The following is a 121,896-nucleotide window of genomic DNA, read 5'->3' as shown; positions in this document are numbered from 1 at the left end:
TGCATTTGGGCTTCCACTTCTAAATAGGGTAATCAAGGAGACCCTCATATTTGAGTGAAGACCCCAAACTCGAGTGCTGGCGGCCATGTAGGAGGGACGGCAGGGCGGGAGAACGAGCGTCGCGTTAGCAGAATTTACAGTACAATGTGGACCAACGGATGCCCAGGAAGGGGAAATTCCTGCAAGTTAAACGCACTTCTAACGCAAAACTTAACCAGGACCCTTTCCAACTATTTAGTCCGCCAACTTCAGCTTAAGTCTCTTCTGCCCCACGCCACTCCCAGATGAAAGGAAGACACGCCCCGTTGGCCTCCAGCGCTCTGCGGCCGGTGGGCGGACCTCTCATAGCTCCGCCCCATGACCCGCACGCTTGCGGCGGGGAGGTCAAAGGTCAGAGGTAAAGAAGTCATGGCGGCTCTGTGTCGGACCCGTGCTGTGGCTGCCGAGAGCCATTTTCTGCGAGTGTTTCTCTTCCCCAGGCCCTTTCGGGGCGTAGGCACTGAGAGTGGATCCGAAAGTGGTAGTTCCAATGCCAAGGAGCCTAAGACGCGCGTAGGCGGTTTCGCGAGCGCGTTGGAGCGGCACTCGGAGCTTCTGCAGAAGGTGGAGCCCGGGCGGGTGAGAGGGAGTCGCGGGAATTACGCCAACGACGCGATGGGCGGGGTCGGGAATAGGGGCGGAGCCTGGCTTAGGAAAGGGAGCCGAGGTGCGGGGCGGGTTTTCCGGAGTTGCGGTGCGTTGTGGTTCAGCCCTCGGCCGCTAGAATCTGTGCTTGGTGTTTTTCTTCCCTTCGTTGTCCTTTTGTGTGGCATTTGCGTACTGGACCGGGTCTGTCCACACTGCGCGCGTTTTCCTGGGATTGAATGCTGCTGGGAGGGTAACCAGCGGGGAGCGCTGCTGGGGAGGCGATCTAGGGCGATTCCTGGGACGCTGAGGAGAATGGGGCTCACATGGAGAGGCAGGGCTCTGCTGGGTCTTGTTCTGAACAGTAGCTCTAGCATGGAGCTTGCTCTCTGGAGTAGAAGGCCCTTCATAAACATTTGTTAATTTAATGACTGGGTGATGAATCACTTTCTGAACTTGGGCAAGTGATTTAACTTGTCAGCGCTTCACCTCTCTTTTGTAAATGTCTTCTTTTTTTAAAACGTTAAATAAAATCTTCATTTGTCTCAGCCAGTACTTTTGTAAAATACCATAAAGTTATAGATAAATGAAATGGAAGAAATAAAATTACAAGCCTAAGTTTTTAATAATTAAACTCAGCAGACATGAAATTGGATTATATACAAATAAACTCTCAATTTCTATATTTTTCTTCCTAGGGAGTAGTATCAAACAGTTCACAAGACTGGCAGTGTCCTGGGTTATAGGGTCATCTTAGTAGCAATTACTGATGTCAAAATTTTTCTGAAATCCAAGGACTAGAAGAAGCCAGTATATTAGTTTATTATTTTCTGTTGTAACAAATTACTACAAATTTAGTGGTGTAAAACACCATAAGTGTGTTGGGCTGTGAGAAGTCAGATGGGGTCGCACTGGTCTAAAATCAAGGTATTGGTGAAGTTGTGTTCTTTTCTGTAGCTTCTAGGAGAATCTCTTCCTGGCCTGTTAACGTCTTTTCTTCCTCTGTCTTCTACTTTTTTGTTTTTTGGATTTTTTTGTTTGTTTTGTTGTTTTTTGAGACAGGGTCTCGCTCTGTCACCCACGCTGGAGTGTGGTGGCATGATCTCAGTTCACTGAAGACTAAACCCCCTGGGCTCAAGTGATCCTCGTGCTGCATAGCTGGGACTACAGGTGTGCACCACCACTCTCGGCTAATTTTTTTTTTTTTTTTGTAGAGATGGGGTTTTTCCGTGTTGCCCAGGCTGGTCTTGAACTCCTGGGCTCAAGTGATCCTCCTGCGTTGGCCTCCCAAAGTGCTGGGATTACAGATGTGAGCCACCTGGCCTGGTCGACGCCCCCCCCCCCCCACCGCCCCTCCCGCCCCGTCTTCTGCTTTTGAGATCCCTGTGATTACATTGGCCTCCCCAGATAATCTAAAATAGATTATTTTGGATTATCTAGCCTCCCCAGATAATCCAAAATAATCTATTTTAAGATCAGCTGATTAGCAATCTTAATTCCACCTGCAAAGTTAATTCTCCTTTGCCACGGAAGGTAACATATTCACAAATTCTAGAGATTAGGATGTGGATGTCTTTGTAGGCGGAGGGGGCATTATTCTTTCTACCATATATGGAGAAGTCATAAAATACTAGCAGAATAGCGATGACTGACCTGAAGCCACCTAAGGGATGGATTTTAGATCCATCCTTAAGGTAAGGCCATAAGAGTTAAGTGCAGTAAGGTTGGAAACATAGAGTTCAGTGCTCCCTTCCAAATATTTGTATAGGAAAGGAGTTTTTCTATTTCTTACCTAATATTTCTCACTCATGCTTCGCTCCCATTCACACCACATTCTAAGCCCCTTCGGAAACTCCCATAAAATAATTCTCAATTGCTGAGTTAATTGTGGTAAGAGTGAAAATTGTAGCATCACATGTATAGTAAGTTAAGTGTTTGAAACTAAAAATGTACTGTTTATTTAATGAAGGAAACAACCAAGGTGTTTTAGAGTCCCCAGAATTCCCTTTGTCCTGTCCTGTTCTGTCCTGTTCTGTCCTGTCCTCTCCTGTCCTCCCCTCCCCTCCCGTCCTGTCCCGTCCCGTCCCCTTTCCTTTCCTTTCCAAGGCAGTTCTAATTGGGCTGTTCAGTTTTTCCAGGAGGAGGCTGGAGTGTTTCCTGGCAGTCCCAGCACATCCGTTAGATTTTCTCAGTCCAGCTCAGGCTCAGCAGCATCTCTCTGCACCCTGCGTGGTTGTTCTCCATCTAACACGGTTTAGAAAACATTATTCTACTAGATGATGGGTAAATGTGTTTGGTTGTGATGTACAGTTCACCAATTTCTTATTCACAAGTCTTTGACATCTTGGTTTAATGGAAATAAAATTCCCTGGGGAGGAGGGTAGCAGGAGGCTGTGTTGTAGTCTCCGTTCAGCAAGTTCTTAGGTTTGAAGCATTTGAAGTTACGTGGACCCCTTTACTCCTTAATTGATACCACTGACTTCAGTTGCTCCCTGATTCAGGTCATTACACACACTGTGGACCAAGTTATCTTCCTAAAGTTGGGCACTATAATCAGACTTAATGAAGTTATTTATTTATTGCTGTCCTTGAGAATCTTCTAAACCTCCATGCACACTGCCTACAAGATTAAATATACAATGGTACATCTCTCTACTATGGCTTCAGAGGCCTACCGCTATTCAAGACCCTGCTTGGGTTAAAAGCTTCGGTTCAGTTCAGGCTTCCAGTTTCTGCCATCTTTCAACTGAGTGACTTTGGGCAACTTACTTAGCCTGTCTAAGTTTGCTGTCTTATCTCAAAGTGGAGATAATGCTTCAACTGGAGTTACTGGGAAGTTTATGTGAAATAATACATTTAACGTGCTCTCAGTATATTGACTGGTACAGAGTAAGCTTTATTCAGTGCATTTTAGCTTTTATGTAGTCCCAGCCGTTTCTTCTCCAGCCTTCTGCCTTCCTGAGAATAGTTTCACAAAGATGCTTCCACAATTGTACAGTTCTTTGAAGTCCCATTGTTTTCTTAATAATAAACTTTAATTTATCAAACCATGTAGATTCATCTCTTGTAACAGATGTACCGCTCTGGTGGGGGATATTGATAGTGGGGGAAGCTTTGTGTGTGTCAGCACAGGAGGGGTATGGGATATGTCTGTACTGTACTCTCAATTTTGCTGTAAACCTAAAAGTGCTCTAAAAAATAATTTTTTTTGTTAATGAACGAATATAAAATGCTATTTTAAAAATAAGGCGGTGTATGCTCTAACTAGAGGTTGAGCTGTGTCATTCAAAGAGACAATAAAATTAAGTTTTTCATGGCAAAAAGCCCAAAACCAAACAAAAAACACCAGAAAACCATGCACATGCCATTTTATTTACTCCCAAATGTAAGGACATTCGTCATCACTAATATGTTAACTTGTGGTGCCAGAGTAACACGTGACACATCAGAATAAAATTTTTCCTAACTTTTTTCCCAGTAGAATATGTTTCAGGAGGTCAGAGACCTTGTCTTTCTTGTTCTGTTGTATTCCCAGTGCCTAGCACAGTCCTTGACCCATAGTGGGCACTCAGTAAATATTTGCCAAATGTGTGAATGAATGAATAGTACATGTAGTGCATATTTGAACTTCAGTTCCACCTGGACTGTCGTTGAATTGTAATATATGTGTGACTGTTCACAAACAGTTGTACAAGTAAGAATAGGACAGCCTTGAGCATGTCAGTTGAATGTGCCTGTCCAGAATAATTGAGTAAAAATAATTTTAAGAGTAGTAAGAAATTGAAAATACCACATTAGTTTTAGTTTTAGTATTTACTGGAAGTTTTCAGTGTTTTTCTAACATATTTATGGTAAGGAATATGAGGAGTTGTTGGATATTGATAGGAATTCAACTTGTGAAAAAACTTACCTCTTTTGAAGTTACTGGACTTATTTAATTGAACAGTATCCTGAGATTACAAGATGAATAAACGCCAATTGTGTATTCAGGGTTTTTGAAAAAAATATTGTTTACGAATTTTATAAAAGTAATATTTGGTTACTTAAGAAAGAAAATTTAAATAGCCCTGAAGGTTATTATGTGAAATGTAAAAGTCCCTTTTTCTTACTTTCTCAAGGCTGGAGAGTGTGTTTTTTATGCATAGCTGCAGAGTTTTATATTACACACATATAAGTATAAGCTAAGTATTGCTATATATATTTAAAAACATTAATTGGTTCGTAGTATGAATACTGTTTTAAGCTATATTACAGTTAAAGAGTGTAAATTCTGCAGTCACGCAATCTTGGTTTAAATTCTGGTTCCTCTACCATTTACTAGTTGTGTTGCCTTGGAAAATTACTTAATATCTGTGTATCTCCTCTTCCCCCTATGTCATGAGATGAGATTTTTATGAGATTAAATGAATTCATTATTTAAAACACTTAACACAAGTGCCTGATACTTAATAAGCACTTAGTATGTTTTAGTTGCTGCTGCTGAAGCAATTTTTATCTAAGTATGACTATTTTTCCTTATCATTACATAATATTTGCTTGGTATTCCATGGTGTGGATGTAGCATAATTTATTTAAGCAGGAAGGCCTTCATTATTGAACTTTTAGGTTGTTTCTGTTTGTTTTTGTTTTCTAACACAGTGTTGCAGTGAACATTTGCATTTTTTGCATACTTAACGAGAGTGTATTTATAGGTTATATGTTGGGTAAAAGTGTACACACAATTTAAGTTACAGCCTGTTTGTACTGAACTCCCACTTACAGTACATGACAATGTCTGTTTCCTCACCCCCTTATCAACACATGGGGTGTAATAGGTGGATTTTCTTGATATTCTACAATTAAAGCAAAATATAGAAATTGGAAACTGGGGTTATCATCTTTTATTCCTGGTTTCAGTTTTTGATTTTTATCATTATAACTTCATGTTGACAGTTTTTAACTTCATAGTAAGTGCTATCAATTTGAACTCATAAAATGCACTTAAAATAACAAAATACTACATTTACACTATATATATTGGGATTGTATGTAAGATTTCATTTGTAAAATGGTTTCTGCTTAAAATACTCTTTTTGAAGATGAATTTTGCTGTTCCCTAAACAAATCATTATTTCTTTACCTTTTACCCTGGAATTAGCTTCCCTGCTGCAAATTCTGTTGTAAAAATCACCTCCTCTCTTAGACCTTTGTGATCTCACCAAACAGATCAAACTGTTTTTGAATGTTCTGGAGTTTTGTGTTTTACTGCCTTTATGGTATACCCACAGCTCTCATAGTAAAGTCATTTACAAACCTGTTTTATCCTGTTTTCTAGCTGTAGTTCCTGAAGAACAAGGGGCCATTTTCAATCCACCCTGTTGATCCTTTGCATAATGCTTTACACTTAAGTAGGGATTGAATATATATTTGCTGGTTTAAGTTGGAATGAAATTTAAACAGTTTGATGGTTGAATAATTACAAATGAAAAATAGCATCTCAGATGGCCTATTGTTAGACTTAAAAATATGTATATGATGAAAGTCCGAGTTGTACCTATTGATTTAGTTCTTATCGTCGTTAAAGTGTAGACTTACTTATATGTGGACCTCAGAAATAAGCCCATGCACATTATCCTTACAAAGGACTTTCCCTTGCAGCCAGGAATTTAATCAAGGGCAATGCATCATGAAGTTCTTATCCTATTACACACTTGGGTTACTAGTTAAAGGGAACCAAAGTTAAATGGCATTAAGTGTAATGCCATTGTTCTGTATGGAGGTTGTAGGTTCCATACTCATCCCATGCTCACTTACCTACTTTTCTTTTACTTTGCCTCATTAGCTTTAATATTGGTTTATGCATCTTTCCCTTCAACTAATTTTGTTTTGTTTTTAGAGCAGCAACCAAATCTTTTTTTTTTTTTTTTTTTTTTTTCAGACAGGGTCTTGCTCTGTTGCTGAGGCTGGGGTACAGTGGTGCAAACTTGGCTCACTGCAACCTCTGTCCCTCGGCTCAGGTGATTCTCCCACTTCAGCCTCCTGAGAAGCTGGGACCATAGGTGTGCGTCACCATGCCTGGCTGATTTTTGTATTTTTTTGTAGAGATGGGGTTTTGCCATATTGTCCAGGCTGCTCTCGCACTTCTGGGCTCAAGCAATTTGCCTGCCCTAGCCTCCCAAAATCCTGGGATTACAGGTGTGAGCCACCACACCAGGCCGTCCCATTCAGTTTTATAATCATTTAAGTCAGGTACCATTTTCCCTCCATTTTTAAAATCTTATGTCACTTAGACAATATAAATTTGTAGAATCTGTTAAGGCAATTGGGAGCTGTGCTATGGCATATAACTCATCTCGTAGCCACAAGGTGGCAATAGTTGAGCAAAGAATTGGTTTTTCTGCTTTGTGACTCTTACTCCTTCTTAGCAGTAGAGGGTGGCATGCTACTTTTCAGAACATTGGAAAAAATGTTTTTCAGAGAGTTTTGGGGCTGCACAGTAAAAATTTTACTCAAATTTTAAATTTATTTAAAATACTGATGTTACATGGCAGTTTATAGTTTTACCTTATTTTAGCAATATATTAGATTTCATGCGAATATTTTTAAATGTAATTTTTTACTTTTTTGTGAATATTTTTATTAGTTTTTTTATTTCAAAATACTCGAATATTCCAGAAGACAGAATATCTAAAATCAGATGTTCAATCCTTTCAGAATACTGGAAAAATAAAAACATATAGATTTAAAGGGCTTATTTCAATATAATAGGGAAATTAATTTATTTTTAGTATAATTTTTAAGTCCACTAAATTCACATACTGTAATAGTAAAATTATATAGTTTTACTTAACCCTTTGTTTTCTTATCAGTTTCACTGACAACTTTAAAAATTATACCAGTGTTTTAAAAACTATTTGATATGTAAAGGAATGATGGAAAATATTTCTAGTTTAACCATGGTGCCAACCTGTTTTTACATTATAGAATTGTAGGAGGATTACCTCTGAGTAACAAAAATCTTTTGAAATGTTGTATGTCTCACATTTTCAAAGCATGTTTAGAGGAAATGACCAGTTAATATAAAAACAATGAAATAGTGAAGAAATACATAGAATTCTCTGGGGAAAGTAGGTTTTTGTTAACACCTGTAACATGCTTATAAGCAGTACTATACATTTCTTAAAAGAAAAGATGTATATGTTCTGTATGTATTTTGTTTTTGGGTGGTCATATGATCTGATCATACCCAATCAGACTCATGACTTCCCAAGCCAACCTTAGTTTTTTCACTATTTGGAGATTGTAACCCTCATTTTTACTCAGAAATTTGACTTCCATCTTTTAATGTGTCTAAGTTTGCTTCTAAGGCTACACTTAAATTTTTCTCTTTTAATCACTTCAATTTTTGTAACCTGATTATGGCCCTTAAGTTTTTTATCTATTGGCATTAAATATCAGGAAATAAGAGCAATTAAGCACATTCAAGTGGAGCCTGGTTTGTTGAGATTTGGGAATAAAACTAAATAGTCTTGATTCAGTTTGGGTTTTGCCTACCTTTTTAAAGCTTTGGGGATTCCATTGTTGACAACTGCCAGGAAATGAGTGGTGGACTCAGTCCAGGAGTTGGCAGCTGAACAAGTTGCCTGACCTCTGGCCAGCTACCCAAATTGAGATGGTTGGGTTATCTCAAGGGGCATAAATGCACACTGAGAACTGGGTATCACTGGGACATACAGTATTTATCCCAAAGAAATGAAATGTTCATAACAGCTTCGTTTGTAATAGCCAAAAACTGAAAGCAGCCTGGATGTCCTTCAACTGTTTAATGGTTAAACAAACTGTGGTACATCCTTACCGTGGAATACTACTTAGCAGTAAAAAGTAATGAGTGATTGGTACACAAAATAATTTGAATGACTCAAAGGAATTATGCTGAGTGAAAAAAAAAAAAGCCAGTCCCAATAAGTTACATATGGTGTGATTTCATTTATACAACATTTTTGAAATGACAGAATTATAGAGATGGAGAACAGATCAGTGCTTACTAAGAGTTAGGAAGGAGGGAGGTAAAAGGGATATGTGGAGTTACAAAAGGACAACACAAGGAATCCTTGTGGTGATGGACTTGTTCTGCATTTTGACTGTGATGGCCAGTATAGAACCTTTACATGTAATAAAATTGCATTGATGATTACGTGTATAACTGGTGAAATCTGAATATTGGTGGATTGTGTCAATGTCAATTTCCTAGTTGTGATATCATACTATAGTCTTCTAAAATGTTACCATTGGGAGCACTGGGTAAAGATGCAGGGGCTCTCTATGTGTTCTTGGTTACAACTGCGTGTGAATCTACAATGATTTTTAAATAGAAAGTTAATTTTTTTTAAAGAGAGCATTTCACTGGTCTGTTGGGCCCAGCACTGATAAGACCATTGAATTCCATAAACGTGACAATTATCCCACATTATTTCCTGTAAGGTAATTTTTTGTTGTTAGAAGCAATGCAGTGTAGAATACCAGAAAAATCCAAGAATAGTTAGAAGTAAAGTTCCATATGCCTACCTGCATACCTTAGCCTTTAGTCAGACAACTTCTGTCTTACTAGAAACCTTAAAAGCATCCCTTGGTCCCAGTCTATGCATCTGTCAGCATCTGGCTCCCAGCTCTACCCATAAAATGAGAGAGAGACTGACTATCCAGTCTCCTTTTGTAACTGTTTTTCCCTATCTAGCATAATGTTTCTCCTGCTCCCACGATATACCACTATTACAGAGATTTCTAAGCTTTTTTGATCATGTCCCTTCATTAATAAATTTTTGAGCACATGTTCCAGTATTTACTTAAAAATACATTCGTGGCTGGGCGCAGTGGCTCACACCTGTAATCCCAGCGCTTTGGGAGGCCGAGGTGGGTGGATCATGAGGTCAAGAGATCAAGACCATCCTGACCAACATGGTGAAACCCTGTCTTTACTAAAAATACAAAAATTAGCCGGTCATGGTGGCTCATGCCTGTAGTCCCAGCTACTCGGGAGGCTAAGGCGGGAGAATTGCTTGAACCCAGGAGGCGGAGGTTGCAGTGAGCCGAGATTGTGCCACTGCACTCCAGCCTCGCGACAGAGTGAGACCCCGTCTCAAAAAAAAAAAAAAAACTGTTTGTGTACGAGTATATACATTTGTACTGTAGTTTCTTTTGTTACATACATTTTAAAGCGTTTACACATAAAAACATTTTGAAGGTGAAGTTAAAAAACAAATAGAAATTCCAGAGTTTTCTTCTTCTATCCTATGGGTTATGAGAGAGATCACTATTCTTTGTTACAACCTGACCTTTTTCCTTCAGGCCTGCTCTGTAAATGTGTGTTCGTTGGCCACAAATTTCCTATGTCTTTTTACGAACAATCTCCCCTTTAACCTTCTCTACAAGTATTTCTTGCTTGCTTTCTTGGTTTCCCTTGATAACACTGCTTCCCTTCTGGTCTTCCCTAGTATAGATTGCAATGGGTCTCAAGACTAGGAGAAGAAAATGACTCATCCTGGTTCTCGTTTCTCAGTACCATTTCAGACTACTGTTCTATTAAAAATACTTTAAAAAGGCTCCTTGACAAAAATCTTTTCAATTCTTTCAATTTTTCATCAGCATCTGGCTCACAGGTTTTCTCTTTTCTTCATACTTACCATCTTCATTGACCAGCATTTACATTTGTAAACCAAAAATAAAATTCTAAAGCCCCCCCAACCATCTGAATGGACCCCTCCTGTAAGCCAAGGGCATTCCAAAGTTAACCTGAAAAACTAGTGCAGGCCATGATGGGAAGGGGGAGCCAGACATGCCTCATTATACCTCCCTCCTTTCAGAATTAGTGATAGAAATGACTCTTTAGTAAGAAACATTTACAGTCTGTTTTCTCTGAAGCCTGCTACCTGGATGCTTCATCTGCATGATAAAACCATAGTCTCCACAATGCCTTATGGTCACCCAGACATTCCTTTCTATTGATAATAATAACCCTTTCAACCAGTTGCCAATCAGAAAATCTTTAAATCTACCTATGACCTGGAAGCCACCCTCGCAACCTGCTTCTAGTTCTCCTGCCTTTCTGAACTGAACCAGTGTAACTAGTGTACATCTTACACGTATTGATTGATGTCTCATGTCTCCTTGAAATGTATAAAACCAAGCTGTGCCCTGACTTCTTTGGGTATGTGTCTCAGGACCTCCTGAAGGCTGTATCACGGGCGTGTCCTTAACCTTGGCAAAATAAACTTTCCAAATTGATTTAGACCTGTCTCATACTCTTGGTTTACACATTAATAACTACCAATACTTTGGCCACATAGTTGTTTGTATATTAACCTTATATTGTATAACGTTGCTGTAATTACTTATTCCAGGAGGTCTTTTTCTTGTTGATTGTTTTTGATTTTCTACATAGATCATCATGCCATCCATGATAAAACACAGTTTTATTTCTTCCTTCCCAATCTGTATACTTTTATTTTTTCTTTTTTTCTTATTGCATTAGCTAGGACTTCTAGTACAATGTTGAAAAGCAGTGATGAGAGGGGACATCCTTGCCTTCTTCCTGTGCTTAGTAGGAAAAGTTTCAAGTTTCTTACCATTACATATGTAGGTTTTTTGTAGATATTCTTTAGGAAGTTGAAGCTTTCCTCTAGTTTTCTGAGAGTTACTATTATGAATGGGTATTGGGTTTTGTCAAATGCTTTTCCATTTGACGAAATGAAATATGACCATGTGATTTTTCTTCTTTAGCCAGTTGATGTGATGGATTACATTTTTTTTCTATTTTTAATTTTTGTGGGTACATAGTAGGTGTATATGCTTAGGGGGCACACGAGATACTTTGATACAGGCATATAACATGTAATAATCACATCATAGTAAATAGAGTATCCATTCCGTCAAGCATTTACTCTTTGTGTTAACAATCAAATTATACTCTTAGTTATTTTTAAATATACAATTAAATATTGCTTATCACCCTGTTGTGCTCTCAAACACTAGGTCTTATTCATTCTTTCTAACTACTTTTTGTACCCATTAACCATCCCTACCCTCTTATATACTATAAGTATACTATATCACATATAAGGGAGTAGGGATGGTTAATAGGTACAAACCCCCAATACCCTTCCCAGCCTCTGGGTAACCATCCTTCTACGCTATCTCTATGAGTTCAATTGTTTAAATTTTTAACTCCCACAAATAATAACATGTAAAGTTTGTCTTTCTGTGCCTGGCTTATTTCACATAACGTAATGACCTCTGGTTCTATCCATGTTGTTGCAAGTGACAGGATCTCATTCTTTTTTATGACTGAATAGTAGTACTGCATTGTGTATATGTATCACATTTTCTTTATCCATTCATCTGTTGATGGGCACTTAGGTTGCTTTCAAATTTTGGCTGTTGTGAACAGAGCTACAGCAAACATGGGAAATGTCTCTTCAGTATACTGATTTCCTTTCTTTGGGGTATAAAACCAGCAGTGGGATTGCTGGATCATATGGTGGCTCTGTTTTTAGTTTTGGTTATTTGTTTTTTGTGGAACCTCCAAACTGTTCTTCAGAGTGGTTGTACTAATTTACATTCCCATTAACAGTATATGATGGTTCCCTTTTCTCCACATCCTCGTCAGCATTTATTACTGCTGGTCTTTTGGATAAAAGCCATTTTAACTGGGGTGAGATGATATCTCATTGTAGGTTTGATTTGCATTTCTCTGATGATAATGATGTTGAGCACTTTTTCATATGCCTGTTTGCCATTTGTATGTCTTCTTTCGAGAAATGTCCGTTCAGATTGTCTTTTTTTTTTTTTTTTTTTTTGAGACGGAGTCTTGCTCTGTCTCCCAGGCTGGAGTGCAGTGGCACGATCTTGGCTCACTGCGAGCTCTGCCTCCTTCCGGGTTCATGCCATTCTCCCGCCTCAGCCTCCCCAGTAGCTGGGACTACAGGCTCCTGCCACCACGCCCTGCTAATTTTGTTTTTGTATTTTTAGTAGAGATAGGGTTTCACCATGTTAGCCAGGATGGTCTTGATATCCTGACCTTGTGATCTGCCCGCCTCGGCCTCCCAAAGTGCGGGGATTATAGACGTGAGATTATTTGCCTATTTTAAAGTTGGATTATTAGAATTTTTTTCCTATGGAGTTGTTTGAACTCCTTATATATCCTGGTTATTAATCCTTTGTCTACATTTTGATTTTTGCATGTTAAACCTGGCATAAGTCTCAGTTGTGGTATATAATTTTTATATGTTGTTGGATTTGATTTGCTAATATTCTGTTGGGGATTTTTGCATCTACATGCATGGGAAATATTGGTCTGTAGTTTTCTTGTAATGTCTTTGTATGGTTTTGATATTAAGATATTGCTGTCCTCATAGGATAAGTTCCACTCCTGTCTTCTGAAAGAGATTGTAGATAATTGGTTTGATTTCTTCTTTAAATGTTTGGTAGAACTCACCAGTGAACCCATATGGACCTGGGGCTTTCTGTTTTGGAAGTATATTAATTACTGATTTAATGTCTTTAATAGACATAGGCCTATTCAGATTATCTGTCTCTTCTTACTTGAATTTTTGCAGACTTTGTCTTTCAAGGAATTAATCCATTTAATCTAGGTTATCAAATCTGTGCATATAGAGTTGTTTATAGTATTTCTTTAATGTCCATGGGGTATGTAGTGATGTCCTCTCTTTCATTTCTATTATTAATAATTTGTGTCCTCTCTTTTTGTTTTTCTTAGCCTGGCTAGAAGCTTACCTCAAAGAACCAGCTTTTGCTTTCATTGATTCTATTGATTTCCTGTTTTCAGTTTCATTGCTTTCTGTGCTAATTTTTATTTTAGATAAGTTGTGTTTTCATTTTCATTTAGTTCTAAGTATTTTTAAATTTCTCTTGAGATTTGTTTGACTCATGTGTTATTTAGAAATGTATTTGTTTACTCTCTAAGAATTTTGGGATTTTCAAGCTATCTTTCTATTCCTGATTTCTAATTAAATTCCATTGTGGTCTGAAAGCAGACATTGCATGATTTCTATTCCTTCAAATTTGTTGAGGTGTGTTTTATGGTCCAGAATGTGGTCTGTTATGGTGGCTGTTTCATGTGGCATGAGAAGAATATATATTCTGCTGTTGCTGGATGAAATTGTCTACAGATGGCCATCATATCCAGTTGATTTACGATGTTGTTGAGTTCAGCTGTATCCTGAGTGATTTTCTCCCTGCTGGATCTGTCCTTTTCTGATAGAGGGACATTGAAGTCTCCAACTGTAATGATTCATCTATTTTTCCTTGCAGTTTTGTCAGTTTTTGCCTCATGGTTTTTGACTATTCTTAGGCATGTACACATTAAGGATTATTCCGACTTCTTCAGATAATTAACCCTTTTATTATTAGCGAGTTGTTTAACATGAACAAACTGTTACTTGTTAGATCAATTAATAATTAAAAACTTAAAGTTTTAATTTTACCTTCACATATTCCTTCTCTGTGTTCTGCCTTTATGTAGTGTAGATCTGAGTTTTTGACTTTTATAATTTTCTTCTTTCTAAAGAATTTCTTTAAACATTTCTTGCAAGGCAGGTCTACTTGCAACAAATTCCCTCAATTTTTATTTGTCTGAGAAAGTCTTTAATTCTCCTTCATTTTTGAAGGATAACTTCTCAGGGTACAGATTTCTAGGTTGGTATTTTTTTTGTTTCCTCTTAACACTTTAGATATCTCACTCCACTGTTTTCTTGCTTGCATGATTAATGAGGAGAAGCTGGATATAATTTTTATCTTTTCTCCTCTGTAGGAAAGCTGTTTTCCCCCCAGGCTCCTTTTAGAATTTTTTCTTCATCTTTGATTTTTCTATATTTTGAAAATGATACTATATGCCTAGATGTAGTGTTTTTGGTGTTTATTCTGGTTGATGTCCTCTGAGCTTCCTGGATCTGTAGTTTGGTGTCTGATATTAATTTGAAGGAAAGTCTTAGTCATTATTGTTTCAGATATTTCTGCTGTGTTTGTCTTTCTTCTCCTTCTAGAATTCCCATTAGTTTACACCTTTTGTAGTTGTCCCAAAGTTCTTGAATATTCTGTTCTGTTTTTCCCTCAATCTTTTTTCTCTGTGCTTTTCAGTTTTAGCAGTTTTTATTGAGGTTTCTTCAGAGTCACAGATTTTTTTTTCCCTCAGCCGTGTCATCTACCTGTGAGCCCATCAAAAGCATTCTTCATTTTTGTTACAGGGCTTTTGATCTCTAGCATTTCTTTTAGATTCTTATTTAAAATTTCCATCTTTCTGCGTACGTTGCCTATCTGTTCTTACATCCTGTCTATTTCATCCATTGGAGCCCTTAAGGTGTCTTAATCATAGTTGTATTAGATGCCTGGACTGATAATTTCAGTATCCCTGCTGTGTCTGAATCTGGTTCTGATGCTTGCTCTGTCTCTTCAAACTATGTTTTTTGCCTTTTTGTCTATCCTGTAATTTCTTCTTGATAGCTGGACATGATGTATTGGGTAAAAGGAATGGCTGTCAATTGGCCTTTAGTAATGTGGTGATAGGGTGTGTGGGGAGGGAAAGTGTTCTATAGTCTTATGAGTGGGTCTCAGTCTTCTAGTGAGCCTCTGCCTCTGGACTGTGAACTTCACATTTGCTTCTCAGTGTTTCCCTCTCTTTTGGTAGGACAGGATGACTAGTGCCAGTTAGAGTTGGTTATTTCCCTTCCTCCAGGACACTTAGGCTCTGACAAAACCCCAGCAATTTAGGCTCTGGTTGAAGAGTTTCTCTTGAGGACACACCTCATATGCATGATAGTTATATATATACTTAATGTATATTAAAAAGACAACACCTGTTTGATGAATGAATTGTTGAATAGGAGAGAGTGCTCTGATGTATTTCAAAATAGTTCTATTCCCCACAGAACTTGCTGTCTGAAGTACAAAGGGATTTTTCTGCTATATTCACTGTAAGAACCAGGTTGAGCTCCTGGAGATAAAACTCACAAAAGTGTGAGAGTCCCCAGTAACTGAGTCTCTCTGGAGTTTTTAACTTTCAGACTTGTCCACACTGAGCCTCCACCAATTCACCAGTTACAGCTCGGGTTTCCCTACCTCTGCACTGGTTCCCACAGAGGTTTCTTCTTGGAGGCTTCTTTTCAGTAGTTCTCTGCATTCACTTGTTTCTCCATGTTTGGGAACAGCAGTTTTCCCTGTGAGCCCCACCTTTCAGATGGATCTAAGAAGAGTTGTTGATTTTTCAGTCATGACAATCAAACACATCTCCAGACATTGCCAAATGTCCCCTGGAGTGGGGGTGGCGGGGGGGAAATCATCTTGGTTGAGAAATACTAGATTAGTCAATAAAACTTGATGGTGGTGACTGAGTCTTTAAGAAATTAATTTTAAAAAAAGCTAAAGTTTTTGACAGGGGGCTGTTTACCTTCAGACACTATTTGAGTGCTTTACATATGGCCACACATTTATTCCTTACAACAATCTTGTAAAATAGATATAATTACAAACCCCATTTTATAAGATGAGTAAACAGCAGCACAGAGATTCTAAGTGCATAGACCTGTCCCCAGAGCTGGTAAGTGGTAGAGCCAAGGTTCGAGCCATGTGGCCAGACTTTCCAGCCTTCCTTTGGGAGCCCTCGTATTTGAGTCATCACAGATTGTTCATATGCTTGCTGTACAGCTGTCATTTGGAGTCTTTTCTTTGCTGCTTCTATAGGTTATAGAAACAGTATAAGTTACTGCTGCATAACAAACCATCCCAAACTTGGCTCTCCTCTATATAATTTGTTTGATTTTTTTAAGGGAAGAGAAAAAATATATTTATTTTTGACAGGATAATACATGCCTATTACCAGATATTATGCACTTGGGGAATTTTGTGCTTGACAGAATATTGACTGCCCTGCCTCTGTTGTTTTTAGTTATTCTCCTTGTTTTCAGCTTGTCTTCTCACTGCAGCCTGGCATAACTGAGCTCCAATACCTTTATGGAATTGTTCAGGATAGAATAGCTTTTTTTTTTCACAGCTTCTTCTTCTTGAATTTCACTCTGCTTCATTAATTATCACTCTTCCACATGCTTTCTGTCCACTAGAAAGTGTGTTTGTATACTTTTGTTCTCCATCTGTTCTCTTCAATATTGAGGGTTTATAATTTTTATAATTTTTTAATTTATTATTTTACCATCATTTAATGGGATTTCAGGAGGGAGAGAGATAAATGTAAGTACCTTATCACCTTGAGCCACTAATACGTTTATTTCAATAAAAGAACTTTGTTGTGAGCGTAACATTTATTGGTTGGTGTTAAAGAAACAAAAGTTATTATAGCACAATTAATAGAAGTGAGTCATTTTTGGAGATGCATGTTGAAATTTTCTTCTTGCTAACCAGTATGAAGTAGTTAAAGTATATATACCATTTCATTACTTTTATTGTTAATTGTTTTTTTTCTTTTTTCTTTTTTTTTTGAGATGGAGTCTTGCTCTTTTTGCCCAGGCTGGAGTGCAGTGGCGCAATCTCAGCTCACCGTAACTTCCACCTCCTGGGTTCAAGTGATTCTCCTGCCTCAGCCTCCTGAGTAGCTAGGATTATAGGCATGCACCACCTCACCCGGCTAATTTTGTATTTTTAGTAGAGACAGGGTTTCCCCATGTTGGTCAGGCTGTTCTCGAATTCCGGGCCTCAGGTGATCCACCTACCTCAGCCTCCCAAATTGCTGGGATTACAGAGTGAGCCACTGCACCCAGCTGGTGTCATTGTCTACATTAAAAGAGGTAACTGGGTAGGATGTTGTCTCCCATTTCTAATTTGTATTGCTTTATAAAATCCTTTATATATTTTAAAATATTTAAGAATTCCTACTACCTTCTAGAGTTGGAAGAAAATTTATAGTTATCCAGTCCTTTAATTTACAAATGAGAAAACAGATCTAGAGAAGTTAAATGACTTATTCAGGATTTTTTTTAGCTGTTTATTGGCTGAGTTGGTCATAGAAGTCAGGTTTCATAAGTTATTTGTTATTCTTCTGTAGTTTTCTTTTAAGTTTGCTATGATGTTTTTATCTATTTTCTATCTTCCGCAGCAAGTTTTATTTAAGAACCACCGTTCAGCATCCCATGTAACTTTGAATAGCATGTATGGTACTCATGTATAACATGAGGTAGTTGGATTAGTTGATGTCTCATATTTCTTTTAGCACTAGTTGCCCCTGATTCCAAGCTGTATATTAAATGGTCCTCATATGCTTAATGTATATTAAAAAGGCAACACATGTTTGATGAATGAATGAATGAATGAATGATTGAATAAATGAAAGTGATACTGTTCCATATGTCTGTAATTCCTTTACCTTCCTCCTTTCTACCTTGATGGTCCTATCAACTTTCAGGCTTCAAAGGAGAAAATAGTACAGCAGAATAGCAGGAGATCTGATCTCTATGACCAACTGTTAAAGGAAGTAGTCAACTCCAAGTTAGTACCTGTGACAGCTCAGTTAGTGAGCTTTATTGTAACATTTTCCAGGGTTAGGCACTGAGCTCTATGATACATAGCCAGCGGTGACAGTATGCTTCCAGTCTCTGCAGTCTATATCAGCATGAGAGGAGCTATCAATGTTAGTTTAGAGACTTTATAAACAGGACTCCCTGTAATGAACATGGATTGTGGGAGTTGCTGCATTTAGTGTTTTTAGAAGTCATTTGACAAGTAAATGAGTACATTTTGGCATAAGCCCTAGGATTCGGAGATGGTTCTAGACTATGATTTTTGAAGCAAGGGTTTGTCTGATTGTTTGATGTAGCTTCCCAAAATCAATGATGCAATATCAAAAATCAAATGAAATAATGAGCTACAATTTAAAAGCAAATTCAGGTGTTAATCAGTGTTCTTATGCTTGTGGTAAAATTGTTTCACTCACCGAAAACACACTGACTTCCTTGCAAAATGTAATAGAGGCAAAAAATAATGGAAGAGAAATGTTTCCACTTGATTTTAAAGTTACCTATAAAAAATAACTATAACTTTATAAAGTTTATAATGTAATAAATATTTAACTACAGACTTACTAAAAATCTCAGAGTATTTTTAAACAGTTGAGAGCACTCAATAATTTTCTAAAACCAAGGGGAAAATACCACTTACTATTATACTAATCTTAGCTCAAACATCTCTTCACAATTGAAAAAGGACATTGTGTTATTTTAGGAACAGGTCCTAGTGATGGCTGAATTATCTCCAGTAAAAATTTAACTACTGGATCTACTACTACTGTATCTTCGTGTCATCTAGTTTTTTGTTTTGTTTTGTTTTGTTTTGTTTTTTTGAGAGTCTCACTCTGTCGCCCAGGCTAGAGTGCAGTTGTGCCATCTCGGCTCACTGCAACCTCCGCCTCCTGGGTTCAAGTGATTCTCCTGGCTCAGCTTCTTGAGTAGCTGGGATTACAGGCACATGCCACCATGCCCTACTAATTTTTGTATTTTAGTAGAGATGGGGTTCCACCATGGTGGCCAGGCTGGTCTTGAACTCCTGACCTCAAGTGATCCACCCACCTTGGCCTCCCATAGTGCTGGGATCACAGGTGTGAGCCACAATGCCTAGCCCGTGTCATTTAGTTTTAATTGGACTATGGCTTCAATTGAAAGTCAGCCAATTGAAAAAAAAAAATAGCCAAAGTGAAAAAAGAAGAAAAAGAAGAGAGGAACTCTGGTAGATATAAACCATAAAAGTGGAGTAATGGGAAGGCAGATCATAGGGAAAGTGGGCAGGACCTGCCCTGGTTACAAGCAGAGACCCCCAAGTTGATACCGTTTGCTCTTCTCTTGAGCACTGCTATTCTCAGCTGCTTTGGTGGCAGCTGCTATGGATGGAATAATGGCTCCCAGCAAAGGATTATGTAGCTGCTCTTGTCAAGAATGGCTTACTTAGAATTACTCTTTTACACTACCTCTAAAGGGCAAGTCAGCTGTGTCTGTGTTACCTCTGTAGGATTTATCTCTGGCTCTGCAAGAAAGAACTATTTTTTCAAAGTGCTTGTTTAAGGACCTTTAATGTATTTTATGGATTTATAAAACTAGTGTGATTGCTCATGGCATGCATTCCTGGTTACCTTTTCAGCTCTAGTTGGCCTCTAGGCCTACTGACTTGTCTTTAGTTTAGATTGACCCTTTTGTGCTACGGACTTTTTCCCAGTTTGTTTCAGTTCACACCCTCCCTCTAGCACATGAGGGACTTGGCATAAGCCAAATGTCTTGACTTTCTTTTTCCTGAAGCAGAGGTCATAAACTTGTGGTTCGTGGGCCAAATTCAACACCTGGATGTGTTTTGCCAGGTTTGTAAAATGGAAAACTTTTTCCCCCTGCATATAAGTATTTAAAAATTGGAAAATTTACATTAATATGTGGATTTCTGGCTTTTCTTGGAAAATTAAAACATGGGGACTTGAATTGCAGCTGCAGCTGGAGCTGAGTAGTGTCTACACCTTTTAAACTTGGGCACATATCCTGATTATCAAGCCCTCACCTGGCCTGGCATTTGAGTTTGTAATCTCTCAAGTAGTACATGCATTAAACTTAAGTCACAAATATAGTTGTGTAGCTTTAAAAGTAAATGCGCTTTACTATTGAACTTTTAGTAGTTCTCCCCTGAATAACACATGTAAAACTCATTCCAAATACAGCATGTAGGTCGTCAGATCAAATTGTTAATATTCTTCCGTGATTTGCTCTCACAGATAGAAACTTAGCACTTCCTTTAGTTTGTACCAAATTGCACACACCACTCCACACACAAAAATGAGTAGAAGGCACAAATCTGTGTTCACGGATTTGGAAAAAATGTGTTTGGAAAAAATTTTTGTAAGAAAAAAAGAATAATTAGTCATACCTCAAGTGAATTCAATATGTAAAAAGATTCCCAGAAAGTGAATAGCACAAAACAAGCTATTTTTCTTTTGGAATTTACTTTAGGAAAAAGAAAAGTATAACAAATTCAAGTTGTTTAAAAAGAATTATATATCAGGAATTCATGTTCAGACATCATTGTGATGAAAGGCTCTTAATTGTTTTTATCTTAATGTAATTTACATTTGTATTAAAAGAATAGTCACTTTCACTAAACTTGATTTAGAAGGCATTTTTTTACAGATGGTCAGTGCTAGGAATAAAGTCAATTGCTTCTTGGATGCCCTCCTCACGTGCTCATACTCTGACCACTAACGACCCCCCACCCCATTCTCAGAGACTTGATATACAGGCACTCTTCTACTCTCCCTACCCTGCCTGGGCTCTTGAGACCTCACCCTGGACTGTCACATCTCTGTCATCCTCTGCCAAGTATAGATGCCTAATTTCTTTCTTTTTCTTCTTTCTTTTTTTTTTTTTTTTTTGAGACAGTTTCGCTCTTGTTGCCCAGGCTGGAGTGCAATGGCATGATCTCGACTCACCGTAACCTCTGCCTCCTGGGTTCAAGTGATTCTCCTTCCTCAGCCTCCTGAGTAGCTGGGATTATAGGCATGCATCATGATGCCTGGCTTATTTTGTATTTTTTTAAAATTTTATTTATTTATTTTTTATTATACTTTAGGTTCTAGGGTACATGTGCACAATGTGCAGGTTTGTTACATATGTATACATGTGCCGTGTTGGTGTGCTGCACCCATTAACTCTTCATTTACATTAGGTATTTCTCCTAATGCTATCCCTCCCCCCTACCCCCACCCCATGACAGGCCGCGGTGTGTGATGTTCCCCTTCCTGTGTCCATGTGTTCTCATTGTTCAATTCCCACCTATGAGTGAGAACATGCGGTGTTTGTTTTTTTTCTCCTTGCAATAGTTTGCTGAGAATGATTGGTTTCCAGCTTCATCCATGTCCCTACAAAGGACATGAACTCATCATTTTTTATGGCTGCATAGTATTCCATGGTGTATATGTGCCACATTTTCTTAATCTAGTCTATCATTGATGGACATTTGGGTTGGTTCCAAGTCTTTGCTGTTGTGAATAGTGCCACAGTAAACATATGTGTGCATGTGTCTTTATAGCAGCATGATTTATAATCTTTTGGGTATATACCCAGTAATGGGATGGCTGGGTCAAATGGTATTTCTAGTTCTAGATCCCTGAGGAGTTGCCACACTGTCTTCCACAATGGTTGAACTAGTTTACAGTCCCACCAACAGTGTAAAACTGTTCCTTTTTCTCCACATCCTCTCCAGCACCTGTTGTTTCCTGACTTTTTAATGATTGCCATTCTAACTGGTGTGAGATGGTATCTCATTGTGATTTTGATTTGCATTTCTCTGATGGCCAGTGATGATGAGCATTTTTTCGTATATCTGTTGGCTGCATAAATGTCTTCTTTTGAGAAGTGTCTGTTCATATCCTTCACCCACTTTTTGATGGGGTTTATTTTTTCTTGTAAATTTGTTTGAGTTCTTTGTAGGTTCTGGATATTAGCCCTTTGTCAGATGAGTAGATTGCAAAAATTTTCTCCCATTCTGTAGGTTGCCTGTTCACTCTGATGGTAGTTTCTTTGGCTGTGCAGAAGCTCTTTAGTTTAATTAGATCCCATTTGTCAATTTTGGCTTTTGTTGCCATTGCTTTTGGTGTTTTAGACATGAAGTTCTTGCCCATGCCTATGTCCTGGATGGTATTGCCTAGGTTTTCTTCTAGGGTTTTTATGATTTTAGGTCTAACATGTAAGTCTTTAATCCATCTTGAATTAATTTTTGTATAAGGTGTAACGAAGGGATCCAGTTTCAGCTTTCTACATATGGCTAGCCAGTTTTCCCAGCACCATTTATTAAATAGGGAATCCTTTCCCCATTTCTTGTTTTTATCAGGTTTGTCAAAGATCAGATGGCTGTAGATATGTGGTATTATTTCTGAGGGCTCTGCTCTGTTCCATTGGTCTATATCTCTGTTTTGGTACCAGTACCATGCTGTTTTGGTTACTGTAGCCTTGTAGTATAGTTTGAAGTCAGATAGCATAATGCCTCCAGCTTTGTTCTTTTTGCTTAGGATTGTCTTGGCAATGTGGGCTCTTTTTTGGTTCCATATGAACTTTAAAGTAGTTTTTTCCAATTCTGTGAAAAAAGTCATTGGTAGCTTGATGGAGATGACATTGAATCTATAAATTACCTTGGGCAGTATGGCCATTTTCACGATATTGATTCTTCCTATTCATGAGCATGGAATGTTCTTCCATTTGTTTGTGTCCTCTTTGATTTCATTGAGCAGTGGTTTGTAGTTCTCCTTGAAGAGGTCCTTCACATCCCTCGTAAGTTGGATTCGTAGGAATTTTATTCTCTTTGAAGCAATTGTGAATGGGAGTTCACTTATGATTTGGCTCTCTGTTTGTCTGTTATTGGTGTATAAGAATGCTTGTGATTTTTGCACATTGATTTTGTATTCTGAGACTTTGTGAAGTTGCTTATCAGCTTAAGGAGATTTTGGGCTGAGATAATGGGGTTTTCTAGATATACAATCATGTCATCTGCAAACAGGGACAATTTGACTTCCTCTTTTCCTAATTGAATACCCTTTATTTCTTTCTCCTGCCTGATTGCCCTGGCCAGAACTTCCAACACTATGTTGAATAGGAGTGGTGAGAGAGGGCATCCCTGTGTTGCACCAGTTTTTAAAGGGAATGCTTCCAGTTTTTGCCCATTCAGTATGATATTGGCTGTGAGTTTGTCATAAATAGCTCTTATTATTTTCAGATATGACCCATCAATACCTAATTTATTGAGAGATTTTAGCATGAAGGGTTGTTGAATTTTGTCAAAGGCCTTTTCTGCATCTATTGCGATAATCATGTGGTTTTTGTCTTTGGTTCTGTTTATATGCTGGATTACATTTATTGATTTGCATATGTTGAACCAGTCTTGCATCCCAGGAATGAAGCCCACTTGATCATGGTGGATAAGCTTTTTGATGTGCTGCTGGATTTGGTTTACCAGTATTTTATTGAGGATTTTTGCATCGATGTTCATCAGGGATATTGGTCTAAAATTCTCTTTTTTTGTTGTATCTCTGTCAGGCTTTGGTATCAGGATGATGCTGTCCTCATAAAATGAGTTAGGGAGGATTCCCTCTTTTTCTATTGATTGGAATAGTTTCAGAAGGAATGGTACCAGCTCCTCCTTGTACCTCTGGTAGAATTCGGCGGTGAATCCATCTGGTCCTGGACTTTTTTTGGTTGGTAGGCTATTAATTATTGCCTCAATTTCAGAGTCTGTTATTGATCTATTCAGGGATTCAACTTCTTCCTGGTTTAGTCTTGGGAGGGTGTATGTGTCCAGGAATTTATCCATTTCTTCTAGATTTTCTAGTTTATTTGCGTAGAGGCGTTTATAGTATTCTCTGATGGTAGTTTGTATTTCTGTGGGATTGGTGGTGATATCCCCTTTATCATTTTTTATTGCTTCTATGTGATTCTTCTCTCTTTTCTTCTTTATTAGTCTTGCTAGCGGTCTATCAATTTTGTTGATCTTTTCAAAAAACCAGCTCCTGGATTCATTGATTATTTGAAGGTTTTTTTGTGTCTCTATCTCCTTCAGTTCTGCCCTGATCTTAGTTATTTCTGCCTTCATTTCGTTATGTACCCAGTAGTCATTCAGGAGCAGGTTGTTCAGTTTCCATGTAGTTGAGCGGTTTTGAGTGAGTTTCTTAATCCTGAGTTCTAGTTTGATTGCACTGTGGTCTGAGAGACAGTTTGTTATCATTCCTGTTCTTTTTCATTTGCTGAGGAGTGCTTTACTTCCAATTATATGGTCAATTTTGGAATAAATGCGAAGTGGTGTGGAGAAGAATGTATATTCTGTTGATTTGGGGTGGAGAGTTCTGTAGATGTCTATGAGATATGCTTGGTGCAGAGCTGAGTTCAATTCCTGGATATCCTTGTTAACTTTCTGTCTCATTGATCTGTCTAATGTTGACTGTGGGGTGTTAAAATCTCCCATAATTATTATGTGGGAGTCTAAGTCTCTTTGTAGGTCTCTAAGGACTTGCTTTATGAATCTGGGTGCTCTTCTATTGGGTGCATGTATATTTAGGATAGTTAGCTCTTCTTGTTGAATTGATCCCTTTACCATTAAGTAGTGGCCATCTTTGTCTCTTTTGATCTTTGTTGGTTTAAAGTCTGTTTTATCAGAGACTAGGATTGCAACCCCTGCCTTTTTTTGTTTTCCATTTGCTTGGTAGATCTTCCTCCATCCCTTTATTTTGAGCCTGTGTGTGTCTCTGCACGTGAGATGGGTCTCCTGAATACAGCACACTGATGGGTCTTGACTCTTTATCCAATTAGCCAGTCTGTGTCTTTTAATTGGAGCATTTAGCCCATTTACATTTAAGGTTAATATTGTTATGTGTGAATTTGATCCTGTCATTATGATGTTTGCTGGTTATTTTGCTCGTTAGTTGACGCAGTTTCTTCCTAGCATCGATGGTTTACAATTTGTCATGTTTTTGCAGTGGCTGGTACTGGTTGTTCCTTTCCATGTTTAGTACTTCCTTCAGGAGCTCTTTTAGGGCAGACCCAGTGGTGACAAAATCTCTCAGCATTTGCTTGTCTGTAAAGGATTTTATTTCTCCTTCACTAATGAAGCTTAGTTTGGCTGGATATGAAATTCTGGGTTGAAAATTCTTTTCTTTAAGAATGTTGAATATCGGCCCCCACTCTCTTCTGGCTTGTAGAGTTTCTGCTGAGAGATCAGCTGTTAGTCTGATGGGCTTCCCTTTGTGGGTAACCCGACCTTTCTCTCTGGCCGCCCTTAACATTTTTTCCTTCATTTCAACTTTGGTGAATCTGACAATTATGTGTCTTGGAGTTGCTCTTCTCGAGGAGTATCTTTGTGGCATTCTTTGTATTTCCTGAATTTGAATGCTGGCCTGCCTTGCATTCAAGGGGAAGTTCTCCTGGATAATATCCTGCAGAGTGTTTTCCAACTTGGTTCCATTCTCCCCATCTCTTTATCAGGTATACCAGTCAGATGTAGATTTGGTCTTTTCACATAGTCCCATATTTCTTGGAGGCTTTTTTCATTTCTTTTTACTCTTTTTCCTCTAAACTTCTCTTCTCGCTTCATTTCATTAATTTGATCTTCAATCACTGATACCCTTTCCTCCAGTTGATCGAATCAGCTACTGAAGCTTGTGTATTTGTCGCGTAGTTCTCGTGCCATGGTTTTCAGCTCCATCAGGTCATTTAAGGACTTCTCTACACTGGTTATTCTAGTTAGCCATTTGTCTAATCTTTTTTCAAGGTTTTCAGCTTCTTTGCGATGGGTTCAAACTTCCTCCTTTAGCTTAGAGAAGTTTGATCGTCTGAAGCCTTCTTCTCTCAACTCATCAAAGTCATTCTCTGTCCAGCTTTGTTCCATTGCTGGCAAGGAGCTGCATTTCTTTGGACGGGGAGAGGCACTCAGATTTTTAGAATTTTCAGCTTTTCTGCTCTATTTTTTCACCATCTGTGTGGTTTTATCTACCTTTGGTCTTTGATGTTGGTGACGTACAGATGGAGTTTTGGTGTGGATGTCCTTTCTGTTTGTTAGTTTTCTTTCTAACAGTCAGGACCCTCACCTGCAGGTCTGTTGGAGTTTGCTGGAGGTTCACTGCAGACCCTGTTTGCCTGGGTATCAGCAGCAGAGGCTGCAGAACAGCGAATATTGATGAACAGCAAATGTTGCTGCCTGATTGTTCCTCTGGAAGCTTCGTCTCAGAGGGGTGCCCGGCCGTGTGAAGTGTCAGTCTGCCCCTACTGGGGGGTGCCTCCCAGTTAGGCTACTCGGGGTCAGGGACCCACTTGAGGAGGCAGTCTGTCCGTTCTCAGATCTCAAACTCCTTGCTGGGAGAACCGCTACTCTCTTCAAAGCTGTCAGACGGGGACATTTATGTCTACAGAGGTTTCTGCTGCCTTTTGTTTGGCTATGCCCTGCCCCCAGAGGTGGAATCTACAGAGGCAGGCAGGCCTCCTTGAGCTTTAGTGGGCTCCACTCAGTTGGAGCTTCCTGGCTGCTTTGTTTACCTACTCAAGCCTTGGCAATGGCGGGCGCCCCTCCCCTAGCCTCATTGCTGCCTTGCAGTTCAATCTCAGACTGCTGTGCTAGCAATGAGCGAGGCTCCGTGGGCATGGGACCCTCCAAGCCAGGCGTGGGATATAATCTCCTGGTGTGCCGTTGGCGAAGACCGTTGGAAAAGCGCAGTATTAAGGTGGGAGTGACCTGATTTTCCAGGTGCCATCTATCACAGCTTGGCTAGGAAAGGGAATTCCCTGACCCCTTGTGCTTCCTGGGTGAGGCCCTGCTTTGGCTCACACTTGGTGGGCTGCACCCACTGTCCTGCACCCGCTGTCCGACAAGCACCAGTGAAATGAACCCGGTACCTCAGTTGGAAATGCAGAAATCACCCATCTTCTGTGTTGCTCACGCTGGGAGCTGTAGACTGGACCTGTTCCTATTTGGCCATCTTGGAATCCCTAATTTTGTATTTTTAGTAGAGACAGGGTTTCTCTATGTTGGTCAGGCTTAGAACTGCCGACCTCAGGTGATCCACCTGCCTCGGCCTCCCAAAGTGCTGGGATAACAGGCGTGAGCCACTGCGCTCCACCTCGATTCCTACTTTCTTTAGCTCCTCTTCAGGAAGGAAAGGATGAAAGAGGAAGTTGAAGAGCATAACTGGCATTTTAAAGCAAAATTCCACATATATTTTAAAATTATTGCTACAACAATTGACTTTAAGAAAATTTCTTTAAGACTTTATTATACCTTCATGTTGAGTTATATGTATATAAATATCTCTTTTCATATTTAGGGTTCTCCAAAAAATGTGGAATCCTTTGCATCTATGCTGAGACGTTCTCCTCTTACACAGATGGGACCTGCAAAGGATAAACTGGTCATTGGACGGATCTTTCATATTGTGGGGAATGATCTTTACATAGATTTTGGTGGAAAGTTTCATTGTGTATGTAGAAGACCAGAAGTGGATGGAGAGTAAGTAGAATCATTTCCAAGTACCTTAAGAGTATTCATAAAAGTCTTGATAGCGCAAAAGTATTGTTGAATGAAAGGTGATTTTTTGAAAAGACTAAAAACATATTTATTTGTCTTGATAATGCTGAAGTAAAGTGAAGTGCTTTAAAAATACTTGTTGGTCGTGTTAGGCCAGACTCATGTCTTCTCAAAGCAGTGAGAGCAGTTGTTGGGAAGACTTGAATGTTCATCCTGATAATAAGCCATTCCACACCATAAACTTAAAACCAACTTTGTAATAATGCATGTTGCTTAGGCTATTTTGCCTGGAACCATTTTTTTGTCCCTTCTCTGTTCCATAGTCTCTTTCCACTTCTCCTTTCTTTTTTTTCTTTCTTTTCTTATTATATTACATCTATTTTTAGGATTATTTTTCCTAATAAATAGAGTTCATTCTGTTGTAGTTTATGTAGGTAAAGATATTTATGAATATAAATAGGCGCTGGAGAAAGCACTAAGGTGGGAGATCTAGGAGTGGAATATCAAGAGTCAAGGAGAGGTCGAACTAAGATTCTGAGATGGGAAAACAATAGAACAATAGTAAACAAGATAGAAGTGATTTTTTTCCCCATCGATTTCTAATGTGCATTTTTTAGTTTTCACTATCTTTGATATCAGGATGCATGTTACAGTTGACAGTATATTAAATTAACTGGCAGTGTTTTTTTTTTCTTCATCATGTATAAAACAATAGTGAATCTAATAATCAGTGGTATTTTAGATAGGATGAATTACAGTGTTTAAGAAGTTTTTGGCATATAAAAATTGGTCATATTGTGGAAATGAAAGGCGAAGAGTCTACTCTAGACCTAGGAGAGCAATTATGAGAATGAGTTGCCTCTCTTCTGAGAGCTGGATATCTAAAGATGCTGTTGATAATTGGTCTTACCCAATTTAGAGACATAAGCTTGTTCCACCTGAATCTGAATAGGGTCTGACAAACTTAACAGAATACACATTTCCTCAGATTAATGATATATGAGTAAATATTTAACAACTAGCTGATTAAAAAAAAAAAAGCCCCAATTTCTGTAATGTAAAATACTCCCAGCATGGCCAATGTCAAGTCACCAACATGATGTCACCGAATGCAGAGTTGGGAAGATGTGTGCACAGTGCTTCTCACAAGCTGGTATTAGCTGGCTGCAGCACACCTCTACCTTAGATAACCAGAAGCTGAACAGTGTTTTAACAAGATGAGTGGTATAAACCAGGTGTCAACTGAAAAACTGTGCTCCCTGGCATGAGAGGTATGGCTTGAGCATGACTTGAATTGGTATATCAAATATCATACAACCTTAGTTCAAAAGTAGGGAGACTCAAAGAAATTTCTAAGTAGGATGTGTCTGTCAATCCAGATTTTAATACTGTAATCAGTATCTGTTATGTAAACAGCTACTGAAGGAATTCAATTAGTTATTGTGTCTAAAAATTTAGAAAAGTGATTGGCATATGGTAAACAAATGCTACTATTGTTATTGTTATTTTCATTGCATTGTTATTACTAAAATCCTGGTGACCTAATGATGACATCCTTCAAGAATTCCTTTTGAGGAGGGTTTATGAAGGAGGCAAGTAAGAAGATATGTGATACAAAAGTTACCCTTTAAGAGAGGTATCCTCAGCTCTTAGGTACCATCAGCAGAAGCTGTAGCAGATCATTTTTTCATTAGTAGAAAATATACAGTAATTATAAAATAAAGTGCTGTTTTATTTTACACAAAGAAATCCTTAGTCCCCTCCTTACAACTGATCATCTACCATGGATGCTGTCCAGTCGCAGTGCCTGTCTTATTCTTACAAGCTGACCTAACATGCAACCGGAGAATCAGGTATTGACTTTATAAAAAGATCTATTTTATGACAACTCTGCTAAGATATTTCTCAGCAGATATTCAACTGCTTAGTCAAGTTTATTATAAATCACAAATACTAGTCATATACTTTTTTTATATGTGAGGATGGAATTCTGTTAATCATATCTCTTTCATGGATATTTATTTCTTTGGGGATATTCTTTTGTCTGCACTGTTCTTTTTTCTCATTGAATTAAAAACTTAAAACATCACTTTTGTGATTATGTCATATTCTTGAACATAATATATTCAGAATGCCTTAGAGATCTAGAATTAAATTGCCCCAGCTGGACTTGAACTCCTGGGTTCAAGCAATCCTCCCACCTCAGCCTCCTGAGTAGCAGGGACTTACAGACATGTACCACCATACTTGGCTTTCCAAGTCACAGATTTTTAAGTATCAGATTTGCAATTAGTTTTCTAATGAGTAGTATAGTCTGATTTGAATTTGTTTTATGTGTAGTATAGCTTTAAATGGTTAAATACTGGCATCTATTACAACATTTATTAAATCTTAATTTTTTATTTAAAACTAAATATGTACCACATATGCACACATTCTGTTATATAAATTATTTTCTTGAAACCTCCATCTCTGTCTGTTCTCCCCCCAATGAAGCAGTCATAAAAGCTTTTTGAGGGGGAGAGGGGTTGGCTCTTAGTAATTTTGCAAGTAAATTCTCTAATCTTTGGAGCAGTCACTATATTAGAGTCTTTTTAAAGATACTTAGGAGAGTTATATGCCTACATCTCTTTGTTCTGTAGTTATCTGTAGTAATTTCTCTATTCCTGCTTCTGTGAAACCACTTGCTTAGTATCCAGTTACTCTGACCAGAAATACCCATTTAAACTTCAGAGGAGTCACAAAATAAATGCATTCATGAATGAGGATCATCAAGAAGGAGGAGCCAAAGTGCTACAGGAGTTGATTTGTTCATTCATTCATTCATTCACTCATTCATTCGACAAATACTAGACCTCTTCAATTTGCCAGGTACTGTTGTAAAGACTGGTAAACCAGACAGACTAGTTCTCTGCTCTCTTGAAGTGCATATGCAAATGGAGGAAGGAGGCATAGATAGTAAACAAGTATATGAATCAATTTAAAATATTGGTAATTACGTAAGTAAAAATGGATAATATGGTGACAGAGTGCCTGGTGAGTGGAAAATAACAGTAGTCAAAAAAGGCCTTTGACTTCTAGTTCTAGTTCTATAAGTCTGAAATGTCCTCAAAGTGCCTTTAAAAAAAAAAGATTAGAGTCAATGCTTCAGCTGTCCCTGAAGCTCTCTCTCTTCAGCTTCTTTGGTCCTACAGACTGGTGATGTTATTTCTAACTGTGCCCAATCTTCAGCCAAGGTTTAACATCAATAGTTTGATTACTTATTTTCTCTACCTACATATCCTGTGTACATACCTTTATGGCTATGTAGATAACAACTCCAGCTCTTTATCGACATACATTGTTTTTTGGAGAGAAACTTTTTAACGTAGCAAATTTCATGTTCTCCAGTTTTTAATCTATCATGAAATGAAGGTTTATACTCTTCACAGAATGATTATTAGATCTTCATTTGTACACGTAGAAATGCCTAGGTTCTTTCCAAAACCCTTCTCTAGGTTTCTTATAGGGATCTGTCACTTATGCTTTGAAAATATTGTTGAGAATTGTCAGGTCAGCATGATTACTGTTTTGGTTACTGATTACTCCTACTTACATCTAAAAATTTGTGGGTAGGAACCTACTTTATTCAAATGTTTGCCTGTTGTCTTTATCACTGAACAAGGAAGTAATGAGATCCAGCTCAGTTGTTTGTGGTCCTCCCCTTTTTGTACCTGTATGTTTAGATTATATGACTAGGTAGAACAGCTTGTTGGGCTGGACACATGTTCTCTGCAGTCATGCTGTCAGGCCTCTGACTGAGCAGATTCTAGGAGACTGAATCTCCGTAATGGCAGAGCTTCCTGCTTTGGTGCATTTTAAATTGTTATAAATAAGAGAAATATTTACATAATCTGTTCATCATTCATCAGCCTTCCTTTTTTTGATCCTTTTAGAGAACTATTTTCTTCTCTTCGTTCAGACTTTTGTGTAGTTGAATAATGCTACTTTAGGACAGTTGAAAGATTAATTAAATACAGTGAAAAATAACTAATTGAAATATCCAGTTTAACCAAATGTTTTAATTTTTTATTATTTCTTTTAATAAGTTTGGCATTTCAGACTTACAACAACTAATAGGGATCAGATAATATTTTGATTAATGAATATTCTAATTAGCTAAATAATAGCCTCTTAAGTTCTGTAACTTTTAATGTTCATTTTTGATTATAGTTTAAAGGAACAGTTTTTAGTCTTTGTACCAAAATGCCCTAGAGTTTTGCAGAAAAGCGTAAGATCGCATAAGCATTGCTTATTGGGGATAAAGGGGCAGTTGGGCCCTACTTTCAGAGCAGCCCTACATTTATCTGTTTCATGTATTACAGCTCTGGGACAATTTTGTTTAATGTTCGTGATGAGTATCTCTACTGTAAATAAGAAAAGTTTGAAAAACACTTGGAAAGGAAGAAACTAATTTTAGAAAGACATGACCTTAATAGTAGCATTCAGAATCTAAGCTATAGTACTTAAGCATGAACAATAGTAATTTGATCTACTTAGAGTGAGTTGCAAAATAGACATAAGTATATTTAGAGATTTTGAGACATGCATGGGACCTTATAGTACCAGCCTCAAAAGTTATAATTATTATATTTTTCTTTTAAATCAGCTTATGACTTGAAGTCAGAAATCACATATGACAAATCAGAATGACTCGGAATGGCATTAACTTCTTTGGAAGTTATTTAATTAACTGATTTGTCAAATCAACTGACATCTTTTTCTTTTGTAAAGCCCACTGACAGATACCAATACCACATGGAACATTAGAAATTAGTGGTCCTGTACTATACCTAGGCACTTTTGTTTCATCCAGTTGAGGTATATGTTTAGCAAAAGCTCAGTTGTGCTTGTTTCTTTCTTTCTTTCTTTTTTTTTTTTTTTTTTTGAGACAGAGTCTTGTTCTGTCACCCAGGCTAGAGTGCAGTGGCATGATCTCAGCTCACTGCAACTTCTGCCTCCCAGGTTCAAGCAATTCTTGTGCCTCAGCCTCCTGAGTAGCTGGGATTACAGGCATGTGCCACCATGCTTGGCTAATTTTTGTTTTTTTTTAGTGGAGACAGGGTAGTCTCTAACTCCTCAAGTGATCTGCCCGCCTCGGCCTCCCAAAGTGCTGGGATTACAGACATGAGCCGCCATGCCCGGCCTAGTTGTACTCATTTCAAAACGTGTTTATATTAAGAAATTTACTGGAATATTGTACAAATTAATAAAATTTGAATACAGAAAGGGTTTTTGTTCTTAGGAATGCTAACTTTAGTGTTTTAGAAAGACTCCATAAAGGAAAACTTTGTTTTTTTGTTTTTCCCCGACTCTGCTGCTTGAATCAGAGAGAGTTTTTTGTTTTTAAGAAATTGCTATTGAACTAGATTGTGCAAGAAAACTGTAGATTGAAACAAAAATTATAAAAACGTGAAAGGTATTGCTTTCCAGTTGTCTTTCTGTTCTTGTTCTACTTTTACATGACTGGCCCTGGCAGTCACAGACCTTGCAGTGTGGGTGTTGTTATGTAAGGAAGAGCAGAGCTTCAGTGAGTGGACCCCCTACTGAGAGAGAACGCCTTGGCCCCATATTAGAATATTTGCATTAATCTGCTTTAAGTTAATATTTTTGCTATGTACATGTGTACTTTTTTTTATGAGTCTTTAACCTAATTTTCCATGAACCTTTCTATGAGTTAGAGGGCTTGTATGGTGATTTAAAAATACAGAGCACTTTTCCCATCATGGGAACCTGTATACCCTTGTTTTTAGACATTTTTTTTCTGTCATATTAATGCAGCAAACAGTTTCACAGACTTGATTGTTTCCTTTCTATATTCCATCTGATTTCCTTCTGATAATCATAACAGCTTTTTAAAAACCTACACTGGTATCTTACGTATATTGTCTTATTTATTCTTCACAATGAACATAGATAGTAGATACTATCCCCATTTCCCAAATGAAGAAAATGAGTCTCTGAGCATAAATAATGTGCCGCAGTCACGCAACTAGGGATTAACAAAGCAGGGATTCAAACCTAGGGCTGTGTATATCCAAATTTTCTTTTCACCGCACTGTGCTGCACTGTAAATCATACAATATATAGTAACTCAAGCATCATAAAGACTTCCTAAAACAGTCTTACATATGAAGCAGTTTCATGTCAGGGACCCTGAAGGCAGTGTGGCAGTGAAGCTCTGTGGAGGTCTGTTAAAAAATGATAGGTAGTCTATTATATCCTTGGTTATGGTGTCCATTGTTGCTGTGGTCTGAATGTTTGTGTCCCTGCAGAATTCATTTGTTGGAACATAATCACCAGTGTGATGTAGTTAGGAGGCTGGGCTGTTGGGAGGTACTTAGGTCATGAGGATTCTGCCCTCATGAGTGGGATTAGTGAATTGGCTAGTTAGTTATAACTATCTATGAACCAGAACCAGGTCTTCATGACACTAAATCTGCTTGTGCCTTGATCCTGGACTTCCAGCCTCTAGAACTATGAGAAAGAAGTTTCTGCTGTTTATAAGATACCCTTATTTATGGTGTTTTGTTATTCAGATTGAACAGACTAAGAAATAGTATGATAAGTTTGAATAGTGTAACCCCCAATAAGCTAATAACTATCAGGTCTAGGCTTTGTTTTGTAATGGATCTGTATCATAATTGTGGTAAGACCTCTAGTCACAGGACCTGATTAATATCAATATGCCTCATGTTATTTGAGAATGATATATTTCAAAAGAGTTTATTGTGTAAATAATAGAAAATTGGCTATTAATACCTAATATACTTAATTTTTAATTGTTTATTGGTTCTTTTAATAAAATGTATTATATACTTTCTTTGAACCTTGTTAGACCTAAAATAGTTGAACTGTTTTTTTGTTTTTGCTTTTGATGACCCAGGGTCATAATTATAAACATTAATTTCTGTATTGTATCATAATAAAAATACACAGAATTTTTGCTCCATAACCATATAACCCCCCAGTTCTGCAGTTTTTGTGTTATCTCTCCTTTACTGCTGCTATGCCCTTGTCTGCTTTTTATAGCTTTCTCAGACCTCCTAATTTTCCTCTTCCAGTATGCCTATACATGGGAGATCAGTCATCAAATTTGTTGTGCTTAAAATAAGAACAACTAGGGTTTGAGTAAGGACCTAGCAGCCTCTTCTGTGAGTCAAGTGTGGGTACCTTTAGTGTATGGACTTCAGCATGTATTCTGACAGCTCCTAAACTCCTTCTGTTTAGGTCTCACTGGGCTGTGTAGCTACTTGATGTCACCAGATAACTAACTTCCTGATAAGTGAAGTGTAACTGGGTTGGAGTTTTGCCTGTGTGGACTGCCTGTTCACTGATGCCCTTGATAGGGATTGTCACATATCAGAACAGTGTTTGTTGAACCAATCAAGGTGCCGAGTGTTTTGGACATGAGCATTTATCATGGTTGAGACTTTAACACCTCCAGTAGGGGCAGTAGCAAAAATAAGGTGGAATTATTCAATCTGAAATCCTGCTTGAGGTGGTACCAGTTCTTATAGTGAATTTGCAAATAAATGAGTAAATTTCTTAAAACTCTTGTTAAGCCCGAAGAATTGCTTTATAGCATTGATTAGTTTGGATGCCTTGGAATGCACTGGTAAAACATTTTATCAGTCTCAAGAAATAAGCTGCTTATTATTAATTTTATTTTTAAATGAACTGGGCATGATAAGATTTTTCATTGAGTCACCAAACTTTTAATGAGCATCTATTATGTGCTACCTGTGTATTTAAGGCTAGTGACATACAGACTAATGACAATCCCTGCTTCCAGGGAGTTGATCTGGTCAGGGGGATAGAGAAGTAAACCAATAAATATAACATCATATAAGTTCTGTTTACTGTATTCTACAGGAATGGAGAAGGAATCGATGGTTCAATCTGCTTGTGTCAGAGAAGGCTTCCCAGAGGAACTAACAATAGAACTGGGTTGCAAAGGATGGGTAGGAGACACTAAGTGCCGAAAGTGAGAGTGTTTCTGGGTGAAGGAGCAGCACTTGAACAAGTATTAAATGAGAGAGAGCCTGCCTCTTCTGGGAATTCAAGTGGTTTAGTTGGCTTAAGTTTAGGAGGAGTGATGGGAGAGTGGGGAGATGACCAGGAGCCAGATTTTCAAGGAATTTACATATTGTCCTAAAAAATTGGGATTTTATTTTCAAAGTAGCGAGGAATCATTAAAATATTGTAACAAGGAACGTGGGTCAACTTTGTGTTTCAGTGAGATCGTTCTGGCAGAGGTGTGGAGCATATTTCGGAAGAAGGCTGTGAGAGTTAGGGCAGTTAGTAAGGAAGCTGTTGAAAAAAATGATGAGAATGTGAATTAAATCTGAGGGTGGAGAAAGGAGACACATTTAGCAGTTTAGGAGGTAGAAGAGACAGGTCTTGGTGACTGAATAGTTGTGGTTTGTGAGAGAGAGAGAAAAGTTTTGAATAATGTTTCATTTTGGACATGAATGACTGGATAGATAGTGAGTTGGGTTGTGTTGGGGAGGCAGAGAAGGGGAGTGTGTTATTGATATTATTGCCTCCTTTAAAAACAAAAATTAAAATGCCCAGATTTAGATCAGTTTTATTCTCTTATTTCCATTCAAGCTTATAATACTTGTGATTAGTGTTAGTTAGGAACATTTCTCTTTTCATAATATAATATTATATATATGTGTATGAAATCCCTGTGGTTAAACTATGCTGTTGCTTTGGTCGAAGAGCCAAATTCTCCAAATCTTTTCGTTTCATTAAGTTGTATTTTAGTTTTGATTTTTCAAGAGTTGTAAAATTCTGTAAAATCTTCGAGTCCAGTTTTATAAGTAAAGTCCGTTTACTAATGTGTTAATGAGGATTGTGTCTTTTAAAGCATTATCTCTATGCTGGCTCTCTATCATAAAACACAGGATTGACAGCTCTGAAAATCAAAGGGTTTCAAAACAAGCATGATTGGCAGCTCTAAGGTAACTAGCACGTGCACTGAATCTTATTTGTACTTTTGTTTGACACTAAGGTGGAATAAACAAGCTAATTTTCCCATCTTTGTTTCTATTTCAGGTTGCGTGATATGTAGGGTCAGATAAAGAGTGGAATGTATATTGGATGTTTCAAAAACTAAAGTTTTCAAGGTGTATTGGTGGGGAAAAGAGAAAATAAGAATTTGAATTAAGTGGGTCATTTTATTGCAGAGGACATGGAACACATTAAAAAAGCATGCATGTTTTTATATAGGTTGGTGATTTAAAATCATTCTACCAGTTTTTCTTTAACAGATCCCTTAAGTCTGTTTTAGGATAGAAGAGCATCTGTTATATTTAGCTTTTTAATAGGAAACCTTAAAATATATTCAAATATGATCAAATTATAAAATATGATCTTAGAGATGTTCCAAGTTCATGAAACTCATGTAATTCAGACTGAATAGCATTAGAGGGGTTTTTTCTTGTTTGGATACATGCCATAACAAAATTCTTTTGTTCTATTGGATTGATTGTTCAATGGGATTCTGTTTTAATTGACGTGCAAAATGGATTTGCTTTATGTAGCATATTCACATATGTATAGCTCTATCGTTCCAGAGATTGTCTAAATTTACATCTCTAGGAAGTTTGCCTCATATGCCTTCTCAGGACTCTGAAGGTCAAAAGTGAATCTGGAAACTACTTTAGTGGCTGCATGTTAAGGAATGCAAGCAATTAAGTGTTCCCACAAAAGCTTTGAAGGTAATATCTTAATAGGACAGAGAGGAGAAAGAATCAGGGCTGCAGTCCTACAATTGGTTCAGGCTGTAGTTCTAGTGACCTACAAGTGGATTTTTTAAGAATTAAAAGCTATTTTAAAAGAAGGTTTGAGTTCTCTTTTGAATTTTGTCTTAATTTAGATTGCTACTTGATAACATCTAGAGACTCATAGGGACTCAGAATTTCAGAACATATTTTGTGATTTGTAATTAATTATAAGAACAGTAATGGCTAACATTTGTTGAATACTCTATGCTGGGTACTTTGTTAAGAGGTTTGCATGCATTATTTTCTTTAACCTTGTTATTACTCTAAGATACTGTTAGAATTCTCATTTAAAAGCACTGAAGAAACTAAGGCTTACAGAGATACTTTAAATAACTTACCCAGGGACAGCAGCTAGTAAGTATGCAGATGTGAGGTAAAGTAGCTTCTCTATATTGTTAACCACTACTTTATGCTACTTACTCAAATTACACTTTCAGGGTATGTGTCTATAAGTGTATGTGAGATTTGTTAATTTTATCAGCAAATATTTATTGAGTACCTTAATCATAGTGTGCTTAATGCAGTTTTTAAAAACTGTATGACATCTTCATCTTTAGGAGGAAACATATATACATATAGCACAGTAACACAGAGGAATGTATGAATAAATGACTAAATGAATGATGTGGTCAAGCATCTGGCTTCTTCAAAGGAGAAGCCAGAGAAATGAAAGTTGAGATGGTTTCATAGACAGAAAAGTGCCTCCCAAAGACATGAAACTTTAGTTAGATACCGAAAGATAGAGAGGGAGTGTTGGGATGGATAATGAAAGGACACCTCTGGGGAAAATGGCATGAGGAGTGGCACAGAATTGAGAATGAGCTTTGTGTGACTGTTATCTATGTCTGTGTAACAAATTACTTCATAACTTAGTGGCTTAAAACAATAAACATGTATTATCTCACACAATTGCTATGGGGCAGGAATCCAGGAATGCCTTAGCTAGATGATTCTGGCTCAAGGTCTCACATGAAGTTCAGTCAAGATATTAGCCAGGGCTGTAATCATCTGAAGGCTTGACTGGGGCTGGAGGATTTGCTTCCGAGGTAGCTCACTCATATGTCTGGCAAGTTAGTGCTGGTTATTGGCAGGAGGCCTTGTTTCCCTGGCACATGAATCTCACCATTGATGGGCTGCATGAGTGCCCTCACAACATAGCAACTTCCCCCATAGTAAGTGATCGGAGAGAGAGAGAGAGAGAGAGAGCAAGGAGGAAGTGGTAACGCCTTTTATGACCTAGTCACACATTGTCACTTCTGCCATATTCTGTTGGTTAATAACCAAGTGAGTCACAAAGCCCAGCCTATACTCAAGAGAAAGGGAATTGGGCTTTGCCTCTTAGAGGGAGGTGTACAGAGTTTGTGTGTGCATTTTGTGTATTTAATTTCCGTGTGTGAACAAAGCTTAACTTTCAATACAAAAATTTAGTAACTATAAAAACAAAATATATGACAGTAAGATTTAAGAAAATGGAAACATCTTTCTCTCTTTGCTCTGTTTTCAGTGTTAAAAATATTTTCATCTCTAATATATTATTAGACACTACTTAAACCTAGATTGTCTGTATACTTCCAAGGTAACCTTTATTTTTTTCTTTCCTACTGTGATTCTAGGTATCTAAAATTCTTGTCTCCTTACTTATCCATACATTGAGTCAACTGTTAGCAGCTTTGAGCTAGTTCAGTAAACATTTATCAAGTGGCTAGTCTTTGCTAGGCCTAGTGCTAGCTTTGGCTTTAAAAGTCCATACTGCTTCTCTTTCTGTCTCTATTAATTCAAATCTGGCAAAAGTCCTTTTAAGCTGCTGACACTCCGTTTTCTTAAATAGTTATTTCTATCTCATGCAAGAGAGCCTTGCTAATTTCAGACAAATTTCAAACTATTTTTTATTTTGGTTAATTGAATTATAGTCTATCCAGCCACCTAGTCCAGAAAGCCGAGAGTCAGAATAGACTCATTTCTCTTCATTACAACCTTCCTCCTGCATGCACTCAGTCACCAGCTTTCCTCTTATCACTGAAATCTGCCCTTTCCTCTGTCTCTACCATTAGGGCTTTTCTCCAGCCATGGATATCTTGTACCTTGTACCTGAATTTGCAAGTTACTTTCTTTTTTTTTTTTGAGATGGAGTCTTGCTCTGTCGCCAGGCTGGAGTGCGATGGCATGATCTTGGCTCACTGCAACCTCCACCTCCGGACTTCAAGCAATTCCCCTACCTCAGCCTCCCGAGTAGCTGGAACTACAGGCACGTGCCACCATGCCATGCCCAGCTAATTTTGTATTTTTTTTTAGTAGAGACGGGGTTTCACCATGTTGGCCAGGGTGGTCTCAAATCTCCTGACCTCATGATCTGCCCGCCTCGGCCTCCCAGAGTGCTAGGGTTACAGGCATGAGCCACTGTGCCCAGCCCACAGTGACTTTCTCCTAATCATTGTCTTTGTTTCCATTCTCTTTGCTTCTCTATTCTATTCTATTCTTTTTCTTTTTCTGTGTATGCATTTAAAGTGACCACAGTGGTCAAGATTCCATGACATGGAAGTTTTAGAGAGTGGTGAAATATTTGCTTTGCTAGATAGGCCAGGATCCTTATAGATAAGTCTGAATTTCAGGGTGAAAAGTTATGACGGTGGTGTCTGGGGATTGGCATGTTTGTATGCTGACATTAGTAGTGATGTGTGAGATGGAGTGGACACCATAAGACCAGTTCTGAGACTGTTGTAATCCAGACAGGAGGTGATTAGAGGCTGGACTAGAGTGGAAAGAGATGGGAACAGAAAGCTTAGAAGAGCCTGTTCAGAGAAAGACTGATAGGACTCGGTAACTCATGCTAAAGGTTTCTAGCCCAGGTGACTAGAAAAATAGAGGTCACAGCAGCAGGGAAGTGAGGTAGAGAACTGTTCAAAGGGCAGGAGTTCTGTTGTAGACATGTTGTGGTTATTCTATCTTTATGTATTTATTTTTGAAACAGGGTCTCACTCTGTCACCCAGGCTGGAATGCAGTGGTACAATCTCAGCTCACTGCAACCTCCGCCTCCTGGGCTCAAGCGATTCTTGTGCTTCAGCCTCCTGAGTATCCAGGACTACAGGCGTCTGCCACCATGCCTGGCTAATTTTGTTTGTGTGTGTTTTTGGTAGAGTTGGAGTTTTACCATGTTGCCCAGGCTAGTCTTGAACTCTTGAGCTCAGGTGATCCACCCACCTCGGCCTCCCAAAGTGCTGGGATTACAGGTGTGAGCCACTGTGCCTGGTCATGTTGTGATTTTTCTGTAGGCATTTGGTGACATGGGATTGGAAATATGAGAAATTATGTGGAATAACAGTAGACCTGGGATTATTAATAGCAACTTCATATTAGGCTCTAAGTGCCTTTATCTTCTGCCTTTATCAGCAAAAACAAAACAAAACAAAGTAGAAAGGCAACAGCATCACTGCAGAGTTGTGTTTGTACCACATTAAGTGAGAGTGTCTGCCTTGAAGAAATGTTGCAGTGTTCATGTTCAGGCATCCTATTACAGAAAAAAAGCTAAATATCTAAAAGTGAAATGCAAATGTAAAAATAACAGGATCCTTTTAGAAAAATAGTGTATCTTTGCCAGGTATATTATTCTTATTATTCAACTTCAGGACTCTAAAATTCTTTCATTCATTTCTCGTAGATTTCTTATTACTTTACCTACTTCACTCTTAGGCATCTGTTCTTTGCTTCTGCGTCCTTAGAAGATAACCTTATCTCCTTTCTTGAAATCAAGTTTGTATCTTAGTTTAAACCATATAAAATTGCAGTTTTTAACGTCAAAATAGTTGAGTATCTGAAATTTCAACTGATTCAAGCGAATACTCCCTGGATTTCATATTTCTTACCTTAAATTTTTTCTATATCATTTTTTCTAGATAGTTTGATAAGATTGGAAACATTTTAGCATGTTTCCCCTTAAAGCTATTGTACTTTTCCCATTCCCAAATTACCGTTCATTCATCAGTTCAGCCCACCAGGCTCTGCCTTCACCATTATACTTGTTGAAAGCACCCTCTTAAGCTCATCAGGGACATCTGGTTACCTGTCCACTAGTTTCTGCTTAACTGCTTTGTATTATTCAATAATATTGGCTATTCCCTTCTCAGAAATTGTCACATACCTTTATTTTCTTGATTCTCCTTCTACTTCTCTGTTCTTTTTCTATATTCTTCTAGGAAGTGCTTTATACAATTTTAGAGGGTAAAAATGGCAGGAAGGAGATACAGTAGTTTTTGGCATGTGCAAGGAAGTCAAGCAAGACAAGTAACAGGAAGAACATAGGAGTGGAGGGCAAGAGGTCTAGGTTCTAACCCTGTATCTGTCAGTGTGTACAGTAGAAATTCATTTACCCAGGAGTCTGATGAACAGAGTTGTTCAAAAAGGCTTATTTTGGAGCTGTCTGTTTAAAAAATCACAGCATTATAATAATTGAAGAATACTTTTATGTGTCTATAAATGACATTTGTGTTTTTTATGTCTCCATTTATATGTATCCTTTTTTCTTTTATTGAATATATTAGGAATTATTTAGGTTCAACATTGTCCTATACTTGAAAACATGATGCTTTGTTCTTACCTTGTTTTAATTTTTAATAAAATATTTTTCCATAAATATATCACAGTTAGGTTTCTTTCTTTCTTTTTTTTTTTTTTTTTTTTTTTGAGACAGAGTCTCACTTAGTTGCCCAGGCTGGAATGCAGTGACGCGATCTTGACTCACTGCAACGTCTGCCTCCCGGGTTCAAGCGATTCTCCTGCCTCAGCTTCCTGAGTAGCTTGTATTACAGGCATCTGCCACCATGCCCGCCTAATTTTTGTACTTTTAGTAGAGATGGGGTTTCACCATGTTGGCCAGGCTGGTCTTGAATTTCTGACCTCAAGTGATCCACCTGCCTCGGCCCCCCAAAAGTGCTGGGATTACAGGCATCAGCCACTGCACCCTGCCCAGAACCTTAACTTTGACCTAAAATAGAATACTTTGTGTTCCTTTAGAAAAATGCAAATTAGATATCAAATAGGTCTAATTAAATCCTTAATTAGAACTGATTGAGCATATTATAATGTTCATGTGGATTTTATGCTATTGCCTGTCATTTTTGAATTTATTAAGCAAACCAATCCTTCCTTGATGTAATTTCCTTGAAAGCATTTCTTTTATACCTACTTATAAAAATGGTAGTATCAACTCTGTTATGCTATACCTCTTTCAGTGTGGAAGATATGATTTGAAGTTACTTGGCTTCCAAAATATATTGCTGTAAATGTACATATTTTGAGACTCAGCATTTTTACTAGAGTTAGCTTTACCTCAAAACTTCTGTTTTACTCACCATTCTGTTTCAGTTTTTATTTTACATTTTTTTATTTACTAGAATGATAATACATCAAATTAGTTTGCAAGTCAACGGCTAAACACAAACTCTTTAAATCTCAAAATCTATTTGAAAAACTATCTTTCCTAACTGCAATTGCAAATATTTTAGTTTGCCTGTTTCCTGAATGTAATTTATTTAGAAACTTTAATTTTGAATTTAGCTTGTTTTTTAAATACTGTGTCTTCAGCGTGTTTTTGTTTTTGTTTTTTAAGACAGGGTCTCGCTGTGTTGTCCAGGCTGGAGTGCAGTGATCACAGCTCATCACAACCTCCACCTCCTGGGTTCAAGCGATTCACCCACCTCAGCCCTGCAAGTAGCTGGGACTACAGGTGCATGCCACCATGCCCAGCTAATTTTTGTATTTTTTGTTGAGAGAGTTTCACCATGTTGCCTAGGCTGGTCTTGAACTCCTGAACTCAAGCAGTCTGCCAGCTTCGGCCTCCCAAAGTGCTGGGTTTACAGGTGTGGGTCACTGCGCCCGACCCAGCATGAATTTTTAAAGCTCTTTGTTTCATTTATTTCACTGAAGAGAACATCTGAAGTTTGAAGCAAAGCATTCCAAAAGTAAAGTTTAGCATATGTTGATTTGTGATATTAGTTCTATGTCTATTCTTAATAGTAATGGTAGTGATGGTGACGATGGTGTTGATGACTGGTAGCAGCAGCAGCATCTTTCCCAGTGTTTTAAATTGTTATTAAATTTTCCCTCCAAAGGAATCTTAAGTCACTTTAAGAAAATAAACATGTGCTGCATATTTTGGAGAAAATAATTTTTAAATGTCTGGCATAGTGCCTTGCAGAGTATAAGTTCACAATAAATACTCATTGCTTACTTTTTTGATAGACAAGAGTCACCAAGTCATTTACCTATCGGTAGGGTGTTTCAATTATTGGTTGAATATATTGTTCTTAGTTCCTTTGGTGTTACAAAGGGATGAAGTTAACCTCCAGTGAAGAGGCTGTAGTATACCTGTTTTAGTGAAGAAATGAGAGCCATTTCAATTTTAAGAAAAATAAAATCAATGTCGATTAAATGAGAATTTATTGTTTTCTAGATTTGAAAACTATAGGGTATTTTCTACCTGTTCTTGTCTTCATAGTTGGCTATGTTATCATAATCATTATAGCCAACATTTATTAACCGTTAAATCTTAATTGTACTCAGTCATTTTTCTAAGCATAATACTAGTTAAGATCATGGCCTTGGAAAGATTTCTGGATTTGAATCCTGGCTCTACTCCTAACTAATTGTGGGATCTTAAGCAAGTTGCTTAACTTTGGAGCCTTAATTTTCTTGTCTTTAAAGTGGTTGAAGATAGTATTTACCCCCAAAGTACCATCAAAGTACTGGTTGGTGTGAGAATTAAAGTTGTCATCATTATCACAACAGCTGGCATCATTGAACCTTTTCTATGTGTCAGACAGATACTATGCTTTACACGTCTTACTAGCATCACCCTTATTTAATAGATGAGGAAGGTGATTCTCAGAATTTGTGACTTTCCAAATCATTTAGACTTGTGTCAGTTGCAAATGGCAGAAAACTTGCCTACTTGTGGCTTAAAAAGATAGAGACTTTTTTTTTTTTTGCATGAGAATCCTGAATGTTAGTGGCTACTGAGGTTGTTTTAGCAGCTTGACAATGCTTTATGCTTTAACATCAACATGAGGCTTGGGGCTTCTTGAGTCATGGTGCAGTAAGGCTGCTGATTCTACAGACCACATATCTGTGTTTAAGGGAGGAAGAGAATGGGAAGGAAGAGATTGAGGAGGGCAGGTAGTTTTCATAAGGGTAGTTAAAAAGCAGACCTGAGATGGGTGCAGTGGCTCACACCTGTAATTCTAGCATTTGGGGAGGCTGAGGCAGGAGGATTTCTTGAGTCCAGAAGGTTGGGGCTGGAGTGAGCTGTGTTCATGCCACTGCACTCCAGCCTGGGTGACAGAGTAAGACCCTGTCTCACAAAAAGAAATAAATAAGTAAAAAATTTTCTTTTAAAATTTATTTTTTATTTTTTTGTCCCTTTTTTCAGGAAAACAAAAGCTGCCAGACTTCAGTTTTCATTTAATTGGTCAGACCTATGCAACATATCTAGCCTCTCCCTAACTGCAGGGAAGGCTCTGAAAACCAGCGTTTAACTTTTTCATTGTGGCTGCTTCAGAGGAGAAGGGGACTGGGAATATAACTCTTGTGTCACCTAGCCAGTGGGTTCTGCTGCTGTGCCTGAGCTCCCACCACTATTAAGTGGCAAAGCTGGAATTCTAACTCAGATGTCTCTTCCTCCAAAGGCCTAATTCTCCAATTCTGCCTCTCAAAGAATAAAGGCTCCCATATTATAAAGATTTGAATGAACATTATCCAGCATCTACAGATAGGTACAGTTTTTTTCTTGAAATTTTTCTCTTTTCAAAATAAAAATTATTTACCTTTTTAGGCTGGCTGTATTTTGAAAGTATAGGTTATGTGTTCCCGTCTTCAACTAAAGATGTAAAACAACACAAAAAATTAGTGACTGAATGTATTTTATATTAGAAATGACTACTAAGATATGTTTGTTTCAGGGAATTTCTGATAACGTTTTTCAACTTTCAATAGTGAAAAAAAGCATAATACATAATTAAAGTAATGCGTTCTTGCCTCTTTCCGTTCTAATTACTATGTTTTAACTCATGTGAAATGAGTTTGTTCTATGCTCATTTCCTAAGGGGTCGTTATCCACTGATTTCATTTTCTGGAAAATAAAATTATGTCACAATTCTTGGAAACTGCATATTTATTTATTTATTTTGTTTTGTTTTTATAGAGATGGGGGTGGGGTGAAGAGTGGGTAAAATTAAGATCATAATCCAAATTCTCTATTCAGTTGTCAAAAATATAACCGTAGCTTACTCTTATATCCTGTCTTTTTTCAAGGATAAATATAGTAATGCTCTAAGTTAGGAAACATTATCCACAGTTTTTAGACAAGGAAACTGAGACCTAGAGAAGGTATGAAATATATGCAAAGTCAGTGAGCTAGTACACAGTAGAGTTTTGTATTGAAGCCTGATCTGATCCACAATGCATGGTGAAGATGAAATCCTGACCAATCTGTCACTTCAGACAGATTCTTATCTTCCTAGTTCTTTTAAACTACTTAGATTACATGTTTATCAGGGAAAAAAAAAAATACAACTGTCACTTTCTAAAAATTTTATCATCTTTTTGTTGCAATAATCTTTTGTAAAAGAAAAAACATTAAGTATAAGCCTAGTTCACCTTAACCCACACTTTGCAATTTGTTTCACCCTATCACTTTACTGTTAAGTATTATCAAGTAATATTTAGTTAAGGTCAGTTAAATTCAGCTACACCATTGTCAACCATAAGCTGTCAGTCTCTAATAAATAGATGGACTGTTCTTATATTGTCTTTCCTAATCTGAATTCCAAAGCATGTCTTTTTAACTAATTACATTATGATGTGATCTGTCTACATTTTTATTTTCATATTTATTTTTTTAAATTGGATAATTAACCAAGCAAATAGTTCTAGTTGCATTTTTTGTAAGAAAAAGGGAAATAGGAAAAAGAAGTATTTATATATCATAAATATCAAATATGGTGTTCTTTTACATTAAAATTCTATTTATGCAAGTGTTTCTTCCTATACATATATTTTTTATGTATTATTATTATTATTATTCACTCTGTCACCCAGGCTGTAGCATAGTGCCGCAGTCTCAGCTCACCACAACCTCCACCTCCTGGGTTCAAGCAATCCTCTCACCTCAGCCCCCCAAGTAGCTGGAACTATAGGCATCCGCCACCACATGCAGCTAATTGTATTTTTTTGTGGGGATTGGATTTCACCATGTTGGCCAGGCAGGTCTTGAACTCCTGGTCTCAAGTGATCTGCCTGCCTCGGCCTCCCAAAGTGCTGGGATTGCAGGTGACAGTCACTGTGCTTGGCCTATATTCTTTTGTTTATTATAAAAATAGTTTATTGACCAAACAAAACTTAATTAATTCTGTTGGTCTCTTCATTTTAGATCAAAGCTTTAAATCATTTGTTTATTCTATGTATTGATCACTGAGCTGTCAAAGTTTGTATTTTTCAACGATCAAGCCAAATTAGTAAAATTGGATTTATGTCGATATTTCTGTTATTATTATTTTTTGGTTTTAATTTGTAAAACTAATGCATTTTTGTAAAGAAGCTGTGGGAAATTCTCTGAGTATTTAAATTTTAAAATTTAAATACTCATTTAAGTGAGTATTTAATGAGCTGCACCACTCGTTTTAGTACATTTCCCTCCAGTCTTTTCAGGTACAGATTTCTGTTTTGTTTGTACATAATATGGTTTTAATCATACTCTCTGTAATTTTGAATATTGAGCTTCTCACTGAAGTTTATTGTGTAGCATGTTTTTGATTATGAAGGATGCATTATATATCATTGAATATATCATAATTTCTTCAGGCATTCCTGTTTATTAGGTAGGTTGTTACTACTTTTTCACTCTTACAAATGACACAGTCTGGAATATCTCTGTGGTTAAGACTTCTAGGATTATTTCCTGAGGAAAGATTAAGTGGAGTAAATAGGCTTAAAGGTTATTAATATTTTTCAGGTTTATGTAAACAGATTGAGCATTAAGATTGTTCATCTTTTTATTTGAAAAATATCATTTTATTATAAAAATAATTTAAGCTGATTGCAAAATACAAATTCAAATAAAGGAAAAAAACAATTATCACCAAGTGAAACATTTTCTTTTTGTTTTTCTTTTCTTTTCCTTTTTTTTTGAGACAGAGTCTCACTCTGTTGTCCAGACTGGAGTGCAGTCACGCGATCTCAGCTCATTGCAACCATCACCTCCCTGGTTGAAGCAATCCTCCCACCTCAGCCTCCCGTGTAGTTGGGACTACAGGTGCACGACACCATGCCCAGCTAATTTTTTGTATTTTTAGTAGAGCTAGGGTTTTGCCATGTTGCCCAGACTGGTCTTGAACTCTTGGACTTAAGAGATCTGTCCACCTTGGCCTCTCAACGTGCTGGGATTACAGGCATGAGCCACGGAACTCAGCCAGCATTTTAAAAAATATGTTTAAAAAAAGGTTAACAGGGCTGGGTGTGGTGGCTCACGCCTGTAATCCCAGCACTTTGGGAGGCTGAGGCGGGTGGATCACCTGAGGTCAGGAGTTTGAGACCAGCCTGATCAACACGGAGAACCCCATCTCTACTAAAAATACAAAGTTAGTTATGCTTGGTGGCACATGCCTGTAATCCCAGCTACTTGGGAGGCTGAGACAGGAGAATTGCTTGAACCCGGGAGGCAGAGGTTGCAGTGAGCTGAGATTGCGCCAATGCACTCCAGCCTGGACAACAGGAGCAAAACTCGGTCTGAAAAAAAAAAGGTTCTTAACAACAACAGAAATCTGCCAGTATTTTTGCATACTGCCTCATAAGTAGGTCTTCTCCCGCCTTCCCAAATAAACATATGTCAGGGCCAGCTAACTATGTCATAAGCAAAATTGTTAAAGACTGCATAGCATTTTACTGCACAATTTCTTTAACTCATTCCCTGTTAATATATATTGATGTTTTTTCAGTTTTTATTATTTTTATCTGTATACAGATTTTGGTATAACTATCTGATTATTTCCTTATAATAAATTATTTAGAGTAGAGGAACTGGATAGGTTCTACATTCTTTAAAGATTTAAAGTCTCTCTCCAACACTAGGTGTTTTTTTTTCATCTTGCCAATGTAATAAGCAAAAGTTATTACATTATTGATTTAATTTGCATTTTTGATGACTAGCAATGGTGAACATTTGGCCATTTATTTAATTCTTAAATGAATTTTGTATTCCAGAGTCATTGGCCTGTTCTGGTTGCTCATTAGTCTTTTGTATTTATCACTTTCTTATTAGTTTATACTCTTAATTATAACTGTTAAAATCAATTTACTCCAGTTTGTTGTTGATTACTTTGCCATACAAAATTTTTCTATTATGTAATTCATTTGCCTTTTTTTTCTTTTATAGTTTCTAGTTTGGGTACCATACTTACATATTTACAAAGGCTTTTGCCTTTGTGAAAGTAGTGGTCTGTGTTTCTCTGTAGTATTTTATAGTTGTATATTTCAGTGTTAATTAATTAATTATCTTTTCCAAGGCAGAGTCTTGCTCTATTGCCCAGGCTGGAGTGCAGTAGCATGACCACAGCTCACTGAAGCCTCAACCTCCCAGGCTCAAGTGATTCTCCAACCTCAGCCCTCCAAGTAGCTGGGACTACAGGTGCATGCCACCACACCTGGCTAATTTTTGTACATTTTTCTGTAGAGATGGCAGGGGGGTCTCACTACATTGCCCAGGCTGATGTTGAAATCCTGGGCTCAGCCCGTCCTCTTGTCTTGACATCCCAAAGTGCTGGGATTACACGTGTGAGCTACTGTTGCCCAGCCTTATTTATTTGAAATTACTTGAAATTTATTTTGGAATTAAGTCAGGACTCCTACTGCCCTCCATAATAATAATAAAAAATGTAATATTTGTGAACTAATATTCATTTATTGAGCTTTTATTACCTTATTTTGTTGACTGTAAGACAAACTTTTTTTTGTATTTTAGCCTGCCCTACCTCTTTGAAATTACTTTTGGCCAGGTGACACTTAGGATGTAGTTTGTCATTGCCTGCCCATATCTGAAGTTAGTCATGGTTGTTTATATTATCTTCATTTCTTATGATCTTTGTCCTTGAAAAACTGCACATCATAATTTATTGGGCCATTTTCAGCTTTTTTTAAAAATATGAAACAGAATAGAAAATATTAGGCTGTACCAAAATAGCAAGACTAATGCTTTTGGGAAACATTTCATTTTTTTTTTTTTTTTGGTGTTTTGTTTTGTTTTGTTTTGTTTTTGAGACAGAGTCTCACTCTGTCGCCCAGGCTGGAGTGTAGTGGCGAAATCTCGGCTCACTGCAAGCTCCGCCTCTCGGGTTCACGCCATTCTCCTTGCCTCAGCCTCCCGAGTAGCTGGGACTACAGGTGCCCACCACCACACCCGGCTAATTTTTTGTATTTTTTAGTAGAGACCATGTGTCACCATATTAGCCAGGATGGTCTCGATCTCCTGACCTTGTGATCCACCCGCCTTGGCCTCCCAAAGTTCTGAGATTACAGGTGTGAGCCACCACACCCAGCCTCATTTGTTTATATGTATATGTATAGAAAGATTTATATGAGGGTGCTAATTTTGATGTAAACTGTTCTTTCTTTGGTGTACTGTCAAAAAGTTCATCAGCCACCATTATCTGGAGATTAGTAAAGCTAAAGGCAATTCCGGAAGATTTTAACTACCACTGAAAAGAAAGGGCAAATCGACTGGTGCTGAAAATGTGATAAAAATTCAGATTTCTAGGCCAGGTGCAGTGGCTCATGCTTATAATCCCAATACTTTGGGAGGCCGAGGATCATTCGAGGTCAGGAGTTTGAGATCAGCCTGGGCAACATAGCAAGACCCTTATCTCTAAAAAATAATAAAATAAGAAGTTTAGATTTCTATGCACCACCTACTTGTATCTTCTTAGACTCTTCACTTTCTCTTTCTTTTTTTTTTTTTTTTTTATTAATTTATTCCTGGCCCTTTTCTGTGAGAACTCGTTTTCTTTCTGTTTCTATTCACACTTTCCTCTTGCCCACTTGTCTACCTGCTGCTGTTCCAAAGTTCTAGAGTCTCTGATTGGCAGAAACACCCATGGGAGTTGCTGATACTTGGCCAAATTTTCTTTTAATGTCGACTTTACACTTACTACTTGTCCCAACCTTCCTTTGTAGAAAGCACACCCTAGCTGGGCGTGGTGTTGCAGGCCTGTAGTTGTAGCTACTCGGGAGACTGAGGTGGGAAGATCTGTTGAGGCCAGGAATTTGAGGCTATAATGTGCTGGCTTTTTAATTTCATTATTTATTTACTTGGAGATGGGGGTGTGTCTTCATATGTTGCCCAGGCTGTGCTCAAGGGATTCTCCCACCTCAGCCTCCTGAGTAGCTAGGACTTCAGGCACATACCACTGCTCCTGGCTGAGGGTATGGTGTGGTATGATCAAACCTGTAAATACCTACTGCACTCCAGCCTGTGCAACACAGTGAGATCCCAACTCTAAATATATGTATATGTATATACACACACACACACACACACACACACACACTCTCTCTCTCTCTCTCTCACTGTGTTGAGAGTCCAACTCTAAATGTATATATGTGAAGCTTATCCAGTAAATGGAAACAGAACCCCTTGACATCCAGAACGTACAGTTGACTGCATTGTGTATAAAATTGTTGTTCCCCAAATTGCTTACCCTAAGCCCATTTGGACGATAATTCTTTGCTGTATGGTTATAGTGGCTAGCTTTCATTTTCTGTTCCGAACCACTATACTGCATTTACTTTGCCTTGTTGAATACCTATCAATTTTGTATCTTAAAAATGTTTGTTTTCCTTCCAATGACTGAAAGTATGTAAAAATCACCTGGCAATAGATTTTAATTTGGTTTTTGAGAGCATTCGATCAATTTGTCCTTTTTAATTTATATTTAAGATCTCCCAATATTTTGAATGTTTGACATTTATCTATAGCCCTTGTGTGATATTTTGATATGATTTCAGCAATAAAGGAAGTATTCACTGTACTGTAATCCTTTGTAAAATAGCAACTGAAAGCCATCTTTCTCTGTTTCGAACTCTGAATCCAAGTTTCATGTAGTGATAGTATGTGGTTTTTAAAAAACATGTGTCAATACTTGGGTTTTTTCTTCAGTTACCTATTAGCAGAAACTAAGGAATTTATGATCTGATAGTTTTGATTTTAAAAGCAGAAGCTTTTCGATGAGTGTGAATGTAAATGGTGCAGTCATTTTCAAAGACAGTTTGGCAGTTCCCTCAGTGGTTAAACAGAGTTACTATATGATCCAGCAATTCCATTCCTACATGTATACCTAAGAGAAATGAAATCAGATGTCGACTCAAAAACTTGTACACAGATTCATAGCAGCATTAGTCACGACAGCCAAAAGGTGGAAACAATCCAAGTGTCCATCGACTGCTGAATGGATAAATAATATGTGGTATAGATATCCTCAGTACCTGTGGGAGGATTAGTTCCAGGACCCCACAAATACCAAAATCCATGGTTGCTCAAGTCTCTTTAATAAAATGGCAGAGTGCTTGGGTATAACTTATGCACATTCTCCTGTATACTTGAAATCGTCTCTAGATTATTGATAATACCTAATATAAGATAAATTCTATGCAGATAATTTTATTTATATTTTGTTATATTTTTATTGCCTTTTTTTCCTGAATATTTTCTATTTGTGGTTGACTAAATCTGCAGATGTAGAAATTGCAGATGTGGAACTTGCCTGTGTGGAAATTGCGGATGTGGAACTTGCCATACAGTGGAATATTATTCAGCCATTAAAAAGTAATGGGGCTGGGCACAGTGGCTCATGCCTCTAATCCCAGCACTTTGGGAGGCTGAGGCAGGCAGATCGCCTGAGGCAGGAGTTCAAGACCAGCCTGGCCAACATGGTGAAACCCCGTCTCTACTAAAAATACAAAAATTAGCCAGATGTGGTGGCATGGCGCCCACCTGTAGTTCCAGCTACTTAGGAGGCTGAGGCAGGAGGATAGCTTGAACCCATGAGGCGGAGGTTTCAGTGAGCCGAGATCACACCACTGCACTCCAGCCTGGGTGACAGGGTAAAACTTCATTTCAAAAAACAAAAAAGGTAATGAAGTACTAAGACATGGTACAACGTGTCTGAATCTTGAAAACGTTATGCTCAGTGAAAGAAGCTGGTCACAAAGGACTACATATTGTATGATTCCTTGATATGAAATGTGCAGAATAGTCAAGTATGTAGAGACAGAAGATGGATTAGTGGTGACCTAGGAATGGGAAGATGGGAGGCAGTAGGGGGACATTTAAGGGAGTGATAGCTAAGGGAGTTTCTTTTGGGGTTGATACAAATGTTAAAAAATTGTGATGATGAATGCACAGCTTTTTTAGTGACCATACCAAAAGCCATTGAATTGTTTAAGTTAGTGAATTGTAGCACATGAATTATATTTTAATTTAAAAAACTTTTCTGTGTAAGAAAGATAGCTTGGTAAGGGAGTCAAGAGACTCAGTTCTTTCTTCTGTACTGTTCGGTGAACTTGAGCAAGTCATGCACCCTTTATAGTCCTCAGTCCCCATTGTCTGGTTGGTCTTAAAGAGCCTTCCCAACTCTAAAATCCATTATTTAAATTTTGGGGAAATGATCTGATTACAGCTGTCAACAAATATGCATTTAGACACACTGATTGCTCTTATTCAATGGTTTCCCAAATTGCTGGCGTGCTGATTTAGTAGTACAAATCCTGCCGCCCTCCTCTCCCTTCTCATGGCTTCTAAAGGAAAGTCCATTGTTTATATTAAAGGCGGCATTTTTCCAAAGTTACTATACAGTGCAATTCACCTAATTTCTTAGCCCAAACAATACATGTGGTGCCACTGAGTCTACTGTCAAATAGCTTTAGTTATTTCTTTATAAAACATGCTAAGAGTAACCCTTGTTACTGCAATGTTAGAGCATCTCAGCAAATAACCACAGACTTTATTTATAGCAATGTATGTTTTGGATTTATAACATTTTGTCTCTTTGAGACCTAGTATATTATTTGCTTGGTTACTTTATAATTGTGATAGTTTCATGCCACCCACTGTAGGTTGTTCTGCAGTGGTTATTCCAACCACAAATTAAGGAGTTATTTTTCTGTGGTTCAGTAGTGCAGAAGGATTATATTGCAAAAGTTGCTGGAGCCCAAGTTCTATAAACAGTTTTTTTGGAAGAAGTCTTTGTCTAACAGACTGACTGGATTGTTGGTATTCAAAACAGGAGAGGACAGAATTTAGATGAGCAAAACATAACTTCTTGATGATAAAATTATTGAACATTGTCCTATAAAATGTCAGGTAAGGAGTTTATCAACTACCCTCTGTGTTGGTATATGGCAGCAGCCTTTTCAGTAGGACAGAATTGCTCAAATAGCTAGAGAATTTTCTACATGTAGAGCAGTGATTTAAAAAAAAATACTTCTTGGGGTCTTGGGCCCCTGGAGAATACAATATAGGCATGCAGTATTAAGGAGTTCACAGATTTCCCCCAATATACCCATTAACCTTTAGGTATCCTTGAATCTAGGTAAAAAACCCATGATCTGGAGGTCAGATGATATGGAAGCAAAATAGATTTAATCTTCTGGAGTCACTAATGGTGATAATTTGCAGGTGGAGCCATATGCACCTTATATCAGTATATAAGGTAGACAAAGTATTGTGGAACTTGTTGGAATATCGATGTAGTGCACATGATAAATACTGTAGGAATGGCATCACACTTGAATGACTCTTTTGTTTATTGCTATATCCAAGCATGTATAATATTAGTTGCTCAATAAATACTTGAGTGAATGAATGCGTCCAAGGAGAAATGTGTTCTGCAGAAGAGCTGACTCCTGTTGCCAGATTTCACTATATTTTGTTCCAGTAGCTAATATTTCCAAAGCAAAATAAGAAAAATGGAAAATTACAGAAGATACTCACTTTATATCTGAGCACCAATTTAGTTTTCCTATTTACTTCTTACCTTACATAACCATAATTTTTTTCTTTATTATTTTAAATTTTTTTTTTTTTTTTTTTTTTTTTTGAGACAGAGTCTCGCTCTGTCGCCCAGGCTGGAGTGCAGTGGCGCAATCTCGGCTCACTGCAAGCTCCGCCTCTGGGGTTCACGCCATTCTCCTGCCTCAGCCTCTCCGAGTAGCTGGGACTACAGGCTTAAATTTTTTTTATTTTATAAATTTAAATTTATAGTGGGGTTTTGCTGTCTTGCCCAGGCTGGTCTCAGACTCCTGGGCTCAAGCAATCCTCCTGCCTCAGCCTCTGTTTTCTTTTGTTACAGATGACCACGTTTTTCCATTACCCCATCTTTTCCATTTCAGATATGACTTTAGTAATAAAAGGCAGGATTTATAAAAAGTTTTTATTCTATTTCTAGTCATTTGAAAAGTCTACAGGATTTCTTGAAATATATTTTTGGCTAAAATTTTGGTTTTATAATAACAGGAATTTTGTTCTGTGAGATTTCTTTCTAGATTTTTCAGTTCTTTATACAGTTTTAATAGCCGAGAGCTATGTTTAATATTTTCTTCCTTCATTGAAATTCAAATAGTTGTCTAAGATTTCCAAATTGTTTCGTCCTATCAAGTGAATGACTTAAAAAGATAACCTAAGCCCTTCTCACATAAATGGCTTTTTTTCTTAAATAGGTTTAGTGCATTATCCTCAGTCATCTTTTGAGGAGATGAAAATAAGTTAGGCTAAATTATTATTTTTTTCTTCATTTATGGTACCACAACTAACAAGGGGAATTCTTAAATTGACTGGCTTACTATAATAGACTTGTTCATAGTCTAAGGGACAGGAATAATTCTTAAACAGGAAGCTAGTATTTAAGGATCATTTGCTAGGGTCTGAGCAACTGCTTTTTGTACATAAACTCATTAACCCTTAGAATTATATTGGACACACACTGTTACTATTCCCATTTTCAATGAAGGCAACTAAGACACAGAGACCAGTTAACTTGTCCAAGTACACATGTTACTTACTGACTCATTAGAAATTATCAGAGCCTAGATTCAAACATTTGCAATCTAGTTGCAGAGCCTGTGTTCTTAATGGCCACACTATACTGTCTCTTCAACTCTGTAATCAAGAGGGAATGAATAAATGCTAGAGGCAGTCAAGGAAGGCTTCACAGAGTAGGTGACAACTGAACTGATTCTTTTTTTTTTTTAGACGGAGTCTCACTCTGTCCCAGAATGAGTAGAAGTTCCCTAAGGCGAGAGAAGAGAAGAAGGCAGATATATAGATACCTGACAGTCTGAAAGGGCATAATGTGTTGTGAGAAAGGTTGAGAAGGGAAAGTTGCAGGGGCTGAGACTAGAAAATGGTTGGAATCAGATTGTGAATTGACTTGTGTTCTATTCAGGGAGTTTGGACTTTATATTATAGAACAGTGGCTCTGTAACACAGATACACAGATTGATGCTGGACAGGTTACTAGAATCAAATGGGAAGTTTGTTAAAAAGACAAATTTCTAAGCCCCATTCTAGGAGATTCTGATTGAGAAAATCGAGGATGAGGGCCAGAAATCTATGTGGTTCTGATGTGCACTTACGTTTGGGACCTCTGCTGTAGCCTGTGAGGAACTTATTAGAGACTTAATAAGCAGGGATGTGACAAAGACAGGATTTTGCCTTAAAGTAGAAATTATGGAAATTGAAGCTAGTACAAAATATATTGGAGATTTGGAGGCAGGGCAGTCAATTAGGAGGCTACTGCAAAAATTTAGAAAAGAGATATAATAAGACAAATTAAGACTGTGGTAGTGTTGATGAAGTGGAAGGAACTGATTGAAAAGGTATTTTGGAGTAAGAATTGATAAGTAAATAAGCAGGAAGGAGATAGGGAAGAGGAAGGGTTATGCTAGAATTTATAGGTTGAGCAAATGGGTGGATTAATCATGCATTATTTTGCCATACTCACTTTTGATTATTTAAATCTGTACATTCAAGATAATTTAAATCGTATGTATCAGTTATATGATATATACACATATATTAATAGTATATATACATATACTAATAGTATGTATCAGTTGTATACTTGGCAGCTTCTGTTCAGATGTGACCCGTCAGCTTCTTGGGGCAGTGTTGGCCACACGTCTCTTTGCTGTACAGTCTTTTGCTGCTTGAGGAAATCTACTCTCCACGTCCAGTGCCAAATAGTATCACTTTCCCTACCCAAAGCCCCAGGCAGTATCATCCATCTTGATTATTCGACTTGACACCTGCCTAACAGGCATAGCGTGGTGTTAGGATTCCATCAGAAAGCACGTTGCACACACGTAGCCCATGTTGCTTGCTGATACACCTATGCCATTTCTTGCTCACAACAACACCTTTTACTACCCCTTGCTACCCAAGCAGTGGTCAGTGGGAAACTATGTGGCCTTTTCCACCTAACCACAGCTGATTAGACAAGAACAGACACCTGAACCAAGCTGGAACCAATCCAAGTCCTCTGGAATTGGGAATTGGGAACAGGAGAAAGAGAATTAGTCTCTTAACATGTCTGGGGCTTTAACTTGTAAATTTCAGGGCTTTGAGTAGCCATATTATAAGCCATGCAGACTAGAGAACAGAGAAAGCTGATCCAAAGAAAGAAGAAGCATGCAGACGTGGAGAGAAAAGAGCTGAGGAGAGTGAGTGAGTGAGTGAGTGAATGTCATTGTCTGTGTTTCTTTTTTTTTTTTTTTTTTATACTTTAGGTTTTAGGGTACATGTGCACAATGTGCAGGTTTGTTACATATGTATCCATGTGCCATGTTGATTTCCTGCACCCATTAACTCGTCATTTAGCATTAGGTATATCTCCTAATGCTGTCCCTCCCCCCTCCCCCCACCCCACAACAGTCCCTGGAGTGTGATGTTCCCCTTCCTGTGTCCATGAGTTCTCATTGTTCAATTCCCACCTATGAGTGAGAACATGCGGTGTTTGGTTTTTTGTCTTTGCGATAGTTTACTGAGAATGATGTTTTCCAGTTTCATCCATGTCCCTACAAAGGACATGAACTCATCATTTTTTATGGCTGCATAGTATTCCATGGTGTATATGTGCCACATTTTCTTAATCCAGCCTATCGTTGTTGGACATTTGGGTTGGTTCCAACTCTTTGCTATTGTGAATAGTGCCGCAATAAACATACGTGTGCATGTGTCTTTATAGCAGCATGATTTATAGTCCTTTGGGTATATACCCAGTAATGGGATGGCTGGGTCAAATGGTATTTCTAGTTCTAGATCCCTGAGGAATCGCCACACTGACTTCCACAATGGTTGAACTAGTTTACAGTCCCACCAACAGTGTAAAAGTGTTCCTATTTCTCCACATCCTCTCCAGCACCTGTTGTTTCCTGCTTTTTTAATGATGGCCATTCTAACTGGTGTGAGATGGTATCTCACTGTGGTTTTGATTTGCATTTCTCTGATGGCCAGTGATGATGAGCATTTCTTCATGTGTTTTTTGGCTGCATAAATGTCTTCTTTTGAGAAGTGTCTGTTCATGTCCTTCGCCCACTTTTTGATGGGGTTGTTTTTTTCTTGTAAATTTGTTTGAGTTCATTGTAGATTCTGGATATTAGCCCTTTGTCAGATGAGTAGGTTGCAAAAATTTTCTCCCATTCTACAGATTACCTGTTCACTCTGATGGTAGTTTCTTTTGCTGTGCAGAAGCTCTTTAGTTTAATTAGATCCCGTTTGTCAATTTTGGCCTTTGTTGCCATTGCTTTTGGTGTTTTAGACATGAAGTCCTTGCCCACGCCTATGTCCTGAATGATGTCTGTGTTTCTTTTCACTTCTCAGTTTCTAGGAGCCAAGAGTCAATATCCATACACTAATACTTCCTGCTCTCATTCTCTTTCTTGCCTATTGTCAAAAGATATGCTACTAGGATATGTTGTTAGCCATACTAGGCCTACAGTTTTTGAAGTGTTTGACCTTAGATAGGAACTACTCAAATCAAGATTGCTTTTAAATGCATGTATGCAGTTATTCAACAGTTTAAAAAAATGATATGTGAATTGGGGTGAAAGAATCATAAATACTTTTAGGATGGAAAATTTTAAGATGTCAAACTAACTCAAACAATTTATACCTTGGAATAGCCTGGCCAGAGAAGATTACTCATAAGTATAAAGTGAGATAGAACAGGTTTATTATCATGAAAAAACACTGGTCACTTTTTTATACATAGCATACATGATTATGAACTGTGCTAATTGAGTATTCTATGAATGACAAAAGCACTAAAGCCAGACAAACTACAGGCAATTAAATAAATTAATTCACAAGAATTAAAGTGCTTTTTTAGATTATATCATGCTGTTATATCGTTCATGTGAACAACTGTGCTAATTTTTCATGTACATTTTCATACCATGTTCTAGATTCCATTGTTTTTTGACTGATGAGTTGCATAGAAATATCTTTCAAATTTTCAAAGAAAGGAGAATTATTATTGATTTCTAGCGTAATTGTATTGAGAGCAGAGAAAGTGACTCCAGTTGTTAAAATTTGTTAAAACTTACTTTTTTGACCAGTGTTTGGTCAATTTGTGTAAATGTACCATTTATAAAATGATTACGATGGTAGATTTGTCTTTTCTGCTAGTAATTATTTTAATTTTTGCTTTTATATATTTTGAGGCTGTTTTACTAGTTTCATACAAGTTTAGAATTTTCATATTCTAGGCAACTTTATTCTGCTTTTTATTATATATTGACCCTTTATATATCTATAATAATGTTAAAACAAGCTCAAGTTCTGCGAAATCCAGCTTCAGTGTTCTGTTTATTTTTTTATTTGTAGCTCTCTTCTTTTTTCTGCCTTCCTATAATCATTCTATAATCATTCCTAAACTGCTGACTCAATAATAGAATTAAAGAAAATGTTTTTGGTATTTTTAACCATTATGTTTCTTGCTTTTTAGGAGAACCTTTGGTCAATTTAGTCATTCTAACATACTGCTAGATATGGAAGTCTGTTACCTTTTTTTTTTTAAATCAGGATTATTCATGAATACTTACATATGTTCACAAGCTCAGACTTTTAAGAATAAAATCAGAGCCATATGAAATGAACTTTTAAAGAAGTACAAAATTTTACTTAATCATCTGACATTGTTCTTGCTTGGTATTGATATTTAACTGACCAATACTGTGGAAGATTTAAGCATAGAGAGGCATTCTGAAAGTTATCAAAACAATGGACATTTTTTTCTTCCTGTTATCACTTATATGCTTAAAGCATCTACTCTCAAAGCAGTTATTTTTTCATTAATTAACTTCTTTGCTTTCTCAGAATCATTGCAGATACAATTAACATGTAAGATGAAATTCATAAGCATGAAACTAATTATAGCTGTGTAGTGATGAGGATTTACGAAAGCAGTTAAAGCATTTTACTTTTTGATGCCTACTAAACTAGATGTAGTCAGCAACAGCCTATTCTTCAAAAAGGATAAAAGGACATACCTTAAGCATATTATAATTCCTAATATATTATCATTTATGAGACTGCTGTGGATATATGGTTTGATTCTATGCCAGATCTTCTAAGACAGTGACTTCTTTCCTGACTTCTTTCCTTTGCTAAGCATAAGGATAGTACTACCTAGCAAGTTGTGGTAGATGCTTTCACAGGAGTATTAACGAGATAGTATAGTGTTATATTTATGACAAGATCTGAAGTCAAATTGCCTGGGTTTGCTTATTTAACAGTGTCATCTTAAGTGAGTTACTTAACACTGTCATTCAATTTCCTTCCTGTACAAATAATAGTACTTTAGAGAAATCACTTAGAAGAATCTAGCCCCTAAAATAGCGAGCAGTTAATTAATGTTTGTTATTGTCTTTTCTCCCTAAGAATAATTATTAGGCTGTACATTGATTTAAATTTGGGGAAAATTTCAAATTATTTACGTTTTAAAAATGTTAATATTAATACATTTGTGTGTATTATATACGGCTATGTCACATATACAGCATCTATAAAGCTTGAATTCATCTACTTACTAGAGACCACTAAAAACAGCCTCTGGGTAAATAGGATATCCTCATAGACTCAAGAATAGTGATCTTGATCATCTGGCAAGAATGTTCTTGTAGTCATGAATATGGCACTTCCTTCACCGTAGGGCTGGTGATGGTTCTGATGTTATTAATAGTTGTAGAATCATGGCAGTGGTCATAGTGGCAATAGGGGCTAACACTCATAGGTAACATTTATTGAATGCTCACATGGTGCCAGGTCTTCTAGGCACCTCCCGTGTATTCAATTAGTTTACCTTCACAGCATCCAATGAAGTAAGTGCTATTATTATTATCTCAGTAATTTTTTTTAAATAAAGAAATGGGCAAGCCATTTCATTTTTGCAGATGAGAAAAATCAAGACACCGGAGGGGTTATGTAAGATCATACAGCTAGTAATTGGTGGAACCAGAATTTGAACATAGTCTAATTCCAAAACATATGTGCTTAAATACAGATGTGATTCTGCCAAGATGTTTCTGGCTTAGGGAAATGACATTTCATTTAGCAATTGAGTTTGTACTTTGCTGTAACTAGGTTTTTTTGGCCAGTATCAAGCAAACCATTTTAAGCCAGTGGAAGTATCTATCTGTTTATAGTCTCCACTGAGTTGTGTTAGAATTTTATTTTGTCCCTGGCTTGGGCTCTTTATTGTTATACCCCACTACTTTGGGAAGTGGGCCTAAAGAGAGATGTGTATGTGCTTGGGACAATATGATACTAATATACACACAACAAGCAAAGCCACTGCCCGCCTTTGCTGATGCTTCAGACTCCAGACCTGGATATTGCCTCACCTGCTTTCTGGCCCTACTTCAGCAATCTCTGTTGAGTAATGGCCTACATTACTTAAGTTCCCTACTTTAAGCCAATCCTGATTTCTCTTTGTGCCCAACACAAGTCTCTGAAAAAGGTTGTGTAAGTGGCCATAGAGAAATATGACAGAAAAGAGAAAAACAAAAGAACAATAATTCAGTCAGTAACTCTATTAATATCAAACTAATGGTGACTTTTCTATTTTACCTTTTTTGTATTTTAACTCAGAAATTACTTCACTCCTGTAAGCTTGGTAGGAGAGTTTCATCTAGTGACTTTCAGTTCTCACTTGACCTGTCATGTGCATATGGATACAACTGCTGGCCACAGGGACGAGTGTGGAGCATTCTTCCGCCTTCACTTCCTAGGCTCTTTAGCCCCCATTGAGCTGCGAACAGTGGCTGAGGACAAAAGCTGTATACACTGTACAAACAGAGCACCAAAGCAGCAGTACACTGAGTCATTCTTCGCTCTGTGTGAGAACTGAGGGGGACTCTATTCATTCCTTTTGTGCTGGTGTCTGTCAACAGTGCTGTTTGAGGCAAGGCCTATTGTACTGGCCAGTGTTTCTTATTGACCTAAGTCTGTGCCTGCTATGTTCCCAGGGTCGAAGTTGCGAATGAGAGAATGTTTGGAAAGGGGGTAATCATAGGCTAAATGCATTTTGCTGCATTGTCATCTAACCTATTAAATCTAAACTGTGGTCTATGTTAATGCAAACAGGTAATTATATAGTCACAGCTGCAGCTATTGACATCTGGTTACCGCCCCCATGGAAAAAAATACGTGGTTTTTTGTTGTTGTTGTTTTTTTATCCTGTGTCTGGGTTCATATATGATTGACTTTAATGATTTTTAACTGAAAATAGATAGTAGGCTAAGAAGACTAAAAGATCAACAGATGGATACTTTAAAATAGCCTCTGCCACAGATGTTTGCGTATGTTTTTCTTTGATAATACGGTGCTTTTCCTTGACTCCAGCATGAATAATCTTGATTCAGTTTTAGATTTTAAGTAGTGTAAGGTAAAGATAATTTTGTATTTCTATCCTGTACAATCACATCATCACACTAAGTCATTTTGAAAGGGCTGCCCCTCATAAGGTAATTTTGCTTGCTTGCCTACGGGTTTTACCCATTGTGTTTCATTGCCGTGCTCTTCCAATGCAGGACAGTGTTTCCAAGAGGTCTGTGTTCCCCAGGCATGGCAAGTACATCAGAGTGAATTGAGGCTTATGGCTATCAATTATGTTAATAAGGCCTATCCTTCCTAGTTTCTTTCAGTGATCTAAGGAGCAAACGTTTGAATAAATTAGTCCTAGTACATCACATTCTCAATGTCCTGTGGAGAAGAATCACTTTTATACTAGTAAAAGAAAACATGTTGAGAATTGCGTTCCAACTAACTATGCAAATCCCGTTACCATTTGAGCACCCTACCTTCATATTTTCATTCACCACCACAATTCATTATTTCACAATATTTATTGAAAACTTAGTAGATTCTGTGCTAGGTATTAGGGTACAATTTTAAAATAAAAATCTATTGGATTACTTTTTCTAATTCCTGCTGTCACTAGTGGTATTATGAAGTATATCAGGAGTGGAACTGTTGTAGGACGTAGAGGAAAAGTTTTAAGACCTTGTAATGTGAAGGTTTTTCTAATTTTTTTGATACTGTCTCTTGAATGTTTGGAGGCGTTGTCTTTCTAAGTGGATCGTGACAAGTCCCACTGGGACCTTGATGAGAAAGCACTCAGGATGCCCACTGGCCTGGATTATTCTGCCCTTTGAACCAGAGTCCTGTAAGCAGGGCTTACTTAGCTCATGCCCCCTTGCCTTGTGCGTCTCAGAGTAAGCGTGGGTGGTTGCACTGGGCTCCTATAGCTTGTGGTGGTTATTCAAAGCATGGCCATTCAGGATCACCTCTTGTATCCTCGGTACTGGAAATACAACGATGAATAATATAAAACTACTACCCTCTGGGAACTCAGGTTACCCTCCTCTTTTTTTTAACCATCCTCACTACAAGCGCAATTTTGAAAAGATGGCACAGTGATTGAATTTAATACACAAAATAAGATTAAAAAATTAAGTATTAAATATGTTCTACCTGGCCGGGCGTGGTGGCTCAAGCCTGTAATCCCAGCACTTTGGGAGGCCGAGGCGGGTGGATCACAAGGTCAGGAGATCGAGACCATCCTGGCTAACACGGTGAAACCCCGTCTCTACTAAAAAAATACAAAAAATTAGCCGGGTGTGGTGGCGGGTGCCCGTAGTCCCAGCTACTCGGGAGGCTGAGGCAGGAGAATGGCGTGAACCCGGGAGGCGGAGCTTGCAGTGAGCCGAGATCGCGCCACTGCACTCCAGCCTGGGGGAGAGAGCAAGACTCCGTCTAAAAAAAAAAAAAAAAAAATATGTTCTACCTTAGAAAATGTGGGCCAATAATGAAGAAATATTCGTTCCACTTAAAAAATAATATTTAACGTTAATGTTCCTTAGTAAACTTGACATCTTCTACATGGAACAGTATGTGGAATTAAAATAATATTTACTCAAATGGCATGCTGGTCAGTATTTTAATCCTTAGAAATGCAAATTATTTTCAAACTTAAGGTGAAATCATTTTGCATAAATAATACCTTCTTTCATTTTTCAGTGCTGCTGTTTCACATACAGAATTATTTTGACAGATACTAAGTGTAATCACTTCAAAAGGCTTTTCATATTTGTAAGAGATAACAAACCATATGCCATCTCGCAGAAGCCCTGATTTGGAAAGAACATGGCTCTTGGCCAGCAATTAATTAAGCCACTCTTTTGTTTTGTCCATATTGTGGTGGTGCATAGGTGTGAAATACTCTGTCTTCACTAAATAGAAATATTCCTGTGTATCCATGATAATTTTAAGAAAACCTTTCAATTTTGGGGTTATTTTCCTATAAAGTAATAGGAGTTGTAAGTGCAAGTAATTGAAGCATGAGAAGAATGGAGAAAAGTTATTGGGATAAGATGAATTTGGCATTTGGATAGCTGAAAAATGATTCCTATCACTTTGGTCCATAGAAAATTGCATCAATATTAACAGGAAGTTGGAAGCTGAACATTTGTGGCAGGTCTCTTGTTAGAGAATAGAGAAAGAGAAAAGATTACTTAATTATGTATTGTGTATACTGGGATATCCTATTGTCAAAAAGGGAAAATAATTAGCCTGACTAATCAATTTCCTGCATTTCTCCTGAATTCCAATTTAGATATTCTTAAATTATCTTCAAGTAGAGATCTCTGATATCAGATTATATGGGCTCAATTAGGTTACTCAGTGTTCCTCTCATCGTTCAGCTTCACTTGCCTCTCATTAGAGTAGAATTAACTTTTTATTCAGGATATAGTAGTTAAACAGAGTTATGGGCCTTGGGTCTAAAGATTGAAATCAGGGAAGGCTGGCCTCAACAGAGAGCTTCCTTTCACCCATTTTGACCATTGTCACTGCTTCCCCTCATTCATCCTCATTGCTGTTGATCTTAGCAAGAAACCCAGAGACACTATTGCCTTGCTTACAAATAAGGTTTTATGTTTGATCTTTTCATTTTGTAAAAGATAAAGCACCTAAATCTTAAAAGGGTGCTTTCTTTTTTTAATGAACAGCAGCGGCTCTGGGAATTTCAAAAGCTCTATAATGTTTTGTTCCTATGGTAAAAAGGATTCACAACAGACATTGTGATCTAAATCTTGTTTTCTTTTTCTTTTAATGGAAAATTATTTCCCTAAGATTAAGCATAATTAAAATGTAGAATTCTTTTGCACTTTTCTCTAAATCCTAACTAATAAAACCAAGCCACACATATATTTTGGAAGGTTTCCTGAATGCTAGCCTTTGCAGTTGAGCTTCTCTTTCTTTACAGTGAGTACATACACTGGTATTAAGTACTAGCCTGTGGGGTACCTGCGTGCACCCACCCACATTCACACTGCTATACATTGAGACAGTCTGGTACACATATCTTTGGGAAAAGTGAAAGCATATCGAAGTGCTTTGCAAATAATTGTAGATGGGTGCAGAGAGGGTTAACCATCCAGCATTCTCAGTGACTTAATTAGGCTCTGGCACAGAGCCAGGATCAGTAGAAAATGGGTCTGCCTGGGACAACTGTAGAAACCAGTGGGTTTTAGCTTCTTGGCAAGGTCTACAGCCTGCAGCAGCATTCTATGCTTGTGCCTACCTGTTGTGGGAAAGTGAGGGGCTGTGCAGACAAGGGACAAAGCAGCCAGGCATTTTCCCATCTAGCTTTCCTATTTGTCTCTTTAAAAAGGAAGCAAGAGTACCTGTCATGGCAGGATTTCTGTAGTGATTCACTCCACAGTGCTTTGCTCTGTTCAAGGAAAGGCCAGCCTAAACCCCAAGGAAAGCCCTGTGGTCTCTCTGAGACTGCACCATGTGGAAAGCAGTCACCCCTGTAAAACAGGATGTTGTCAGGATTTGAGGTTTGGGAATAATCCGTGGGAGATTTGGCAGTGTGGAGATGTTTAAATCAATGTTTTGCCTCTGTGCTTTTTCAAGAAGAGAAAGTATATAGTTTTATTGTTGCTTTCTTGATAAAATTAATATTGGCTTATAAAATTATGAGCCTTTGAAATAAAGCATTGTTATAAGTGTTTTTTTAAGTATATATACTGGTTTTATGAAGTATACAGCTCTTAAAGATCTAGGATTATAATCTAATATTTTCTACTTATTAGCTAAAATAAATAGATTTGCTATTTGGATGGTTGATAACTCAGTTTTTTAGGACTAAAATTTCTGTGGGAACCTTTCTTTCATACCCAAAACCCATATTGTAAATGTGCTTAAATTTCTATTTGCTGCAAAGTTTTTCTATGTAAAATTATATTTCAGATAAGGGAAACCATTTTGTATTAGAACTCTCCTTGTCTCCCTTTTATTTAAAGTTATACCGTTCAATCTTTCAGAATGAAATCTAACTTTTAAAAACTATGTGTATACAACAGATATATAACATAAAATCTTGTAGTTCTTAGAAAAAGCTTCATTACAGTCTTTTTATTTAGAAAAGCCAATTTTCCTATAACTATTAAAAATAGGTAGAATACCTCGCTGGGAATAACAATTTGAATTTTTTTTCATATTTTATAGCTTTTGTATAATAAAGATCTCTAGCTCTCAGCTTGTGAGACCTGTTCTTTGAACATTACTTAATACAGCACTATTTCTGTGTCATAAGAATATTAATAACAGTATTTCGGAGCTGATTTACTGCTATTATTAAAGTCGTTAGCAATAGAATGTCATTAGTTCAGTAATCTTTACTGCAGTTAAAATAACATAATTCCTGTACAGTCTAGTGCTTTACAAGTTCACACCATGAAAGAGGGAAGGATGTCACTTTAAAATCTGTTATGTAGCTCTAGTTGAATATATATAGTGTATGTTGTGGTTGTCTATACCACTCATTTATTTTGGCACTCATTTATAGATAATCTTGCATTGTTTCTTTAACTCATATAGTCTCCAAAACTAGATTGTAACCCCGTGTCTATCTTTAACGCAGTGTTGGTACAAGACTCACAGTAAATTCTTACTAAACTCAATTATATAATTTGCTCAATTTAAGTGAATTGAGTAAATCCAAACTAATTTTTATATACTTGGGGGTTAAATGTGAAACGTTTTTCATAAGACATAAGAAAAACTCACCCTGACACTTCATACCAGCAGAATCCAGTGTTTGTTGTGTTGAGCACACATCACACTTGTTAGTATTTTAGCTGTATTAGCAGAACAGAGTATCAGGGCAGTGGTCATTCACTAAATCGCTAAATCACTTTCTGTTGATATATGCCTATCAACAAAGGCTCAGGACATCCCTTTTTACATTAAAGAAAAACTCAACAAAATCAATTAGTGACTCTCTTTCTTAATAAATGCCTTTTAAAAAATTGTTAGTGTACCAAATAAAATTAGCAATAAAAATTATTTTTAAAATAGCCTTGAGTTCTTCTGAATCTCAACATTTTCTCCTTCACTCAGGAGTCCCATTTCGTATTATGCTGTTTAAAGGAGATTTTCACAAATGATGATAACATGTTTTTCTTCCAGCTCTGACTTTGGAAAACATTGTAAAAGATAAAGAAGTTGTAATACAACATGGGTGAACCCTGAAAACATTATGCCAAATGAAAGAAGCTATTCACAAAAGATCGTATATTGTATGATTCCATTTATATGAAATGTTCAGAATAGACAAATCCACAGAGACAGAAAGTAGATTAGTCATCCCCAGGGGCTGGAATGGGGAGGGGGAGAGATTGCTAATGAGTACAGGGTTTCTTTTTTGGGGTGATGAAAATGTTCTAAAATTAGGTTGTGGTAAAAGCTGTACAGCTCTGAGAATATATTCAAAGTCACTGAATGATACACTTTGGGTAGATTTTATGGTATGTGAATTATATCTCAATAAAGCTGTTAAAGTTTTAGTACACCACTTTAGAATAGTAAATATGTTACATGTGGACTAAATCATTAGCCTAGCTTCATTTTAATAGGATGTAGTAATATCCACACTGTAATATGTGAATCTATACAGATCTAAAAAATGACTGTTTAAGACATTTATGTCTTCTTCAACCACATGATCAGCAGAGTTAAAATGCACTTGTTCAGCAAAGCTTTGTGGATGTTTCTAGTGTATACTGGGTACTGTCTCATATGTTGTTTAATTTGTTTGTTGTTGCTGTTGTTTTTGAGACAAGGGCTTGCTTTGTCTCCCAGGCTGTAATGCAGTGGCACAATCATGGCTCACTATATCCTTGACCTTCTTGGCTCAAGTGATCCCCCAGCCCTCAGCCTTCAGAGTTTCTGGGACTACAGGCACTTGCCACCATGCCTGGCTAAATTTTTTTTTTTTTTTTTTTTTTTTGTAGAGGCAGGGTCTCACTGTGTTGCTCAAGCTGGTCTGGAACTTGTGGCCTCCAGTGAACCATCCCCCTCTTGGTCTCCCAAAGTGCTGGGATGACAGGCATTAGCCACCACTCATGGCTCTGGTCTTAATATATTAAACATACAGAGATGACCAGATTATAATTCCTGCCCTCCAGAGTCTTGCTATTAGTAGAGTAGATAGACAAAAACAAAAGTATGCCAAAAAATGTGACAGCATGCTACATGATGTCATAAAGGTCTGACCTTTTTTTTAAAATAGCAGACCAGACTTTGGGCCATGGGGAAAAAAAGTGCTGTGTTCTACCCCAAGATATTGTGGAAGATTCTTAAGAATGGCACTTTTAGTCTAAGAAAAAAAGAGAATGTGGCAGGGAGACAAGGGCCTTCTAGGCAAAGAGAATGAATAGCTTATGTGAAGGCACAGGGGCAAGAGGAGAACAAACAAAACAAGCATAGACTGTTCAAGAACTGCAAGTGACTTAGGTGACTCCTGAGCTCAGAATTCATGTGGCAGGAGCAGCAGCAGGAGATGACTCTAGAAAGCTGAACTAGGAAGGTACCAGGAAAGGCCTTGTAGGCGTTACTAAATTCGTTAATGGACAGTGCTGAGAGAACTGTTCATGTGTTAATTAATCTCATTAATTTATAGTCACCCAGTGTAGGTGCAGAAAAGGAATTAAGAAATATTCATGCAGCCAAAAAAAGAACGAGATTGTCTTTTGTGGTAACATGAATGGAACTGGAGGCCATTATCCTTAGCAAACTAACACAGGAACAGAAAACCAAATACTGCATGTTCTCACTTCTAAGTGGAAGCTAAATGATAAGAATTTGTGAACACAAAGAAGGAAACAACAGACACTGGGGTCTACTTGCGGGTGGAGCATGGGAGGAGGGAGAGGAGCAGAAAAATAACCATTGGGTCCTGGGCTTAATACCTGGGTGATGAAATAATACATACAACAAACCTCGGTGACATATGTTTACCTATGTAACAAACCTTCATGTGTACCCTTGAACCTAAAATAATAGTTAAAAAAAGTATTTAAATGATATTTTGTAGTCTTCGGTATCTTTAAATTACTAAATATTTGTGCTTTCTTGAGTAAAAGGCAAAATAGTAACAGTATAGCTTGTTTTATAATTATAATAAAATATAAGAAATAAAATCTATTCAAAGTTAGCATTCTACCAGATGAAACATTTTATAATGCCACGTATAATTTTGATATAAAATATTTTAAATACATACTCAAAAAGGAGTATTTATTTCATACAGTATTAACTTGTCTTAGGAACAACTCTGCAATTGTAAGATAAAATGAGCAGCAATAAAATGTAATACACCTGGATTTAAGAGGCTAGCTATTCATAACAGCAAAAGCCAACAAGAAGTTTTTTCAGAGGCATTAAATAGGCATTGAATGGAGCTTCCAATATTCCTTTTTTTTTTTTTTTTAAGACAAAGTCTTGCTCTGTTGCCAAGGCTGGAGTGCAGTGGTACAATCTCAGCTCACTGTAACCTCCGCCTCCTGGGTTCAAGCAATTCTCCTGCCTCAGCCTCCCAGGTAGCTGGGACTACGGGGCACACCTTTGCACCCAGCTAAGCTTCCGGTAGTCTTAAAGGCATTGTTCCACTGCATATTTCAAGATAGAGAAGAGGGAGAAGGGTTTATTTCAACAAGATTTGTGGGTGTGGCTTTGGTTTAATGACGTGAGCTCTGCTATGATTTACAAAAAGCCCACAAAGTTTTCAAGAGAATTGCAGTGAAGGAAACACTGCCAGCTGGACTAAAGGGTACAGAGATACTCTTAAAATCAAGAGGTATTTGAACCCTGGATTTCTATGGAGAGAAGCAGGCTGAGAAAACTAATAATTGCAAATGCAGGCTATATTTGATGGAAAAGGAAGGTTAGTTCAGAGGATAGAACCAAGAACCCAGAGGGCAGAGAAAAGCCCCAGGGTATCTTTCTCAGACAGTAAGACTAAGCCCTCTCATCAAGCAACTGGTAACATTGGCTGGATTTCAGAATCGTTGCAGAATACAGTCTGTTATGTGCCTCCTGTTTCCCCCTTTTTGAAACAGAGTTTCCATGAGTGTGTATGTGTACATATATAGATATACCCATATATCTATATATGTAAAATTGGTGGTCATAGGATATGCGTATGTTTAGAAGATAACGTCCAACCATTTTCCAAAGAGGCTGTCTATATTTTTTATGTTTTAATTTTTATCTTTTAATTTTTAATTTTTTTTTAGAGGTGAGGTCTCATTATTGCCCAGGTTAGAGTCTAACTCCTGGGCTCAAGGGATCCTCCTGCCTCAGCCTACCAAGTAGCTGAGAATACAAGTGCATGTAGTGTGCCTGGCTTCAGGGATATAGTAGTTATATTCCTACCCAGGAATGAATGCAAGTTCCAATTACTTCACACAGTTGTTACTGTCAGTGTTTAAAAAAATGTAGCCATTCTGGTAGGGCATTATTTTATTGCAGTTTTAATTTGTATTTCCTTGAGGTTGAGAACTTTTCATATGTTTATTGTCTATTTTGAAATCCCTTTTTAGTGTATATGCATACATACAGAAAAATTTAATTGCCCGTTTTTCTGTAGGATTTTCTTTAAAAAAAAATAAAAGGTTAACTTGTAGCATTTCTTCATATATTCTGGGTAGCAACCCTTTCTTGGTTACTTACATTTTTTCCCACTCTATGGCTTGCCTTTTCACTCTTTTATGGAAGCTTGATGAACAGAAGTAGTAATTCAATATATCCATCTTTTCCTTTATGTAATACTTTTTGTGTTCAGTTTAAGAAGGTTTTATGTATCCCAAAGTGTAGAATATGTTCTTAATATATATTTTAGAAGTTTTATTGTTTAACCATTTATATTCAACTCTAAAATCCACCTGGAATTGATTTTAGTATATGGGATGAGGTAGAAGTCAAATTTCTTTTTTTTCATGTGATTATCCAGTTAGCCTAGCACACTTTATGAAAAAGACTGTCCTTCTTTTAGTGTTTTGCAGTGCTACCTTTTTCCGAAAATAAAGACCTATAAATGGCTGTTTCTGGTATCTCTATTCTGTACCATGTCTTTGAACCAATATCGTATTATCTTAAATATTATTGTTTTATTGGTTGAAACTTACTTTATTTGCCTAGAATGTGAACAGCATAGACAGATGTTTCATGTACATTTGAAAAGTAAATGTGTATTTTTCATGTTGTATATAGTGTCTTGTGTATGCCAGTAGGTTCAATATTGTTAGTTGTGGTGTTCAGATCTTTAAGTCCTCAAAAATGATTCGTTTTTGCTGCTTGGTATGTTAGTTACTCATAAAATTTGCCACTATGATTATATATTTGGCCATTTCTCCTTTTAGTTCTATCAGGTTTTGATGTACATATTTGGGATTGTATTATTAGGTGCCTAAGAATTTGGAATGATTTTCTTCCTGGTGGAATTGATCCATTTGTCATTATGAAATGTTCCTTTTGTTTCATACCCCCACACCAGCTTTATTTTAGTTAGTGTTCATATAGTATATCTTTGCCTGTCCTTTTACTTTTAACCTTTGTGTGTCTTGTATTTATTTAAAGTGTGACTCTTGCAAACAGCATTTAGTAGGGCTTTATCCAGTCTGCCAATCTTTGACTTTTAATTGCTTAGTTCCTTTATATTTCATGTACTTACTGATATATTTGTATTTAAGTCAGTCATCTTACTCTTGGTTTTTTCCCCCTGTCTTTTCTATATTTAAATGGAAATACCGAAAGGCTCAACAAAGAAAGGAGACAAATTTCCAGCAACCTAGAACATTTATTTAAGCAAAGGGCTCCATTCTTCAAGTCTTTGATATAATTAAGGTTTTCTTGTATGTATCTTCATATTGTATTTTCAAGAAAGAAAAATACACACACACACACACACACATGCACATACACTATATAAACATATGTTCCACCTGGAATTGATTTTAGTAAATGACAGGAGGTAGAAGTCATATTTCTTTTTGTTTCATATGATTTTCCAGTTAGTCTAGCACAATTTATGAAAAAGACTCTGTATAGCGCGCACGCGTGTGTGTGTACTTTTGTATACTTTTATGCGTGCACGCAACATGTATATGTGTGTGTGTACTTTTGTATACTTTTATGTACTATATTTATATACACTCTACTTTAATTAGAATCAAATGTAGCAAAGGATACCAAGCAAACAGGAGAGGAACTTCTTCTGTGCAAATCTCCCGCCAGGGGAAAATCCAGCTGAGGTATGACAGTAAGGAAAGGAAAGCTGCCAGTCATGAAAGGTTAAAACCTTGATCACAGTTTCAGGTAATGAACTTAGTCCCCGTGAGACTAAGGAGAGGGAGTTTGTGTGCTCCTGAGCCTCTTGTAGTGCCTGGAATCAGTATCCAGCTGTGATAGACACCCAGCATAGATTGGAGAATTTAGGGTTTCCACTTGCAAAATAGAAAAGGTGGTATTACCATCTGTATCAGTCTGTTCTCCAAAGAAACAGAACCAGTAAGAACTATAGCTATATTTATAGATGATTTATTTTAAGGCACTGGCTCACCTAATTGTGGGTACTGTTAAGTCTGAAATGTTCAGGGCAGACTGAAAACTCAAGCAGGAGTCGATACTGCAGTCTTGAGGCATAATTTCTTTTCCAGGAAACCTCAGTTTTTTGTTCTTAAGGCTTTCAACTGATTAGGTGAGGCCCACTCACATTATTGAGGGTAATTGTAGATGTTAACACCATCTTCAAAATAATTTCACAGCAACACCTAGATTCATATTTAATTAAATAACTGGGTACTATAGCCCAAGTTGATACATAAACTCATCATCACATCATCTGTAGCATCAAATAATATAGAAGAAGCAAAGCCACAGAGAGATATTTGTAATAGCAGTGCTGTCTCTGTGAGTTAACAGAAATGATCCCTCCAGGGGAGATAGCAGCAAAACCTGGGAAACAGTTCCATGGAGCAGCCACTCCAGGTCAGGCATTGTAGGGGGTGTGTGTAGTTATAGCAGGAATAATTAATAAGCACACAAATTCCTTTCTTTTTCACCATGAATTTCCCATCTTTGTCCTCCATGTATAAAAGAAAAGGATCAGAGAAACAATTAGCAGTGTTACCACTAGGGAGATGTGACTCAGTCTAATACTGTTGCACAAATGACCACTCCAAAATTAAAGGTAGTATTAGCATGTTTCTATTGTGCTTCTCTATGTCAATGATCTTTATTTCTGTCTCTATCACTCTTTCTCTCTTTATATGTATGATTTGCTTTCTCTCCCTCAACCATTCTTTTATATTTATTTCTTTCCTCAGATGTTCTAAAATGAAATTTAAATGTTACTTTTGTTTTGTGTTGTATAAATGAGATAAAAAATAATTAATATTTAACTTCCTAGAAAAAGGGCAGGTGTAGCATTGTAACTGTATTCTATAACTATGATTATCACTATATACACCTGTACAAACACATCCAGCTCCAAATTCTGAAGAGTTTCTGGTAGACCCCTCTGCCTTTGACAGCCATGTACTAATGAAGTTAAAAACTCTCTGTCCTCTGCAGCAACAGTGAGAACTGTACATGCCCTTGTGTCATGGAATATGCAACTGGAGTGGCATTGTATTTTTTAAAAAAGAGAGAAAACGGCTGCAGCCTGCTGAGCTCAAGCAGCTGCTGCTTGATGTCTTCCACTGTGAGAGCACCTTTCTGACAGGTTCTCAGGCTCGACTCTGAGGTCAGAGCAGGATTAGGACAGGAACCCACTTTGCACTGACAGCTGCTCTGTTAGTCAGTGCACTGACTTCAGCTCCATGGCTTCTCAAGAATGTTTAATTAATTTTCTCACTACTGCAAGTTATCTCTAAAAATGTTATAATCATGTGCTTTAACTGGTTTTGTTTTTTGCAAGAGATTATGATTTTCCCAAAATCAGATGAAATTTGTGTTCTTTACCTGTTCTCGGATGCTTTACATAACACAAAGTTATGAAATTATAAGTGTTACTATCCAGTCTTCTCATTATTATTGTCTGAGAATAGATAGTTTCCTTTGCAGAATTAGGTAGCTCTCAAGAGAGGCCCAGTCAGCATATTGAACAGCTGGCTCCCTGTAGCAGAAAAGCTACCCATGGGAAATAAGGAACTCTGTTGATGGCGTGGGACTCTTTCCTGTGATAAGGACCTTGATGTAGGGGGGTAGGTAGTAAACAGGGATGCATCTGCTGGTGTGCTTTCTATGATTGCTATTTTGCCATGTGGAGAGGAGGTTCCAGCCCGTTTGAGGGGCATAGGTTCTGATAACAGAATGCTCTCATAAGAACATCGCTACCTCTTCATGAGAATTATTTACATAATTCTCTTGCCAAATAGAGTGAGTCAACATTTCTACTCTTGGTGTATTTTTATGTTCATTCTTACTCTTCACTTATATTATTTTCAGCTAATGATGATCTACTTAATTTTGGAAGGTTAGAGTAGGAAGAAAGAGAAAGTAGGCCCATTAAAAACTTAATTTTCTTTCTAATATTCCTTGTTAAATCTGTCATGATAGTACCTCTCAATCAATATGAACAAAATTGTTTCTATCTACCTGTATCAAGGAAACAACTGAAAATATCCCAACAAATTTTGGAAGGGAATGTTTTTAAATGATTTGACTTAAAATATGGGCTATGTAAAACATGAAATCTACTTGGAGGAAGGGGGATTCAAGACATCTTAAAGGAATGGGCATTCTTTTCCAAAGTAGATAATAGGCTCTATGAGATCCTATTAAAAGTGCACCGTTATGTGTAATGAAGATGCTTTCAATTGCAATTGACAGAAAACTCTACCTTAACTGTTTTAAACAATAAAAAACTTACCAACTCACCTAACAAAGAACCCAGAGGTAAGACAGTTGTGACTGTGTTGTGATAAAAATGGGTCCTCCTTTTTGTAATTTTTTATTCTAGTCTGGCCTTTTTCGCTGTATAGGTTTTATACTCAGGCTTGATCCCATCATGGCTGCGAGATGGCAGCAACAATGCTAGGCATAATATCCAAAATTAATTTACAGGTACAGGAAAGGGGGCATCTCTTTTGTGTATCTCTTTTAAGAGTAAGAAAATTCTTGTAGAAGTTTCTCTGCATTCCTTCGTATACTGTTGGCCAGAATTACATCACATGCGGAGTTGTGAAGCAGTCATTAATGAGGGTGAGAGCACATGATTGATTCAGACTTATCAAGATCTGCCAGGGCAGGCTGCATAATTCCCAGGGCCCAGTGCAAAATGAAAACTCAGGGCCCAAGATAGGGGTAGGGAAGTTAATCTTCCTTTGTCATGGGCCCACCGTCTCAACCCACAGTGGAGGACAACCCAAGGGATTGCTGCCTGTGTGCCAGGATGCACAGAGGCACCTAGATGATGGATGGGCAAGAGGCTCTCACTGGTTTGCCCTTATAACACACCTTGGCACCATCAGTTTGGGGATAGAATGGCCATCTTCTCCCTTTGCAGTGAGATTCTACAGAGTAATGCCCATCTCCTAACCTGGTGGCTGAGAACCTGTCCTTGAGGGATCGGGACCATGTGTGAGCCTAGACTAACAAGCCCTGGGTGCATGTGCCATTGTCCCGTCCTACTTCACTTACAAACTCAGATGCAAGAATAAAATTATTAAGAGTTTCAAGTCAGTGACCACAGATTAATAAACCCAAGCACTGTGCCCTTCTGTGCATGAGGCCCCACGTGACTGCACTGGTCACATATTTATTCTTTCCCTGGGTTTAGGACTGCAGCCAGCCTCTCCTGAAAAATATCAGGGTGGCTATCTGAATAAAATGGGGCATGCCAGGAAGAAGGAAATGGAGGTGGCGGGGAGTGGTAGATATTAGGTTGGGAATCAACAATATCTGCTATAGATACCATGACCAGAGAAAATACAGTGGTTTGGAATATGAGTCCTAAAGTGAAAGCTACAGGGCATATGCTCTGATTCACATTGACTGACTTCACGTCTGACTCCAGGAGGAATAGCAGCAGAAGTTTATTCATTTGATATTGGTTAAGACTTGTCCTGAACATCTTCAGGACAAGTTCATCTTCATCTTCCATCAAGTTCAGCTGGTGTGATGTAAAGTAAAGCTCTGAAACTCAAAGTTTTACTTCAGATGGCAAATAACATTTATTCATTAAATTAGCTATATTGATAAAGATGCTTTTAGAATGTTATGGAATTATTTTTATTTCTAGTCATCTATCCAAAGGCATTTCATAGTTGTGCTTATGCGTGTGTGTGTGTGTGTGTGTTTGTGTTACAGTTTAAAATCTTACTGTATTACCTATGTCATTGAAAGAATCATCATGCAGCCTTTCTCAACAAAGGCTCATCTAGAGAATTATACCCTAGTATCCTAAAGTATATTTAATGAATTAATAAATATTTAATGAATTAACTTACTCATTCCTGGGAGAATTGAGAATAGAGTCATTCAAATCATTTTCTATGGGGTTAAATTCTTTGGCTGAACCCCAGTTGAGAAAGGCTGCTAGAGAATGCATTGAAGACCAAAGACTTGGTTACTGTTTATGCCAAACTTCTTAAAGATCACCACCACCAAAAAAACAAAAGAAAGAAAAAATTAGTTAAGCATTTGCTTTATCGATATGCAAGAGAATACTTTTGACTTTTAATGAATATTTTGTTTTACTAGTTAAGTAATCTAGAAATTCCCTGCAATCTAAATTTAGAAACTAGGGGGGAAGCTAGGGTTTTTTGTTTGTTTGGGAGCTTTTTGTTTTTATTTTTATATTTTCATGTGTTTTTCTTTACTTTTTCTGAATATGACCTGAAATATAGCTTAGTGATTTTTCTAACTAATAATGCAACACAAATATTATTCATGATATATTTGTTCTAGGGAAGAAAAGTTTATTTAAAGTAATGAAAACCTTTTTGGTTGTCCTCTTGGAGTTGAGGAAAGGGATATAGAAGATGAAATACAGAAACACTGCTCAAATTTTATAATCACATCCAATATTTTATTTTTAGTTGGTGATTTCATTAATTGAGCCTCCCTTTGTCCTGTTTCAGAGACTTGGTGTTCATTGACAAATCATTTTTCATCAACAAATTGACATCTAAAAAAAGTTATTTTTTTCTGTCATATGAGGAAAACAACAATTATTATGAACTCATGTAGATATATCGGAAACTGTAATGTACATATTAATTATACTACATAATATCTGATTATAGGAGATATCTGGAAAGGTAGAATGCAAGTTCTTGTAGTTTGATTGAATGCTGGAAGCAAAAACAGGGCCTTAAAATTTTGCTTAATGGGAATGATCCTGTCACCCACCATTATATTTTCTTAAATACTAGGCTTCGCCCAAAAACAGATTAGTTTTTTGTTTGTTTGTTTGTTTTTTGAGACAGAGTCTCACTCTGTTGCCCAGGCTGGAGTGCAGTGGCACGATCTCGGCTCACTGCAATCTCTGCCGCCTGAGTTCAAGCGATTCTCCTGCTTTAGCCTCCCAAGTAGCTGGGATTATAGGCGCCTACCACAGTGCCTGGCTAATTTTTTGTGTTTTTCTTAGAGAGCGGGTTTCACCATCTTGCCAGGCTGGTCTTGAGCTCCTGACCTTGTGATCCACCTGCCTTGGCCTCCCAAAGTGTTGGGATTACAGGTGTGAGCTAAGGCACCGAGCCACAGATTAGTTTTAAAAGCAGAAGACCTGTGAAAGAGACTGAGCTACACTGAATCATTAATGTAATTTTTTTACTCTATGAATAATTGTCAAACAGGAGTAAACACACACCATCCCACTCAATTTCCCACTCTTTACTGACTCATAATGATAACAGAAAGTAAATATCAGGAATCAGTATCAAAGGTGTCACAAGAAAAGAGAGCTGTAGACCAATACACCTTATGAACATGGATGCAGGAGTCTTTAACAAAATGATAACAATCAAGAAATAGCTTTTGAAAAATGTATAATACATCATGACCAAAGTGCAATTTATCCTGGCAGTGTAAGTTTGGTTTAACTTGTGAAAAAAAATCAATATAATTCATCATATTAATATAGAAAAATCCATATGATCAGGAAAGCAGAAAAAGCACCAAACAAAATTCCATATTCATTCATGAGAAACAATTCAGCAAACTAGGAATAGAAGAGAACTTCTTTAAGCTGATTGAGGTCATTTAAAAAAAAAACTTAAAATTAACATCAAACTCAGCTGTGAAAGGCTTGATATTTTCTAAAATCAGAAATAAGGCATGGATGTCCATTCTTTTTAACTTTTTACTCTACATTATACTGGATGTCATAGCTAGAGTTGTAAGGCAAGAAAAAGTAATAAAAGGTACACAGATTAGAAAGGAAGAAGTGGAACAGTCTTCATATGCAGATGGCTGCAAAAACTTATTAGAACTAAAAGCATATTTAACAGAGTTTAGGGATACACAGCCAGTATAAAAAACAAACGTATATCTACATACAAAGCATAAACTATTAAAAAATGAAAAATTTGACTGGGCGCAGTGGCTCACACTTGTAATCCCAGCACTTTGGGAGGCCAAGGTGGGTGGATTCCTTCAGGTCAAGTTCGAGACCAGCCTGGCCAACATGGCAAAACCCCATCTCTACTAAAAATACAAAAAATTAGCCATTCATTGGGGTGCACATCTGTAGTGCTAGCTACTCAGGAGGCTGAGGCAGGAGATTCGCCTGAACCCAGGAGGTGGAGGTTGCAGTGAGCCGTGATTGCGTCACTGCACTCCAGCCTGGGTGACAGAGTGAGACTCCATCTCAAAAAAAAAAAAAGAAAGAAGAAAAGAAAAATTTAAAACTATATATAATAGCATAAAAATACTTAATATAGGCCGGGCGCGGTGGCTCATGCCTGTAATCCCAGCACTTTGGGAGGCCGAGGTGGGCGGATCATGAGGTCAGGAGATCGAGACCATCCTGGCTAACACACTGAAACCCTGTGTCTACTAAAAATACAAAAAAAAATTAGCCGGGCATAGTGGTGGGCGCCTGTAGTCCCAGCTATTCTGGGAGGCTGAGGCAGGAGAATGGTGTGAACCCGGAAGGCGGAGCTTGCAGTGACCTGAGATTGCGCCACTGCACTCCAGCCTGGGTGACAGAGCAAGACTCCATCTCAAAAAAAAAAAATACTTAATATATTTAACAAAAGATATGTAAGACCTCTGTGCTGAAAACTACAAAATACAACAGGAAATTAAACAAGAGCTAAGTCAGTGGAGAGATGATTAGAAGGAATCAGTATTGTTAAGATGTCAGCTTTCTCCATATTAGTCTATAGATTTAATGTAATCTCAGTCAAAATCATAGTAGGTTTTTAAAAAAGAAATTGGTAAGTTGATTTTAAATTTCATATGAAAAGGTAAAAGGCCTAAAATATCCAAAACAATATTGTTTCTTACCTGATTTCAATACATACTGTAAAATTGTAACAATATAGTATGGTATTAGCATATGGAAAGGTGCCAATATAGATCAGAGCTTTACAGGGCTTTTTGGTTGGTTTCCATGAAGCTCTTGCACATATTTTATGTTTATTTTAAGGTCTTTTTATCTTTTCATTGTTGTTGTTATTGCCAGTGTTGTCTGTATTTTACTGCATCTTCATACTAATTTTTGCTTGTGTATATGAAGACTGTTGGATTTTTGTGAGTTTTGTATCCAGTCACCTTACTACATTTATGATTTGTTACTACTTTGATTATTTTGGATTTTCCAAGGAGACGATCACCATCTATAAACAATGAAAAACATACCTCTTTCCAATTTGTATTTGCTTCTTATTTCTTATGTTTTCTAAATATAGTGGCTACAGTGTAACTTTTTGTTATTATAGTATAAGACTACCAAGTTACTGATTTTCTTTTTTGTCTATTAAGCTGATTTTTAATTCTTAGGGAACATTCTGAAATCTTAAATTGCAATGATTCTTTATAAAATACGAACACTTGTTATTTTAGTTAGAAAAATAATCATTTTGCAAACCTAGAATTAATGACTTGCTGAGAAGCGTTTTTTTCCATACTGAAAAGGTTAGGAAAATTTAGAAATTACTTTAGAAAATTTAGAAATCACACAGGAGCGAAAAGAACAAAATCCTACCACTCAGAGATAATCATTGTAAATATAATGGTTTATTTGTTGCATTCTAGAGATTTTTTTCCCCAAGTAAGCTATCTTGAACAGAGAATATGTGTTTTAATATGTTGTGGGCGATGTTTTTAATAACTAGCTCTAATTTTGGCAAATTGATTCTTTTTCTATAAGATTTTAAACCTCAGAGTGAACATTAAATTGGATTCCAATTAAATAAATCATACTATTTTGGCTAGGAGGGTTGTTTGTACTTTCATTAGTACATACAAGAAAAAACCATATGTTACAGCATCTATTTCTTCTTTACTTCAAGTATATACATATTAATAGTGATTTAAGAGTACTGATTATCAGATGGATGATTTTTAGAAGGATGAGATGAGCCCAGAAGAGAGATAACAGATTATTGCCATAGTCAAGATGTGACATTTTGATTATTTAGCTTTGGGCAGTGGCATTGATGGGATGTAAAGGAAGGAATGGGTTCATGAAATATTTAGAAAATAATAAGCAATGGAATTGGTATTTTATATGGGGCATTGAGATCAAGCAGGGTTTTTAGGTTTACATCTTAAGGACCTTGCAAAAATTGGTCTTGAAATTATGTTAGTTTTTTTGGATTGGTCCCTAACACAAATTTGATTTTAGTGGTTTTTAGGATTTCTCAGCAGTCTCTTTCTTTACAGTATGTACCTTATAGGGTTGTTGTGAGGACTAAATGGATTAATATCTAGAATAACAACTTAAAATAGTATTTGGCACATATTAAACGCTCAGTAAATATTAGTTGTTTTTATCCCAATTTGCACAGGATTACTTGAATGGGCTTGCTTACCCTTTTATTTTCTCATAGCTTTTTAGATTATACATTTTCTTCCTATACAGTTTTGAAAATTTTGAAGTAATTCATTATGTTAACAGTTAATGAGGTTTTACATTTATGAAAATAAATATTACTTAATTTCTGTAACATATCTGCCATGTATTGTTTTTATTGTGGTAAAATACATGTAACATAAAACTTACCATTTCTGCCATTTTAAATTCAGTGACATTTAGTATTTTCAAAATGTTTTGCAACCATCACCACTGTCCAGTTTTAGAACACTTTCATTACCCCAAAAGGAAACTGTACCCATTATACAGCTTATGTTACTTATGGTTTGCTATGGCGGTCTAATCTCTTTCTTCTGGATGTAAAGCCAGTTTTCCCAATGTGATTTGTTGCATATATCTTCTTTTTTTTTTTTTTTTTTTTTTTTGAGACGGAGTCTCGCTGTCGCCCAGGCTGGAGTGCAGTGGCACGATCTCGGCTCACTGCAGGCTTCGCCCCCCGGGGTTCACGCCATTCTCCTGCCTCAGCCTCCCAAGTAGCTGGGACTACAGGCGCCCGCCACCACGCCCGGCTAATTTTTTGTATTTTTAGTAGAGACAGGGTTTCACTGTGTTAGCCAGGATGGTCTCGATTTCCTGACCTCATGATCCGCCCGCCTCGGCCTCCCAAAGTGCTGGGATTACAGGCATGAGCCACCGCGCCCGGCCATATATATCTTCTTTTTTGATTTGTTGAATATATCTTCTTTTTTTCCACAAATGTAAAATGCTGTCTCTATCATCTGGTGCCTATGTGTACTGCGGTTTGTTGCAGGGCTGTTTATTCTTGTCAGTTCTATTGCCCAGGGATTTTAGGAAGTAAATTTATATTTATAAATACACTGCCTTGTGGTGCATCCCTTTGGTTGTTCTCTCTATATAGTTATTATATATGCATATTTTCCCTAATAAATTATAACACATATCCAAAGGCTTTTCATGTGACTAGGTTGCCAGGACTTTCCAAAATTACGTACTGGCTTTATTGAAACTTAGGTTTTATGTATTGCATGTAAAGTCATATGTTCCTATGTAGATCATTCTAACTTGATATTTTAAAATGCTTCTTGATAGTAATAGTCATATGTTGAATTTGAAGTTTTGTGTTTAGAAAAATTACAGCTTTAGGCTGGTTGTGGTGGCTCACGCCTGTAATCCCAGCACTTTGGGAGGCGGAGGTGGACAGATTGCTTGAGTTCAGGAATTCGAGACTAGCCTGGACAACGTGGCGAGATCCCGTCTCTACTAAAAATACAAAAAAAGTAGCTGGGCATTGTGATGCATACCTGTGGTCCCAGCTACTCAGGAGGCTGAGATGGGAAGATTGCTTGAGCTGGGGGTCGAGGAGGGTAGAGGTTGCAGTGAGATGAGATTGTGCCACTGCATTCCAGCCTGTGTGACAGAGTGAGACCTTGTTTCAAAAAAAAAAAAAAAAAAAAAAAAGAAAGAAAAATTATAGCTTTAAATAGAATTATTCTTAAGTGTTCAATGCATATCTTACTACTACCACATTGACCTAAGTCAGTGTGGCTGTGCCCTACTCTTGGGTTCTTTTTGGTAGATAATGGTAGCCTCCAAAGAAATTTGAAAAAGATAAGTACTAGCTATTTCTTACAACCTCATTTTAAGGTCTCATGAAAGCAAATCTCAGACCAAATTTTGCCACACATATAGACATACCGTATAGAAATGTATTAACTAAATATTAATAAGCAGGCACAGGGAGTTCTTGTAACCTGAGGAAAGCCCATCCCTTAGTCCTAAGACAGGCTCTGACCACCACCTTGCAGGAAAGGGGTCACGTAAGGGAGAATTCTGCTTCCTTCATAGCCTGCAATAGGCAAACAGAGTCTTCCACATATCACAGTGGGATACTGGAGTATTCAGCTTAAAGGAAGGCATCATCCATAAGGAAAAAACATCCATGCTCCACTGGATTCTGAAAGGATCAGTCAGATCTTTAAAATACTTTTTAACCAGATCATATTTCTTAAATGCTTTTTATTTCACAAATGGAACCCCATTTTTAATATTCATTATTGTAGTTATAGCCCACTGTTTTCACCAATGAAATTTTTTCTGATATTCAATATGATGATTAGCAAAGGGTCAGTTATCTGTTGAAATACAAATAGTAGTGGCACTTATAGTGGCCAAATATGGAATGTGGATTTTTATTATGGCTAAAATGAACTATTCCCTATATTGTGTCTTTGTTTTTTTTGCTCACATCACACTATCACACTGGTATATTTGAACTATTTCAGAGTAAATTGCAGGCATCTTGATCATTAAGTATAGTCAGTTTTTTTGGTTAATGTAAAAACATTTCCTAAAAGAGAAATATTAATATCAATTCTGCTTATAAACTCTATTTAGACTTTGAATTCATATTGAATGTATGCAGAGAGGGGAGGGGCATTTTATTGAAACAGAAACACTCTTGCTTGCAATTGTTAGTTTCATCAAATTACTATCCTCTTCAAATTCAGTTGTATCCTGGTATGAGTTTCAGATTATTCTGAAGTAAAAACACATTAAAACGTTGTAACAGTGTTTAATATAAAAACATTATAACAGTGCTCATGTTAGAAAATCAACTTTGCTGTTTGTGACTTGAATTTTGGAGCACAAATCTTCAAGATTCTTTATTGCTTAATTTACTCAAACTACAAATCAGGATTGTTTACATAGGAGTAAGGTTTTGCTTCTGTGTGTAGAATGCTGAGGAATCTAAAACTAAAAGTATCAAAAACAATGCAATATTTTGTGATGAAAACAATTTGGAAATATAATGTATTACTGTTAGAAATTAGTTGTATTCATTCTTCAGCTCTTGTAGCTATTGTCACATAGCATACTCTGAAGTATGACAGGCAAGCAGCTGCCTTCATAGCCATTGCCAGTACTAAAGATTTTTCTAGGCTTTTAGCACTCTTCTTTCATCTGTAAGGACAGGCAAGGCAGCTGTCTTCATATATTGGTGTAGGATTGGCATGGTTTGCTAATGCAGCTGCTGGACTGACTTCACAGCTGGGGGAAGAGCTCTTGGTATTAACAACAAAACTTAACAGAAGTATGAAAAGGCAGTGGGGAGGTGGTCTTTTAATCTTAGATCCTGACCACTTGGAGTGAAATACAATGATTGATTCCTCCTAAACATGTAGTTAATTAATGGAAAGATATTGAAGTAGTTTTGACTGAGTTTGCTTCAACCTTTTTTTAAATTTATTTTTTATTTTTTAGAGTTTCCCCTTCTTTGGGCCACATATTCAAAATTTCTTTTATCTGTAGACAACATGAATTTTTTTCTTATTTTAGCTATAGTTGTAATAGCCTGTTAGAGAATTTTAAAATATTTAATTTTTATTTAATATTTAAAAAGCAATCTCAAGACCAGTTTAGTTAACTTTAAATGATAAAAGTGCACAAATAGTAATCTACCATTTCCCAGAGATCAGCTGTGATCAAGTCAATGAAAACACTGGTATTCATAAGAACTGTTGGGTAAATTCACACTGACCCATAACAGCTCTGACTCCAGACTTCTAGAATTGGTCTTCTCAGCTTTATTTATAGAAATGTCATGAAATAAGCTAGTTTTATGGAATCACATGGATACAGATATTGCCTGAAGCTGGGTCATTTAGTCAGAAATTTGGGGATAAAATTCTGAGATTTTGAGAGTCACCTTCAAAATCCCAGAGATGTCATCATGGCTTCATTTCGAACATAGTTCTTGAAACAGCCATCTTGAGGTAGCTATAAAGCACTGTTTTATGCTAATGACAATTTTTGAATCTCTTGAAATTGTGACTTTATTTTCACCCCAAAGTACTGTGCTGCTTCCAAATGTATCATTCCCTTGAATGCAGCCTGGATCAGCAGTGGAGAGTCAGTGCAGTCCTGATTGCCATCTATTATTCCACTTTCCTCTTGGACTAAAATATTGCAGTGAACCTGCTTGAGCAAGTCAGAAGTGTTCTTTTTTTACCCTGCAGTTTTAAGTTTATTGTGTTCAGTTGTCTTGTCCCCTCAGTAAGAGACTTTGTATGCCACTAGGGGATCTAAGTTGAGTCTCAGATCTCCAGGTGCCTTATCTTATTTAGCTTCCTTAACCTCATCAACGAATTCCCTTACCATCTGACTATATTAAGTTAAATGCACATACTATGCTTTACCTTTCACAGCAACTGGTCACAGTAATCAGTAGTATGAGCATGAACATAAAAAACCATTTTTTTCATCTTAATCCTTTTCTCCCTAATTTACAGTATTTGTCATAAATTCTTATGATGGATAATGCAGTGGAAAATATACATACCTACCTTCTGTTTAGATCTAAATAAATTGTTGAAACAGTTTTCTCTTTCATTGCAACTGATTTTGTCTTTGAGAGTGAATTAAACCTTTCAGCATTTAAAACCGAACTTCTCAAATTCATTTCCAGCTCGTTAGTTCGTGCTAGCTAATTTGACTAAAAAATAATTGAGCATAAAATCTTGAAAGAACTCTTTCATTATAAGCAGCATGTTGATTGAGAAGGACTAGGGGCAGGAAATTTGACTATGTGACTTCTCAGAGGCCTCTGAGAATATAATTCTTATACTATACTTTGTTCTGCAGATGTCTTTCTTATCAATAATTATTTAAGTAGGGGAAATGAGCTGAAGATCTCTGTCTGTCTTTAAGATTGTACAACACAAAATGTTATATACAGAGAATGTCGAGAATAATAGTTACATCTTTTCGCCATTTGGAGCACTTTCTTCAGTTGGTGATCTGGAATAATAGCAGGAGACTGAGCAGTGAATGGATCCAGATGTTACAATACCACATTTGGAATCAAGGAAGGTCTAGAAGTTTTGAGAATTTTCATATATCCTTTCAAATGATTAAGATTATATGTCTCACCTTTTCTTAAAGACAGATCTTTCCTAAAGTTGAGACTGGAGTCTCACTAATCTGATTTAAAATTTTAGTTTTATTTATGTATTTATTTTTAATTTTGTTTAGAGACATGGTCTTGCTGTGTTGCCCAGGCAGGTTTCAAACTCCTGGCCTCAAGTGATCCTCCTGCCTGGGGCTCCCAAGTGCTTTAATTCTTAAGCATAGGCTTATATCACTAGTTTGTCTATTGGTGGGAAAAAGGGATTATAATTATTTTTAAATGATGGCTTCCTTTTAGGTATTTCAATACCTAGGTCCAAAAAATAATGAAATAAAAATCAATGTTGCATGCTTCATTGCTTTTTCATGTGTGAGAAAACTCTTTTAACAGTGCTTTCTACCCCAGGGGTACTATAGATTGCTTGTTCTGTCAATACTTTTCTCCATTTCTTTTGTCTAGTACAATACACCTCCTTGTCCCTTTTTTCGGGAGTGGTGGTAGAATTTCACCCAGCATTTAAAATGTAGATGATGCATTGTTTGGAAAAGTTGGCTTTGAAAAAAGTAGTTTAAATCTAAGTGAGTTATCACCTAGGTTGTGTGTGTACCTAGACAGCAACCGGATACTGTGGGAAAGCTACAAGCCACCTTTGGAGATGGTGAAAAAAGAAAGATTCTGCTGTGTAGTTTCTTTTGCTGTGCAATAAAGGCAGAACTTCTTAATCATTTGTTCTTTCCAGATTTGGAATTTATACTCCAGCCTGTAAGACTAATGTCAGAAACAAATTTGGTAAGTGAAACTTTTAAAAATCATTTCCTACCAGCCCTTACCATACTTCATTTCCTGGAACAGTAAAGGAGTTCACTCGCAAATGCATTATGAAAAATGTTTAATGAATTTTAAACCAAAGGACCAGATGATATGTACAATAATGCCTCATTTATCTAGGATAAGAATCCTATAATAACAGCTCTCCAGAACAGAGCAGAGAACCTGAAAATAATATGGAGTTTGAAAGCAGTGGCCATGAAACCTGTTTTAAAACCTAATATCTTCTTACCAGATATTTTTGCTCAATATGCAATTCATTAATCTTACCCCTAATGTAAGTAATCGGAATATCTGGGGATGAGGCCCAGAAATCCGCTTTCAACACATCCCCCGGGTACTTCAAATGTGAAAAATGAAGAAACATTGCTTCTAGCCCTCATAAAGAGCTTCATCAGCTCTTATTGATATATATTTCTTTTTTTCTTTTTTTTTTTTTTTTTTTTTTTGAGACGGAGTCTTGCTCTGTTGCTTGCCCAGGCTGGAGTGCAGTGGTGTGATCTCAGCTCACTGCAAGCTCCGCCTCCTGGGTTCATGCCATTCTCCTGCCTCAGCCTCCCGAGTAGCTGGGACTACAGGCGCCTGCCACCATGCCTGCCTAATTTTTTGTATTTTTAGTAGAGACGGGGGTTTCACCATGTTAGCTAGGATGGTCTCCATCTCCTGACCTCGTGATCCGCCCGCCTTGGCCTCCCAAAGTGCTGGGATTACAGGTGTGAGCCACTGTGCCCGGCCAACATATATTTCTTACTAAGATTATTTGGCTTCTCAGCTAAGAGGAGATTAGAAGTGGTTTTCTTCTAAAAACCATATCGGAAATTGAGGCAAGTACTAGGGAGGCAAGTACATTGTGGAAACAGACCAGAAAACTAAAAATTACACTCTTTAAAAGAAATTTCTGTATTGGAATATTTAATAGTAGATTTTTCTTAATGGATGATTGAGACCAGGCTGATTTGTTTTTGTTTTTTTTTTAAATCACAGTATGGCTTGTGCAGTAAATTTTAAAATGCAGTTATGTTTATAATGACCTTAAAAAGGCAAGGAAGTATGTATATTATAGGCAACGCTAACTAGGTGTATTTTCTGCTTTAAAACCACTATGCCAGAAAAGGATTAAATAATGGGCTGATTGATGACTTAGAAAATGTTTGATTGCATTACTGCACCATAATGAGACTTAAGGAATCAGTGTGCTCCTTGGCAAGCAATGACTTTGTCAAAGGAGTGTTGGTCTTGCTTTCAAATGAGTAAGAATGTGATGTGACCACTAGAGATGTTTTTTCAATGTGAGCAAAATAATTCTGAAGGGAAGGATGAAAATCATTAGTGAAAGTTGGGTGAGGTAACTAAACCCAGTCTTAAGGTGTTTGGAGAGAACCTCTGCCCTGATCTTTCAGTAGGTATCTCTGAAACTGTGATTGCTAGTGAATATTGATAGAAACTAGAAGCGAAGCTGTCACCTTCCTCTCATTTCCATAGCCAGCTCAGCACATCCAAGGAATCCCCCATCTGTAGATTTTATGTTAAATGTTTACATAATATTTGTAAATGTATGTAAAAATTTCGTGTTTCTTTTTCATTTGTTTGTTCGATCAAATCAGGGTTCCCTCAACAGAGAACTCATTTATAAAACTGAACCTGTAGTCCAACTTCTCTAGAAAGCAATTTGGTCTGTATATTTGACAGTCTAAGGTAGCTTTTTGACAGACTTGCAACAGAATTTTCCGTTATGTACAGATGCTCTTCTGTGGGACACTTGGTTTGGCTCTAACCTTCTCTAAACAGATGCACTTTGCCAGTGTCTTTGAGGGGAGGGAAAATACTGGCAACAGTAAGGTTCTTTTTTGTTGTTGTTTAATCTGGTGGCATTCCCTACTAAAACTTCAACCATAAGGTATCTCAATTTTATTTTTTTACCAAAAAGAATGAGCTTTAAAACCTTAATTTTAACATTCAGTTTTTCTACTTTTCTTGATTCAATAGCATGGTTTGAAAAAAAAAAACCACAGCCCACAATCACAACAGGGTGTGAATCCTACCTCTACTATTTACTAGCTTTATGGCTTTGGGAAAGTTTTTCACTTGGAAAATGGTGATAGTAATGCTTCTTCTAAAGTTGTTTGTGTGAGAAGAAATGAAATAACATGTAAAGTGCAAAACACGATGTGTGGCCAATAGGAGCATGCCCCCACCTATGTCTTTTTAATGTAGCACTTGGATTTCACTTGATAGGTGAGCACTTTCCCGAAGTATGTTTATTCAGCAATTGAATCAGAAGGAATCTGTGCATCCTTCAAAAGTTGCCTTATTTGTTGACAGGTCTTCACATACTAAGTTTACTCTTCTGCCTTAAGTTTTATTTATGAACAATGGTTGTAGACCAGCGAGCACACACACTTCCCCCCCAAAAAGATGAATTAATCAGGTTCTAGTTAAATACTTCTTTAAAAATATAACATGAACTCTGATTGTGTACAGTGAGGAGAAATCCAGATCAGAAACCAGGACACTTTTTATTGCTTTTTCAGTGAACCTTCTTAAATACCATGTAGTGAGCTGGTGTCACTTAATAGAGTACAGCCCTGTGTTTCTCATTTATTTAACAGCTGCTTTACAAACATATACAAAGTATCAGGGAATACCTTTTCATTCTTTAAAAATAAAACCAGAAAGTGATTTCCTTACTAATCCAGTTTGGTGGTGTAAGGTAGTATCACACTATGAAAGGTAAAAAGAAAGTCTGCATTGTCTTTGATTTAAATAATTAAAACTTCATTATTTTCTATTTATTCCACTTCTACTGATAACTGCACACACAAAAGCACACACAATTACACAGATTTTAGTTATTTGTTGTTTATATTGTTTCAACCTACTGAAAATTAGAGGTGTATTTCATATGATGTGTTTTTTCAGGCATTGAAAATCAGTATTACTAAGCTATAGCTATATCTTCATGAAACTTCTTGAGCTGTAATTTTGTGGTTGCCTACTACAACTTAAAGTGATAAATCTAAGATTTTCCTGCCCCCAGTCCCTCAAATTATTGTACTGACCACGTCTTCCTATTTGTTTCTTATTACAGTTTTTTGGTAAAATTTTACATGATTTTCAAGGGAACAAGTTTTGAAAACCTAGGAAAATATTAATGTAACTTTTGAGAAGAAACGAGTTATGCTTTACTTCCTCAATGATAATAAATTCCTGTCTGTTCTAAGAGGCAATTATGCAGGGTTTTTTCTCATTATAAAACTAAGAGCTTGTGGCCAGGTGAGGTGGCTCACACCTGTAATCTCAGCCCTTTGGGAAGCCAAGGTGGGAGGACCACTTGAGGTCAGGAGTTTGAGACCAGGCTGGCCAACATGGTGAAACCCCGTCCCTATTAAAAATACAAAAATTAGCGGGGCATGGTGGCAGGTTCCTGTAATCCCAGCTACCTGGGAGGCTGAGGTGGGCGAATCGCTTGAACCCAGGAGGCAGAGGTTGCAGTTAACTGGGATAGCACCACTGCACCCCAGCCTGGGCAACAGAGTGAGACTCCTGTCTCAAAAAGAAAAACAACAAAAAAACAAAACTAAGAGGTTGTTTATTAAAAAATAGAGAAATACGTTATGATACCATCATGAGATAGTACTATTAATGTTTTTCTTTTCTCTAAGCAAGCACAGATTTTTTAAAAGGGTTGCCATCATACGTCATATTTTGTAACCTAATATTTTTGTCTGTTAACTATATAGTGAACATTTTGTTACATATTAAACATCTTTTGGTTGTATAGTATTCCTTGTAGAGACATCATAATTTAACCAATCCCCTACAGTTGGATAGTTAGGTTGTTTCTAAATTGTTTCTGTTTTAAATAAAGTACAGTAAACATTGTTATGCCCATCTCTTTTTACTTGTGTTGGATAAAATCCAATGAGTAGAATTTCTGAATTTCCGGACAAATTGGTATAAAACATTCATATTACTAAATCATTCACTTTTAGAAAGGTAGTGCTAATTTAAAATCTGAACTAGCCCATTTCTTTGCAAACATGGGTAGGTTTTTAGTTTATTAATTTTTATTTTTATCTTATTTTTTATTTTTTTGAGACAAGATCTTGCTCTGTCACCCAGGCTGGAGTACAGTGGCACAATCATAGCTCACTGTATGAACTCGAACTCCTGGGCTCAAAGTATCCTCCCACCTCAGCTCACGAGTAGCTGGGACTGCAGGAGCATGCCATCATGCTTGGCTAATTTTTAAATTTTTTGTGTTGCCCAGGCTGATCTCAAACTCCTGGCCTCAAGCAGTCCTCCCACTTTGACCTCCTAAAGTGCTTGGATTATAGGCATGAGCCACCACACCTGGCCCCTCTATTTTTTTTATAATTAATATTATATTTAATATTAATAGCAAAAGTATCTGGACTTAATTTGCATTTTTGTGATTATCAGTGCACTAGAGGATTTTTTTTTCTTTTGTCTAGGGAGCAGATTAAGGTTGAATGTTTATAAGTCATTTTTCTCTGATGAATTCCTAGTCATCTCTTTGTCCATTTGGCTCTTATGCCTCAATTTCTTTTACTTCTTTAAGCAAAATTATTACTTTGAGTAAACATAACAGAAAAGTCTTTCTTGGTGTAAAATACAAAAATGTAATATTTGTATAGAAATACTGGCTTACATTGTAAATATTCTACGGGGAACATTTAGTTTATAACTTCTTTACTCTCAAGAATTATATTACGATTTTTTAGTGTTTTGTTTGGATTTATCACTCCACAAACATAAATGACATTCTAGACTATTCTCAGAATTGGATAGCTCCTTTTTATTAATATGCCTTTAAGAGTCTTCATCTTTAAAGTCAACACTCTTCAGCTAATCACAAATCTAAGCTTATATGAAATCTGAAAATAAACTTTACTGTGTTTTCAGGGTTTGCCCTTAAAGTAATGGTGGATGGCAGAGGTAGTTGTTTGACTGTTGTGTTAAACAAACAAACAAATAAAAGGGAAGAGGAAGAGAATGAAAGACCATTTCCTTACCAAGCAATCACACAGTTTATTGTCTAGGAAATAAAAAAGAAGAAGAAAGAAAGGAAAAGAAAGAAAAAAAGAAAAGAGCCAGTTTTGTGTACTGTTGAGCACACAGATGTTCCTCTTGGCAGCCATACAGTACTAGTCAGGATTGGGGTTTCTGCAGACGTAGAATGTGAGGCTTCTTTGTTGGAGACAAAGTGTTGCCTGTGGTGGGAATTGCTGCAGTGATGGGAAAGTATCGTAATGTATTGTTGGATTACTGTGATTTTCAATAGAGACAGTACATTAAAGTAGCTTTGTGGGCAGTGGATTGTTTCAGCCAAGCCTGGCTAATAACACACTCATTTTGGCAAAGTCTATTTAAAAGGTAGAGCTGGCATAGTTTTGTGGTCATGGAGCCCGTCCCATACTTGGGCATTAGAATTACTTTTGCAAGCACTAGTTTTTAACAACCAATTTATTTAATGTAATTCAACAAAAGAGTTTGTGACTGTAAAGTTAAAACTGTAACCACTTTTCAAATGGAACCATTTTTTTTAATAATTGCTAAACTAGTGTTTTTCAGAATTGTTATCGAAATATTTTAATCAGGTTGTTTCTTAACCCACTTGTTCATTTAAGATAAAGTTTTGTTACAAACTAGAAAGTGCTGATTTACATGCTTTACATTTTAGCAGTCTGTGTAAATTTGGAGTGCTTTTTTGTTTAAATATAAATACTATGTTGTGAAATGTTTAACATATATATAAATCTAATCACCAGAAAGCAAAGGTGAGTATTCTTTAATTGGCTTGCCAGTATTATCTGTCCTTGTCTTCCATATGGTTTACTTGAAGTAGGACAATTAGCTATGTTGTACTGGATGTTAGCCTAGATGTTAACTGTATTTTAAGGTTAAAATGTAAATTTTAAGGATTGAAATTGAATGTTTTTTAGTTCGTCCCTCCCTTCTCCCTTTTATGTTATATAATATTGAATGAATTTTTGTGGCCTTTTAATTGCTTACATAAAATTCAGACAGGAAGGGAAAGGAGACTATAAAAATTAGTAAAGGGTGGAAACCTTAAGATCAACCCTAATTAGATGGGGTTGCTGAATTAGAGATTGAACTAATGTTCATGAAGGTTTAGACTTTGTAGGAACCATAGATATCTAGTCAACCATCTCTTCTGACAAAGTAAGACGCAGAAAAATTAACCGGTAATAACCTAGTTACGAGGAATTGAAACCAGATTACACTGCTTCTAATTCTCACAGCTAACCATTCTCTTTTATTTCCTTCAATCTTGTCAAATTAAATCAACATTCATTTACTGATATACTCTGTCAAAGGATTCATCAGATATTCACCATGGAAAAACCTAGTTTCTAGTTAGTAAACAAGAAACGCAATCATTAAAAGGTGTTGATAACAAAAGATTTCAATCGTAGTTTCAGGCAATAACGAGAGTCCAATCTCAGAGCATTACTTCTTTAGTGGCCAAATGAACTGTGCAAACAATAATTATTCTTGAAACTCAGTAAAAGAATAAATATCTTCAGGCTAGGATAGTCAAAGGAACACCTTTTTCACAGTTTGTATTTTGGGGTGGGTCTGAATTTTCTTGTCTGCCTCACTGGTGACTTCCAGCTTATTCTATAAAATTTAACACAAATTTCAGCTGTTTTCCCGAGAATTCCTTGATACTTCTTTCCTAATAGAATTTCTTTACATTTAACTCTACCGCTAGTGTATTTCATTTCATCATGGTTGTCTTTCCTGCTAGACTGTAACCTCCTTAAGATCACTGACTTCTTTTTCATCTCCTGAGCATCTCCTTGGCACATAATGTGTGACTAATACATGTTTCAAATAAATTGAACATTTGCGTGCAAATAGACATTCATATGATAATAACACCTTGTTATATACAGAGTTTTATCCTCCCAAAATTTATATGTTGAAGCCCAAGTTTCCAACCTGACTGTATTTGGAGATTGAACCTGTAAGGAAGTAATAAAGGTTAAGTGAGGTCTAAGGATTGAGGCCCTAATCCAGTGGGATTGGTGGCCTCATAAAAGAAGGAAGAAACGTGAAAGAACACTCTGCATGTGCATGCAGTGACAGAGGGCCACGTGAGGTCACAGCCTCTGCAAGCCGAGAAGAGAACCTTCGCTAGAAATTGAATTGGCCTGAGCCTTGATCTTGGACTTTCAGCCTCCATAACTGTGAGAAAATAAATTTCTGTTGTTTAAGCCACCCAATCTGTGGTATTTTGTTATAGCAGCCCGAGCAAACTAATATACACATATATAAACAAGCAAATGTAGGAGTACACATTGTTGTAGAAAATAAAAAAGGTCTTGCTTCCCCAGATCCCACCGCACATCTTTGAAAACTGTCAGCTGCTTTCTGCCTTCATAAGAATACAATCCTGCCAAGTCAGTTTACCCACCCAGACTACCTTACAGCCAGACCGCCATCAATTCTGATAGGAAGGTGTGGTTCTGTTCCTGAATGAACTGTTTGTTAAACCAAGAAGAGTGCAGGCAGTATAGCAAAGCTTGACTCTACCATGGCCCTGAGTGAATTCTGACCAAGACAGACAGCTTTATCAGTGGTATTAGATCTGGCTGCCGGGAATGTGGGGTGCCAGCACAGCCTCTCTCTCTTGCTGCAGTGCCTTTGTCCACAGATAAGTTTCCTGATTAGCACTTCACCCTCCCTGCCCAGTGTCTTTCCATCCTTGTCCCTTAGAATTCATTCTTACACAGAGCAGCCAGAGTGATCTTCAAAACAGAAATTTGATCATTCACTTCCCCTCCATAGGCTTTCCAGAGCACCTAAAAGAAACCCCAAACCGTTTACTTTGGTGTATGAAGCCTTACATGGCCTGCCTCCTGCCTTCCTGTCTGACCTGCGAGTCCTGCCAGTACTTTCCAGTCACACTGGCCTTTTGGTTTTGAACGTGCCAACTTCACCCTACCACGAGTCTTTGAACCAACGGTGCTGCTGCCTGAAAAGCTCTGTCCCCATCTTTGCACAGCTGGCTCCTTTTCCTGTCATTAAACGTGCCCTCTTCAGAGATGCCTTCCTTCACCACCCAGTCTACTGTTGTTCCCTAGTCCTCTCTAACATATCACTTTATTTTTATTTTCTGTACAACACTTACTCCTATTTGATTTGGTTGTTTTTTGGTTTATTGTCTTTCTCTTCCGAGCAGAGTGTAAGCTCCAAGAGTACTGGAACCCTTTCCTTCTTCTATACTTACTGGTTATTGCAGCATCTCGAGCAGTATCTTCCACAGATGGGCCTCTAAAAAACATTTTTGAGTGAATGAATGAACCAGTGAACAAACTGGTAGGCTGGAGCCCCAGGGCCAGGGCAAGTACTCCTGCAGGGCCCCTCTTTCTCAAGGCTCATATTCTTTTCCCATATCCTCAGTCACTTGGGCCCTGCTGTCAACAGAAAGGCCCTCTACGGCCTAGAGGCATACTTTTTCAAAAGTCCAGATGCTGTTGCTTATCCAGTAGATTAGAAGCCTTTAGCTAACTGATACCCACCAAAGTTAAGCTTAATTCGTTGAACACAACATCTTTGAAAATTTCCCTATCAACTGTTGTCTACTCCCAACATAGACAATCCTCCTGCTAGTCAATTAGTCAGCTCCAGTAAACCTTAACAGCCAGACCTGCTTTATGACAGAGAGTAGCTAGTTCTGTACCTGAATTATTTCTTTGTTAAACAAGGCCTATCCTGACTGGACTTTCACTGAGGATTTACTAAGTCTTTTTTTTTTTTTTTTTTTTTGAGACGGACTCTCGCTCTGTCGCCCAGGCTGGAGTGCAGTGGCGCAATCTCGGCTCACTGCAAGCTCCGCCTCCCGGGTTCACGCCATTCTCCTGCCTCAGCCTCTCCGAGTAGCTGGGACTACAGGCGCCTGCCACCACGCCCGGCTAATTTTTTGTATTTTTAGTAGAGACGGGGTTTCACCGTGGTCTCGATCTCCTGACCTCGTGATCCGCCCGCCTCGGCCTCCCAAAGTGCTGGGATTACAAGCGTGAGCCACCGCGCCCGGCCTACTAAGTCTTTTATATGCATTATTTCCTACAATCTTCCCAGCCATCCTATGAGGTAGGAACTACGGTGATTCCTCTTTTACAGTAATGATCGAGGAGCTGAATACCTCGCCTAGAGTTACATAATGATCATAGAGTTGTTCACCTACAAGGAGTGTCTTAAACACTGTCCATTTGTTATCCTAGTTTTAATTAGTTCCCACCAGTAAACCGGCTTTCTTTACCCATTAATATGGTATGATACATGCTCTCTGTACAGAATTCTGCTTTTTCTTCATCTTTTCTTAGAGAGTTAGAAAGCTCCAAGATTTTGAGATCTCTTTCTATGTCATAACCACTGATTTAGGAAGTCCAAATGGGCAAGGACCACTAGATGCAGATAACCTCTATAAAACAGAATTTGACAGGGGAAGTGAATGCTTATCAGAGTTTCTATTAGGAACTACTAATTCCTTCTTAGTGGTGAAGACAAAAATAAGTCACTATTCTACCCTGTTTTGTCTTACTTTAAAGGCATAAGAATTATGCAAAGATACTTATATTATTCAAAATATGCCTAACACTATTTTTTTGAATTTTATTATTTGAATGTTTTTTCCTGGGTAGTAAAAAGTTTAAAATAATGTCATTGTCTAATCTCCAGGAAATTGCCTCAACGTCCTATTTCCATCAAAATAAAAACAAAAGCAAACAATAAAGCTCTTATTTATAATTTAAATCATAAGGAGATGGTTTGATATTTTTTATTCAGAAATTGTGAAGTGTGTACCTTTTTTGCAGAATTTTATTCCAAAGGTATTTGACAATCGATGATATTTAGAATAAGATATTAGCATTTAGAACAAAGTCACCCTAGAGATACCAATCTGCACAAAAGCAATTTCTTTTCTCAGATTAGAAGCAAAAATATCATCAGCTTGCATCCTGGTCACTGTGTAGTCACACTCCTGTTTTGACAGGAATGACCCAGAGATCAGGGAATACTTGGAACATTCTAAGTAACACATTGTCAACACCTATGCTGCTCCTCAAGATTTAAAATAAGTGAATGCAGCTTTGAGATTGGAAGCCAAGTTAAGGAGCACATATGACAGGTGGTGGAATGCAGACTTGTCCAAAGACTTCAGACCCCCAGTTTGCAAAAAAGTTGCAGATGTGTTATATAGCATTTGAAAGTATGTATTTACTAAAATCTTCTACAAACATATAGAATGCTTGCTACATATAGTGTATAGTGTAGTCCAGTGTTGCAAAGTGGAAGTTCAAAAGTGCTACACTGACAGAGATTAAAGAGTAACACGGGAACAGAAAATGGTAGCTCCATGTGTCCTCATATAGGAGAAGAGGGTGATTTAGGACTTGCCTACCTAGGGAAGTGATTAATATACTAAAATACCTGTGTTGCCTAGTTAATTAAGTGATCCTCCTATCTGAAACACAACTTAGCTGGCCATCTATCCAGGAAATCATGTCCAGAATAATCTTTAGCTTCAGATTTGAGTCAGATAAAGAAGCTAATTATGCATAATGGATATCGTTATCTGTAATAAGTCAGGGCACCTATGGATGTGGTAAGTCACTGAGAGTGTTGTACTTCATGGTCTACCAGAGTTAAATGATGATAGGTAGACTGAAAGATAATCAGATCTTAAGTTTGTTACTGTACACCTGACCTACCTTCTGACTGTTTGGCTGGCTGCTCTTTTTTTAATCTGGTTTCCAGCTTTCATGCCTTCTGGTGTTGGAGAACTATTAGGTTTTCTGGGTCACAGAATCATAAATTTTAGAAATGGGAGGATCTTGAAAGTCATCTAATTCAACCCTTACTGAATTCAAACTCCACCATAACCACAAAGGTCATCCATTTTGAAAATTCCCTGTGATTTCCACCATTAATACACAAAAAAAACCTACTCCCTTTCCAGCCAGCTCTGTTAGAAGTTCTTTCTCATATTACACTGCTATGAATCTGCCATCCTAAAGCTTCTACCCATTTGTCTTATTTTTGCTTTTGAGGGGAGCGGGGGCATACAATATATAGTTACATAAAATAAGTACTGTCACCTTTTTAATATTAAACCCTTGCAAATTCAGAGAGGTTTAGGGTCCTCTTGCTGTTTTTTCCAGTCTGCTAAATGCCTTCCTTCCCCAATTCCTCATTCAACATAGTACAGTATTCTTTCACCATCCTCTTCTTGATAGGTTCCGATTATCAATGACCCTCTAATTGTGTTGCATGGAGCAGGTCACAGTAGTCTAGATATGGTCAGAAAAGTGAAAGGAGATTGAGATTATTATGCAGATTATACATTATAGAATAGAATATATACTTCTAATTCAGCCTAAAATTACATTAGCTTATTGGGGGAGCAAAACTACATTGTTTTTTGTTTTTTTTTTGAGACGGAGTCTCGTTTTGTCACCCAGGCTGGAGTGCAGTGGCAAGATCTCGGCTCACTGCAAGCTCCACCTCCCGGATTCACACCATTCTCCTGCCTCAGCCTCCCGAGTAGCTGGGACTACAGGCGCCCACCACTACGCCCGGCTAATTTTTTGCATTTTCAGTAGAGACAGGGTTTCACCATGTTAGCCAGGATGGTCTCGATCTCCTGACCTCGTGATCCGCCCGCCGCCTGGGCCTCCCAAAGTGCTGGGATTACAGGCGTGAGCCACCGCACCCTGCCCTAAAACTACGTTGTTGATTCTTACTGAGCTTTTGATGATCTAAAACCACCTTCTCACATGAAGTGGCTTTAAAGTGCTTGCTTTTCTGTACTTATGTAGTTGATTTTTATTTTAACAGAATTTTCTAAGCTGCAGTACCCTCAGTTTTTAATAAAGAGCATGAACTGTAGTGTTTTTTTGTTTTGTTTTGTTTTTTGTTTGTTTGTGAGACGGAGTCTTGCTTTGTTACTGAGGCTGGAGTGCAGTGGCAAAATCTCAGCTAACTGCAATCTCCGACTCCTGGTTTCAAGCGATTCTCCTGTCTCAGCTTCTCAAGTAGCTGGGACTACAGGCATGCGCCACCACGCCTAGCTAATTTTTGTATTTTTAGTAGAGACAGGGTTTCACTATGCGTTGGCCAGGCTGGTCTTGAACTTCTGACCTCAGGTGATCCACCCACCTGGGCCTCCCAAAGTGCTGGGATTACAGGCGTGAGCCACCACGCCTGGCCTGTAGTGTTTAATTAATGTACTCAGGCTGGGCATGGTGGCTTATGCCTGTAATCCCAGCACTTTGGGAGGCCAAGGCAGGTGGATCAGGTGAGGCCAGGAGTTCAAGACCAGCCTGGGCTGATGGTGAAACCACATCTCTATAGGTGTGTGTGGTGGCACACACCTATAATCCCAGCTACTTGGGAGGCTGAGGCACAAGAATTTCTTGAACCCGGGAGGTGGAGGTTGCAGTGAGCTGAGATTGTGCCCCACAGTATTCCAGTCTGAGTGACAGAGACTGTGTCTCAAAATTTTATATATATATATACTCCAAATTGGGGGTGCAAAGGGCAAATATCAAACACGACCTATGGTCAAGTCACGAACTCTATTCTAAGCCCTGAAAGTCTCTTTTTAAATTTAATTTAATTTAATTTTAGACAGGTGCTCACTCCGTTGCCCAGGCTGGAGAGCAGTGGTGTGATCATGGCTCACCACAGATTTGAACTCCTGGGCTCAAGAGCTCCTCCTGCCTCAGCCTCCCCAGTAGCTGGAACTACAGGCACTCACCACACCTGGCTAATTTTAAATTTTTTTTTATTTTGTAGAGAAAAGGGCTTGCTGATTTCAAACTCTTAGACTCAAGCTATCCTCCTGCCTCAGCCTCCCAAAGTGCTGGTATTATAGGTGTGAGCCACCACACCCAGCCGAGAGTCTTTTTCAAATCTGCTTAACATAAGCCTGGTCAGCATGGGACAGTAGTCTTTGTGCTCCACGCTTTCCCCTTCTGCTCCCCTCATTGACCCTGGTTCTTGTCCTACAGAAGAGGCTATTTAAAGCACTCTGGATTGCATGGGGTCTGCAGCATGGGTCTGATTCTTTTATGAAAGATTTTTTCCTCTCTCTGACCATTGCTAGCCTACATACTCTACTGTAATAACAGTCTCTTAAGTATTTGGCTTTCCAAAAGGGATCCATGAAGTCTCATCTCTTGTTGAAAAGACAAAGAAATCACGACAGACCTAAAGTAGTTCTTCCCACCGAGGGAATTAGTGTATATGACTTTTCCCTCTATCTTTGCCTCCTGGGGTTGAGAGGAGAGGAGAGGGGATAGTCTCTCTAATTCTTGTTGGTATCCTCTTACTTCATATAGGTATTGGACAAGTGTTTGTTGAAAATTCAACAATACCTATTTAATAAGTAACTAATTCAGAGAGACAGAAACAAGATTTAACCAAACCTGAAAATGGGTGGTACAACAAGTTTGGAAGTTTTCTGTTCTCTTAATGTAGTCAAAAGTGCAGGGGATTACGAATCTGGAGACAGAGGTTTTACCATGGAAGGACATTATTAAGGACATTTTAGGGATGAGGAAATCAGGAAATAGCATTTGCCATCAAGCAGTTGTCAAGCCAAAACTTGACTCTTGTGTATGGAGCAAGTGTTATTATGTTCTTGAGCATTGCGCTAGTAATTTTGAAAATCTTACGTCTTTTGGTCATGAAAGTACAACCTTAATGACAGTAAACCTTATGTAGCCAAGCTAAAATGATTCAGCCTTTTGTTTAGGTGAAAATACCTGTTAATCTCTTTAATTTTCATAATGGAAAAACAATTTTGTCCTGTCATAGCTGATATTTAAAACACATAGTTCTAACTTTGACCTTCTACATAATGTCTAAACTGCATGCACTTGTAAGGAAATTAAGGCTTGAATTAAGCAAGATTCAGCCTGGCCCCAAACTACCACAAACCATTTGGAGAATAGCTGCTGAACACATTAATCAGTGATTTTGTTGAACAGTCGGGAGACCAGGCTCATATGGGAAGTGTTTTCCCAAATGTGTGAATCTCCAGCTCTACCCTATTGATTTTGCTGGATCAGGTCTGGGTTGGACCCCAGGCCATCAGTATTTTCTTTTTAAGAAAAACAACTTTAAAAATATTCCACAGATATTCTGTGATAGCTCCCAGCTCAGGCTCCCCACAGATATACCAAGTCTGTCGCTGTAAACTACAGAGTAATCTCTGGACCTTATGATCCCCTCCCTCTGCCCGAAATCCCCAAACTCAAAGAATGCCTTCAATGAGTTTTGCTCTCCTGTCATTTATTTTATGTATGTTGAAGGTTGCTACTAGACTTGTCCACTTGAACAGTATTCTAGTATCTTTAGTAAAACCATATTTGAAGTGACTGTCCTTTTGGTTGCATATTGTACTTTATAAATAAGTATTGATGATGTAAGCTCCTATTTATTGTGTATTTATTATGTGCCATGCACTTTTCATACCTTAATGCTTTAAGCCTCTTGTCAGACTTGCAAGGTGCTGCATATTGCAGATGAGTAAACAGCCCAGAAAAGGTAGATTTCTTGTACTTGGTCACAGTCAAACCTCTGTGCTACACTGAAAAAACTTGTTTCAGTCAATAAATGTATATATTTTCTTCTCTCTTAAAATGAAAATTGCATACTCCAAAACATATCCCTTTTTGCTTAAAAGCCATAATACTACTGCCAAGTTTGATCCCAATTTTAGTCATCAGCATATTTCAGGTACCTGAAAGCATTTACTCCTGTTTCTTTGTTTTTTTTTTTTTTCACCGTTTCCATATGTATGTATTCATATTTGACTAGCAGAAAGTATTTAGTTTTTTAATAAAAATAGACTTGATATGATGATTTAGTTATTCAATAAAAATAGACTCCATATGTATGTATTCATATTTGACTAGCAAAAATTATTTAGTTTTTTAATAAAAATAGACTTGTTATGGTTGTTAGGTGACAGGGTTTTCCTTTTCCTCTTTTCTTTTCTTTTTTTTTTTTTCTCTACAGGGTCTTGCTCTGTCACCCAGGCCTGAGTGTAGTGGTATAATCTTGGCTTACTTGCCTTACTGGCCTTGACCAGCCAGGCCCAAGCAATCTTGGTCTTGAACTCTGAACTCAAGCAGTCCTCCTGCCTCGGTCTCCCAAAGTGCTGGGATTACAGGCGTGAGCCACCATGGCTGGCCCTCCCTCATTTCTTACACATCTTCTTTTGTAACTTGAGAAAAAATTGTAACTGTCATAATTGATACCATTTATAATGTATTATATGCATATTCCACATTATTAAAAAATGAAATCATTTACTAGACATTTTTAAATGCTCCATTTCACATTTTATAAAATAAATCAGTGCTTGAACAAGAGACAAAACTTCTGTTTGTGGTGGCACAAAATACTAGGCCGGCAAGGTTAAAAAGAACTTGAAAATTATATATTCATAGTAGAATTTTAGAACAAGATTAAAATCTTTATCCAGGATAATTGCAGTTTGAGGAAATGTGTTTTGGTGTATTATGAACAGTATCTTTTGCTCATTGCCATGAGAGTATGTAGATTTCCAACAGGCCAGTTATACATATTGTTTATTTGGCCTCATGGTAGGCACACTCTAGATAGTATTTTTAAGTGATAATCATTAGTCTTTTTTTTTTTTTAAAGGACTTTTGGGAATAATTCAGGTAGCAAAAATTATTATTATAATAATTTTTATATCTCAATTTACATCTTCTGATGGCCTGGGTTAATAAATTAGGACTTAAGATGTGTGCTGTATTTGAAATTTTAATGATAACTAGAAATATTGGAGAGGAGTAGAACTTTTTGAACACCCACTCATGTTTATTTTGTTAATCTTGGCTTCTGTGCTTGATGGTGTACAGTACAGATAGTACAGTGATGAACAATATTAAAACACATAGCAATATTAAAACACATAGTTTAATTAGTCACTTATTCAATAGATTGTCTAGAAATCAGTTAGAGGTTATATAATGTTACATGCTTATGATTATCTAGGGAATAAAAACAACAAATGAGAGACTTTTTATGGGCATCTTACAGATTGAATGGAAAGAAGCAATAGACTAGAAAGGTCAAGGGAACATGGCAGATGGTACTTTGAAAAAGTGGGGCAAACCTGAAATAAACCAAGTAGTCTGCATATAAAGATTCATTTGTTAATTGAAAGTTCAAGATTATTACAATGTTTTATATAGCTAATAAAAAGGCTTAAAAGTTTGCATTTTGTGTATATAATCAATTTTGTATGTAATATCACTTTACATTGTATCAATTTCCAAGCACTTAGAATTGTATAAAAGTAGAATAAAGTCATCCAACTGCAAAAGATCTAAGGTCTTTTCTGACCCTGTGCTTTTTAACAGTGATGACATTGAAGCCCAGATAGTTTATTTAAAGAAGAAAATACACACACATTCCTACTTACCCACACACATACACACAGGGATGTGGCTGCTGACTTCACATATAGATTGGTATGACTGTGAGCATTTGTATGAATTAGAAAAAGAAACAAATTGATGTTAATTAAACCTTCAGAAATGTTTTTCTTCCTCTTGAAAAAAGAGAAAATGGAAACTTTTCTTCTGTAGTCTTAAAACTCTAATTAAGGAATTGTGAGAAAGCCAGAAAAATATCTGAATGATTTTAACTTAGTAGGATGAAAACATAAGATGGTTAATGATTTGAAAAGAACTATTTTAAAACTTCGGAGAATTATGATTACAGCAAGACAGCTAATTTGACTAGCAAAGTCAGAATTCCTCACAATATTCTCTTTGGATACCGAGGTTCAATCCAAGCTTTGTATTTGTTGGCTTTGTATTACTTAATATATTTATATCAAAGAACTAGTCAGAGAGATTCTCTGTATTTTAAGTCTGTGAGAACCATCAGTAGCATGCACTGACAGATGTTAAAGAATGTCTGTGGAAAGAATGTCAGAAACCTCTCCAAAGGAAAGTCTTTAAACCATGCCCTTAATACAGAAATGCAAAACCAGATTTAATTGCCCTTTTCCTATACAGCTCAGACATGCAGTCTCATTTACTGCAGCATATGGCCTGAGAAAGTGCACAGTGGAAGAGAGCAGTCTTGGTAAAGGCTGAGATTGAATCCATTTAGGCTGGAGTTCACAAAGATCAGTCAGAAGCAAGCACTTGAAGTTAAAAGAAACACACCAAGCAGTAAAAACACAGGCTATTTTCGTTTTGAATGTGCTCAGTGGAGACATCCTATTCGCCTTTCAAGACAGCAGTATTCTTTGGTTTTAATAGGAAATACAAGATTTCTGAAAAACTGCTGCCTGGGGGGCTTTTTCCCCAGTTTAAAAAAATGTAAAAAATAACATTGCATGAGGCAGTAGATACTGGTTTCAATGATAATTTGTTTGAAAGTAGCCATTTTTCTAATGGATAATAATTAAAATAATGAGTTGAATGGCAGCAATATGGCTTATATTTTACTTCATAGGAAAGACATTATAAGACTATATGAAGTGATAAATTCTTACCACTCCTAAAGGGATTATGTTTACTGTTCTTTCAAGAAGTCATAGGTAATTGAAAACTTAAGGAGGAGCAGAAGAATCTGTGAATCCTCTTACACCACTGTGTGGCATTAGGCCAGTAGCTTTACTTCCGTGTACCATAATTTTTCTATCTGTAACGTGGAAGATATGTCTAGTTTTTTAAAACAAAGACACAAAATATTACCTATGATGTCAAATACACATATATACATATATGCATATAAACATATAGAAGGACTAGAAAATGTGACTGACTTCATCATTTTCCAGATTTTACAAAAGGACATTTATTTCTAAAATCAGAAAAAGTAGCTTCTCAAAAAAAGCTGAATAGCCTAAATGTTTACTTGATGGACCATATGTAAATTTCTTCAGAATACCCAAATATTATGTGGAGACTATTCATATGTAGTCTACCAAAATTATTTTCCAGTGACTCTTTTGAGAACTTTGTTTCCTCATTTTCTGTTTAGATAAAGTTATTTTAATTTTAAAATTAAATTAGAAAATATAAAGTATATATTTAGACTTTTAAAGATTTGCTATTCTATAATGTTGATGTTTAACCTTTAAAATAATTGATTGAGGAAGAAAGGCAAATGGGTATCAGTTTTCATTTGGTATTATAAAATACTTGAATATTTTATTGACTAAATTGAGTCGTGTTATGGCTGGCATTACATTTTCATTCATAATTTATTTTTTAACTAATAAATAAAAATTGTACATATTTATTGGGTATAACATGCTGTTTTGAAGTATGTATACATTGTGGGATAGCCAAATCAAGCTAATTTACAAATGCATTACCTCATGTACTTAATCATTTTTGATGATGAGAACACAAAATATACTCACTTAACAATTTCCAAGTCTACAGCATTGTTATTAACTGTCATCACCATGATGTAAATCTCTTGAACTTACTCCTCCTATCTAACTGAAATTTTGTATCCTGACTAACATCCTTTGACCTGGTAACCACAGGAGCTGTAGTTCTCTCTACTTCAAGGTGTTCAACTTTTTTAGATTTCACATATAAGTGAGAGATCATGTGGGGTTTGTCATGCTGTGCCTGGTTTATAAAGTCCTCCAGGTTCATCCAACTGGCATTACATTTTAATAACAATGCAACTAATCCCAAATGCTGAGTACTTTACACTTAGACTTTTTTCCATTTTGCTTTTGTAAAATTTTACTTTAAAATAAAGTTTTAGCAAATCAATAAAAATAATCCAGCATATAAACAGAACCAACGACAAAAACCACATGATTATCTCAATAGATGCAGAAAAGGCCTTTGACAAAATTCAACAACGCTTCATGCTAAAAACCCTCAATAAATTAGGTATTGATGGGACGTATCTCAAAATAATAAGCGCTATCTATGACAAACCCACAGCCAATATCATACTGAATGGGCAAAAACTGGAAGCATTCCCTTTGAAAACTGGCACAAGACAGGGATGCCCTCTCTCACCACTCCTATTCAACATAGTGTTGGAAGTTCTGGCCAGGGCAATCAAGCAGGAGAAGGAAATAAAGGGTATTCAATTAGGAAAAGAGGAAGTCAGATTGTCCCTGTTTGCAGATGACATGATTGTATATCTAGAAAACCCCATCGTCTCAGCCCAAAATCTCCTTAAGCTGATAGGCAACTTCAGCAAAGTCTCAGGATACAAAATCAATGTGCAAAAATTACAGGCATTCTTATACACCAGTAACAAACAGAGAGCCAAATCATGAGTGAACTGCCATTCACAATTGCTTCAAAGAGAATAAAATACCTAGGAATCCAACTTAGAAGGGACGTGAAGGACCTCTTCAAGGAGAACTACAAACCACTGCTCAATGAAATCAAAGAGGACACAAACAAATGGAAGAACATTCCATGCTCATGGGTAGGAAGAATCAATATCGTGAAAATGGCCATACTGCCCAAGGTAATTTATAGATTCAATGCCATCCCCATCAAGCTACCAATGACTTTCTTCACAGAATTGGAAAAAACTACTTTAAAGTTCATATGGAACCAAAAAAGGGCCTGCCATCGCCAAGTCAATCCTAAGCCAAAAGAACAAAGCTGGAGGCATCAAGCTACCTGACTTCAAACTATGCTAAAAGGCTACAGTAACCAAAACAGCATGGTACTGGTACCAAAACAGAGATACAGACCAATGGAACAGAACAGAACCCTCAGAAATAATGCCACATATCTACAACTATCTGATCTTTGACAAACCTGACAAAAACAAACAATGGGGAAAGGATTTCCTATTTAATAAATAGTGCTGGGAAAACTGGCTAGCCATACGTAGAAAGCTGAAACTAGATCCCTTCCTTACACCTTATACAAAAATTAATTCAAGATGGATTAAAGACTTAAATGTTAGACCTAAAACCATAAAAACCCTAGAAGAAAACCTAGGCAATACCATTCAGGACATAGGCATGGGCAAGGACTTCATGTCTAAAACACCAAAAGCAATGGCAACAAAAGCCAAAATTGACAAATGGGATCTAATTAAACTAAAGAGCTTCTACACAGCAAAAGAAACTACCATCAGAGTGAACAGGCAACCTACAGAATGGGGGAAAGTTTTTGCAATCTACTCATCTGACAAAGGGCTAATACCCAGAATCTACAAAGAACTCAAATTTACAAGAAAAAAACAACCCCATCAAAAAGTGGGCAAAGGATATGAACAGACACTTCTCAAAAGAAGACATTTATGCAGCCAACAGACACATGAAAAAATGCTCATCATCACTGGCCATCAGAGAAATGCAAATCAAAACCACACTGAGATACCATCTCACACCAGTTAGAATGCAATTATTAAAAAGTCAGGAAACAGCAGGTGCTGGAGAGGATGTGGAGAAATAGGAACACTTTTACACTGTTGGTGGGACTGTAAACTAGTTCAGCCATTGTGGAAGTCAGTGTGGCAATTCCTCAGGGATCTACAACTAGAAATACCATTTGACCCAGCCATCCCATTACTGGGTATATACCCAAACGATTATAAATTATGCTGCTATAAAGACACATGCACACGTATGTTTATTGTGGCACTATTCACAGCAGCAAAGACTTTGGAACCAACCCAGATGTCCAACAGTGATAGACTGGATTAAGAAAATGTGGCACATATACACCATGGAATACTATGCAGCCATAAAAAAGGATGAGTTCATGTCCTTTGTAGGGACATGGATGAAGCTGGAAACCATCATTCTCAGCGAACTATTGCAACGACAAAAAACCAAACACCGCATGTTCTCACTCATAGGTGGGAATTGAATAATGAGAACACATGGACACAGGAAGGGGAACATCACACCCCGGGGCCTGTTGTGGGGTGGGGGGAGGGGGGAGGGATAGCATTAGGAGATATACCTAATGTTAAATGAAGAGTTAATGGGTGCAGCACACCAACATGGCACATGTATACATATGTAACAAACCTGCACGTTGTGCACATGTACCTTAAAACTTAAAGTGTAATAAAAAGAAATTAAAAAAATAAAAGTTTTAATTTTAGAAGGAAAATGTATCTGAAACTTCTTTTCCCCTTGATACTCTCTGACTTTAATTGACAAATTAAAGCAAACACCAGTTTTAAGAACTGTCTTGCCTTAATTTCCATTTACTGTGGTTTTAAAATCTTTAAAGGCAACTTTTAAGATGAAAATTCTAGAGCTGGCAATGACTCACACCTGTTATCCCAAAAATTTAGGAGGCCAAGATGGGAGGGTCACTTGAGGCCAGGAGTTTGAGACCAGCCTGGCCTGGGCAACATAGAGCGACCCTGACTCTGAAATTAGCTGGCTGTGGTGGTACATGCTTGTAGTCTTAGCTGCTTGGGAGGCTGAAGCAGGAGAGTCGCTTGAGCCCAGAAGTTTGAAGTTACGGTAAGCTCTGATTGCGCCACTGTACTCCAGCCTGGGTAACAGAGTGAAACCCTGTCTTTTTTTTTTTTTTCAAAACAAAGAAGTTGGGCGGTGGGGGCTTTTGTGATACAATCAAATTACTTTTATGTCAAATACAACTATTTCTCAGATACCAGTGTTAACGTCATCTTGAGCTAACACAAAATTGGAATTTGGTGGTGGTTGTTAAACTAGTTGTTGATGTTATGATATTCAGAATTAATGGAATTTTTTTTTTTTTTTTTTTTTTTTTACTATTTAGGAAATACCAGAAAGGAACCAGGGTCCGGTTGCGACTATTAGATCTTGAACTTACGTCTAGGTTCCTGGGAGCAACAACAGATACAACTGTACTAGAGGCTGATGCAGTTCTCTTAGGGATCCAGGAGAGTAAAGACTCAAGATCAAAAGAAGAACATCATGAAAAATAAATGAACTTTGCTTAGTGGATTGACTGCTTTGCTGAAGTCAGGTATTCATCAAGAATGCAATTAGACTAATTGTGAATAAATGATTGAATGAAGATATAATAAATAAAAGCTATAATTATAGATAACTCTTATTAGAATTTTCTTTAGCAATATTCCCGCCCCCCACCCTATGTTTTGCCCTTAATGTTTTTTTCCGTTGGTGGGGATAGTATACACTGTACTAAGAAATTGTCATTCAATAAATACGTTTTGAGTGCTGTCTATGTGCATGGTACTAGTTTAAACAGCAGTAAACAAATTAGACAAAATTGCCTGCCTTGTGGCTCTTACATTCCACTGGGGAAAACAGGCAATAAATAAGTAAAATATATAGTATGTTTGACAGTGATGCATGGCTAAGGAGAAAAAGGAAGCAAGGAATGGGGTTACAAGGTGTCTGAGTGACAGGTTGCTAGCTACGTGGGTCTCTGAAGAAGAGTTTTCCAGCAGACGGAGCGATGAGTGCAAAGCCCCTGAGACACAACTGCACCTATCCAGATTAAGGACCAGGGAGGAAGCCACTGTAGGAGCACAAAAAAAGTAGGAGATGAACAGAGAGGTGAGGGAGGCTCCGTAGTTCCTAGTATGCACTTTGGCATTTATTTACTGATTGAGATGGCAGGTCATCGGAAGCTTCTGAGCAGAGGAAGGATATAATCTGACATTTTAGCAGGATCCCTTTGAGTAAGTTAGCTGCGTAGACCTAAGATGAACAAGATCAACCACAGCAAGACCTGTAAGGAGACTATCCTTGTAATCCAGGCAAGAGATGATGGCAGCTTGGACCAGGGTAGTGGCAGTGGAACTGATGAGAAGCGGTTGAAATCTGGATATAGTTTGAAGATGGAGGCCATGGGATTTCCTAACACATTGGATATGGAATATGTGAGAAAGGAAGGAGTGAGGATGACAACAAGGTTTTTGGCCTGCACAACTGGAAGACTTTCATTGCCTTTAACTGATTTAGGTAAGAGCAGGTTTGAGAGAACTATTCAGAACTCAATTTTGGACATGTTAAATTTGAGATGCATATTAGCCATCTAACTGGAGAGGTTCTGAAGGCAGTTGGATATATGGCTCTGGAGCTCACGGGAGAGCTCTGGATGAAAGAAAGTGACTTACAAATCATAAACATGTAATCATACTTCACAAATGATGTAGGTCAAGAAACAGGCGGGGTTCTTGACCTGGCCTAGGCAATTTCGTTTCTTATGGTATCAATTGAAGTCACCTGGCTGGCTGCTCTAGTAGAGTCCAAGACAGCTTCACTCACATGTCTAGTACTTTGGCAGGGGTGCTTGAAAGGTTAGGTTCAGCTGGGACAGTCAACCAGAGCACCTACACATGGCCTGTCCAGCATGGCATTCTCGGGGTAGATGGCTCTCATGATGCTGGCTTTCCCCAGAGGGAGCATTCCATAAGAACCAGGCCGACACTCTGACCGAACGCAAGAAATCACACAGCTTCACTTCTACCCAGTTGGTTATAAACCAGTTAGAGGGTCTGGATTCGAAGGGAAGGAATAAGACTCCACCTCTTAATGGAGGTGTGACAGTGTCACAGTGTAGAAGGTCAGTGGATTAATGATACTGTGGCAAAAGAGTCTGCCGCACCACCCCTTCCCAAGGTCACACCCAATAGCCACCTCTGCAAAGTCTCAAATCTAAATTTTAAGCCCTCCACTCAGTATCCTTCCTGCTCCCTTAATTTTGTGTACCCAATTGAGCACTTTTTCAAAAATCTTTGAGACTCCAATCCCCATTGACTCCCAATTTTTTTTTTTTTTTTTTTTTACTTTTTTTTTAATTATACTTTAGGTTTTAGGGTACATGTGCACAATGTGCAGGTTTGTTACATATGTATCCATGTGCCATGTTGATTTCCTGCACCCATTAACTCGTCATTTAGCATTAGGTATATCTCCTAATGCTGTCCCTCCCCCCTCCCCCCACCCCACAACAGTCCCCGGAGTGTGATGTTCCCCTTCCTGTGTCCATGAGTTCTCATTGTTCAATTCCCACCTATGAGTGAGAACATGCGGTGTTTGGTTTTTTGTCCTTGTGATAGTTTACTGAGAATGATGTTTTCCAGTTTCATCCATGTCCCTACAAAGGACACGAACTCATCATTTTTTATGGCTGCATAGTATTCCATGGTGTATATGTGCCACATTTTCTTAATCCAGTCTATTGTTGTTGGACATTTGGGTTGGTTCCAACTCTTTGCTATTGTGAATAGTGCTGCAATAAACATACGTGTGCATGTGTCTTTATAGCAGCATGATTTATAGTCCTTTGGGTATATACCCAGTAATGGGATGGCTGGGTCAAATGGTATTTCTAGTTCTAGATCCCTGAGGAATCGCCACACTGACTTCCACAATGGTTGAACTAGTTTACAGTCCCACCAACAGTGTAAAAGTGTTCCTATTTCTCCACATCCTCTCCAGCACCTGTTGTTTCCTGCTTTTTTAATGATGGCCATTCTAACTGGTGTGAGATAGTATCTCACTGTGGTTTTGATTTGCATTTCTCTGATGGCCAGTGATGATGAGCATTTCTTCATGTGTTTTTTGGCTGCATAAATGTCTTCTTTTGAGAAGTGTCTGTTCATGTCCTTTGCCCACTTTTTGATGGGGTTGTTTGTTTTTTTCTTGTAAATTTGTTTGAGTGACTCCCAATTTTTTCACTCATCATCTTATGTTCTCACTATCCTCTTTATCCAGCTTTAGAGTCTGGGGCGCATCACTATGATGACTCTCTTGCAAACAAAACACCGTTGAGTCTCCTCCCTCCCTCCATTTTTCACCTGGCATAACTTCAACCCTGATTAAATGTCTGCCTGCTTCATTCCTGCACCTGAGCTGCTTAGCATTACAGGAGAAAACCTTACAATTATATTGATTGGTATCACTTTAAATCTGTAATTTCAGGTTAAGCTGTCCGGTTAATATATACATCTAATTTTATTCCCTCCAAAGCCTCACTAAATTACAACAAAGGGAGATGGATGGATGAATAGGAAGATAGATGACTGATTGATTGATTGATGGATAGAGACACATGAATACCCACAGCAAAAAGAGTCAAGTATGAGAAAAACAGGAAAAGAACAAAATTTTGCAATCTGAAAATAGATGGATGAATAGACATTTACATAGCAGAACAGAGATAGACACATTCTTAGCTGTCAGTGCAGAAAGCTGAAAACCAACCTGATTTACTGCAGAGTCCTCAGAATATTCAGGAACTGGCAGAACCAGGTACTTCTAGATCTAAGAGTGAAATGGGGTTGGGGAGGTCACAATAAAGAGATTTGGGGTCCAGCCATGGTGGCTCACGCCTGTAATCCCAGCACTTTGGGAGGCCAAAGTGGGCAGATCACCTGAGGTCAGGAGTTCGAGACCAGCCTGGCCAACATAGTGAAACCCCATCTCTACTAAAAATACAAAAAATTAGCCAGGCCTGGTGGTACACACCTGTAATCCCAGCTACTCAGGAGGCTGAGGCAGGAGAGTCGCTTGAACCCAGGAGGTGGAGGTTGCAGTGAGCCGAGATCATGCCACTGCACTCCAGCCTGGGCAACAAGGGCGAAACTCCATCTCAAGGAGGAAAAAAAAAAAATTAGGGTAAAAGGTAAAAAATAACCTAGATTCCTTTCCCCATTCCACTTAAATGATATGGCAGCCCACTTCCACCCAAAGTGTCTGTTTCTCTCCCTTTCCAGCATGATTCTGGCAATTTAGTATGTGGACTTTGCTATCTGCCTTCCTCTATAGAAACAATTGGGGGTGGGGCGGTAAAGGAGTGGGCCAAATGCACATACACAAATGCGCTAAACCAGATACTTCACTGCTGTGACGACTGGAAGCCAAGGAGAGTAACGATTACGTAATATCTTTTTTTTTTTTTTTTTGAGGTGGAGTCTCGCTCTGTCATTCAGGCTGGAGTGCAGTGGCACGATCTCAGCTTACTGCAACCTCCCCTCCCAGGTTCAAGCAATTCTCCTGCCTCAGCCTCCTGAGTAGCTGGGACTACAGGCACCCACCACCACACCCAGCTAATTTTTGTATTTTTAGTAGAGACGGGGTTTCACTGTGTTAGCCAGGATGGTCTCGATCTCCTGACCTTGTGATCCGCCCGCCTCGGCCTCCCAAAGTGCTGGGATTACAGGTGTGAGCCACTGCACCCGGCCTGATTAAGTAGTATCTTAAGAACAGTGGTCAGGAAAGAAGACAGAGTCTATACCTTCTGATGTTTCAGATCTGCAACAAGACCCTATATTCCTATTTTCAAAGTCTCACCACCAGAAAATTCTTCCTCATCTCCTATGACACCAATCTAAAGGCTTCTTTTTAATCTAAACTCAAGTTCCCAGGTGTACTGGGTTGAATAGTTCCCCCACCCCCCAACCTTCTCCCATATTCATGTCCATCTGGAACCTGTGAATGTGACCTTATTTGGAATAGGGCCTTTGCAGATATAGTCAAGATGAGGTCATGCTGGATTGAAGTGGGTCATACTGAATGCAGTATGACTGGTATCCTTAGAAGAGGAGGCAAGCTTGGACACCGACACACAGGGAGAGTGCCATGTGGCTTGCGAGGGAGAGATGGTAAGTTCTGCTGCCACAAGCTAAGGATTGCCAGCAGCCATCAGAAGCTAAGAGAGCTGCATGGAACAGGTTCTCCCTCTGAATACTTTAAGAAGGAATCAGTACACCAACACCTTGACTGCAGACTGCTGGCCTCTTGAACTGTGAGAATATGACTTTTTGTTGTTTTAAGCCATCCAATATGTAATATGTTAGGAAAGCCCTAGAAAACTAATTACACCAGGCATCTCTAAGACATACGATGTCTAGTCAGGGATTGATTTCCCAGCCTGACTCAGAGAACAGCTATCCATCTCTCCTAATGCCTTGACTCCGTGATTGCCATTTGCAGCCCGTGTTATATCTCCAGTTTCCTGTGCTCCATTCTTTTTTGGTTTACTTTTATATTTTGGTCCAGCATTGCCCTCTTTTACAGCCTGAATGAAAACATCAGTGGGGCCTCCAGCTATATTCAATCTAGTGAAACCAGCTTCCCAAATCCCAGTCACCTAGTTCAAGTCAGCCAGGTTGAGATAGCCTAGAGAACCAGTTTTCAGGGAGCAATCTTCATTCTTTTAATATTATTAAAGTAGGGCAACTATTTGAATCAAGCCAATACCTTTTTTTCTAAGTCAACATGCCAAACAAACAAAACTTAATCATAGTGTTTCTGTGTCAGCTCAGGCCCTCCAGGAAACAGACACCAAGACAGAACTAGACGTGCAATTCTGGGAGAAATGCCAGTGAAGGATAAAGAGGAGAGGGAGCAGGAGTAGACGGGAGAGCCTCAAGCTGTGATGACTATCTGACACCTGTAAAGGGAGGTTGGGTAGGAAGCGTGTCCGGACTGCAATGCAGCTCTGTAAAATTCTCAGCCAGGCTAATGGGGAGTGTCAGAGCAAAGATTGCCCATTAGAAGAGTTCCATAGTAGGCAAGAATGGCCCATCTCTCCTACTCCCACCGAGCTCAGTCATTGGAGAGACCAGGGAGTGTCACCTCAGCATGACACTGTGCTGGATTCTGAAGGTTCAGCAGCTGGAGGCTGTCTGCAAACTACAATCCTTGAATCAGGCTCCCTCTCTCTTTTTTTTTTTTTTTTTTTTTTTTTTTTTTTTTTTTTGAGACGGCATCTCACTCTGTTGCCCAGGCTAGAGTGCAGTGGCGCCATCTCGGCTCACTGCAACCTCCGCCCCCAGGGTTCAATCAATTCTCCTGCCTCAGCCTCTTGAGTAGCTGGGATTACAGGCGCCCGCAACCACACCTGGCTAATTTTTTGTATTTTTAATAGAAACAGGGTTTCACCATGTTGGCCAGACTGGTCTCGCGCTTCCGACCTCAGGTGATCACCTGCCTTGGCCTCCCAAAGTGCTGGGATTAGAGGAATCAGGCTCTCTTAAAAGGAGATCTAAGAGTGTATTCCTAGGGTTACTGCAATTTTCAAACATACAAGTACCGACATATGAAGACTACTGCCATTCTGATTTGTCTCTTGGTTTTCTGAACAAGAATATAAGCTTGAAATAAGTGGATTTTCTTCCGTCATAACAGGTTTATCATGTCTTTGTAGGAGCCTAATTTTATTTGAAATATAGACATCTCATAAGAGTTTCTTAGCCCTTCCTAATTTCATTTTTATTTGGCATAAGATTTCATTATAAATATGGTCAACCCTTTTCCCATTATGGTGGAGAAGTACAGTGGTGTAGATTATCCTAAGTATTTGTGGTTAACTTTAGAATATATTTTTTCTATGAAGCAATTTTTTTTGTGATAAAATATACCACATAGGATAACATAAAATTGATAAGACTATAGGTGGCTAAAAAGAAGAAAAAATAAAATTTACCATTTTAGCCATATTTTAAGTGTACAATTCAGTGGCTTGAAGTACATTCACATTATGCAACCATCATCACTATCCATCACCAGAACTTTTCAATCATCCCAAACTGAAACTCTGTATCCATTCGACAAGAACTCTTCATTTCTTCCCAGCCCCTGGTAACCACTATCCTACTTTGTGTTTCTATGAATTTGACTATTCTAAGTACCCCATGTAGGTGGACTCATACAATATTTGTTCTTTTGTGTCTGGTTTATTCCATTTAGCATAATGTTTTCAAGATTCACATGGTGGTAGCATGTATCAGAATTTTATTCCTTTTTAAAGGTGAATAACATTTCATTGTGTGTATATATAATCATTTGTTTATTCATCTAGAACACTGGGTTTTTTCCATCTTTTGCTATTATGTATAATGCCACTGCAAACACTAGTGTACTACAATATACTTTTGAACTTACAATTGAACGCATCTATCTTGCTTGAGGCATGCAAAAAAAATTTTTTAATCCCATAATAAATAATGGGCTAATTCTGGATATGCTGGTTAATTGTCCAGCATCCTCATTCTGCCTTCCCTGTATGCCTTCCAGGTGCTTGATGAAATATACAACCACCCTCAGTGCCTCCCAAACAGGACTGGCCTCTCTATACTTACTGATTTACCCCTTACCCATGCAAATATTCTATTTCCATGGTGCTCCAAAAACTAGAGATTTTAGAAATCCTTTTGGCCAGGAACTTAAAATATTTTTAGGCATAGAAACCCTTCTTCACATAAAATTTATATAGTATGATAGGTTGAATAATTGAATTCAGTTCTTTCCTCAAATGTAGTGATATTGTATATCCATATTCTCCACATGATCTCATGATGGCAAAATACTTTCCTGTGCCTTGACTTTGGCCTTGGCCATATGACTTGCTTTGGTCAATAGGATTTTAGTGTCTGTGATGTGAACAGAGAAGTTGCTTTTGAGTGTGGCCTTGCTTTCTGGCATAGACCCTCAGGCTAGAATAAGCCAAATGGACTCACAGCCTGAAGCAGAGCCACCCTCAGGTCTGTAGACCACAGGGTGCGATAAGTGCTTATTGTTGTAAGGTACTGACATTTATGTGGTTGTTTGTTAAGCAGCAATAGCTGACCAATACAGAAATTAATACCTAGAAGTGGCATTGGTTCTGGGATTGGGTGGTTCCAATGTTCAATTGAAATTGTTCCAACGTTCTCTTCACAAAAGAGCAAGAAGTATCATGGAACAGGAAGGGCCTCTGAGAAAATAGAACCAAGAGCAATGGAGAAAAATGAACTTGAGAGCTATACTCGTGAAGCAGAATGGGGATCTAGTAAGGAACATCCTTGCCTTGGGGAAGAGGGACCTCACTATGTTCATAAGAGGGACTCCCACAACACTTACCTAATGGGATTTCAGAATTGTTGGGCCAATGATTGTGATGTGCCTCCAGTCTTTTTTTTCCTTTTTTTTTTTTTTTTTTTTTTTTTTTGAGACAGGGTCTCACTCTGTTGCTCAGGCTGAAGTTCAGTGGCACAATCTTAGCTCACTGCAACCTCTGCCTCCTGGGTTCAAGTGATCCTCATGCCTCAGCCTCCTGAGTAGCTGGGAGTACAGGTGCACACCATCATGCCTGGCTAATTTTTTTTTTCTTTTTTTCTTTTTCTTTTTTTTTGTAGAACTAGGGTTTTGCCATGTTGTCCAGGCTGGTCACAAACTCCTGAACTCAAGCAATCTGCCCCTGTTCAGCCTCCCAAAGTGTTAAGATTACACCGAGCGCAGTCTGCTTTTTCAAATGAGAGTATTTATTGCGGTTATCATGTCCCTGTTCCACCATTGTACATTAGATGTACTAATTGTCTACTGCTAATTAATTATCTATTTCTAAGTAACATCCCCAAAGTTTAGTCACTTAAAACTATAGAACACATATTTATTATCTTATAGTTTCTGTGGGTCAGAATTCCAGGCACAGCTGAACTGGATTCTCTGATTCAGGGTCTGTCATAGGCTTTGTTCAAGTTGTCAGCCAGGGCTTGGGGTTCATCTGAAGGTTTGACTGGGGAAGGATTCACTCCCAAGCTCACTTACATAATTGCCAGGATTCAGTTCCTTGATGGCAGTTAGACTGAGCTTCAATTCCTTGCTGGCTATTGGCCAGAAGTCACCTTCAGTTCCTTACCTTGTGAGCCTCCTTAGCATGGTACCTTGCTTTATCAGAGCCAGCAAAAGAGACAGAGTCTGCTAGCAAGATGGAAGTTACTCTTATGTAACCTATTCACAGAAGTGACATCCCCTCAATGCTGCCACATTCTAGAAGCAAGTTACTCATAGGAAGAAGATAACACAAGGCCACAAATACCAGTGGGCAGGAACCATTGGGACCATCTTAGAAGCTGCCTACCATAGGTATGTAGGAGGTAGATAGAAAATCTATTCAGCTTATAGGTCTTTGGATCTAAGTAGCAGCATTTGGATTTATAGATCACAAGATCATAGGTTTTTGGCAGATGCCATGATTGGATGAGGCCTTGGGGTCGGGAAGAGATGTCACAAGATGGGGATGGGGGAGTTTTGCATGTGGGAGGGATATGAATAGTTGTAACCAAGAGAATAATTGTAAGCCAGGCATAGTGACTCATGCCTGTAATCCCAGCACTTTGGGAGGCTGAGATGGAAGCATTGCTTGAGCTCAGGAGTTCAAGACCGGCCTGGGCAACATAGAGCCTATCTCTACAAAAAGTGAAAAAAAAAAAAAAAAATTAGCCCAGCATGATAGCACATGCATATGCTTCCAGCTTCTCAGGAGGCTGAGGCAGGAGTATTCCTTTTGCCCAGGATGTTGAGGTTGAAGTGAGCCGTGATCATACCACTGCACTCCAGACTGGGCAACAGAGCGAGACCCTGTCTCAAGAAAAAGAAAATAATTGTAACCGATTGAATTATCCATCCCAATTCTTCATCCCCCTGTAGTAATATCCTTTCTATGGTTTCATAATAGATAGGATATAGTAACCTCGCCATTATGGTACTCAGCATTTCTATAGTTGATATAAGTTAGAGATATAAGTAAGTCCAGGAAAGGTTTAGATGAATCTCTGAATGGTAAATTCAGATTTGAGTATTAAAGGAAACCAGGGAGTTTGAAATACATCCCAAAACTTCTGAGGTCAACATTAATGGAGTACTATGAAACTTTGAAACCACAGGCTGGTTAGACCATTGGGCTGACCCAGTATTACATTTCTTATATTCATATCATTTGGTTTTTAAAAATAAATACACATTTTAGTATAAATTCCTAAGGGAAACATGTAGTTTATTTGAAAAGACTATAACTTTTTTCATGTTTCTTTTAAACTAATTACAAAGAACTCAGAGATGCTCTGAGCCAAAGGAGGAAGGAAAGGAAAATTCTACAAAAGATTGTGTCTCATTCTAAGTTCTTATACCTGCATTCTACATGTGGAAGATAGAAAACAAGATTTTGAACATAGGTTCTCAGCTTCCAGGTAAGAAATTGTGTGAACCCTGAAATTGTCCTGTGAACAGATGAAATCTTTAGAAACCAAAAAGTGGCTCAGATTACTAGCATTTTCTTCACAAAATTGCCTCTCTGAAAAAACAATCCAACTGTTTTACCATACTCTATAAGTCTCAAATCATTATGGTTTGGGAAAAATGCACATGAGACTGTGATAGCAATAATTACTTCAAACGAATGAATAAAAGAAAGCAAGATATTGTGTTTTTTCCAGGCAACACTTAAATGCAGAATCTTTCATTTTAGATGCAGTAAATACCACAGAAGCCAGTAGATAAAGATGATGTCCCAACTCTCAAAACCATACCAAAAGGAGTGGGAATTCCACTCAGGCAGGGAGCTGAGACAAGGATTGTGGGTAAATGCTACCATCTTTATTGGCGGGAAATAATGCTATGTCTGAGCTATGTTGCTGCGTAACTGTCTTTTAGATATATTTAGCAATACCTAATATACTAGTAAATTTTTAAAATAGAGCCACAAAATGGATAACAATTTAAGGTAATCCCCTACAATTTTGTCTAAAAAAAAATCTCATCCATTAATCATTACAATCTTTGTTAACACCTCTCTTTTTCCCACTCAGCCACTGGTATGGGTATTAACAAAATCTGAAAGGACTTATGGACCAGAAAAAGTCCTGGAAAATCTACTAAGGGCATAATATTATCAGCCTCCATGTAATCTAATGTACATGTCACTTGATAGGTGTGGATGCAAGAACTAGAAAAACTAGAAAAGACATTATTCCACAAAGAGCAAGAAAGAGAATGATTATAAAGTTGGATCCTCTGGTAAGCCAGAGATTAAAGTCTTACTGATATGAGGTGAATTAACATTAACATGGCTATCTCCTAAATGATTCTCTAAGATTGCCTCCAGAGGTAGGAAGTTAGTCACAGCTGTTTGCAATGTGAACTGGATGACCACTTGAGAAGAGGCTGTAAGGTGCAGGAAGACTCTGCAAAAGTTCCAAGGTTATTAAAGGGAAATGGACATAGAATTCACCTGTCACTAAGAACTCTAGACAGTGAGATCAGGCTTGCTCATCCTTGCAAGACCGCCGGATGTGTTTTGGCTTTGTTCCTTCCCTCCTGCCCTAAGACAGATAACAGCTTCTGCTTTCACCGGGGTGCTCCCTCAGCATATCCAGACAGCTCCAAGTCAAGGCCCAGGAAAGTGAGGCCCAGAGAAAGCAAGGCGTTCTCTCACCCACGTCTGTAAGGGCCTGTTTGTCAAGTTTATTTTTTATTCCAGTGCCGTTTTCCTCCATATGAAAGATAGGGACTCTTCACAGAAGTGTAGCCCTTTCCTGGGGCCTGAACAGGACATGCCTGTTGGAACAAAACACTACAGTCTTCACATCTATTAAGGAAAGACAGAGACAGAGGGTCATTTTCTTATACTCTACCAAAGCCATGACTCACTCATAGGGTCCTGCCTCTCTGTACCTTCCACCACAGACTCTCTGTGCAGTCAGTTTATACTTAGCATTAGTGAATGTGTCAAATCGCCACATACCTTCATGCTATTTCTACTGCTGTCACCTTCCTCCCTATCATCTATCTACATAAATTCTACACAAAATGCTTTCCCTAGAGTAGGCCAGATTCAGTGTTTTAAAATAATTGTAGGAATATATGGAAAAGATAACCTACTATTTTCTCTAATGAAACTTGGTTGATAGTTATTACAGAAAGTTTTTCAAGGAGCATTTTCTTGGTCAAAGACACTGTAAACCCCTGATTAATCAGGGAGATTTCAGTTCCAAGGGAATAGTCTACACAACCAAATGTTGCCTGTAAAACCCTAAAATGCATTACATAGTCTCCTGGCCCCAAAACATTTCCTGCTTTTTAAAACAGAGAATACTGACAGGATTTAAAGTTTTCCTTGATGACTCAGGGCCACCATTATGAAAAACAATTTTCTAATGATGTGATTTCCCAGGGATTATTAAGGTGGGTAGGGCTGCTAGCTCCTACCAAGTGGTTCCAGACCATTTGTGCTCTTTGAATTTTTTAACTGGTTGCCTACAACTTCCCTTGCTGTCAGCTGATAGTTTTTACTTATGCTAATGTACCTACTTCTAGTAATTTCCTGCTTGTCTAACAAGTTGATCTTGATCTAATTGCGGGAGCTTTATGCCTATGTACAAAATGACAATCAATAACTATCCTTCTTTAGTTCTTTTGTTTGCATTAAATATTTTTCCATCTCTGTTCTCTAAATTGTGACCTTTATTGGTATCAGTGTGCTTTTCCGCTTCTAATTTATAAGCTTGTTTTACAGTAGTCTGGAAGAGGCTTTGAGGCCAATTTTGTAGAACTGTAGAACAATGCATGAGTTTTGGGATATCTGTTTTCTATTTCACAGCCTTTGTCCCTTATTTTCAGAACCAGAGCTGTGTCTCATGTCAAAGGTTGTTAATTTTATTTCATTCTGTCATTTAAAATTAAAGGTTTTAGAAAAGAAGATAAAACTAATAAGAAAATTGATACTTTTTAAAGTAACTTTAAAGACTGTCCTGATACAATCTCCTAGACCTTAAGTATATAAGTAAATAAGTGGGTAAATGGATATGAATTAATCAGTTACTTCTGCTTTGAAACCAATTCACGTACTTTGTAGATTAATCCCCTAGGGAGTTAATGTATACGTTCTTAATAAACTGTAGAAGTGTCAACAATGGGGAATTGAGTTTTAGTCAATT

At 37.6% G+C, this 121,896-nt stretch overlaps 1 protein-coding gene across 7 annotated transcripts; it reads left to right on the top strand.

Annotated features, from left to right (window-relative positions):
- Positions 1 to 369: 369 nt before the first annotated feature.
- Positions 370 to 109,412, top strand: MRPS28 (mitochondrial ribosomal protein S28). Of its 7 annotated transcripts, none has more exons than XR_010121897.1 (4): positions 370 to 618; positions 27,446 to 27,627; positions 44,900 to 45,242; positions 49,029 to 51,565. XR_010121897.1 is itself a non-coding variant. In XM_063643342.1 (4 exons), the coding sequence occupies exons 1-4, from the start codon at positions 409 to 411 to the stop codon at positions 109,019 to 109,021; spliced, it is 468 nt and encodes a 155-aa protein (XP_063499412.1). In that variant the 5' UTR covers positions 370 to 408; the 3' UTR covers positions 109,022 to 109,412. The 7 variants fall into 7 exon arrangements, 6 of the variants coding, with proteins under 6 accessions (XP_063499412.1, XP_055142570.1, XP_055142569.1 ...); XM_063643342.1 differs by lacking the exons at positions 44,900 to 45,242; positions 49,029 to 51,565 and adding exons at positions 87,074 to 87,123; positions 108,981 to 109,412 and having other exon boundaries at positions 370 to 603; XM_055286595.2 differs by lacking the exons at positions 44,900 to 45,242; positions 49,029 to 51,565 and adding exons at positions 87,074 to 87,123; positions 108,981 to 109,412.
- Positions 109,413 to 121,896: the final 12,484 nt, after the last annotated feature.

Source organism: Symphalangus syndactylus, chromosome 7 (assembly GCF_028878055.3).
Source record: "Symphalangus syndactylus isolate Jambi chromosome 7, NHGRI_mSymSyn1-v2.1_pri, whole genome shotgun sequence".
NCBI lineage: Eukaryota > Metazoa > Chordata > Mammalia > Primates > Hylobatidae > Symphalangus > Symphalangus syndactylus.
The sequence above is the reverse complement of the archived record's forward strand: the minus strand, read 5'-3'. Positions and strand labels throughout refer to the sequence as shown.

Coding starts and splice junctions, on each gene's coding strand:
- MRPS28 (XM_055286593.2), top strand. CDS start 409: ATGGCGGCTCTGTGTCGGACCCGTGCTGTGGCTGCCGAGAGCCATTTT. Junction 619..27,445: donor AGAAGGTGGAGCCCGGGCGG/GTGAGAGGGAGT, acceptor TTTCATATTTAG/GGTTCTCCAAAAAATGTGGA. Junction 27,628..108,980: donor AGACCAGAAGTGGATGGAGA/GTAAGTAGAATC, acceptor TTTACTATTTAG/GAAATACCAGAAAGGAACCA.